The 144,179-nt window shown below is 36.6% G+C and overlaps 3 protein-coding genes across 3 annotated transcripts; 2 read left to right on the top strand and 1 right to left on the bottom strand.

Moving 5' to 3' along the window:
* The first annotated feature begins 451 nt into the window (after window positions 1–451).
* Window positions 452–1,791, top strand: LOC114285306 (DExH-box ATP-dependent RNA helicase DExH8-like). The gene is made up of 6 exons (XM_082919427.1): window positions 452–502; window positions 597–719; window positions 807–945; window positions 1,021–1,289; window positions 1,400–1,611; window positions 1,690–1,791. The coding sequence occupies exons 1-5, from the start codon at window positions 452–454 to the stop codon at window positions 1,535–1,537; spliced, it is 720 nt and encodes a 239-aa protein (XP_082775553.1). The 3' UTR covers window positions 1,538–1,611; window positions 1,690–1,791.
* Window positions 1,792–11,561: 9,770 nt separating this feature from the next.
* On the bottom strand, window positions 11,562–14,243 carry LOC145802181 (cyclin-D5-1-like). The gene is made up of 5 exons (XM_082894850.1): window positions 13,757–14,243; window positions 13,585–13,671; window positions 13,187–13,475; window positions 12,966–13,102; window positions 11,562–12,389 (listed from the first exon to the last, which is right to left on the bottom strand). Exons 1-5 carry the CDS (start codon window positions 14,015–14,017, stop codon window positions 12,180–12,182), a joined length of 984 nt encoding a protein of 327 aa, XP_082750976.1. The 5' UTR covers window positions 14,018–14,243; the 3' UTR covers window positions 11,562–12,179.
* Window positions 14,244–71,092: 56,849 nt separating this feature from the next.
* On the top strand, window positions 71,093–127,289 carry LOC145822428 (uncharacterized). The gene is made up of 3 exons (XM_082919414.1): window positions 71,093–71,796; window positions 71,888–72,178; window positions 126,762–127,289. Exons 1-3 carry the CDS (start codon window positions 71,359–71,361, stop codon window positions 127,287–127,289), a joined length of 1,257 nt encoding a protein of 418 aa, XP_082775540.1. The 5' UTR covers window positions 71,093–71,358.
* Window positions 127,290–144,179: the final 16,890 nt, after the last annotated feature.

The raw sequence follows: 144,179 nt of genomic DNA, 5'->3' as shown, positions 1-144,179 counted from the left end.
GTCTATTTAACCGTAGCAAAAAATATGATAACATTTTTCAAGGTTTTTATTTTCCCTATTTTCTTTTATTTATATTTGCCCTAGTCTGGCACTAGCTCGCTCAAACTCTTCTCTTGACATCGTTCTCTTTCTCTCGCTCGCCCATCGTCGTCTGAAGAACAACGGTATGAATCTCTCTCTCTCTCTCTCTCTCTCTCTCTCTCTCGATCTGTCAATATCTCTTGATCTCTCTCGCATACTTTCTGTATATACATTTGCTAGGGTTTGGATCGATGCATTCATCTGCCCTTCGCGATTTCTGTTCTTCAATTTCTGTTCTTTGCGATTTCTTCTTATGATCGACGCCTTCAATATTATTTGGAATTCTGTTCTTTGCAATTTCTGTTTTTCGCGATTTCATGTCATTTAGTTTCAATTTCTAGCATAGAATCGCATTCTACTTGGTGTGTTGATGGATACACAGCCTTTACCTATTCTACGTCCTTTTGCGCAGGAAATTTTGGTATATTTATTAAATTGTTAAGCTTCAGAATTTCATTATTTCATTTGATTACTCAAACAATTCCTCTTTCTGATCAATTGCATATATTCTTCAGTATGCAGAGTACACTGACTGCTATTATTCTGGAGATGATAAGAGTACTGCCCTAACTGGTAGAAAGGAAATGGTATTTATGGCAAACCTCTGTGCATTTCAGTTTTGGCAACGTGTTTACAAGGTAAAGTAGTTTGTTACACTTGAATTTCTGGAAGATTGTCTTTCTCAATGGAATTCGAAAATTTATTCGTTTGTCTACTTCTTAAAGGATAAGCTCCGTCTTGATCAGCTGAAACAACTTTTACACTTTGATGAGATGAAAGCTGCACTAGTGTTGGCCCCTGAAGAAGAATGGTGTTCTTTCCACAATCTCGTTCAGCCATCACTAAACCATGTCGCAGAAATATGTATGGGTTTAACAATCTCATGTATATGCAACCATGATTTGAGTTTTATCTCACGGTGAGTGTGTTTTTCTGCAGATGAAGATATACTAAATTCAGTTCACCGCTTTCGACCCAAATTTCTGGCTACAGCTGATGGTCTACCATTGTATTATGAGCCTTACGAGTTTCAACATACATGTCTTCTCACATGTCAGAAAAATGGAAATACGGACACTATGGCTGCAGATGATGAGCACTCTGAGCTTCCGAATGAAAAAAGGAAATGTAATTCTGTGCCATTCGTTCCTTCGAGTTACTTTCTGTCACATGAGGTGGCTGAAAATTTGGCAACTATAATCAAAGAGGTATTGCAATTTTTTTGCCATGTAAAAACCATTCTTGATATTGAATTGATATTATTCACCCAAAAAAAGATATGGTATTGATCTTTCTACTTGCTCATCATGTTCGATAGGTAAGAGTTCAATGTACAGAACACATATCTGGCAACGAATATGAATACGTTAATGGTGATGGTCCTCCTGCCCCTTGGGAACCTTCTCTATGTAAATTTTTTGTGGACGAACTGTTAAAAAACTTTGGACAAGTGTGAGGGTATGTGAGCACAGGGTGGGTGGTAGAACCTCTGAAATGTCTGCAGTTGGTCTGCTTCCTGCAGCGCTTCAGGTCAGTTATCTCTATTTTCAGAATTCAGTGTGTCATTTTTTCCATTATTCAGTAATTTATAACAAATGCTTATTTCAGGGAATTGACATTAAAGAAATGCTTGCTGGTGCATCATTGATGGATGAGGCAAATACGACCACTGTGGTAAAGATTTGTTATTCATTTTCTCCTCTTATACTACCATAAAACATTGTTGTCTTGTGATAGTATTTTTTTCATTTGAGTTACTGACTGAAGGCTTTTCTACAAATATGGGAAAGGCATTTTCATGTTCTTTGCTTTCTTCATCTTCTTATTCTTCTCCTCCATATTTCTTTTTCTGGCCTTGCAAAGGGTTGTCCATCTCTTTTTGGCTATACAAAGGTATTGTTATATGTTGAGGACCTGAGGCGTGTCTCCTACCAGTGTTGTGTACCTTTTGTGAGGTCTAATGAAATTGGAGATAAAAATTGGCTGGTTCTGTTCTTAATTATGAATGATTAATTAAGTCGGTTTGGAATTGCTCAAGAAAGCTGTTAAATTAGACCATTACATTACAAGAAAGCTGTTCAATCAAACCATTGCAAAAATTACACAACCCAACGAATCTTTCACTGCACTATAATTCTTGTTTTTCTAGTTTATCAATTTTCCTCCAGATGTTGTTCTGAATTCAGTTGTTTCCCAAGCAGTACTTGGCATTCTTTTTTGGCTTTGCTTTGTGCAATTCATCAATCGGAATGTTTGTTATGCTGCTTTAATGTCTAAGGAGTATCTCATCCACTTTTTGATAAACTGATAGAGCTGTAGCCACCGGAGAGCGATCAATCGATAGAACTGCATGTTTAATTTAGTTGGATTGCCAACTACTTCAGTACTTTTTTTTCGGGGAAATAAACACTATGTTTAGAGGACATATCTCTTGAATTGATTTTCTAATGCCTTCTAAGATAATTGAAACAATAATGTTAGGATAACCATCTTTTCTTACCATAATTTTTGAACCACCTTATGTGTCAACACTATATTGTTTTAATGAGTCTCGCCACTTGTGCTTGTTACCAATGTAGTTTTGGCACATGAGATGGTAACAAAACATGGTAAGAAAATGTGGTCATTATAGCATTATTGTAATTGAAATAGGATAATGGAATACATTTTTCATTTCTACTTTCCATGTGAACATGGTGTGAGATTGCATAATTGACTGAAAAGTAGGAATAAGGAATTATGAGAAAGAATATCAAAATCTCGTTTTTGGATTTTATTTAATTAATTTGTTTCTAATTTTTTTTTTTAAGGTGAGGAATAACCCTGCAGCATTGCTAGCTTTATGCTGGTATTGGGCTTCTGATGGAGTAGGATCCAAGGTATTGCTTCAATTTGTCTTTTTTTCTGCCTTCTGTCTCACTATGTTTTATTGCATTTTCGCTCCTAAGCTTGTTTGGTTTGGATTTTCAAGATTCACTTTTCAGAAAATTGAAATGTTTTTGTTTTACTTATTTATTTATTTATTTTACTAAACTTTTTTAATATTCTAAGTAATATTTTTAATTTTTAGATACTTCTAATATAAATACACTTAAAAAGTATAATATTTGTGAAAAAAATCTTTAGAAAATTCACTAAATACCAAAAAAAAAAAAAACAACGAGAATTCAGTATATTTTTTGTATTCTTGTGTATTTATTGATTTTTTAAAATATTTTTTTACAAATATTTTCCTTTTTGGATACATTTAAGTAAGGTACATCTAAAAAAGTAAAAAAATTTGCTTAAAATTTTAACGACATTCACTAAAAACAAAAAAAAACAAAAAACTCAATTTTCTGAAAATTGAATCCAGAAAATTGAAACCAAACACACTAATGTTTTGGTTTTTTTGAATTTGCACAGGATATGGTTGTTCTTCCTTACAAGGATAGCCTATTATTATTTAGTAGGTATTTACAGCAGCTGGTCATGGAATCAATTGGGAAGGAGTTTGATCTGGATGGTAATCGGGTATGTTCTACCATCTCATGTCAACCCTTTTTGTTTGTATGGCATGCTTGAAATATGGCATGCTTGAAATTTGAATGAGGATAAGATTTGATGACTCATATGTCATTATCTATTTAACTGGCGTTAGATTTGTTTACATTGAAGCATTGCCATGTATCTGGTGAGAACTAAAAAAGTGTGAATGTGGACTAAGGTTATTTAATGTAGAACGGCCATTTCCACCCTGGCATTATAGTTTCACTTGGCAGTGGTTCAAGAAACAGCCAAATGGAGTCATAACGTTGTTTGAGGAAATATTATTCCTTTGATCTATTCTTTGGAGGCATCTTAAATATATTTTGGTTTTTAGGGTGGACTTTCTAACTTTTTAGTATTGCTATTACCACATCTGGCTAACTAGGTGCCATGCATAAATTTTATTACAAGTCTTCTAGCTACTTTGGGCTTCATGTCATTTTCTTTGCTCTGACTATATCTTGATATCTCTTACTAAACCAAATTTGTCTAGTAATAGATTTTTTTCTCCAATTTTTTCCTTACTGGAAAGTAGAAGTTGATATTAGAAATCTGGTTTCTTACCCTCGTACCTTTTCTCATATTCATTCAATTAGAAATTTCTCATATTCATTCAATTAGAAATTGGACTGCTGGCTAAGTGACCACATTTATAATCTTTGATGATACATTATTTGAGAAGGGGAAAAGCTAAAGCCTGACTTTCTGACTAAAGGCTTCACGTTTCATTTGAGATTCTACTCTTATGTGCTAGTAAAATTCTATAGACAAATTTTAGATTAGCCAGATATTTATACATTCTAGCGAAGCTATATACATACCTTGACAGCTGCACATTAGCTTATGTAATTTTAGTTATAGTATGCATTTGAGATTCTACTCTTATGTGCTATATTGACAGGAAGTTCCTTAGCTTTCAGGTTGATAACTTGGAATTTCTGAGGGAAATGAGGATCAACCCAATAAAGGTTGGTTTTTTTAATTTGGCAATAGATTACACTAGTAGTTCTATTATACATATTATAGTTCCCGCAATCCCTCTTGTTTCACTTGTTTTTGTTCTGATAACCAGAATTTTGGTTATATTTTCTAGTCTTTCTTATGTTCATCTGACATAGAATAATTATGTGTGCACTTGCTTACACATGCACATGCGCTCCAAAAATTAACCCCATGAATCTGGAAGGACTTGTGCTCTCACTTTTATAGTGAAATAATTCATCTTTGTTGCTTGTGACATTTTGGTTGGCATCAATTATAGGTTGCCAAAGCATTAGTGGAAGTGTTTGCTGAAATGATTTTGATGAATATGGGTGCAAGGTGTTATGCCAGTTCATTGATAGAGTGAGAAACACCCGAGCAAGAAAATTGATGAGAAGATTGGCCAGTTCTAGATTGTATTTTTTTCATAACTTTTTTCAAGTTTTTAGTTGTAATAACTTTTACATGTAGCTCAAATTTTGAGACTCAAATAGAATGTTCAATAAAACTATAATGCTATACTGTCTGAATTCTTGTCATTGTTATTCCTAGAGTGCTTAACGCTACACTTTCATTTATTTATTTTTATTTTTATTTTTAATTTTTTGCGGCGGTAACAAGATGGTCGCCAAAGATCATGTTAGTGTTTTTCTTTGTTTTTTGCGACGGCAAAATAGCGGTCGCCATAAGTAGTTTAGGTGGTCGCAAATAATTTGCGACCGTTGTTTTGCCATCGCAAAAAGTATTTGCTACCCCCATATTCGCGACCCCCATTTGCCGTCGCATGGGCCGTCGCAAAAAGTCTTTTGCGACTGTTTTTTATTATTTGCGACAGTTTATAGCGGTCGCAAAAAGTGATTTTTTTAGTAGTGTTTTTTATTTAAAATTTGACTTTTCAGTCTTTTTTTATTTTCGTGTACATTTTTTTATTTCAAATGATGATTCTATACATGCATCCACTACAAGAAAATACACCTTTGGCGACTAAATTTTTAGTCGCCAAAAGTCCCTTTTTAGTCGCCAAATGTCAAATTTCCACTTTCCCCGACAAAATCTTTTAGTCGCCGGGTTTGTCGCAAATAGACGGTCGGCAATACCTTTGGCGACAAAAAAAACTTTTAGTCGGCAATACACAGGTTTTCAGCGACTAAGGTTTTAGTCGCCAATAGTCAATTCCATTTTTGGAAATTATACCTTTGGCGACTAAACTATTAGTCGCTAATAGTGAATTATTATTTTTATTATTTATACATTTGGCGACTATTTTTTTTTAGTCGCCAAAAACATTTTTGAAAAAAAAAAAAAAATTCCTTTGTGCCTCAGAAGCTCCCACGGTTCGAACCTAGGACCTCCAAGTTCCAAACCTTAACCATACACTCCACCCCACTATGCCACTGAGCCATCTCATGACTATAATTGCAACTTATATTATTTATATATTACTTTCATCAGTATTAATACACAACTATATATATAAATGTAATTATATATATTCAAAATATAATTTATGTAAAAAATAAATTATTTATTAAAAAAATTTTAGATCACTTTTGGCGACTAAAAAAATTATTTAGTCGCCAATTGTATTATTTTTGGGCTACTAATTAATTTTCCGTCGCTAAAGAAAACCATTCCGCCTAAAAATCTACCCTTTTGGCGACTAAACTTGTTTTTGGTCGCCAAAAACCTCCCCCTTTGGCTACTAAAGTGAATTTTAGTCGCCATAAACCTGTTTTTAGCTACTAATTTTTTTTTAGTAGCCAAAAAGCTTGACCTTCAGCGACCAAAGTGGTTTTTAGTCGCCAAAACCTTAACGTTTGGCTACCAAATGGTTTTAGTCGCCAAAAACCCTAACCTTTGGCTACTAAAAATATTTTTGTCGCTAAAACCCCTATATTTGGCGACTAAACTGCCTTTTAGTCGCTAAAACCATTACATTCGGCGACTAAAGTCTTTTAGTCGGCAAAAGTGACCAATTTTGGCGACTAATTCCATTTTAGTCGCCAATTCCATGACTTTCAGCGACGAAAATTCCCATTTTAGTCGCCAATAGTGTTTTTTGTTGTAGTGATCACTTGTTTGTAGCATTATAGTGTAATTTAATTTGTTGATAAAATTTTAGATGCAAGATGATCCACTAATCATGTGTTTCAATTTATGATGGGAAATGAAAAAATCAAATAAAAAAAATTATTATACTTTTACTTGATTAAGTTTAAAAAATGAAAAGAAAATAATAAAAACATAAAATGACCCATCCCTTTAATTTTGTTATTGAAGAAATCACTGATCTTTACTCAACTCATTATGACAAACAAATCTTTTATTCTCCAAATTTTTGTACTTTCACTTTCAATAATTTTTAATCATATAATTTGATGAAAATTAAGAGATTATTATATTATTAATAGGAAAAATTAGTGAAATATTTCTCTCAAACTTTGGGTAATAGGAGAAATCCAATATTTTTTTTATTAGTTAAGGTCATTTGATGAAATTTCTCTGTGATCATATCCGATAAATTTTTCTGTAAAAATTGAAATTTTTTTGTATCGAAACAAAATTTCTCTATGTTGAATTTTCTCTGTAAAAATATTGAGGGAACCCAACTATTATAAAATAATTGTTTGTCATTTCTTTTACAAATCAAAGACTTTAAAAGAAAAATTCACATAATAATATACTGAAATAGATATGCCTCTTTTTTTTTTTGAATCAGAAAAATGATGTTTTGAGGTGTCATCACGGCATCCGTGGTCCCAAGTCCCGGGGTAACCGATTGCCAGCTTGATTTGACTCAACCTATAGAAAAAGACCCACCACTGAGACACCAACAAAGCTCAACCATATGCCACAAACGAGCCTAGATTTTGATCGGAGTACAAGGCGAGGTCTCCAAAGAGAGCCGGCTATAAAACAACCATTTTTCGCTACCCCAAAATTCGAACCAAGATCATATCTGTAAAAAAGAATACCTTCTCTACTAGGTCACCACTCTCGTCGTTATCGAAATAGAAATGTTAAGGATAGAGAATTGCTTACAAATGATTAACCGGTTTTTGTCGGAAGTGATTGGATTTTACAGGCCATTGTGTAAGTTTAAAGTTTTGCAAAGGGGACCATGTAAGAGTACTAATTTGACCATATAACACTAGTGGCCCCTCGAGTCATAATGTAGCTTGGCTCCTATGCTTGTGGTTGTTTTCAAGAGGTTGGTTGTTGAAATGAAAATTGCTCAACCAATTAAGTTGTTCACTCTATGGAAATTCAGGTAATGTGAAAAATAGAGTGGGCTAGTCTAAACATTCATACTATGTAGTGTCCATGTGATTTTATTTTAGCAAGAGCAATATATATATATATGGGCAATTATTAAATATTTTGGGAGTACAATCATATGATACTTCATGATATTATAATTGGTGAAGAAAATGGAATGTTATGAATTTGTGTTAAGTGATTAAAGAATATGAGGAAACATGATAAGCAATAATTAGTGAAGGAGTATGAATGCGCAATAATTCAAAAATATTTAATAATTTTTCTATAGAAAAATAGAAACAAAATTAAATTCAATCACGCAAGAGTTTATCTAATAATAAGTGTGTATCAAGTTATCAACACAATATATATATATATATATAGACTCTTTTGCTTGACACATTCTCACTTGTTTCATTAATCTTAACTAATTTCACTAAATTAGTTCCTAAGAGGCTGACTAGTACTACACGGATGTCCAATCTCACCATTTGTCTTGATCATAAGAGAAAAGTGAGTGAGGTAGCTCAAGAGATAATGAACTTTCAAATCAATCAAGTATTCATGGTTATGGAACTCTACTAATCTTTTCCGGTGGAAGAGGCCAGGTCAGTTCCACAATAACTGCAATATTGTTATTAGAGCTAGATTGGATTTTAAATAGAGTGATACTAGAGGCTCTAAAAATTTTATCAAAATTTTTATTAAATATCTTATATAAATGTGGAACTCACATGATGTGAGTATCGCATTTATGTGAGATATTTAATAAAAATTTTAGAATTTCTAATATTTTTTTTTTAAATATCACTATTTGGGCACGAGCTTTTGATAGGGCCGCGTAGAGAAAAAGGATTTATGTAGCCGATCCTATTTGATGGGACTTAAGACTTAGTTTAGTTTGGTTTGATTAACACTATTTGGGCATGAATCTCAGTGTAGCAATAGCGGGAGTATTGAGCAAAACATGTATATATATAAAGCTTCATAGTAGCCTAATCGATTGTAAATTTGCTGAAGTATTGGCTATGAACTGATACATATCTAGAACCGACCAAGACAGTGACTTTTTTTCCTCCACTAGTATAACGAGATATATTAGTATCTGACAAACAAAATCTTAATAAATAACGGCCGATTTTTAAAATCATTTTCAGATTCTTACTCGATTCACACAATAAACGCGTGTAAGAGGTGAAAAAAATCAAAAAAATTCATCATACAACATATATATATATATATATATATATACATGTATATATATATATTGACGGAAAAATTGGCAAGCATTCTAAAAAAAAAAGAAAAAATCACAAGAATCAGGAAAAAACGATCGTAGCCATTACTTAATGTCATTATGTAACGGTTGTGTTGATTATCGTCACTTGTTACGGTTGCTATAGTGGTGTGATAGAAATTTATATGTGTAACGGCCGTAGCGGTACCGTAACAGTCGTAACGGTCTGTTACACAAAGTTACACCCTTTTATAATATTCTGAATAACTTTCTTTCTCAAAAAAAAAAAAAGCATACAAAAAAAGGAACAAATACTCAAGTAATCCAAGCCTAAAGAAAAAAAATTATATGAATTTATTTTCTTTATAATTTTTTTAAATTTTTATTTCATTACATTAGTATGGAAAATAAAAAAAAATATAAACAGTGGTTGTATTTATTTTTATAATCATTTTATTTAATATTTAATTATAAATATTTTTTATTTTGTTATTATAATGTGTTGTCTAAAAAATGTCTTTAAAAAATTCAAAAATATTTTTTGTTTATGACACAATTTTTATTTTTATAATCATTTCATTTAATACTTAATTGTAAATAATTTTATTTAGTTACTTGTAAAGTGCTGTCTACAAAAATGCCTCAATTTTTTTTTATTATTTATGGCACAATTTATATTTTTATAATCATTGCATTTAATAATTGTGAATATTTTTTATTCAATTAGTTCAGGTATTGGTCAAAAATAATTTGTAGACATTTAAAATCAATTATTCTTAAAGTTATTAACTATTGAAATTTAAAAAAGTTTCTTTTATAGTGATTTGAAATACGAAATATATTGGGCCATATTTAAAAATTAACAAAAATTGATCAAAATCTATTTTAAACCCTAATAAATGTGATTCTAAAAAAAAAAATTAAAAAAAAAAAATATATATATATATATATATGCGTATTGGTAAGTTTTCTTCAAAATGTGCGAAAAATTTTAAAAAAAAATTACGATTTCGGTTATTGCAACCATTACGCTACAACCTTTATATCCCGCAACTGCAACCGCGTCACTACGAACGTTACGACAACACAAGGGCTTTTCGAAATTTGGGCATAACTCTATTGCAGAAGAGTCATTTTGAAGTAAAGAAAACAATGGATTGTAGTTTTTTTATTTTAAATAATGTTTGAGAGTTCTAATGTAATTCTAATGATGTGGAGAGTGTCCATGTAAATGTAGGGCCTACACTCCTCTCTCTCTCTCTATCTCTCTCTTCCACCTTATTAAAACTCCATTTAAAGTTCTAATATTAGAATTATGTATCACTGTTTATTTTTTTGAACTGAATGGACTGTAGTTATTGTAAACTAAACAACAACAACATCGTACATTGCCAGACTGGAATTCGTGAACCCAGCCATAGAGCATGTGGGAGAAGTGGTGACGCCTCTGACACCCCAATTCTGCCATTGATAAACCAGCCAACCGCCTCTCCACAAAGAGGATGAAGGACTTTGGTCCTACACCATCAATGGCCATAACACCAATGATGCTTTTATCGCCTTATTTGAGATATTTCTCTCAAAGCCAGCCAAAGCAATTCTTCTCAACTAATCCCAGTCTTGTAGTTAACAATCGAATAAACCTTTAATAATCTCTTGGAGTTATTCAAACTCGAGATTTAGACCTTATCCTTAAATTTTTATCAAGGTATTAATAAAAATAAATGATATCTTGTCATATATTCAGTGATATAAAATGATAAAATAAACTAAAAAAGAACCCTGCTAATTAAAAGAGGTTACATGAATCATTTTTATTATTGTGTTTTATCAAAAATCATATGCTCAATAAAATAAAATTATAGGATCATTCTTTAGTATAGTACTACATATCAATCTAGGTTTTTTTTTTTTTTCCAAATATTTTTAACTGCGATCTTATTGCACTTATTCACAATTCTCTCTATCGATCTTTGTTATATATAATCCAACTATCTTAATATGTTCTCCTTCAACTCATTCTCAATTAGTGTTACTCTTGCCATTTCAAAAATCTATAATTTATTTTTCTTGATCTTATCATATATCTATCTTAACATTCTCACTTCAACTATATTAATTTTACTTGCATGTTGTATTTTAATTACCCAAGATTTTTTTTTCTTGATAAATAAAAAATTAAGTTCTATAATTTTAATTACCCAAGATTTTATGGCGTCAATCATTGCGATCAAACACAATTTTGTACTTTGATGGTCCTTTTTCTTCATAAAAAAAACTCTTTAATTAACTATCTAATCAAGCATTTTACTATCATTCAGATGCACTTAAGCAATAATCCCAAAAGGAACTCCTATTTGATTCCCAACATGATTTTTGGAGTTTTTCATGAACCCCAAACACAGTACAACCAAACAGCAAAAAGGCCAGTTGCCTACTCATCAGAAGGAAAAAAAAAAAATAACCACCAACATTCAAACAAATCCAATCACATTCACCTTTACATACTTTTTGATGGCCCAAGTGTTAAAATAATAGATGCATCAAATCAAACAAAAACAACTCTTCATTCCTCATTCCCCCCCCCAACCCCAATCCTAATACCTTTCGGCCTTTTGAAAGACATAGGAAGCATCCCAAGCTCCCTATCAAAGGTAGGCCTCCAAGTGATGTCTACATTACATATTCCCTATCAGCATAAGAGGGGGAAAAAAAAAATAAAAAGTGGGTAAGCATTAGTAGAGCATTCATGAAAGCAAACCCTACAAAGAATGACTATTAACAAACAGTCTTCAATGGCCTCACTCGCTTCCTCCTTCTTCAGTGGCTTTTGCACTTTAGTACCTCTTTACTTCTTAATGTTATACTTTATTCATTTACTTCTCCTTTCACTATTTGCTTGGTTGTCACTGAATGACAACTTTCTTGGGCATTGGAAAATGGAAACCCTCCCTTCAAATTCATACCATAAAAATTGGTAGATGACATTCACTCTCCAACCTACAATCCAACCTAACAACAAGAATGAATTTTTCTGTGAACATTATAACTATAATCCAATTGGGAAAACCCACCAATCAAAATCAAGTAACTATGGGCGTTGGATTTTCTGTAGAGGACATTTCTGATCACTTTCACTGTAAGTCAGTCTTCTCTTACTGCCAACAACAGCAGAGGTAATTGAAGATTTCTCAAGAGCATCAATGGAGCTCAATTTAGTTGCCAATACAATTGAATTGGGTGTTTTTGATTTTCCCATCTTTATTTCCTTCATTTGATTGTAACAGGAATACATATCTTCCTGCAAGTTGAATTAATCAAGAAAGAGTAAAACAACACATAATTTTTTTTTTGGAGAGATTTGATCAAAACCCTCCAAAATAAAACTGTAATACATTAAGAATGTACACAAAAAGTTTTTTAGAAAAGTCTAATATATATCATTATTATCAAAATATTAAATTTTAAAATAATATAACTTTTGATGTAGATGTCAATTTTTAATAAAATAAGTATTTTTTAAAATTCTCTTATTAAGATCTATCAAATAAGATTCATGTTGATTATGAAATTCTTTAAAAAAAAAATTATTATCGTCGTAATTGATGTAAACAGTAACAGTAACATATTACTCTGACAATATTATTCAAGAGAAAAATATATATATTTTATTTTGTCTTTACTCAATAATGTGTGTTTCTCCTTGGGGGTTTATAAAACAAAATAAATTAAAGTGTCCTTTTCACCGAATAAGGTTCTAATGGAGGGATTTTGGTTAAATTTTCCTTTTTTTTTTTTTTTTTTCCCCGATTAAATTTTGAAACTCATTAGATATTCAGTATAAGCAATCTAGAAATCTAAAGAAAGGAAAACTCACTTTTTCAAGAGACCCCCAAGATGGGATGACACCACTCATCTTAAACTCCATTGTTGTCCTTGTTAATTGATCATCAGAAGCTGCTAAGACTGCTGCTAGAGCAATAACCGATGGTCGAATTTCCATCAAATTAATCTCTGTGACAAGAATTTAAAATCAGTAAAGGTATAACCAATGCAAAACCCAAGATTATAAGTAGTTCTACCATATTGTGGATTTACCTTTTGATATAGCTAAAATGAGTTCAGTAACTCCAGAGACCAATTCCTTGGGCTTAGAATCACAGAACTTGGTGATGAAATAATGCAGATAAGCAAAAGGAGTGATTGAATCCAATTTCCATTCCAGGGTATTCAAGACTAGTAACTCCATTCTCAGAATCACATTACTTTCAAAACTGTAACTGTCTATGTCGTACTGTGACAATGATGGTACTTTAAGCTCCTCCATTTTCGCAGCCAATGATAAACACGCCACTGATAACAATCGAATAGCCCAATGTTTTCCAATCTATCAAAATCAATAACATTTCCAAAATTACATAAAACAGACATCTTCAAATCCCAAATAGTGTGTACGAGAGAGAGAGAGAGAGGGGGGGGGGGGGGGTGGCGCTTACATCAATGGATCGCCTTGAAAGGAACCGATCGAAGTATGTCAATGAGAGAATAGCTGTACTGAAGCGAAACCCAAATGACGCTCTTGTCTGAAACAGAACACAAATTTTCTCAAGAACCGAACAAAAATATAAAACAGAACATTATGAGAGAGAGAGAGATGAGAAAACAAACATTGAGAATCCATTTGATGGCAGACAAGCGGGCACATTTGAACCAGTTTTCATTGTGGGCTGAACATGCATTTGCAGATAAACAACGATTGGATTCAAAGGTGGTCTCTTTGTGGATTAATAGTAGTATGTACTCATCATCGGATTCAGAAACAGAACATGGGTTGGAGTTTAAATGCGATTCTTCTGATTCATTTAGGGAAGACTCGTTTTCTTGGCATAAGAGGCTAGAGAGAGAGAAGGAAGTGCCCAAGCTCTCCATATTGATTTTCACCTACCTCTACATCTACAAACCAAAATCTTAGACTCCCATTCCTGAAATGGGTTTTTCAAGATTTTAACTGCTCGATCTAAGGTGATTGGGATTGATTGAGGAAATCTAGAGAGAGAGAGAGAGAGAGAGAGAGAGAGATGGAGGTAAATGTGGAGGAGGAGGAGGTGATGTGTAGCGGTTTTGGTGCCACCAAATCTAGTGAATGCGATATAGCGGTTATACACACTACTACACTACACACTGTATGCATCCATCCACGCACGGACCATTCCTTAATTTCTCCAAATATTTTAGGCATTCACGTATTTTAGTAAAACTGAGTGGCTGTTTGAGAATTTCCAAATAAGCCACATTTTTTTTCCCTTTTTTTTTTTTTTGGTCTTTAATGATTGTTTTTTTATTATGTCAATTTTTTTTTTTAATTTTTGTGGTCCGTCTTGTGTAGACAAAATTAAAAGTAAATATTTTGTAAAAAAATTTACAAAAAAATAAATTAAGAACCAAAAAAAGTTCACCATTTTTACTTATTTTTTGTCTTTTATTTATTTATTTATTTATTTACTTATTTACTTTTTGGTTCATTTGGTCAAGTAGAATTTAAAAACTTGCCGGCCATGTTTGGTTTGCTTCTCTGAAAAAAAAATTCAGAATTAAAAAAAAATAGAAATAAATTTGATAAAAATAAATATAAAAAAAATTAATCTTCCAAAAAATAAAATTATATAAAAATGATAAGTGTTTATATTTTTTTTATATCTCTCACCAAATTAATTTAATTTTTTAGAAAAAGTTTCTAAAAATAAAACCAAACATAATTTTTGAAATTAAAAATAAATCACTAAAAGCAAAAATAAACCAATAAAAAAGTGAACTCCAAACACTAAAGGTAGCGTTTACATTTTTTGTTTATGTTTACAAAAATTTTATAAATTGGTTTTTATTTATTTTTAAATAAACATAAACTACAAATGCATTTAATTTAAACAAAATGTTTGAAAAGTTTTAAAAACATAAATTAAAAAATATGTTTGTTCAAACATAAAATATTTATATTTATTTTTTAGTATTTATGACAACGGGATCATACACATTATAATAAGAAAAAAAATTAATTAGAAAAAAATTAATTGAAAAAAATTTTGAAAAAAAAAATTATTTGGAAAAAAATAAATTGAAAAAAAAATTTAATTGAAAAAAAATTGTTAGTTTAAAAACCAACATAAACTCATTTTTTGAGTTTACGTTTTTTCCTTAAATTTATAAACTGAGACAACCATTATAAATAAAAAAAAAATTATCAAACAAATTTTTATGATAATTTTTAAAATTTTTGTAAATATAAACTGAAAATTAAAAACGAAATGACTACCAAAACTGCGCTTAATTTTTTAAGGGTGGGGCATACACTGGCCAAATCGGGTTCAAGCAGACCTAAAAACCTATTTGGTTTTAAATTTTTAAATTTTCAATTCGTATTTAAGTTTAGAAAAATAGTTGAGAACACTAAAAGTGGTGCTCTAATAGCACAACTAATGATGTGGCATTTTTTTTTTTTTTTGCATTCCTAACACATTAGTGTTATTAGTGGTCTTTTTTTAATTGTATAAACCATTGTTATTAAGTTTAATACTGAGATAAAACGATGTCGTTTTAAAATGTATAATTTATATTATTTTTAAAATTTTATTTTAATTTTAGACTTGCACCATTGAATTATTTTATTTGATGACGTTTGCTGTGGTAAAATATAGCAAAATTATTGTAGAGAAATGGTCGACAATTCAAATCCATTGGACTGATGTCGATCCCTAATTTTTGAGGTTTAGGCCTTAATTTCTCCAAATGTTGTGGAATTCTGGTATTTTAGGAAAATTTGTTAGGTACACTGCCCCTTGGTTTTTCTGGGTATTTCCCAACAAAGGCCCCCTAGGTTTTTCATATTTATACTATTTCTCTAATATGTGAAGTTTATATTTAATTTGTCCTTTATAAAATTATAACCTCTCCTTAAATCATGTTAAAAAAATTTGTATTTTAAAATTTTTAAAAATACTCTGTTATATTTTATTTTTATTTTCATTCTTTTATACTCTAAATTGGAAACTTAATGGTAAAAATTGAATTAATTAAACATTTCATTCTTATCATGGGATTTGTTTAGTTTATTATTTTTTTCTATTGTGGGATTTTTTGTTAAGTTGATAGTGTTGAATTTGTTAATCATAAATTCAATTAAGTTGTTGATGTTGGATTTCTAAACTATATTGATGTAATTCTCACGATAATTATAATATTGAATCTCAACAATGAATCCAATTTTTTTTTTTATAAATTTAATAATATCTCGGATTTATTTATTGTGAAATTTTTTCTTCTTCTTTTCAATTTGAGTAATATGTACGTATTTCTAACTCAGCCACTGTTCCCAACGTTGGGAAAGTGGAGTGGCTTATGATGGCAATTTTTGTCTATTTTGCCAGACTTGTTGGTGAATAGAAGTTTTGCATAATCAACCCAAAAACTAGATCTAGATTTATAAAATGGAGATGCCTCGAAATCTTGTCCATTCTCAATACATGTTTTTAAAGGTATTATTTTGTTCACTGCAATGAAATATAATAGAATAACTATTCTACTTAAATGTTAATTATTACATTTAAATTAATAAAAAAAATTAACAAATGTGTTGTAATTCAAATGGTCATTCTACTTCATTGTAATAAATCAAATATAGTATAAGGCTCTCAAAAGGCAAATAGCCTTGGATTAAGAGACGAGTTTCATGATAGTGTAACTTTTACCGTTGTTTTTGATTTGTTAGAATGAAATAATCATTTGATTAAAATATTTATTTTTATATTTAATTCATTTAAAAAGTTGAGAAAAATACATTAGAAAATAAAAATTATCATTAATCATTGTAGAAGTATAATTATTTCATAAGGAAGTTAAGGATTGACAGTTTATAATCCACATTTTTTTACGTAAACTAAACATTTCTTAAGAGTAACTTCAATGGAGTAGCTAACTGTTTCTTATTAGACATTTTAGCTAGGCCACACGCTTTTAAATTTTGAAGGAGCTAATTAAATAACTAGTTATTTGGCTCATCCCGCTTTTGTTGAATTTGAGTTGAGGTAAAATGTCTAACTATATGTCTAGTGGATTGATATTGAAAAATAGAAAAAAGATAGTTGTACTAAATGTGTGTTGGGGAACTTTCTAAAAAAAAATCAAAAAATCACTAAATTATTTGTCATTAATTTAAAAAGTTAAATATTATAGGGATATTAACATCCATCTCCAATTTTTAATAATGAAAGAGATTTACAAAAAAAAAAAAAAATTTATGGGTGAGGCACACATTGGCCAAACCGTGTTCAAGCGGACCTAAAAACCTATTTGATTTTAAATTTTTAAATTTTCAATTCGAATTTAAGTTTAATCTATACTATATATATAACCAAATGTAGTTATTTTGTTAAAAATCTCCAAATATTTATTCCTAAATTCTCATAATTTTGAAACTCTCTCTTTCCTACGTGGCAACCTATTTTGACTGCCTTTTATATTTTCTATTTTTCTTCATTTTCTATTTGTTTGATTAATTATAATTGAAATTAATTTCATTGCTTATGGATAAAGATTTGAATTTCAAAATTTCTCCATATAGATAAACATATAAAAATTAAAAATTAATTTTATAGTCTACAGATAAAGATAAAAATTAAACAATTAATTTAAAAAAATTAATTTCATAACTTATAGGTAATTTAAAATTTCTTCCTATAAATAAACAAATAAAAGTTGATAAATAACTTATAAAAATTAATTTCATGGCCTACAAATAAAGATAAAGATTAAATAATTATTTAAAAAAAAAATTACTCATTTTTTCTTCCCTTCATTTCGTACTTTAATTAATTTCATTAAAGATAAACATATAAAAATTCATAAATAATTTATGAAAATTTATTTCATGACCTATAGATAAAGATAAAAATTAAAAATTATTTAAAAAAATAATTTCATGACTTATAGATAAATAAACATATGAAAATTGATAAATAATTTATAAAAATTAATTTCGTGGCCGACAAATAAAGATAAAGATTAAATAATTGATTTACAAAAAAAGTAAAACAATAAAATTTAGATAAAGATATGATTTGTTAATCTATATATCTATCAAAAACATATATATCTAAATCTTTATTTTCGTTTTCTCATATATTTTTTTTCTCCTATCACATATTATCTTTTTTTTATTTTAAATTTTTTATCTTATGAAATGTCCTTATCTATAACTTCTTATCTCCTATTGAATTCTTAACATTCTTTTGATAATTTTTATTATTCGTTATTATCTACCAAGTGATAAAGACCAAATGTAGTTGTTTTGTTAAAAGCCTCCAAATATTTATTCCTAAATTTTCATAATTTTGAAACTCTCTCTTTCCTACGTGGCAACCTTCTTTGACTGCCTTTCATCTTTTCTATTTTTCTTCATTTTCTATTTGTTTGATTAATTATAATTGAAATTAATTTCATTGCTTATGGATAAAGATTTGAATTTCAAAATTTCTCCATATAGATAAACATATAAAAACTAAAAATTAATTTTATAGTCAACAGATAAAGATAAAAATTAAACAATTAATTTTTAAAAATTAATTTCATAACTTATAGATAATTTAAAATTTCTTCCTATACATAAACAAATAAAAGTTGATAAATAACTTATAAAAATTAATTTCATGGCCTACAAATAAAGATAAAGATTAAATAATTATTTTTTTTATTAAAAAAAAAACAAAATTACTCATTTTTTCTTCCCTTCATTTTGTACTTTAATTAATTTCATTATAGATAAACATATAAAAATTCATAAATAATTTATGAAAATTTATTTCATGACCTATAGATAAAGATAAAAATTAAAAATTATTTTAAAAAATAATTTCATGAATTATAGATAAATAAACATATGAAAATTGATAAATAATTTATAAAAATTAATTTCGTGGCCTACAAATAAAGATAAAGATTAAATAATTGATTTACAAAAAAAGTAAAATAATAAATTTAGATAAAGATATGATTTGTTAATCTATATATCTATCAAAAACATATATATCTATATCTTTATTTTCATTTGCTCATATTTTTTTTCTCCTATCACATATTATCTTTTTTTATTTTAAATTTTTTATCTTATGAAATGTCTTTATCTATAACTTCTTATCTCCTATTAAATTCTTAACCTTCTTTTGATAATTTTTATTATTCGTTATTATCTACCAAGTGATAAAGATTAAAAAAAAAAATTATTGACTCTGAATGAGAAAAGTATTAATAATCAAATTGGTTTGCTCTAAATGAGAAGAGTATTAATAATGAAATAATCACTACAACAAAAAGCACCAATGGCGACTAAAAAAATGAATTTCGTCGCTGAAAGTTGCACAAATGGCGACTAAATCCATTTTAGTCGCTGAAAATGAAGCCTTTTGGCGACTAAAACCATTTAGTAGCCAAATGTATATGTATTGGCGACTAAAAATCAGTTTGGTCGCCTATTATATGGGTTTCAGCGACTAACACAATTTTCATCGCCAAAAGTGATGGTTTTTGCCGACTAAAACAATTTAGTAGCCAAAGGTCCTAGTTTTGGCGACTAAAAAGCAGATTGGTCGCCGATGGTAGGTGTTTTGGCGACTAAAACGAGATTAGTCGCTGAAAGTCAAGTTTTTTGGCTACAAAAAAAAATTAGTAGCTAAAAACTGAGTATTGGCGACTAAAATTCAGTTTAGTAGCCAAAAGGGGTCGTTTTTGGCGACTAAAAACAGGTTTAGTCGCCAAAAGGTGTGTTTTTAGGCGCAACATTTTTTTTTAGCGACTGCAAAATTAATTAGTAGCCTAAAATTGTAGAATTGGCGACTAAATAATGGATTTAGTCGCCAAAAGTGAGATAAATTTTTTTTAATAAATAATTTATTTTTTACATAAATTATATTTGAATATATATAATTATATTTATATATATTTTGTTGTATTAATACTGATGAAAGTAATATATAAATAATATAAGTTGCAATTCAATTCATGTGATGGTTGAGTGGCATAGTGGGGTGGTGTGTGTTGTTAAGGTTTGGAGCTTGGAGGTTGCAGGTTCGAAGCTTGGGAGCTGCTAAGGCACAGTGGGTATTTTTTTTTTTTTTGAAAAATGCTTTTGGCGACAAAATACTATGGTCGCCAAAAAAGAGTGACAATTGCCGACGAAAACTTTAGTCGCCAATTGTATAAATAATAAAAAAAAAATGCTATTGGCGACTAAAACTTTAGTCGCTAAATGTCTAATTTCACAAATGGAATCGACTATTGGCGACAAAATACTATGGTCACCAAAAAAGAGTGACAATTGCCGACGAAAACTTTAGTCACCAATTGTATAAATAATAATAAAAAAATACTATTGGTGACTAAAACTTTAGTCGCTAAATGTCTAATTTCACAAATGGAATCGACTATTGGCGACTAAAACTTTAGTCGCTGAAGACCTGTATATTGCCGACTAACTAATCTTTAGTCGCCAAAGGTATTGCCGACCATGTATTGGCGACCACAAAGGCGACTAAAATATTTAGTTGGGAAAAGTGAAAATTCTACATTTGGCGACTAAAAGAAGACTTTTGGCGACTAAAAATTTAGTCGCCAAAAGTGTTTTTTCTTGTAGTGAATAAAGGTTACATGGGAAAAGGCAGCACAAAAATCTCACAAAATTAATTTTCTTCACTATATTTATAAAAGAAAATAATTTGATATTCTTTCTATTAGTTATTAAAAATAAATTGCAGTAGATCATTTTTTTTTTAAGGCTGTCATTCGTTATAGTATTTCTCCAATCCCATCTCTAAATTCTATCTTTGAAATTTTTGTTTTTTCAATAATTAAGTTTAGAATCAATTTCTTATCAAATTTGTTTTTTTGATCCTTATCGAGACGAATAAAACTTTCATTTAATATATGAAATTAATGAATATAATATAAAGATGATAAGGAAGTAGTACATGTTTGTTAATATCTCTATGTTATTTTAGTTGATTTGTTATATTATACTATCAATTTAGAGTCCATATGATTTAATTAAATGTCCATGACTTTATTTGTATTCGACCATTTTTTCCCACAGATATAATTTTTTTTTTTTGGCTATATAATGATTAAAGCTATCATTTGTTATATTTCTTCAAGTACAATTCAAATAATTTTTCATCATTTTTTTTTTATAAATAAAATAGATTAAAACTATTGTCTTATATAATTTTTATAATACTATTAAATTCTTATCTTGATTAATTTTTTTAAAATGACGTTGGATCTATGCAAGTATTCTTCAAACTATGGAGAATGATTTATACTTTGATATGATATTTGTGTGTCATTGATAGAGGAAATCAAAGATAGAGAGTTGCTAATATAATCAATTAATGATTTGTTTGAGAAGTTCTTTTTTATAAACAAGGCAACAAACTTAGATTAAAATTTTTAAAAAACTACTTATAAATTATAATTAAAATTTGATATTCATAATTTGATCCTACAATAATAATATACACCACTGATTTAAAAGTCCAAGTAAATTTATGATAACTTTTATAAGCTTATAGAATTTTTCTCTTTTAATGTTTTATTTAGTTTAATACAAGTTATTTATGTTATTAATTTGGTATTTACCACATCACAGCCAATGGAATCACCCTCCAGATCTTCCTTTCTTTCTTCTTTAACTTCTCTCCTGCCTACCACAACAGTAAACACTCCACAGATCCTAGAATAGCAGTTTGGATATCCCACCAACCCAACATTTCAGCCCAAACCCTCCACACAAAAGGACACCAAATTAAGACACGAGTCATTGATTCAGTATCACTGCCACAAAACACGCAAGCAATGGAAGCACTAGAGTTGATCACCCCCAGTTTTTGTGGAAGTGCAGGAATCAGTGTGTATTCAGAAAAAACTATTCCAAATGCGGAGGACCTTTGTGACTTAATTAAATATAGGATTGCCTTTTGGTTAAAGCCAGCTTTCAGTGAGTTTAATTTTTCAGTTCAGGATTTTGTGCTTAATCTGAGGCAAGTGAGGAAGTGCTTGAGAGGGTGTGTTGGTTTGGTGTACTGATCTGTGGTGTGCTGTTAGGCTTTGTTGTTGGGTGTATGCTGCACTACTGTTTTTTTGGTGGGACTTGAGAGGTTTGCTAGGCTGGTATGGTGTATTACCCAGATTGTATGCTGTTTATGCTTTGAGGATTGGTGCATGTTGTACTGGTGTTTTGCTATTTTGCTGCTTGGTATACTACTGTTTTGCTATTTTGCTGCTTGGGTGTATGCTGTATGCTGGGCTGGTATGGTGTATTGCTCAGATTGTGTGCTATTAAGCTATACTGTACTGGTGTTTTGCTATGCTGCGGTGGATTGGTGTATGTTGTTCTGCTTTATGCTGTTCTGCTGCTGTGTTGTAGGTTGCAGGTGTGTAGTGTTGGGATTTGATATGTGGGAGGTTTTTGGTCTGCTATGGCGAATTGTTTATTGTACAGATCAGGAGGTATTTAGGTGATTTTTGGACTGAACTGTTTGGGATTTGGCCTGCTGGTTGAATTCTGCTTCCTTGCTGGATAGTCATTTGTTTGGTCTCTTAGTTTGAAGACGTAGTCTAGCTCTCTATATGTTTGTCTTTTTTCTTGCTTTCTGTTGTTGATTCCTCGCCAACTGGCGCTGGGAGCTTCTGTTTAGCTCCAAGCTCCCCTTATTGATGTAATATTCCATATTGTGTTTGTTGCATCAATAAATATTTCTTTTTGCTAATAAAAAAAAAGGTTATTTATGTTATTAAGTGATTATGATACTATTATTCTCAATAGTTTTTATAATTAATAATTTCTTATGCATATCAAATTTTATTGTGAAATTTTGTGGATTAATTATTGTTAACATCTACCTAGATGGCTTAATATCATGGTTTGTCGCTATTAAGATATAATTTAAGATTAAGATGATTTATTTGTCACATAAAATATAAATAATTTATTTTTCCGTGCATCGCACGGGTTACCGCTAGTACTGAAATAAAATGATGTTGTTTTAAAATGTATAATTTATATTATTTTTAAATTTTCATTTTAATTTTAGACTTGCACCATTAAATTATATTATTAGATGACGTGCTTTGCTGTGGTAAAATGTAGCAAAATCGTTGTAAAGAAAGTATGGTCGACAAATCCATTGGATCAACGTCGATCCCTAATTTTTGGGGTTTAGGTCTTAATTTCTCCAAATGTTGTGGAGTTCTGGTATTTTAGGAAAATTTGTTAGGTACACTGCCCCTTGGTTTTCTGGGTATTCCCCAACAGAGGGCCCCCTAGGTTTTTTATATTTATACTATTTCTCTTATATATGAAGTTTATATTTTGTTTGTCCTTTATAAAATTATAATAGTGCCCTCTCCTTAAATCATGTAAAATTCTTTTGTATTTTAAAATTTTTAAAAATGCTCTATTAGATTTTTTTTGTTCATTCTTTTATGGAAACAGAAATAATAGAGACCCATTTTTTCTTTGACCCCCACAGACACATGTCAGTGAGTTATAGGAAGACAAAAAAAATAAAAAACAAAAAGTGAAAAGTTGGCCAATCCCAAAACTTTGAGGGTGGTGGGGGTTAAAGAAAAAGGGAGTCTCAATCACTTCTCTCACTTTCCAATTTAGAGTATAAAAGAAGGGAAGTGATTGAGACCCCCAGTGGGGGTCACCCCCACGACCCCCACTGGCTCCCTATTGGTAAGGTTTTATTTATTTATTTACTTTTATTCTCCTCCAATCCCCAATCCCCACGTGTGTATGAAGGGGGTGGGGGTGAGAGTAGGGGAGAGAGGGGGTCCAAGTCATTTTCCGGAAAGTTAATGGTAAAATTGAATTAATTGAATATTTCATTCATATCATGAGATTTGTTTAGTTTATTATTTTTCTCCATTGTAAAATTTTTTATTGAATTGATTGTGTTGAATTTATTAATCATAAATCTAGTAATGTTGTTGATTGTGAATTTCTAAATTATATTGATGTAATTCTCACGATAATTATAATATTGAATCTCAACAATAGATCTAAAAAAAATTATAAATTTAATAGCATCTCATTATTATTTATTATGAAACTTTTTTTTTCTTCTTTCTAATAATGTGAATAATATGTATTCTCTTTGTCTTGAATTTCTAATTCTGCCACTATTCCCCAACGTTGGGAAATTGAGTGGCTTACGGATGGCAATTTTTGTCCTATTTTGTCAGATTTTGTAGGTGAATAGAAGTTTTGCATAATCAACACAAAAACTAGATCTAGATTTATAAAATGGAGATGAAGAAATCTTGTCCATTCTCAATACATACTTCTAAAGGTACTATTTTATTCACTGGAATGAAATAAATTAGAATAATTATTTTACTTAACTATTAATTGTAACATTTAATATAATAAAAAAATTAACAAATGTATTGTAATTGAAATGATCATTCTATAAGAAGATTAAAAAATAACTATTACATTCCGTTGCACTTCATTGTAATAAATCAAATATAACATAAGGCTCTCAAAAAGCATATAGCCTCGGATCAAGAAACGAGTCTCATGATAGTGTTACTTTTAACATTATCTTTGAGGCATATAGCCTCGGATTAAGAAACGAGTTTCATGATAATGCTACTTTAAACATTATCTTTGATTTGTTGGAATGAAATGATCATTTGATTAAAATATTTATTCTCATTTTTAAGTCATTTAAAAAGTTGTGAAAAATATATTAGAAAATAAAATTATCACTAATCATTGTAAAAGTCTAATTATTTCACAAGTTAAAGATTGACCGTTTCTAATCCACAATTTTTTTAGTAAACTAAACTTTTCTTAAAGAATAACTTCAAAGGACTAATTGTTTCTTATTAGACATTCTATCTAGCCCGCACACTTTTTAAATTTTGAAGAAGCTAATTAAATAACTAGTTATTTGGCTCATTCCACTTTTCTTGAATATGAGTTGTGGTAAAATGTTTAATTATATATCTAGCGGATTGAAATTGGAAAAAAGCAAAAAGAGAGTTGTACTGTTTGGGAACTTTCTAAAAAAATAAAAAAAACACTAGTTTGGCCAAAAATATAGAGAAAATTGTGAACAAATTAGAAAAAAAAAATTGGTCAAAACATAGAGAAATTTGTGAACAAACCAGAGAAATTTCAAAATATATAGAAATTTGTCTGAATTTTCTTTGTATTTTGAAATTTCTATAAATCGAAATTTCTCTGAAAAAATGTTGAGTAATCCCAATTACTTTAATACTAGGGATCCCAACCACTCACAGAAAAATAACGTTTTTAGTAACTTTTTAAACATATTAATTTTTTTAACTTCTAAAAAAAGTCCAAAAAAAATATGTATATTACTAAAACAATCAACGCCAAACCCACCTTAAGTATTTAATTAACAAACATGCCTCGTGTGAGAAATGCACCAAAAACACACAATAACTTGTCCCTCGACTAGCTTTGGTGCTCTATGCCCTCATAGGGATCGTGTGGATTTATTAAACTTTGACCGAAGGATACAAACCTCTTCTTTTCCTTTTTTTTTTTAAAAAAAAAAATTACTAAAAAAAGATGACATTTTTTTCCAATAGTTCATTTTATAAAAAAAAAATAAATAAGGGCAAATTATAAATACACATCCTAATATTTATTTAAAATATAAATTATCTTTTAAAATTTTAAAAATTACATTCCGCTCCTTTATATTTTTAATCGCATAACCAATGATCTATTTCATTAATAAATCATCGATTCAATTAATAATTTTTAATAGTATCAAAAATATATTTCAATTAATAATTTTTAATGATATCAAAAATATATTTCAATTAATAATTCAAGTAATTTTATTGTTGTATAAGATAGTATTTAAATTTTTTTTTGTTAATTCTATTAAATAAATTTTTTTAATAAGGAGATATTTGTAATTTTCATAACTACATAGAACAATTCGTATTTTAATTAAATTTCAAGAGTATATTTATAATTTATCATTTTTTTTGTTCAGTACTATTAAATTTGAGTATAAAAAAACTATAAATATTATTTAATGAGTTACATTTATGAAATGCAAAATCTATCAAACCAATTATTAATACTTTGACAACAAATTTGAAAAATTTTAAAATCCCCGAAATATTGATTTGTGATTATGTATTAATTTTAAACAGTAAATAACAATCTCAATCAAACAATCAAAGACAAATCGACACAACGATTTAACATGAAAAAATCACAATTGGAATGTCTCCAATTGTGATAAAAAAATCACAGGCAAAAATCACAAAACAATCCACTAAGAAGATAAAAAGGAATTACACAAGTGTATCCTCAATTACCTAACAAATTCACGCTCGAATTGAACCGACTCCTATGTGCCTTTTCCACCATCGTTTTTATCTCGGAATTGACTTGCCCAACATTGAATTCACAACGCCGATGTCGAATCCACGACGATAAATCACTCCGAAATCTACCAAAACTTCAGGCTCAAATTCCACGAAATCCATCGAAGAACAATTTTCACTTTTGTGAATAAACGAAAACAAACAAACCCTTGACGATATTGATATGAAGTTCACGGATCCATTGATCACTCTTAAATTTTCAAGAAAACACTCAGAAGGCATCCTCCAACATAAAACACTTTGTATCTTGTTCCTCTCTGAAAATCTAGACGGCCTAAACAGAGAACAACGCACTTTATAGAAAACATGATCACGTAGACTACTCGAGCGCACATTTCACCGCTCAAGCGGTGTGACTAAATGTGGTGCGAAACATATAGGCTGACTGCTCGATCGCAACTTTCATCGCTCGAGCAGTAAAACTTTCTTTCTAAAAGTTCAGGCACTCTACAAAAATATTGAATGATCTGTTTCTTCGCTTGAGCGCGTAAATGACTGCTCGAGCGGTTAAATAACTTTGACTGTATTTTTGGCTTTTGCTTCAGGGGCGCTGCCTCTCAACCCTGCCGTGTCACTGCCTCAGACCAGCCATAAGGCGCTACCTCCTAAACCCCAGCGTGTTTACCAAGCAGCTCAATTCCCAACATAGTTAACGAAGTGGCAAACATGAAAGAATTAAGATCACAAACTTCTCTGCAAGACACAATTCAGATTGAATTCGCATCTAAATACTCATAGCCTCAATGAAATAAAAGATCGAATAAAATTATAACTGAAAAGAGTTTTGTCAAATGAGATTGCCAATAACAAAAATTTAACAAAATTTAACCACCATAACACCACAATCTCTTTTTATTTATTTCGAGACTGCAATAAATTAACTTAGGCCTCATTTGGGAACATGCTATTTTAGTAACTTTTTATTTTTTAGTTAAAATATGAGGTAAAAAAAATTATCATGTTTAGAATAACTTTTTAATTTTTTGCAAAAAGATATGCAAAAAATATAGAGAAAAAAGAATTTTTGACTTTTTTTGTATAAATTATTGACTTTTTAATTGTTTTAATAATTTTTTACTTTTAACCTAAAATATTAAGTTTGCAGTGCCATTTTAACCACAATATCAAGGGTTCAAAAATCTCATTGACTCTCCGTTTTGATGTTTCCAATTTGATGTGATTCTTCAATTTTTACTATCATTGATGACATTTGAATCTTGACGTCTTCAGTACAAATTGTGGTCCTGAGTCCCTTTTTTTTTTTTGTGAATTAAAGTTCAAATAAGCAATTATCAAGCAACCCTCAATTTTGATGTGTTGTCTTCCACAATGGAGATTTTTTTTTCCTCTTTGTAGGAGGCCAAATAACCAAACTTACAATCGAGTGTAGAGTTTTTTTTTTTTTTATTCTTGAAATTCTAGTCTTATTTTTCTTTGAACTTGGTGAAATCTTTTGGGTACAAATTATGTTTCTCACTTGTGATCCAAATTATCATACAAATCAATACTTAAAACTTTTTGTTTTGAAACAATAATATCACAAATTTTTTAAAAAATACATAAATATTCTATTTGTATAAAGTAATATATCTAGACTATTATATAAAGCACATAATTCAAAGATTTTAAATCTTTGTAATTCTTTTCATTTTTTTAAGGTTATTCATATTGAATCCTTGCAATGCAGCAGTAATTATCAAATTCAATCCAACTTTTCTCCATTCATCAAATAATTTTAAAAAATTTAAATATAAAATTATAAACCAATCACATTTGCACCCGCTGCAATACCCACAAAACGTGCAATTGCACTATGCCTCATCAAATAGAGAAGGTATATTTGGGCCACAAAGCTTATAAATATATTTTTTAGAGAAATGAATAATGGTATGTTAATGCACGTGAACATGATTGCAAGGGGAAGAGGGGGAGCGCACTCACGTGTGAAAGGTTGTTGGACCATGCCCAGCCTTTAGAGTCAAAAAAATAAAAATAAAAAATGATAGCACAGACGCTCCGTCTGGTCTAATCAAAGTTGCCAATCTGATCACCAAGCAACTCTTCACCCAGATGAATATAAAATAATTAGATAACACTGTTCTATAATATGCACATATAGTTGTACACCGAATAAACATACAAAGTTCTCTTATGCTGTGTTTGGTTGAGAGATTTAGAGATGGATTTGGAAAGGAAAATGGAAAAGGTAGGTGAAATGTGAATAAAACATGTTTATATTTCACCTAGTTTCACACACCTTTTCCCTTTCCCTTTCCAAATCTCTCCTCAAATCCCCCAACCAAACACAGCATTAAAGTATTTTTTTCAACGCTGCTAGGGATTTATATATGTAGTAAAAGTCAGCGATGCAACTTGGGCTGGCTCTACTCGTGTAATCTGGACCCAATTCGATTTTTTTAGAGTTTAGATAAGATATTTTTAAATTTAGTTCGGACTTAAGTAAAAATTTAAAATTTTGAATTAAATTTGAACGGACTTGAGCAAACACGTCAAACAACCTAAGTAATCCGAAACCCGAATTATACATATATATAGATATATAAAAATATTAAATACACATATAAATTATTAGTCATTATATGATATTAAAGTAATTTAAATTATTAAATCATAAATCATATTGAATATATATTATATATATAAATAACATAAAATCTTACTTTTTTTTTTATTTTCACTCTAAAATTATAAAGACTACTATAGCGGCATCTCTCTTACATTATATAAATTATTTATTTTGATGATATTAATGATTTTCTATAAAAAAAAATGTAAATAGAGTTAAATTTTAATAATTTAATAATGTAGCTGTAAAAAAAAAATAATAAAATAAAATTCATTTACAATTCGGGCAACTCGAGCAATTCAGGTTGGGCTTGAGCAAGTAATCTCGGACTACAATTCGGGTCACAGTAAGTCTCAGCACAACTTGAACTGAGTTTGGACAACTTCCTAACCCAACCGAATCCGCCAGTTGCACCTTAGTAAAAGTTAAAACTCAAGATGGTTAGACCACATATATGGTTTTGTTTGAAGTGGGATGATCCTTCGTACCTAATTCCCCGTTTCTCTCATTCCAAACTATTTTTTTACTACTCAATGTCACCAAAAAATAATAATAATAATAATAAATTTAGAATTGCATATTATGTGACAGACACTACTAAAAAAATCACTTTTTGCGACCGTTATAAACCGTCGCAAATAATAAAAAAACAGTCGCAAAAGACCTTTTGCGACGGCCCATGCGACGGCAAATGGGGGTCGCGAATGTGGGGGTGGCAAATACTTTTTACGACGGCAAAGCAACGGTCGCAAATTATTCGCGACCGCCTAAACTACTTATGGCGACCACTATTTTTCCGTCGCAAAAAACAAAGAAAAACACTAACATGATTTTTGGCGACCATCTTGTTACCGTCGCAAAAAAAAAAAAAAAAAAAAAAAAAAGTTAAGCAGTCTAAGAGTAGTAATGACAAGAATTTAGATGGTATAGCATTGTAGTTTAATCAAGCATTCCATTTGAATCTCAAAATTGGAGTCATATGTGAGTTATTACAACTAAAAACTTGGGAAAAGTTCTTTTATGAAAGAAATACAATCCATTGGAAAACAGCTCTTTGTTGATGTTAGGGTGCGTCTTGAAAAGGACACCTGGATTGCCTCCAGTCTCAACCTGAAAGTAAGGAAAGATGTTAAAGCATGCCATTAGATAAAGCATCAGAATTTAAATCTACAAACTCAACTCATGGAGAAAAAAGTATGCACTTCTAAAGATACCACAAAAATTAGCTTTAAAAGGTCATTAGTCTTTTAACAGCAGAAATAAACTTAAGGCAATATTATAGTCTCTAAATATGGTGAAGAACTAAGCTCCTGTTTGAATTTCCAACTGAAATTGAATGGGGCCATTCCTTTCTCACAAAAGAATTTAACTTAAAACTCATCAACCTTGAACTGTTATTTCCATAAAGCCTATAAATGACCATATATGAAAAAAATTATAAAATAGAACTCTACTTGAGATTACTCTGTAACACAGTTGACATATAAAAATACAGCAAGATTTAGATAAAATAGGCACGGAACAAGGTGGCGATGAAAGTGGAGAACCCCCATGCGAAAACCATCAGAAATTGCCATTATCTAAATCCTCATCAAGTGACCACATGTTGACAATTGCAGTTCCAAGTTCAAGCAAAGGGAACACAGTTCAGGAGGAAGAAGACATCACTACAAAAACTGAACAAGAAATGGCTGAAGAACAGTCCTCATTTTCCATTCCTGATGCTAAAGACGGGGGTCAAACAGAGGTAAATAATACAGGTAGTCCAAATGAAGTAGAGAAGCACACCAGGGAAGGCGATTTGATGGGAGGGTTTAAATCAGACCAGGCATTTAGACAGATACAAAAGATCTACATGTCTCACATCAACCAAATCAGCATAACTTTCACATATCAAGGCTACTCTTTAGACAGATACAAAAGGTGTTTGAATTTAACAAGACTGTTCACAATTTCATAACCATAACATCTAAGAGATCTCAATCCTAGAAAACTTCATGCAAGTCATTCAAAAATTTCCTCTAAGTGCACAGTATCATGTGAATAAAAGAAAATGACAGAAGAGAACCTGGCATGCCTCTGACAGAGTTGAGAATCCTTCTTCAAAACAAAGCTGAAAGTCAAAATTTTAACATAAAAGACATGTATTATAAGGTTCAGCTGAAAAGCATAGTAAAATGAATTTGGAACCTGTACTCGTCACTAACACCATATGAAAAGACTATATCCTGAAACTCTTCAAGCACTGCCACTGCACATGAATTCATAAGGTTTAAAGCTTGGCCATCGTTTGGTTTCTCAAATTCATGACCTTCAGAAAATCACTGACACACACTCATCTGCAACATTTTTCATTATGTAAGATGTTTCCAATGAAACTGAGGAAAGACAGATTTATAGATCCAGCATGCCTTCTTAGTTTTAGAATCAAACATCCTTTCCAACATCACCACATCATGTTAGGCCATGAAAATTAGATTGGGACTTTAAACAGTAATTCTATGGTCCCAGAACTTCTTTCCCAGAAATCTCCTAGAATCCAATTACCATGTGCAATATCAACTACAGCATAAAATTGGGTATGATCACTTGGTTGCAAGAAAAAGAAAACCAATAAATGAGCAGAATATATATATATATATATATATATGGGTAATACATGAGCAGAATTGTACAATCATGAACTAAAAATTATACATGCGAGGTCACATGTATCGGTAATAAGACTGGCCAATACTGACCATAGGGTAGGTATGATCTTTATCTTTAGGAAAAGTCATAAAACTGAACTGTTGAGTTCTAACATAAGGCATGGCTAGAATGAGGACAAAGGAGAATATATGGTATACACTCCCATATAAATACACTCAAAACATGATTACAGTACTTATGTTTCTGCGTGTGTGTGTGTGTGTGTGTGTGTGTGTGAGAGAGAGAGAGAGAGAGACTTATGCAGGTTAATTCACTGAGCCAATTGCTGTTTCTCTACGGATACTTGTGTGCAAGAAAAGAAATATATGGTCTTAGAAAGCAACATACCTAACTCATCCTACTTTACAGCATCAAGAGAGAACAACAGACAATTTCCACAATTTGCAGCAAAATGAGAAAAGACAACTTACTGTATGGTTCTACCATGATAATTGACATGTGCTCATCCAAGTATTCAATGACAGCAGCATGGCCACCCCCATGTACATCAAGCACACTAAACTTTCCGGCCTCTTCAGTGCACTTTCCATCATCATCTACAGGGGAATGTATGAGCAGACCATACTTCAAGCCAATCACATAATCTTTCTGAACGTGACCAGAAGCTGTATGGACAAGCCCAGTTGCTGACTCTGTTGTAACTAGTCTCCCCCAATGACAAATGGACAGTGTCTGCTATCTATTGGATGAATATACTTGAAGCCACATTTAAAATCCACATGTTAGATAGCATCATGCTGACAATTCACAACACTGGAACTCTAAAGACCTGTAGCTTCTGATGTAAATTTGGACATGAAAAATCACATAAACAAAGGACAATGATGGATTCATACTAGAATGGCATAACTCTTAGAGACATAAAACAGTTCGAAAGTTCTATTTCCAAACATAACCTGCAGTTTTCAAGATCTGAACCCATTAGTATTTTCTTCACAACAAGCTTTGTGCCCCATTTTGCTTCTGATGTTGACAAAAGGTCTAACGCTATGATAAGGAAGGGCTTGTTCTGCTCCTTCAGAACATTGCCAAGCCTCTTCCTTCCTTCTCCAGGAGATGTAGAAGCATTTCCCGAGAGTGCATGCACCTCAACAACGGCATATTGAAGTTTCGGATTCACCACAACAGCTGAGCATGAAAAAAGGAATATTTTATTACATATTATAATGTATACAAGGAAAAGAGTGTCATATAGTTGTGTATGCATGTCACATTGCAAGCAAAATGTGCAACATTACTGTATGAAGTAAATAGACACAGTTTAAAGGACTAACAGTCGATGTAGTTTCTGCTATAAGCAATATTTCTCCTACAGTAGTAGTGCATGCTATAAAGAAAGAGAACTGCAAGTGATCACAGAAGAGTCTACACTCTACTACACTCTAGACCATACCTTATATGACATCTTCATTTCCCACTAAGGCAGGACTCAATTTTCTCAAAACCATGGCTTAATGACAATAGTTATATGGATAAAATATACATATAAGAGGCCATGGAAATTTTGGTTAGTTTTCTTGAGTTTCAACAACATTGATGTGAATACATAGCCCTCATATACAGAATGCACACTAGTACAATTTACTTGTTTAATCAAAACTAGTTAGAGGAGCTCAACCACTTTTCCATCTCAAATACTCTTCAAATGGTAAATGCTACTACTAAAGTGGGTAGGTATAAAAGATAATATCAGCCGCTGCAATTCAACAAATTTTCAGGAAGATTGCATCAATGAGTAAATGAGCATTTTAAGACTGTTCCTAGCCCAAAAGAAGATGTAAATGCTCATGTTTTAAACAATGCCCATATACCATATACACAAGCGCTGAATATCAACAATATATAACCTCTTATCGTCATTGCATTACCTATTATCATTAACTAATAAAAAGTGAGGAATACCAACAGAGGATTTTCTAAGGTGGGGTAGGATTTAAAAAACAAGACAAAAACAAAAAAGGAAGAAAGAAAAAAGAGAAAATAAAAGCATGGGTAATCCTCAAAGTTCAAGAAGAATTATGGGACCCTACTCATCTATATTGAACATTTAATATCAATTGAAGCATACAAAAATTGGCAATAAAGGGAAATCACAAAGATATGATGAGCCATTTCAACAGTAAAAGAACAAGACCTTAAGTTACATATTTTTCTAGGCGTTCCATGGAAAAAATATTATAAGCTAAAACTATGAGACCCTCAGTAATATTGCGTAATCAGACATGTAGCACAGATGAGTACGCAGGAGTGTCGTAAAAAATAATAATATATATATAGGTACAGCCAATTAATGTTAAAGAGAAAAAAAAAAAAAACCACAAATTTTTAGTATTATAATATAATATTATATTGTACATTAGCTAAAAGAATAATGACAAACTATTATTTACAAATTACCGATAAAATTGGGAAACCAAATTACCCCTTTCAGTAGATCCTACAAAAATTTCATTTCAATATATAGTCTTAAACCATTTTCATATCCCATGTACTTTTCCATTATATGCAAAAGGGCTGTAAGAAAGTCTACTTGCTAGTTTTAACTGTTGAATCCAACTTTAGTAATTATCATATCTTTTAAAATTTTTCCACACATTCTAAACATGTTAGATAAGTTTAGAAGGTATCGGGGTAATTTGAGGAGTATTGATATCCGATACGGATGCAATGTGCTTTGTAGTTTTTTGTCATGAATAGAGGGATAAAGGTTTATCATGGTGAAAAATAAGGTTATTCTGAACTAAGCTTTTAACATTCTAAACATGTTAAATAACAATATCCTGAAAAGTAACCCACAGAACCATGACATGGAGAATATGTGAATGCTAGTATAATCAACCAATCTAAGTAACACTAGCAATCAATCCCTTGCTTGAATTCGGATGTTCCAACAAACATGCACATATTAACACAATAACATGTTCAAAGAGGTGGAAAAAAAAATTACTTCAAGTGAAATGAAAAAAAAATACTAGAATATGTTTCTTTTTTAGAAATGAAATATGTGGAAGTGCATATTATGTGGCACCAGAAGTCCTCCACAGATCTTATAGACTATAGGAGCATACTGTAAAATATATTAAGAACAGAGCATGTTATACAAGTGAGACAGATAGATATGTAAGGAGAAAAATGTTCAAACAAGGTTGCAACAATTTTACTTGGACTAACGAACTTTGCTTGAAAAATACTGTAAAATATAGTTGAGAAAAGCGAGATATTCTTTGATGCAAGTGCTACACGCTAACCTGTTGATGAATTCGCTTCTTCAGCTGAATAATTTCTGGATTAATAGCATCATCCTCTCTGAGATATAACAAACCAAAGATAATGTGAATGCTCTCTGATATTCATTTGTTGATTCATTTCTCTCAAATTAATAGCAGATGAGGAAGGATTTATTCAAACCAAAGCTTGTTTCCAGAATAAGCCTACCTGGTGAAAAAATCAATACGAATGAATGATTCGAATTACAGTGAGTTCAGATGAAGAAGTTGAATACGAATTACAGTGAGTTCATTGAGTTCAAGTGATCGAAGTAGAGAGATGAATAAGTTGAAATACGAATGAATGATTCGAAGAGACTTACTGAGACGAGAGAGAGAGAGAGAGAGATATCGTTGGAGATCTCTTCTTTAGACGACCATGGTGATCTACAGTGCGAAATCGAGAGAGGAATCTTGATCTAACAATGAACCTGGTTACTCAGACACGGTCGAGTGATTTGGGGAAAATGAGAGTCTAGGGCAGGATATAAATCAAAGATCGAGCGATTTGGGGAAAATGAGAGCCTAGGGCAACATAGAAATCAAAGATCGAGCAATTTGGAAAATATAAATTGGGCTGAGTCCCAATGGTGGGCTCGCAAGTTTTTGTTTGAAAATATAAGTCCCAATAGTTGCTTCGCCTGGTTTGCCGTTGTAAATAATATTTTTTGTGACGGTCAAATAATCAGTCGCAAAAAACAGACGCAAAAAGTTGTTTTTCTAGTAGTGAGGAAGAGTGAAGAGGGGCTGTGGTGGTTGAGATAGAAGAGAGAAGAGAGAAAAAGGAGAGGGAAGAAGGAAGGAGTCGTGCTTATCTGTGTGCATAAAAAATGTTCGGATGCTAAGATAAGACATTTTGGGTTGGAATTGATTGGCCACTAATAGGAAAGCAAGTATAATTTTAAAAACTTCAAAGGAGTAATCTGGATCCTATGTAGTGCATTGTTTGTAATACCCTCGGTGTCAGATACTTCATGAGAGGTCCTATGTATGCTTGTGTTACATGGTGAAACAAATAAGATTCACAGCCACAGAAATGTGTTAATCATCTAATCAACATTTTACGTCATTCTTTACAATCTTCTCACCTAAAAGACAATAAAATGCAGAAGTTAAATTAAGGCTACCGTACACAAGACAAAAAATTTTGCTACTTCCAAGGACTTGGGATCACACACAATATCACACAATATCACAAACTGTATTGATTTATGGAGTGAAATGCATAAAGATAAAAATAAAAAATAAAAAATAAAAAATAAAAAACGTTATAAGAAATAATAATATGGGAAGGAAGCTGTTATTTTATTTTTTATTTTTTCATTTTTTTTCCCTTGAGAAATCGAAGTTCTAAACACAGCAAAAGTGGGCAAGGGAGATTATTTTCTTCCCCTACTACTCGTCATTCATATGTGGAGATGAAATGAACACTGGAAATCCGCTGTTGTTATAATGTATTAATTCACTCTCTCCTTAAATTCAAATAGTTACATCACATTTTCTATGAGCATGCAAATGAAAATTTATTATCTAAAGTGAAACCCTTGAGCTAAACTGGAAACACCACCACCATATTTAATAGCATGAAGAGTACTTGTGAATTGTGACAGCTCAAAATGTTGGCATGTAAATAGAGTTTACCTTCCAAAATGACTACAATCCATGCAATGCAAGATGATAAATTTATTACATGCAAATATAATGCAAAATCTAAAATGACCATTCAAATTCAAGGCAATGTCCGTTAGGCCCATGAATATACAAAGGATGCTGTAATTTGAAAATGAAGATAAGTCAGTTTCATTTCAAAACAGAAACAGAGAACATGAAAGGCAAAACTGGCCATTTAAACTCAAGCGCACCACGTAATATTAAAGCACACACTTGTCCTTTAATATATATATATATATATTTTATGTATTGCACCTACACAAAAAGTATATAACTAAGGGCAATTAACCTAAATAATATCACTGGTTAGCCCTTTTAGGGATATTCACTATTGTTACTTGTGATATTAGAGCAAATCGGTGCACACCATCAGGTGAGATTGGGGAATTGCTGGGCAAGGTTAGTCTTTGTTGGGGCTGAGCATGGTAATTTTGATTCAGCCTGCTGTTTGCGAGCAGACAAACGGATAAAAAAAGAGAGATTGTAACAAACCTGAGCTGTGTTTGCATCTAGTCTAGGTCTCGAGTATATAATTGTAAGTAGAAGTAATTGAATGACATCTCTTGGTTAGTCATTTTAAGTGAGTTCAAGAGTTGTTACTTATAGTATTAATGTCAATCCACACAATTTTATGGACTTGGGGACACCGTAGGGCAAAGTCACTTTGTTATTTGGCTAACCATAATTCAATTGTAGTGTTTGACTTGATCGTAGTGGTTAATCAACGCATTTGGGCCTCTTGGCATGTGCTAAGTCATACAGTTGAAGTATGCATGGTTGTTTTGGGAATATAACCAGTAGCGACGAATTCAGACAACATCCCTTGACTGGCCAATAGGGTGAGTTTACATACTTGTCACTTACGGTATAAAAACTAATTCACGCACACGATCCAGTAAACTTGGGGCACTATAAAGGGCATATTGTAACAAACAACAACCCATGTTGACGTCTGCTAAGTCTCACATCGGAAGTATTAATGTTGTGTTTGGTTGGAGAATTTGGGGAGGGATTTGGAAAGGGAAAGAGAAAAGGTGTGTGAAACTATGTGAAATTTAGGCATATTTTATTCTCATTTCACCTACCTTTTCCATTTCCCTTTCCAAATCCCTTCTCAAATCCCCCAACCAAATACAGCATAAGTGTCTCAAGTATACAGGGAGGAGCAATGAACACAAATGAAATCTATTGACTAGTCTTTTGGGTGTTTCTCAAAGTCGTCTTTTGCACAGTAAATGGATAAATATCAAGGCGGTAAGCAACCGTGCTTCATCTTATGCATTGCATATTGCAAAACCTATATGGTGATTGCTCATTAAACAACACAAAGGAGCAAAAAAAGAGTAACAAGAAACAAATCATCCTGTAAAAAAAAATATTATAAACAACAAATTTACGGTACTTGTTTACATGCTTAGACTATATATATAGGATCAAAATGACAACTGAATCCAACACAGGGAAACAGAGTTGAAAATGTGTTAGCTTATAATATATCTCCAGTGAATAAAACTTAATAGTAGTGGTGGCATAGAAACAATACCATGTGTGATAGTAAACTGCAAAACTGATACCACAGAGTCTTCATTCATCTCATATAAATTTTTTTTTTGTTGATAAATTCGTCTCATACAATTTTTAACCTGTATAGTAAGGATTTAATGTAGAATTGAGAACCACTATTGCAAGGTGTTCCGTTTGCCCACAATAAATTTACATTAATGAAAGTAGACAATAGGATTGAAGGTAAAGAGGTTTTGCAATATGTTAGATTAAGTGTGACCACACCATGATGTGGTGTGCCTCTCCGTACTGAATCAAATCTTCATATAGGTGATCAGTGAACCTTCCCGCAAGAAACAGAATAATCTGGAAGTGGTTTTTTAGCATTGTGTCTATTTCCAAAAGATGATGACTCTTGACAAAGGGTGTCAAAATGCTTATAAATAGTTGGAACAATGGGTCTCATTTGATTCACACACAAAACCAGCAACCAACGTATATAAACATCAGTTTGCTTCCGGATTATCGATTCAATCTTGCGTGATGAACACCCTCACGGGCTTCTCGATCATCACCATTGTTAAGACAATCTTACAGTGGTATCAGAGCAGTGTTAAACTGAGTACTCAAGTATTGAATTATAATCCATAAAAAAATATATCAGAATTTATTTTTTCCAAGATTTAGAGAACAAATTGAAAAACAGTGTTTCGCTTTGGTGACTTCCATTTGGTTATTCGATCACTATCAGTACATAATCAACCCAACAGTGCGCCTACAGGAAGTTGTTGTGTGTGAAAACAACGGAAGAACAGTTGCCGAAAGTGAATCCGAATACCGTCGGTAGAAGAAGATTTACAATTTTTTTTTTCGTGTGCCGAAGTGAGTCACCAATTCCTCCATCTTGTTCATCGCAGAATTTTGAGCCAGGTGGCAAATTTTTCAGTGAAAAACGTTTGAAAATTAGTCCTCAGGATTTCGACTTTCAAACTTTGGTCTCCAACCTCTCGTCGCCGGAGAAGAAGAAGAGGACACTGATTGTACCGTTGATGTGCTGCTCTTGACAATTTGAAAAATTAGGAGGTTGGGCCCACTTAGAATTTAAGGCTTGTTCTGTGTCAAAAACATAGCTTTAGCCCACTTGATAAATCAGGGCCCACTTAGAATTTTAGGCTTGTTTTGTCTCTAAACATAGCCTTAGCCCACTTGATCAATCAGCCGTCAGTTCATTCATACGAGTGGGACTACCTTATTCACCCAAAAAAAAAAAAAAAAAAAAAAAAAAAAAAAAAAAAAATAAAATAAAATAATAATTGGGACTGCATCGTTTTTTTTTTTTATATTTTATTTTAATAGAAAACACACACACATATATATATGTATATATATTTATTTTATTATAGTATAACACACACACATATATATATATATATATTTAAATGGCAATTAAAAATGCTATTAATGCTTCAAAAATGGAGATACTTAATGGAAATAATTTTCGAGTATGGAAACACCACATTTCTTATCTTCTTACACATAAGAAGACTTTGTACATTTTATCCACTTACAAACCAAATGATGATTCTAATTGGCTTCAAAACAAGTGGTTAGAGGATGATGCAATGGCAAAGGCAACCATGTTACATAATATGAAAGAAAATATTATTCCGCTATTTGAAGAACATCAAACTGTAAAACAATTGATGAAAGCACTAGAAAGTAAGTATGAGTTCGATCAGACACTCAAATACAATTGTTCTTAGATAAATATAATAACACTCGTATGAGTAATAATGATAGTGTTGGTGATCATGTTAATCAAATGGAATTAATTGCCTTTGTCGGACAAAATGCAAGTAACTACCATACTTAATAGCCTTCCATTGTCTTGGGATCATGTTGTCACATCTTTAACTCATAACGGACGAGTGATTTTAATAGTAACATTACTTGTACTTTTGGTTTTAGAAAAAGAAAAAATGAAGCGAAGGCGTAAAGAAGTTTTGCCTTTTAACTTGTTGATGGACAATCTTCGTCACAACCACAGAATAATTCTCACACACCATTCAACAAGAAAAAGACTACTTCTTTCAAGAAAAAATGGAAAAAGGGGTTCCATAAAGGATGGAAAAAGCAGCAAGGATGGCAAAAACAACATTACAAGAATCAGGCTGGCCCATGTTACAATTGCAGTAAAAAAGGTCATATCAAAGCCATTTGTCCTCAGAGCAATCAAAAAAATGATCATAATCCCATTGCCATGACCGTTTCTGAAGCAATGGTGCTTAAACCTTCATCAAATTCATGGTGGATTGATTTTGCTGCAACTTGGCATATCGTGCAAAATATGTTCGTAGAGTTTACTGAAAAGAAAATTGGTGAACACGGAGTCTATATGGGTAACAACTCTTACAGTGATGTTTTGGGCATCGACAATTGTCAATTCTTTATTAATGGATCTTCCATCGTACTTCATGATGTGCTTTATGTACCCAATATTCAACGAAATTTAATTTCAGTTCCAGTGTTAACCTAAAAGGGTTTTGAGATTAATTTTAGGCTTGACACAGTGTTGATCAAGAAAGGAAGTGTATTAGTGAAAGGTGTAAGAGTGAATGACATGTACTTTCTTCTTATTGATAATAATAAAGTATGTATTTCTTATTATTTGCATGTTTCTACTAGTAATAGTTCTTATTTATGGCATTTAAGATTAGGTCACATTAATAAAAATAAAATGTCTAGAATGTTTAAAAGTGACCTATTGCCTAAAGTGTGTTTCGATGATTTTGATACATCTGAACCATGTATCCAAGGAAAAATGACTAGCAAGCCATTTTCAAAACATTGGAAATTATCGGAATTACTTGAAATAATTCATTCTAACATTTGTGGCCTTTTAAGAACTAAGATTCATCGAGGCATGGAATACTTTATTACTTTCACTGATGATTATTCAAGATATGGACACATCTACCTTCTTAAAAACAAATAAGAGGCAATTGAAAATTTTAAAGAATATAAATTAGAGTTAGAAAAACAACTTGGTCGGGTCCATTAAGAACCTGAATAATGCTAGAGGTGGCAAATATGAAATTATGGATTCATCCTGCAAGGACAATGGCATAAAACATTTGTTTACAATGCCATACACACCACAACAAAATGGGATTGCAGAAAAACGAAATCATACTCTAATGAAAATGACAAGGTCTATGATGGCTCATACTGATCTACCTATTCATTTTTTGGGGGAAGCCTTGTCCATCACTGCGTACATATTAAATAGAGTCGAAACAAAAGCCAAACCTCTAACTCCTTATGAATACTGGAATGGTACTAAACCTAATGTTCAAAATCTCAAAGTTTTGGGATGTAAAGCACATGTACTTATTCCTAAATCTTTAAGGGATAAATTGGGAAGTAAAAATTGGGAATGCAAGTTTATTGGCTATGTTGAAAATGGAAGTGGTTATCATTTTTACCATTCCAAACGTGGATTAATAGAAAGTGGAGATACAATTTTTCTTGAATCCACTGATCATGTTACTCTTATTGAACAAATTGAATTGCTCTCTGAATTATCTTCGGATTCTTCTCTTCCTTCTTTGTCACACGACCCACGAATTCTCCTAGAACCTCCTAATAGTGGTAAGAAACGAAAACTACATGACATTGTTTTACCTGCTTCGAATCTTGAGATAAGTGGGAGTAAGAAAGCAAGGCGTCCATCTACGTTTTTGAAAGATCATTATGTTTTTCAAGTTGAAGAACTTAATAACTTAGTGGATGATCTTACTAGTTATAATGAAGCAATGAGTAGTAGTGATGGTACACAATGGCTTGAGGCAATGAATGAAAAACTTGACTCAATAAAAAAAAATGATGTTTGAGAATTAACCGATCTCCCAAATGGAAGAAAAGCCATTGGTTGCAAATGGATTCTTAGAAAGAAATTCAAAGTAGATGGAAATTTGGAGAAATACAAGGCAAGACTAGCCAAGGGATTCAAACAATAGCTTGGAGTAGACTTCGTAGATACATATTCTCCTGTTGTAAAATTTGTCTCAATAAGGATTCTAATGGCAGTCGTAGCCAGGATGGATCTAGAATTGCATCAATTAGATGTTAAAACAACTTTTCTCAATGGAGAATTAAAAGAGGAAATTTATATGATGCAACCTGATGGTTTCCAAATCCAAGGCAGCGAGGATAAAGTCTACAAGTTGAAGAAATCCCTGTATGGACTCAAACAGTCTTCAAGACAATGGTACTTGAAATTCTACCAAGCCATTTTAGAAATGGGCTATATTGTGAGTCCCTTAGATCACTGTGTTTATATTTGGAAAAATGATGACAAGTTAGCAATATTGTCTTTATACGTGGATGACATATTGTTGGTAGGAAATTGTCTAGATATGATTATAAAAACCAAAACTTTCTTGGCATCTAGATTTGAAATGAAAGACATGGGTCTTGTAACCTATGTTATAGGAATTAGAATTTCAAAAGATAGAAATTCAAAATTATTATATCTAGATCAAGAAAAATATCTAGACAAGGTGCTTAAAAGATTTAATATGGATAATTGTAATTCTTCAAGCACACCTGTTTGCAAGAGACAAAGTCTTAGTAAAAGTATGAGTCCTCAAACTAAGTCTGAAATTGAGAAAATGAGAGAAGTCCCTATGCTCAGGCAGTAAGCAACCTAATGTATGCTATAACAAGCACAAGACTTGACATTTGTCATGCAGTCGGATTGATAAGTAGGTTTCAATCCAATCTAGGTAAGGAACAAAAGCAGTCAAAAGAATATTCAGATATTTAAAAGGCACTAAGAATTTGAAATTATGTTTTGGTTTGTGTGATCTAGACATTCAAGGATACACTGAAGCGGATTTTGCAGGAGATATAAATGATAGAAAATCTACTAGTGGTCATGTATTCTTATTTGGTGGAACAATAGTTTCTTGGTTAAGTAAGAAACCGAGTTGTGTTGCAAAGTACACTATGGAAGCTGAATACATAGCTTGCAACACAGTCGTGAGTAATGCGGTCTGGATAAAAAGATTTGTTGATAGTTTACAATTAGGTATACCGGCCAAATCGGTCATGTCACGACCCGCTTCCTATACCTAAGGGTTAAGCATCGTGATGGCCAGTAACTGAAGTTACCTCCGGCCAATTCTTAAACAAATCACTAAACGCAAGCATAAATTTTTTTTTTAAGTGAGGGTATCACAATAGCCATTGGAGCTTCTATTTTTATAACAAAATTTATAGACCAAAAAGGCCGATATTTACATATAAAGAATAGAATTATAAATATTATAAAAGTATTGTGTGTGTCTATTCTGCAGCCCCGCGTTTAAGACTCTCCAAAAGCTATTTCTGAATTGAATTGTTTCCTGAAAATTGGTAAATATCTATAAGCACATGGCAGACTAAAGAATATTATACTAAGAGCATAAGGGTATAAAATCCACCATGAGTAATTATTGGCTAAACAAAACTTGATATTAAAATACAGAGTATATAATACAGAGATCATTTGACATATAATACAAAAATCATATAAACAAAATAATCATAACCGCGGTACAGAACGAAACAGAACAAATGTATGGACTCAAGAGGTGGTTTGTACGAACTTTAGAAGTGGCTTCCACAATAGTGTAGCACTTAGCTCCATATAGTACTTTGCTCCACACTAGAAATCACAGGGTCAGTGGATCCATGACAGACAGAGGGTCACAAAGTGACTAATCAGATGGCCCATAGTTATTTAAGTCCCCCAAGGCGTGGGACCTCCGTGGTGATATTTATAAAATAATTACTCAAAACACATTTCAATAAACAGTTATATCCATGGGTTTTCCTTGATATATAAAATAAGGTTCATAAAATAAATAATATAATTAAAAATGCTAATATAATTTATAAAACATAATTTACGTAAAATAACTTATGGTAACTCAAAACATACGTAAGATATATTATGATGAGTCAAGGTATAATACAACTCACCTTAATATTAATCCCTCACTATTACTTCTTCGTTCACTGAAATTTTTCCTTTTTACGGACAGACTACACCTCCTTTTGCTCTATATGTTTACCCAAAACACATTTTTATAGGTGCTTTCCAGGCATCATTTCCTTTCCTCCCAAAGAAATACGTGATATCACCACGTGGCCCCCCTTGCTTGAATGCCATGCTTATCCGTAAGGACAAGCATTTGATTTGTTTTTGTTCTTTTTTCTTTTACTTATCTACAACAATTAGATTAACTCTAATTAATAAAATAATAACTCCTAATCATAAAATCAATTATTTAATTTTATTATTACTACCACTATTATTATTGTTGTTATTATTATCATAATTGATTATGGTATTAATTAAATATTTAGAGTATCACATTTTATTTTAATCTTACGGAATATTTAATTAAACATTTAGGATTTTTCTCATTTATACTTAAATAATACTATTATAAAATTTAACGGATAACTTAAATTTTCGGGTTGTTACAATCTTCCCTCTTTTTAAAAAATTTTGTCCTCAAAATTTATCATATTCGTTGCACACTCTGATAAATATATATATCGAGAATAAATTTTATAATTAATCTGATTTAAAATATTGCTAAATCATTACCTCAAAAAAATGACCAAAAATAACTCACTGTTTATTTGTCAAAAACTGTGTTGGGTCAAAATGAGAAACAATGGGTGATTTTAAAAACTTTTCATTGGTTTTGTTTTTGTTTTTGAAAAAAAACAAAAAAAAAAACAACATAATTAAACAAGCGACTGGAAATGAAATGACAGAATCATAGGCAAGAGTTGACGGAATTTGAGATAAGCTTCCATTTCTTTTATCCGTGAACTTTCCATTGATGAAGAATAGTTTCAAAATTAGTATCTTTTAATTATTATTATTATTTTTATAACTTTTGTAAGATTATAGATTTGAACCCATTTCTAAAAAGTCAAAATGAATTTTTTTTTTTTTTTTAAGATTTAGTATACCTGTTTGAATTTTTTTTTCTTCAAATTATTTAGCATATACATGAAAGATATACACAATTATATATCGAGTAACAAATAACTCATCTTAGCTACACAAATATTTAATTTAAATACAACCTCTAATCCAGCTCAACGTTTCTCCCATCCTATATGTGTATGTGTCTTATGCTCCAATGCTTTTACAAAAATAATTTTAAAAACATAGGCTCTGATATCACTTGTCACGACTCGTTCCCCGTACCCAAAGGTTAAGTATCGTGATGGCTAGTAACTAAAGTTACCTCCGGCCAATTCTTAAGCAAATTACTAAAGGCGAGCGGAAAAAAATATTTAAGTGAGGGTATCAAAATAATCATTGGAGCTTCTATTTTTATAACAAAATTTATTGACCAAAAATGTTGATATTTACATATGAAGAATAAAATTATAAATATTATAAAAGTGTTGTGTGTGTCTATTTCGCAGCCCCGCATCTAAGACTCCCAAAAGCTATTTCTGAATTGAATTGTTTCCTGAAAATTGGTAAACAACTATAAGCACATGGCAGAGTGAGTAATATTATACTAAGAGCATAAGGGCATAAAATTCACCATGGATAATTATTGGCTAAACAAAGCTTGATATTAAAATACAGAGTATATAATACAAAGATCATTTGACATATAATATAGAAATCATAACCATGGTACAGAATGGAACAGAACAGATGTATGAACTCAAGAGATGGCTCGTACAAACTTTAGAGGTGGCTCGTACGAACCCTAGAGGTGGCTCTCACAATAGTGTAGCACTTAGCTCCATACAACACTTTGCTCCATACTAGAAATCACAGGGTCAGTAGATCTATGACAAACAGAAGGTCACAAAGTGACTAATCAGAGGACCCATGGCTTTTTAAGTCTCCCAAGGCATGGAACCTCCACGGTGATACTTATAAAATAATTACTCAAAACACATTTTAATAAACAGTTATATCCATGGGTTTTCCTTAATATATAAAATAAGATTCATTAAATAAATAACATAATTAAAAATGCTAATATAATTTATAAAACATAATTTACGTAAAATAACTTATGGTAACTCAAAAACATACGTAAAATATATTATGATAACTCAAGGTACAATACAACTCACCTTAATATTAATCCTTCACTATTACTTCTTCATTCACCAAAATTTTCCCTTTTTACGGACAAACTACACCTCATTTTGCGCCATACGTTTACCTAAAGCACATTTTTATAGTTGCTTTCCAGGCACCATTTCCTTTTCCCCCAAGGAACCACATGGTATCACCACGTGGCCCCCCCTTTCTTGCATGCCATGCTTATCCATAAGATAAGCATTTGATTTGTTTTTGTTCTTATTTCTTTTACTTATTTACAACAATTAGATTAACTTTAATTAATAAAATAATAACTCCTAATCTTAAAATTAATTATTTAATTTTATTATTACTACCACTATTATTATTAATGTTATTATTATCATAATTGATTATGGTATTAATTAAACATTTAGAGTGTCACATTTTATTTTACTCTTACGGAATATTTAATTAAACATTTAGGATTTTTCTCATTTATACTTAAATAATACTATTATAAAATTTAAAGGACAACTTAAATTTTCGGGTTATTACAGGTTAATATGTTTTGTGACAATCAGTCTGTCATTTCGTTAATCAAAAGTGGAGCGAATAACTCTAAGGGAAAACATATTGATGTAAGTTATCACTATATTCAAGATATAGTGGAGATGGGAGAAATTAAAATCCACTATATATCCTCAGAAGAAACGGTGGCTGACCCTATGACCAAAAGATTGTCTATGGAAAAATTCAGAGAACATGTAGCTAATATGGGATTGAAAAATGCCTAGCTAAGTGGTTTAGCTACTTATATAAGAGCATAATCAGATGACTCTGGGGACACCTAGATAACTGATATTTTGTGACTCTATCTTGCATGGAAACATGTGTTTAGTCAGGTAATAAGGTAAAGGAACTGACAAGGTATGAACATCATAGTTAATATGAAATGTAAAGTCCATAATATGTAACATGCTGACTAGATGATGTTCGCTGTTTGATCAGCAAAAAGTCGTTGATAAGGTATGCTAAGGAAAACCTTCAGGAATGGGCCTTAAAGGAAGTATTTAACAATAATTTTAGCGCAGGTCGACACATGAGGAATGTGTGCGGTTGAAGTCGTCAATGGTGATTGGGTATGGACTATGAACCCAACACTGAAAATGGATGCCATTCATTTGACAAATAGTGAATTGAAGTCATTTGGAGTGTGTTGTCAGTGGGATAACACATTCGTACGGCTGCAGTCAGATTGGTGGCAAAAACGTATGCACGTATGGCCAAGTCACAATCAGACATCAATCTATGAGGTAATTTCATAGATGAAAGTTTGCATGAGACAAAATTTTGGTACCAAAGTAAACATGCTAAACTCAGGTTTGTCACCTCATTATGATGTGATCAAGCGGGAGATGTTAGATTAAGTGTGACCACACCATATTGTGGTGTGTCTCTCCATACTGAATCAAATCTTGATATAGGTGATTAGTGAACCTTCCCGCAAGAAATAGAATAATCTAGAAGTGGTTTTTTGGTGTTTGAATTTAAACACAAAGAGACGCAATGCTTCATAGCATTGTGTCTATTTCCAAAAGATGATGACTCTTGGCAAAGATCTTAAAATGCTTATAAATAGTTTGAACAATGGGTCTCATTTGATTCACACACAAAACCAGCAACCAACATATATAAACATCATTTTGCTTCCAAATTATCAATTCAACCTTGCGTGATAAACACCCTCACGGGCTTATCGATCATCACCATTGTTAAGACAATCTTATACAATATACCTTCCTTTGTTTTTTAGAAAAAAAAAGAAAAAGAGGGATTTTGTACACATTTGACAAGTATTAGGTCAAATTAATGGCACCCCTATAAAAAATAAAAATAAAAATAAAAACCCCATCAGAACCCTCATGAACATGTTTATCTTTTTTCCATTTTGTCCATTACCTCTTCTTTTCTTTTCTTTTATATTTATATTTTCTGAGGGGAAATGCAGAATCTATCAATTATTTATTCGTTACAGTAAAAACTTGCAGAAAATTGCTCTAGAAAACAGAGCATGAAATAAAATTTATGTCAAAGGCAATCACTTGTGTTATTTTCTTTTTTTCTCCATGAGCATGTCAAAAGCAAATATGAACAGTATAGGCAACAAAATTATTTAAAAGACTTTAAGTCAATTTAAGCAATCATGAACCCACGATAATAACCAGGCAACTGATTCAGATTTACACAACACCATAAAGAAATGATACAAAAAATAACATAAGATGGTGACACTGATATTTGTCGATTTCAGCCAACTCCAGTTCTCTCTCTGTTGGAACAATCTTCTGTGTAAAATAAATAACTTAAAACAAATCAAACAAAAAATAATAAATTACTTGCAGACTTTATTACCGATACACTTTTAGATCAAGTCTAGTGTGTGACATTCTATCCTTAAGATAGATTCGCTTCACTCAGGTGCTTACGGATAAATGATGTATATCTTCCAAGATACAATGATCTTTACACTGACTGTAGTAGCACTCCAAACAATCTGTACGGCGAACTAGAACCTGTGTTCTATACTCTTTAAATTTTTTCTAAAAAAACTAGTACGTAAAACAATGCAAAAAGAGCACAAAGGAAAGCAATAAAATGTCTTTTTGAATGAGAAAACTACTGGAAAAGTCCTCTATTTATAGGCAAAATGGTGACCAATAGATCTATCCAAACAGATGCAGTTTTGAACCGAACATGTATGACATTTGAATGAACAAATACAGTTCAAATTTGAACAAATCTGTAACAGTTTGAATCTGCATAACTGCTGGTAGTTTTTGGCAATTTTAAACTTGTTAAAAGACAATTTATCTGCTAGAAATTTCAGACTGGAAGAGGCACAATTATGTACAAAAAATTTGAATTCAAATTTGGTGCAAATTTTGAATTAATTTCTCGCAAGAATTTTTGACAAAATTCAAATAAATTTTGTCCAAAAAAAATTAATATTAGAATCGACCTGACGCACAACCCACACCTGCGCCTGGCACGACTCAGCTCGGCCAGACGAACGAACGACGGCGACGCGCGCACGTGTGGTGGTTTGAGCCAATGTTCAATTTGTCCATAACTCTTCCCTTCTACAAACTTGGGGTGTCCCTTGGGGCCTAATCCAAGTGTTACTACCTAGAACTTATATACACACATAAGTTCTCTTAAGTTTCCAATGTGGGATAATCATTTCAAGGAAACCCACATTTTACTTCTTTAATAGTCCATTCTACGAACTCGATATAGCTCGACTTTTACGCTCCCTCTTTCGAAAACTCAAAAATAAGCCCTACAATTCGGACTCCCGCGGTTTGAATCTAATCTCACAAGTGCAATGTGAAATTGATAAACACCAAAGAGTCCAAATCTGGCAAATCGTTTGGGACATTGATTTTGAATAAAAAAATGCCAAAATTGGACTGCCTTACTAGATACAGAGTCGCCACCTAAATATTTATTTTAGAGAAATTTAGGAAACCCATGACTCATGCCAAAGGCCACATGTCCGTCATCACCAAAGTTACCTCAGCTTGGGAACTTAGGTACGAGAGGGGAAGGTCATGAATTAAGCACTCCCGCTCGCTCGATCAAATATCGGCCTCTACTAATCATGATATGATTTTTATCAATATTATATGCTCTTGTTCTGGTTTATTAGGCTAGCATTACTATGTGATGCGCACATACAAGTATAGACTAGTTTGCTCAAATTGGAACAATTCAATTTCATGTTTGTTTTTCAAAAAGGGTTTGAATTTGCCACTCAACAAAGTGGGCTTAAAGTTTACGAATTTGCCACTAGACATAGTGGGCTTAAACGTATATTTATTGAATCATTCCAATTCAAACAACAAGCCTTCATCCATAGACATTCAAGCAGTTTAACTCGTAAGCATTTAGCCTCATGGCAAGCATGCTATTCATGGCAATCACTCACACTTATGCAAGTATGCTAAAGTATTAAAACTCACCTAGTACTCCAAGCTAAGATAAAATAAAGGAGCCATGATTCCTAGCTATTGCAATGTGGCTAATGCAGCACATTTAATAATGCAACTAAGATAGGCTCGGCTACTTAACATGTTATTTGTAACAATTTGATAGCATGCATTTTAAACATGTATTCATCGAAGTATTAAAATGACAATGCAGTTTGAATGATGTGTCGAGCCTCGGTGCATGCAATACAAAATGAATAGATGCAAGCATAAGGTATGCTAATTGAAACGTGATGCTCCTAAACTAACCATCGAAAGCGGTTAAGTAAAAGGGAGAAAGACCTGGGGTTGGAAGATATACACATTATTACACCACGCTCTCACGAAGGAGGGTCCAAATGAATAAACTAGCTAAGCTTAACTACTTAAGTAATTATTACAAAACTTGAATAAATAATTAACAATATTCTACGCTAATTAACTAAGAATGTAACTAGATTAAGCTAATTAAGTATTACAACACAAACTAATTAGCTACAACTAATTAAGTTAATTAAATATTACAACACAAACTAATTAACTACAACTAATTAATTTACAACAAATAAATAATTAATTGCTAATTAAACTAATTAACTAGCTAAGTAGTCCCAGGAAGCGATGGAGGCCCATGCATGCTCGGTTTTCACTAGAAGAACATCCGATGTCTACCCTCGAAAGCCTCTGTTGCACCACTCTTACACTTTTTCCCTTTTTCAAATCAACTCTGCCATTCTTCACAAGCAAACTACTCAAAATTCATTGGTGGCCGGCCGGCCACTGATGACACACTCTTTTTTTTTTTGCTGCAACAGAGAGTAAACAGGGCAAAGAGAGGGTGTTTTCACAAGTTATTTGTACTGTGTATCCTTCCTTATTATCAAAACATCTCAAATAAGTGATATACTTGGTCCTCAAACCATCAATCAAGCAATTTCATTGCATGATGGCTAAGGAACCAAGATGTACAAGTTAATAAATACACAAACAAGACCAAAAAGACCATCACCCTATCATGCATGATCAATGAAGACCTTGGAAACTTGGCACATTTCATCACTTTGAGTATGAAATGCCCCAATTTTTCTTGTGTTCAATTAACGTCCGATTGAACACATCAAAACACAACCAATTTCTTATCTTGCACACTTTTAGTTGCCATTTTTGTTTACTCATTTTAATTACCTTTCCATCCTTTAACCAATGAAGTCCATTGGTGAGTAAGTCCTCTAAAGGGAAGGAAGTGTCAAACAAGAGGTAGTTTAAGGCAAGAGAGAGGTGTCATGCCGTTGGTAATAAACCCCCCAAAAGCGGATTAAACCATTAAACAATGAATCTCAATCTCAAGCTTAAACTATCCTAAGGTTGAAACAACCCCTAAAACAAATAAAAAGTGAAGAAATTAGGGAGATTGCAGAAATTATAAGTGCTGAAATGAAGTGAGAAAAGCACTAAATTATGGCAATCAATTCAAACAAGGGGTGTCTAATGGCCTAAAACACCAAGCTTGTGAGGATTATTACACTAAGGGCATGCAAAACAAGACTCAAATGCAATAAATAGCCAAAAATAGAGTTAAAAAAGTCTAAAATAAAGCCTAAAACATGCTGGAATTAAGCTACAAAAGGCTAAAAAATTAATCTAACACATAGAGCTAACTAGGCTAGCAAACTAGACACAAGGAGGGGAAGCTAACCCCTCCAATTTTGGACTTCAAAACATGATTTTTATCACTGAAAATACTCTAAAATTTAGTGTTCAAAAGCCCAAAAAAAGATAGTTTGAAGGTGGGAAACAAAGGTTGAAAAGCCTTACAAGCAAGGAATAAAGAAAGGTGAGATACCCCCCTAACCTTAGATGGCCTAAAACACCAATTTCAACCCACAAAAACAGAGTTTTTTATAGCCCAAAAACAGTGGGTAGAGATAGAAAGACAAGTATACAAAGCAAGCTTAAAAGAGAAGTATTATACCTCTTGAAGCAAAGATCAACTTTAGGCACTAATTCAAACCAAAACCATCTTCAAGAGCTCCAAGAAGGCTTCAAGGAACCTCAGCTCAAAGATGATCAACTTTGGTTAAGGAAATATAGGCAAAAGTGTAGCATAACTAGGCTAATGTGCATAAATTTACAAGAGAGAGAGATAAATTTTTGTTCCAAAATTTCTAACCCTCATCAAAAATGGGGGAGGAGACACTATATATATAAAAAAGCATGCATTTGGCTGAGAGAAATCCCTCTCTACACGTGTTGGGAGATGAAGCTAATTGTGGTAACAGCTGGAACAACTATCACCAAAATATTTACAAAAAGATTACTGGTGGCCGGCAGGCCACCAATGATGACCGGTAGGCCACTTAGATGGCATGCAACCTCAATTGGTGGCCGGAAGCCACCAGGGGTTGCAGGCTTGAAAGTTTTGGTCCAAAATAGGGCATAGAATGGATAGGGTTTAAAGGCTCAAAGACAGGGCATTCTGCCAAGGACTTCGAGCACCAAAATGAGCATATACAATCATAATCATCAAGTGCACAAGAGATGACGTCCAAGTCTTGAGAACAGTCAAAAATAGGGTGTCTACATCCGAAAACAATGTCAACTTCCCATTCACTCATAAATGATTTTGACGAACTGTTTTCACCAGGTGACTTGCCATGCGGCAAGGAACACGTCACATCCCAAAAGACGTGTGGGCCCCATCCAAATTTGGGCTCAAAGTTAGCCCAAAATAAGCCTATAAAATCATATTTATCCAATAATCCCCCACATGAATGGAATTTGACGGAGAGAAAATGCAACAACATGATCTAATTATAGAGAGTACAGAAATTGGGAATATTCTGCAAAGGATAGGTAGCTTTTGGCTTTGAACCTTTCCTTGTGAGACACTATCGGATTTATTAGCTAATCAGTGAACATGATATCTTGAACTGTTCAACCATTTGTGTAAACTAAGACAATAGAACTCACACAGCATATCACGAGACATAGTTTAGTTCTCACTATTGTGTTCATTTTGGCCCTAAACAATCCGGTCTTTCATGAATGCTTTAGACAATTGTAGCCTTTCACAAATCTCATAAACCGGCCCAATTCACACTCATATAGATGATTCTTATGAAGAGCATTCTGCTATACTCCACTCGGTATACCTAGATATAAGAATCATTAAAAATATTACTTAACCTAAAACGCTACAGATATCACTATTTCATCATAGAAATGGGTAGGAGTTTAACTCCTCAGTAATCCTTATGAGTCATACATAACTTGGTTGTCCCTTTGAACCTAGATCTTGGGATCTCCAGTCAACTAGGTTGAGTTGCCATTCTAGTAACTCTTATTTAATAGGTTTAAATCTCATTCCCCACGATGAATTCTCAACGAGCTTAACTTAAAACGCTACAGATATCACTATTTCATCATAGAAATGGGTAGGAGTTTAACTCCCTAGTGATCCTTATGAGTCATACACAACTTGGTTATCCTTTTGAACCTAGATCTTGGGATCTCCAGTCAATTAGGTTGAGTTGCCATTCTGGTAACTCTTATTTAATAGGTTTAAATCTCATTCCCCTCGATGAATTCTTAAGTAGCTCTCTTGCTAACCCTTTGGTTAGTAGATCTGCTATGTTGTCTTTAGGCTTCACATATTCAATGAAAATAATTTCATTAGAGAGTAGTTGTCTTACGATGTTATGTAGGCGACGAATGTGTCGCGACTTACCGTTATACATATGACTCTGTTCTCTAACTATTGCTGATTAACTATCACAATGTATGCATATAACAGGTACCGATTTTGGCCACATTGGAATATCTTCAAGGAAGTGGCGAAGCCATTCTGCTTCTTCCCCAGCTTTGTCTAAAGCTATGAATTCTGGTTCTATAGTAGACCTAGCTATGCTTGTCTGTTTGGGAGATTTCCAAGATACAACCGCCCCACCAAGAGTAAAGACATATCCACTAGTGGATTTTGAGTCTTTAGTATCCGATATCCAGTTTACATCATAGTATCCTTCAAATACTACTGGATATCTAATATAATTAAGCACAATGTTACGAGTAAATCAGAGATATCTTAGAACCCTTATAATTGCTTTCCAATGTTCTACTCCTAGATTACTCTTATATCTTGCATAAGCTATATCTGGGCGAGTGCAGTTCATTAAGTACATTAAGATTTCAATAATTTGGGCATACTCTAATCGAACAATACTTTTCTATACATTCTTAGAAATAAACAAATTAACATCCACATGTGTTCTACTAAGATGGTCATCATCTTTGCTAAATTTGTCAAATATTTTCTCAATGTAATGTGATTGTGACAAAACATAACTTTATGATGTTTTGGTAATTTTTATAACAAGTATTACATCAGCAATCCCCATGTCTTTCATGTCAAAATGTTTATTCAACATTTTCTTGTTAGTTTTAATCAAATCATTATTATTACCTATGATGAGCATATCATCTACATAAAGACATACTATAACGTAACCCTTGCTTGTGTTTTTAATATAAACACATTTGTTATATTAATTAATTTGAATCTATTTGACATCATTGCTTTGTCAAATTTTTTAGGCCATTGCTTTGGCGCTTGTTTTAAACCATACAATGATTTAACCAATTTCCACACTTTCTTTTCTTTTCCTGGAACAAAAAATCCTTCTAATTGTTTCATGTAAATTTCTTCATCTAACTCACCATTTAAGAAAGCGGTTTTCACATCCATTTGATGAATTTCTAGATTGTACAACGATGCAATAGATCAAGACCTTCTTTTTGTCTAAAACTTTTGACCACAAGTCTTGCCTTGTATTTGTCAATTGATCCATCCGCTTTCATTTTTTTTCTTCTTGAAAATCAACTTGTACCTAAGAGGTTTATAACTTGGTGGCAAATCCACAAATTCCCAAGTGTGATTTTGCAGGATGGATTCAAATTTACTATTTACAGCTTCTTTCCATAAATGAGCCTCAAGACTAGACATAACTTCTTTAAAAGTTAAGGCTCATTTTCTAACAAAAATGTTAGAAAATCTGAACCAAAAGATTTTGAAATTCTAGCACGTTTACTATGCTTAGGTTCCTCTTCCTTATTTTGATCTATCTCTTGTTCTTGATCTTATTCTTGATCATGACTAGTAATAACATCATAAGATCTTTTATTAGTACTACTCTCTTGTCCAGTCTTGTTTGGAAATATATATTCAAAGAACAATGCATTTTGAGATTCAATAATAGTATTTATATGCATTTCGGAATGTTCTGAATTATGAATCAAAAACCAATATGCACTACTACTCTTGGCATAACCAATGAAAAAGCAATCAATAATTTTAGGACCTAACTTAGTCTTTTTAGGACTAGGAATAGTACAGCGATTCCGGTATTCCCTTTTACTATTCAGTTGTATTCCGGACTCGGTTCCGTGGAGTTGGTAGTTGTGTCTACCTTGTTGTCGTCCTTTAATTCCATTTGATTGAGTTTTAGGATGTGTTGGGCATGTTTCGAGCAGGTGGGTTGAGCCTTGGTCTAATTTCCTATTGTTAGGTTTTTGGTCGTTCCGCTCAAGCGGGTCGTATAACGCTCGAGCGGAGATTGCACACTCCCAGTATTTTTGTGCTCTGCAAAACTTCTGCAGGTGTGATTTCTACGCTCGAGCGGATTTCCTGCGCTCGAGCGGGTCACGCTCGAGCGGGCTTGTTGGAGCTCGAGCGGGTAGTACTTTTTGGTGTAAGTTCTGGGAGGGAAAAATCTACGCTCGAGCAGATGTACTTTATTCTTGTGGCTTGGAGCTCGAGCGGGCCTTCTTACGCTCGAGCGAACTCAGTATTTTGTTCTTGGCGCTCAAGCGTTGTGTTTTCCCCGCTCAAGCGGACCTGTCGTATATCAGAAGGCAGTTGGGCATTTTTAAGTCACTTTTTACATCCTCACTCTCTCTCTTACTTTTCAAAAACGCCATTTGAGAGCTTCTCTCTCTAAAACCTCTACTTCTCTCTAAGTATTGATCTAGTCGGAGTTGTTTCCTCACCTTTGGCCTTTACAAAAAGATTGTTGATCATCGAGGGCTATCTTTTGATCTGAGAAATTTATGATTTGGAGCATCTTCATTTCGTCATCTCCTTCGTTGGGTTTCATCTTTTGAGGTAGGGATTCCTACTCATTCTTATGGGTTTTGACCTAGATTTTTGAACACTTTGTTAAATGGTTTGATTTTGAGATCTAAGGTTTCAAAATGTATAAAAGGGGTTTGTTATTTTGATTCTAAAATGTGTATTTTGGGTTTCAAACTAAGGATATTGATGTTGGTTGTTGATATATGGACCATTGGGTCATTATTGGAAAGAGGGGTAGAAAACCCTAATTTGTTTTATAAATTAATTGGTATAACTAATTTGGGAAAAGTGTGGTTATTTGGAATTGAGTTGGAAATAATGAAATTGACTCATTATATAGTAAAATTGTGGAGTTGGATTTGTTAATAGCTCACTTTTGAAAACATTGATATTTTATCTGTTGGAGCTTTTATTATCTGTTTAGAAATAATTGCTTGGGCTACCGGTGGAGGGTAGTTTTGATTGTTGTAGACAATACATGATGATTAGGCAAACTTAAACTAATCAATTGGATGTGTCATAGAGTATGACGGTTGTGAGAATACATCAGCGTTATGTATTGATTGATTGTGTATATGACCTTTGTGTATATACGTTGTGTGTGAGAGAGAAGATAGAGGATGTACTCCACGGTTTAGGGGAAGATAGGGGTTGGACCTCTAAACCGAATGTTGTTTGGGAGGAGATAGGGGATAGACTCCACTGATACAGCTCATATGCTTGTCAGTTAATGTGTTGATATAGCTCATATACTTGTCAGTTAATGTGTTGATATAGCTCATATGCTTATCTATGGAAGTGTTGATATAACTCATATGCTTATCTGTTGAAATGATGATGTAGCTTATATGCTTATCTATTGTGAAATGGGAAAACGTTTAATATGAATTATTATTTCGTTTAGAGTATATGGCCAGGTTCTGAGCCACGGTTTTGAATTGGAAATTGGACAAGAAATGGAAAATGAACTGAAACATGGATATAGTGGTCATGTAATGGAAATGGATTATGAAATGATTTATGGGAATTGAACATTTATCTATTGCTAATGTCTTAGTTATTGCTCATACTGTGTTTAGCATATCTCTACTGGGCGTTGGCTCACCCTATATGGGACATTATTTTCAGATACAGGTAGCATGCCACCTCCAAGGACATAGCTTGGATGATGATGAGAGTTAAAGATTCTTTTTGTTTACTTTGTTTATATTACATGTATATCAAGCCGAGGGCTTATTTTGTATAGAGTTAGCACTCTTCTTTTGTATAACCAAGTGTTGACTTGGAAAGCTGTAAGCTCATAGGGCATTTGCTTTTGTTGTTAACATGTAATACTGTTGTAAGAACTACTCTGATGAATAGAAATGGTTGGTTTCTTTTATATCAATGCATGCCTAAAGCGATGGGTTTTATGTATTATTTAGAGGGCGTGACAAATAGCCACTTTAGCCAAATACCCCCACACTTTTAAGTATTTGTAGGATGGTACTCTCTCATGCCACATTTCATAAATTGTTTGATTCACTTTCTTTCGGGATACTTTATTAAGTATATAATTAGCAGAAAGTATTATTTTCCCCCCACAAGTTTTGAGGTAAACTAGAACTTAATAATATGACATTCATCATTTCTTTTAAAGTCCTATTTTTCCTTTCAGTAATTTCATTTTGCTGAGGTAAGTAAGGAGCAGTGGTTTGATAAACTATTCCATGTTCTTTACAAATCTCACCAAAAGGTGATTCATATTCACCTCCTCTATCATTTCTAAGTTTTTTAATTTTCTTACCAAGTTGATTTTCAACTTCATTCTTAAATTGAATGAAAGTTTTCAAAGGTTCATCCTTGATTCGAATTAAGTAAACATAACTATATCTAGTATAATTATCTATGAAAGTGATAAAATATTTTTTCCCATCTCTAGTTTGAATTGATTTAAAATCAGAAATGTCACTATGAATTAATTCAAGTGGCTCCGTACTTCGTTCAATTGAATGAAAATAAGTTTTAGTTAATTTTGCCTCAACGCAAATTTCACATTTATGATTCAAATCAATATCAAATTTAGGTAAACATTTCATATTAATTAATCTACGCAAAGATCTATAATTAACATGTTCAAGTCTACCATGCCATAAATTTGAAGACTCAAGCAAGTAAGAAGAATATGTATTTTTATTAATAACAGAGGGTATAATTGTCATTACATTCATTTTGAAAAAACCATCAGATATGTAACCTTTCCCAACATACATTTCGTTTTTGGTAAGCACAAATTTGTCACTTTCAAAAATTAGCCTAAACCCATTTTTACTCAACAGAGATCCGGAGACTAGATTCTTGCGAATGTCCAGTACATGCATCATATTGTTGAGAGTGAGTTCCTTTCCAAATGTCATCTTCATAATAATCTTTCCTTGTCCTTCAACTTTAGAAGTTGAGGAGTTGCCCATAAAAAGTTGTTCACCGTTGTCCACTATAGAATACGATGTGAACATCTTTTTGTCAGCACAAATACGGCGAGTGGCACCTGTGTCCACCCACTATTCTTTAGGGTTTCCGACAAAGTTTGTCTCGGAAACAACTGCAGAAAGATTTCTGTCATCAATACCATTGAAAATTTTATCCACTTTGGTCATATTCGCTTGAACAGGCTTCTTACTTGATTTTCCTTTTCCTTTGTGTTTGCTACGGCAATCTTTGGCCCGATATCCCTCTTTGTCACAGGTGTAACACTTGCTATTGAACTTGTTTTTTTTAGTTTTCCCTCATTTAGAGCCTTATGCGGAACTTTCTCCAGAATATTTCTGTTTCTTTGCTTTTGGAGCATGTTTCACCACATTTGTCTTAGACTCCATTGGATGCTTACCAGTCCGCTTTTCAGAATTGCGGTTGTCCTTATCAATCCTCAAATGCACAATCAATTCTTCTAAAAATATTTCTTTGCGCTTGTGTTTGAGGTAGTTCTTGAATTCCTTTCAGCCTAGTGGTAATTTTTCAATTGAGGCAGCAACATGGAAGGATTCACTGAGAGACATACCTTATGCATAAATGTCATACCGAATGAGTTGGAGATCTTGAACTTGGCTGATCACAGTCTTAAAATCAACCATCACAAAATTCAAGAATTTTCCAACCACAAATTTCTTTGAACTAACATCTTCTGTTTTGTTCTTTTTCTCCACAAACTCCCAAAGTTCCTTTGCCAGTGTGGTAGGACTGTAGACGTTGTATAATATATTGTCAAGTTCGTTCAAGATGTAGTTCCGGCAAAGGAAATCAGCATATTTCCAAGCATTGACCGCAACAACCACTTGCCGGGCGGTTTCATCATCTTTTAGAGTAGGAGCATTCTTACAGAGAAAACGTGCCAAGTTGAAAGTAGTAAGATAGAATAGCATTTTCTGCTGCCATCTTTCAAAATCAGTTCCTAAGAACTTCTCTGGCTTTTTACCGTGATTAACTGGTACAGTCATAATAAGAGAAGGAGTTTGAGCATTGGCAGTCACCATACCAGTACTGGTTTGAGCATTAGTATGACTAGTTTCAATAGCCATTAATTCTAAATTATAAAATAAAATTATAATTAGAATTTTGTACTACACAGAAAATTTAAACTAAAACCACATAATTAAATTCTGTAAAAATAAAAGAAATAACAATTGTAACTTTTATTTATAATTAATTTGAAAATAAAATAAAATTTTATTTAAACTAATTAATTCCACACAGAAAAATATTTCTGTAACACTTCAAAAATTAAAATACTGAAAACAGAATTTTAGTTAATGAACACTCAGAAATTATTTCTGAAAAACAAAATTAATTTCTGACCAACTTTACATATAAATATTCTAAGTTGTTAATGACTACTAGTATATTACTACTAGTTGTCAAAAAAATAAACCGTATATTACTACTATTTATTTTTCCAATCAAAATATTATTTTGTAAAACCACATAAAATAATTTCTATAAGAAGAAGAAAAGAACAAAGGAAACAAACGATAAATTCTGTATAAACAGAATAATTCAAATCTGTCTTAAGATTGTTGGAACAATCTTCTATGTAAAATAAATAACTTGAAACAAATCAAACAAAAAATGATAAATTACTTACATAATTTATTACTGATACAACTTTTAGATCAAGTCGAGTGTGTGACACTCTGTCCTTAAGACAGATGCGACCCACTCTGGTGCTTACGGATAAATGGCGTCTATCCCCAGGATACAATGATCTTTACACAGACTGTAGTAGCACTCCAAACAATCTGTACGGCGAACTAGAACCTGTGTTCTATACTTTCTGAATTTTTTCTAAAAAAACTAGTATGCAGAACAATGCAAAGAAAGCACAAAGTAAAGCAAGAAAAGGATTTTTCCGAATGAGAAAACTGTTGGAAAAGTTCTTTATTTATAGGCAAAATGGTGACCAACAGATCTGTCTGAACAGATGCAGTTTTGAACCGAACAGGTATGACATTTGAATGAACAGATACAGTTCAAATTTGAACAGATCTGTAGCAGTTTGAATCTGTATAGCTGTTGGCAGTTTTAAACCTGTTAAAGATAGTTTATTTGTTGGGAATTTCGGCATGGAAGAGGCATAATTATGCACAGAAAATTTGAAAAAATTCAAATAAATTAATGTTAGAACTGACCCGACCCACAATCCACACTCGTGCCAGGCACGACTCGGCTCGGTCGGACGGCGACGGGGTGCGTGTGGTGTTTTGAGCCAAGGTTTAATTTGTCCATAACTTCTCCCTTCTACAAACTTGGGGTGCCCCTTGGAGCCTAACTCAAGTGTTGCCACCTAAAACTTATATACAAACATAAGTTATCTTAAGTTTCTAATGTGGGATAATCATTTCAAGGAAACCCACATTTTACTTCTTTAATAGTTCATTCTACGAAACTGAACACGACGTCAACTTCCCATTCACTCATAAATGGTTTTGACAAACTGTCTTCACCGGGTGACTTGTCATGCAGTAAGGAACACGTCACCTCTTTGGACTCACCCCAAAAGACGTGTGGGTCCTATCCAAATTTGGGTTCAAAGTTAGCCCAAAATAAGCCTATAAAATCATATTTTTCCAACACTCTCAAATTGAATACTCACTAGCTGCAATAGCTGGACACCCAATTATCAAAAAAAAAAAAAAAAAGAAGTTTAGTGTGGGTGTAATCTATACTATTGTATATGTCAAGGCGAGTCCAGATCCTCTCCTGCCCCCCACCGGGCAACCGTCAAGATTGGGCCACAACACCTCATTCAGAATGTGCAGCCGAGATTAGTTTAAAAAACAAAAAAGAACTCACTAACAACACGTTCCACTATTCACTTCCACTCACTCACTCTCTCTCTCTCTCTCTCTCTCTCTCTCTTATTTCTAATAAAAAAAAAACTATTTTAATGTTTTTCATTTTATTTTCATAAGATATACTTCCTTCGTCTCAAAATTTAGTCTCTTATTCTATTTTTTATTATTTCAAAATATTAGTCCATTTTCAAAAATTAAGGACAAAATAACATAAATTTTTTATTTTGCCATTCTTTTAAATTCATTAATAATATAAAAAGTACAATTATGACAATTGATATTCTCTAAAAAAATATACTATCAAAGGGTAATTTTTAAAATTCTCAAAAACAATCTTCATTCTAAAAAAAATCATATAAAAATAATGACTTTTAATTTAATTTTACTAACCAAACGAGTCTATAATTTTTTTAAAGGAAATAAAAAAAAACACAGATTCAATCTGTGCATAGGTGCAAATCAAATATATTTTTATTTTCTTTAAAACACAAATTTAATCTATGTACAGATGCAAACCAAATACACTTTTTGTTTATTTTAAATTTTTATTAAATATATTTAATATTAGTCTTATTTCAATGATACTAATTTTATAAAATTAAAATTTTATATTAAAAATTATATATATACTCTCTTCGTCCCAAAGTAATAGTTCTTTTTGAAGAATTTAACTTTTTTTGATAGTATAATTATTGCACTTTAAAAAAATTAATTTTTTGAAATTATCCTTTAATAGTATATTTTTTTAGAAAATATTAATTGTCATAATTGTATTTTTTATATTATTAATGAATTTAAAACAAAGGTAAAATAGAAAATTTATATTATTTTTGTCCTTAATTTTTGAAAATAAACTAATATTTTGAGATAATAAAAAATAGAATAAGGAACAAAAATTTGGGACAAAAGAAGTATATCTTATGAAAATAAAATAAAAAAACTAAAATAATTTTTAAAAATTTTATTATTAAAAAAAAAAAAAGAAAAGAAAAAGGGGGAGGGTGTGAGTGAGTGTGAGTGAATGGTTAGACGTGTTGTCAGTAAGTTGATTTGTCTTTTTTTTTTTTTTTTTTTTTTAAACTAATTTCAGCCGCACATTTTGAACGAAATGTTGTGGTTCAATCTAGACTGTTGCCCAATGGGAAGGCAGAAGAGGATCCCGGACTCCTATATATATGTCAAGGCTACGGTGGTTCTCAGGTCTCATATTTTGGAGTTTTCTCAAAATACTCCATGGCAAATGCTTATTAAAAAAAATTAAATGAGTATATTAAAGGGTTGTTTGGTATATTTTAAATAAGTGTATTTTTTAATTTTTTATGAAATATGTAATATGATAGAGAGGTAATATGACTTAAATAAGATAATATGACTTAAATAGAATAGTGACTTTTTAACTTTTTAAAAAAAATATCAAACCTAACCTATTATCTTTTTTAAAAATTTTACATATATATATCTATTCTATTATTAAAAGCAAACACCAATTTTGGTGTCATGAAGCCTCAACAATGTCCACGTGTAAATTAGATGATTTGACCAAAAAAAAAAAAAAAACTACATCCCATGTTTTCCACTTTCTCTATCAGTAACTTCTTTCAACTACTCAAAAAAAAAAAAAAAAAACCACATCCCATGTTTTCCACTTTCTCCATCAGTAACTTCTTTCAACTACTCCATCCCATACTCTTCATTACCCACTATTCTCTTCCCCAACCCCTCACAACAACAAGAACCCATCTCCCTTCTCTTCATTCCACGCCCTCTCCCTCCTCAAATTTACCCCCAATCCATTTCCTTCTCTCGCCGCCGCAAAGAAAACCGTAGCCGTCCTCAAGGGCAACTCCAAAGTCGAAGGCGTTGTTACCCTCTCCAAGACGACGGTAGTCATTTATTTTTTTAGCCCCTTCACATCTCTAAATTGAAAATTCACAATTTTGTTTATTTTGGATTCAAGTTAATGTATACAACAATTTTATATATATAATGTTATGTACATCATTTCTGTTTTGATGCAATTGTTTGGGTTTGATTTATTTGTTTGTTGTTTTAATAGTGTTCAACTTTTTTGTTTTAATTTTTTTAAACTGTCAAGTGTATATTAATCTCTTTATCTGTAAGTGTTTTAAGATCATTGGTGTCATTTGTTTGTTAAAAAAAATAAAAATTAAGCATTTTAAAATTTTCTAGATGTGTTTAAAAAATTTAGTGTTTTTCAGTGTTCTTAAATTCTACATAACTATGTCTTTTGAGAGTTTTCAATTTGTATTTTTGTATTTTTTTGTGTATTACTGTTAATTATACTTTTCATAGAAAATAAAAAAGATTCATTATGTTACCAGGTTTCTTTGGAGAAAAAAAACATATAGTACAAGTTTATATTCAAATTTTTTTATATATATAAAAAATTGCGAAGTATAAAATGTGTGCAATTATTTAGACGTAGATTACACTTAAAAAGTTTGGAGTTTTTTTTTTTCACGGTTATCTTTTTAAAGCTTTTGTTTTTGTTTTTTTGTTTTGTTTTTTGGGTCTTTTTTTTTTTTGTGTGTATAAATTCAATTTTTAAAATTTGATTTGTTTGTTCACTTAATTCTGTGTGTATGTTATTTAAAATAAAATCCAGTGCTCTTAAAAAAAATCATATAAAATGAGTGTCTTTAGTTTTTTTTTTTTTTTGGGTGTAATACTGTTAGTTATACTTTCTATAAAAAAAAAAAGTAACAAAATAAAATGTTTCATTGAGTTATTAGGTTAAAAAAAATCAATTTTTATTTTTCTTGGTTTACATCAACATTTGTGTTTGCGTTTATAATTTATGCTTTCAAAAAATTGGTTTGTTTATTTGTGTAATTTTGTGTGTGTTTTTTAAAAACAATTCAATATTCATAAATTTTGTTATATTTAAAAAAGTAATAGTCTTAATTTTTTTTTTAAAGTTTTGGGGTTTTTTATTATTTATATTAATAGTTAATTATTTTTTTTGTATATATCAAATCTTTGTGAGTGTTCCAAGAGTATGGGTTTGTGTTTTGGTATTTTGTGTGTACTGATTAATTACATTTTTTATTTTCTTCATTAAAAAGTAAAAGAAAAAAAAACTATGTTATTAGATTTCTTGGAGAAAAAATTGACTTTCCTTCGTTTGTATTTTTTGCAGGTTACTTTTTGACTTCGTGTTGTTCAGAATAAACAATTTCTCGATTGATTTTCTATCGACACCTATTTACTTTGATTGTAAACATTCTATATGAGCGTTGGGTTTGTAATGCTTGAAACTTGAATAATTTAAATTAATTCTATTTGGGCTTAAACAAATGTGTAATTTCTTTTTCTAAGCTTAAAAAAATCAAATTTATAATTTCTTTTTTTTTTTTTTATGTTTACTTAAAGAGTTTGTGATGGTCAGAACAAATAACTTCTATAGTTGTGTTTTAAATTTTGTGGGCGTGTTTAAAAAATTTAGTGTTCTTCAGTATTCTTAAATTTTACATTTGTAAGTGTTTTGAGAGTCTTGAATTTGTATTTTTGTATTTTTTGGTGTATTACTGTTAATTATACTTTTCATAGAAAATAAAAAGATCCATTATGTTATATCAAGTTCCTTTTGAAAAAAAAAAAAAACACTTATATTGTAAGTTTATATTCATTTATATATATATATATATTTAAAAAACTATGAAGCATAAAATGTGTGTAATTGTTTAGACTTAGACTTAAAAAGTTTTGGATTTCTTTTCCATTTGATTTGGACTATGTTAATCTATATCAAAATGTAATTTTTAAATTTTTTAGTTTCATTTATAAAAAACTTTAATAATATTTACATTTTGTGCCTTTATATATAATAAGCCAATTAAAAAACCAAAATTATTATTGTACTTTATTAGTCAAAGTACGCATGTGTACTATTGTGGCTCATTTTAACAACGTAAAATTCTAATTTGATCAATGTACATTGTTTGTAAATTAATTTTTACATGTATCTTATATATTTTTTGCAAGATTTGTAAGATCTTTAGTCTTATCTTACCAAATTGAGATTTTATATGAATTTTTGTTGTAAGGTTTCTTTAGTTAAGATTAGTAAATATTATATATTTTTTTTTAAATAAATCGAACAAATTTTAACATATATATTTTATTTATCAATATCTTAATATCAAATGTTACATTACACATAATTATACATGTGATTTATATGTGTATTATTAGAAAATTTAATGTGAATTTCACATTATAATTCCAAACGAGTTTGCACACGTATCGCGCGTGTGCCCAACCGCTAGTATATATATATATATATATATATGCGCACGCTAGTCACAATCGCAAACAAACAACAGTGCAATGATTTAAACACGAAAGAAGACAAGGGAGGTGAGACCCAGAGACGAGCTAACTGGAAGACAATATGAACATCAAGCATCTAATTAACAATTTCGCTACATCTGTCGCAGATTCAAATCGTGCATAGTTTCAAAGCACCAAATTAAAATACAAATCAATGTAATCAACGATCATGAATTTTGACGGTGCAATGTACGTGATTGAAACGAAAGAAGGGAAAGATGGTGATGATGATGATGCCGATGTCTTACCTGTCAACAACTGGTTCGAACGGTGATTTTTTTGGCTTTTTCTGCATTGGAGCCATCGGCAGAGCTAGGGTTTCGCAGTATCCTATTTCGGAAAAAAAAATAAAAATTTAAAAAGAAAGCCTTTTTTTTTTAAAATGTGTAAAAAAAATAAAAAATAATATGATCTAAATAAATTAATAAACTAATAAATTGATTTTTTTTTATTTGTCAAAATAGGTTATGTCTTAGTTGAGATTGAGGCTGCGTGTGGTTTATTTTTAGAATTGTGATTTTAATAAAAAAAAAATTAAATTTTTTTTTAAATTTATAACTAAACACACAACTCAAAACTTAATTCAAAACTTTTTTTCAAAACTTATAACCAAACCTTTTTTAAAACTCTACTTTTAAAAATATAAAAAAAATCAAGAAAATATTTTTTATTTTGTTTTTTAAAATTATTTTTAGGATAATGATTTGAATGTGGAATTGTGTTTTGAGTTATGAGTTTTGAGTTAAGTTTTAAAAAGAAAAAAAAAATTGTTTGGTTATGAATTTTAACAAAAGTTTTGGGTTGTATTTTTTTAATATACACTGTATTTCATAGAATTGTGCGCTATATTTTTTCAAATATTTGAGTTGTATTTTTTTAAAATATTTAAAAATTAAAAAAAATATTTTTTATTTTAAATATATAATTTTCATTTTAAATATTTTTCATTTTTTATTTTTAAAATATTTTAACTTTTTTTTAAATAGTTAATTTTTTTAAAAAAAAATTAAAAAATTGGATCACCATAAATTCAAAAAATTCAAAAATTCAAAAATTGTCTGGCTAACTAAACATGTTTTCAAAATGTATTTTGAAATTAATTTGAAATCATAATTTGAAAACTCAAACCAAACATAACATTCAAAAATCTTATCTGAGTTAGATTTTTTAGATTTTTTATTTTTTTATGATTATAGATTGTATATAACATTTTATCTAATTGATTTTTAATTTATTTTACCTTTTTTAATTATTTTAGTCTGATAGCTCCATGTGACTATATTTGTAAAAATAAATTTACAAATCAATGATAAAATTCATAAATTTTAATAACTAAAATGTTATATTTTATTTATGATTCTATATTTTTTTTTTCTTATCACTGTCTTGTCATTTCCACAATAATTATTGTTATCAATAATTAGTTTTGCAACCTGTTAGACTTGGGATTGTTTTGGAAAGTAAATTAAAAATTAATTTTTTAATCTTTTTAAAAAAATATATATATATAAAAATTGGTGAAGTGATACGACTCAGAATAAGTTAAAAATTAAAAAATGACTTTTTATCCACATGCCAAAAACAAATCTTAGTGATAAAGGCTTTGCGTATGAAGGTGTGCTCTCTCTAATCTTTCAGCCTTTTAAGTACAAATAATTTATAGGGACTTCGTCCGATTTTAAATGGATCTCAGGACCCTTCATTTATAAACGGTTGGATTGAAAGTCTCCCGAGTCTCTTATTAGTGGACGGTGGGATTGGCTAGTCCATACTGGAGCTTATCCCAACTTTAAATGACCTCCCGAGTTCCTTATTAGTAAACGGTGGAATTGATCTCCTAAATTTTTAGTCCTCAAGATTAGTCGGTCCATTAGGGCAGATATCAAATTATAAAAAATAAAAAATAATAATAATAATTTTGAATGTGTTTTGAAATTACATGTTACTACAGATTTGGGATTTAAATAATAATAATAATATATCTAATTTTGTTGCCTTTAGTTTTTTTTTTTTAAAAAAAATTTGTCAAAACTTTTAAATTTTTAGGTCCACTAGGATCTAAAAATTAAAAAGAAAATTAAAATCTAAGATATTTATCATTAAAGAAAAAAAACGTCTTTAGTGAGTTTTTTCTTTTTTAACTTTTCGTCAAGTAGAGCTTAAAATTATAAATAAAAAATTTGTTTTTTTTTAATTTATTAAAGACAGAAAACTTGAAAAAAATAAAAATAAAAATAAAAAAGGCAATCGAAATAGTCAGTTTCATTTTGCCTCATCTAAATAAATAAGATAAATTATAAATACATCTTTTGAGATTTTCTTAAAATACATATTGCTCATATGGTTTGAAAAACTATAAACATCTCACTGTCAAAAAAAATTATTTAAGAAAATTAACAAAAAAATAAATAAAATTTCTAACTGCTCTTCTATTCGATAATAAAATTACTTAAATTATTAATTGAAATAAATTTATAACATTATTAAAAACTGTTAACTGACTTGATGATTTATTAATAAAAAATGTTATTTATTATGAAAATTGTACGGGGAGCAAATATTCCGGCGTGCCCGTATTCCTTTCTTCCGAGCTCCGTCGATGTCCGATCACCTGTGAACAAATAATGGTGAGCTACCCGGCGGTGTGTGGCCGGAAAAACCCTCCGACGGTCAAGTTAGCACACACCTTAGGACGGATAGAGAGAAGGGAGAGAGTGTTTTAGTGTAAGAAATCCTTACAGATGTGTTCGTATGGGGGGCGCAGACATGCTTATATACCTTCTGTGCCCCATATCCACTCCCTGTCATCTCCTGACACGTGGCTCTGCTATCCCATCTGTCAGCATAAACCATGCCGTTCATCACCTGCTCTCAACTGCCTGCCAGCATAGCTGGAGCTCGGCAGCCGAGCTGCCCTACCTCGATCATACCATGCTTCATACCTTAAGCGCCTGACCGGATAACAGAATGAAGGACCGGGCTAGGCGGCATCTCGGCAAAGCTTAGCCCGGGCTCCTCCTTTGGTCGGTCTTCTCGCCGGTCAGTCAACTACCTCGGCTGACCGTGCCTTTCCGAGCGCCTGCCTCTCGGTCTGTCTGGTCTCGACAATCCTCGGACCGAGCATCCCGGTCTGACCGGTCACTTCCTGGCCGAGCATCTTCTGCACGGTTCGGGGCAGCACACAGTCCAAACTCTGCCCGGCCCAAGTTCTGGTAGCCCATCTCCGGGTGAACAGTCGATCATCTCGGCCCAATGCTCTGCTGGGCCCTCAACCTGTTCGGTTTATACCTCGGCCCAACGCCGGAGCATAAATCACCCTCTCAATTGCCCCTTAATTCCGTCCGCGGAAGCGTGACTGGGATTATTCACCTCGTCCGAGATAACGTTTCCCCGGTCGTCAAGATGCCAAGACTCGACCGAGCTAGTTGACGTAATCGTCCGCAGATTTGACCGGTTATATTCCTCGGCTGACCTATTCTTATTGAAAGTAGCTCGGTTGGCTCTTCGTCTTTTCAACCCGTCGCTTCAGTCCTGCCAAAGCCATAAATGGGGACACGTGGCGTGCTCCCATTGGTTATCGAGAAGCAACCCGCCGTTCTTGTCAGATTTTAAATTTGGGCGGTCTCTTTCGCCTGTACAAACTCGCCCTCCATCGTTCCATTTTTTCCCTACTGCTGCCTCCATCTCTGTCGACTCTCAAGCCCAAGCTCGACTGCCATCCTCCCATTTTTCGTGTTTGGGAAGAACACCTTCAGCCCTTCACAGGTAAGATACCTAATCTCTCCTATGTTGCTATTTGCTCTTATTTTGCACACATTAGGACCCAAAAACGTAGCTTTAGGGCTTAGACCATAGAAAACGTCCTAAACCTCCCACTGTTCTTGGTGTTCTTCGTCTTCCTGAAGAACATCGACGAACTGGGGTGAACCGGGCTCTGGGCCTTCTTTTGATCCGAAAAGTTAGCCAAACCGGGCAAACAACGTGTTTGTTCCAATCATGGCAAAAACCGAGATAACCAAAGGACTTGGTCGCTTAACCGGGCTAACATCAGGTCTGCTTGGGCGACCGAGCTCCTTAATCAGACAACCGAGGTCGTTTGGCCCCCTTACCGACCGAGCTGAAGTCTAGCTCTCTTAGCGAAACCCCACACTTACACTTACCATCCTTTTCCTGCAGAGTCCAATGGGACCCCTGTCATTCCTGAACCTCTCAGGACCGAGCTGCAACAATTTATCACCGTGCCCAACCCATCAACCGGGCTATAGTAAGTCGGCCACAAATGGGGAAGTTCCGCTTCCTTGTGGATACTCCGGCCGCGCTAGCCACTTTCAGAGAGGACTACGGCGTCCCGGCCGACGTCCATCTCGAGCTGGCCGAAGAAGAGACCACGCCTTGGGGTAGGGAGGAATGCCCCTTCACCGTGCTATCCATCGTTGAAGGGGGTCTTCGTTTCCCACTCAACCCTCTCATAACCGAGTTCCTCCGACTAACCGGGCTGGCACCCACACAGGTGTCCACCAACACATATAGAATAATCAACGGCGTACACGAATTGAACCAACGGCTAGGCACCAACTTAGGCCTAGCCGAGATATTAAGGCAGTACACAATGGGCCACACCGGTGACGGCCTGGCTTACTACTTGAAAATAAGACCGGGCAAGGAAAAAATCGTAACCGGCACCCCGGACAAAGATATGCACGATGATGATTTCTTCTGGGTGTCCGGCAACTACGAAACAGCCGAGGTGCCGGGCTGGTTCATAAGCAAGGACTTCGGTTCTTCATGTAAGCCACTCAAACTTGCTCGGTTAACTTTATTCTTTAGTTTTACTAATCGGTTTCCCTGTTTCTTTTGCAGCTATCCAAGCCTTGCAAGCCAACTACCAATTCCCCAACGTCGAGGCAATTCGGGCCGTGCTTAGGTACCGTCACCGAGACTGCAACGACTTGCTCGGCTACACACCGACTTACAGATATTCTGCTCTGCGCCGGAGTAGAGTAACTGACTTCCTCAGAGCTCCTTCGCCACCTCCAGATCCAACCCTACCAGACGTCCCATTAATCCGGTTAACCGACGAGCAAGAAATGGCCAAAAGATCTCGGATCAAAAACCTTCTAACCGCGACCTCAGCCGAGATACCGAGCGTCACCACCCGTTCCCCGGCTGCCGGTCAATCGAGTGCAGCCGTCGTAGCCCTTGCTTCTCCAGCTCCAGCTGCCGTGCAATCCGCCAGAGAAGCGCGCCGGGCTGGAAAAAGACCAAGGGCAGATCCCTCCGCCGAGCTTGTCACCGAGCTGACAACCGAACATCCTGCTGAAACTCCGGCTCCCGTGCCCGCTTGGCGTCCTCAGCTGAAGCACCGGGGGCAGGACATCCCGGCGACTGCATCGATCAAGGCAGACAAAGAACATTTGCTTGCCTTCGATCTCTCCAAAGCGTTTCTCCTACCGGGCGACGTGGTTGGCAGTGACCACGTCCCTGACACCCGGCTGGTAAAATCTTCCGTGAAGTCGATGGCCAGGGTAAGTCGGCGTTCTTTCTAACATTTAACAAGTGTTTGCTCGGTCCTTCTTGCTCGGTCCCCTTTCTGATGTACTTTGCTTCTTTGTGCAGGCCATTCAAAAACAACATTTGGTCTTGGAGCGCATCCACCGGCTTAGGCAGAAAGCCAACGACACTGCCAGCCATGTTGAAAGCCTTCAAGCCGAGCTCGGCCGGGCTAAAGCTTCTCTCGAGATGGCCAACCATGACAATAATAGGCTGCTCGGTCAACTGAATGCAGCCGAGAAAAAACAAACCGAGCTCCAGGCCGAGGTTGACACTTTGAAGAAGGCGAAGAAGAAGGCTTGCCGGGCTGCCAACAATGCGGGTTTCAACGAGGCCGAGATGAATTACAAGAAGCAAGTCTTTGCAACACAAGACATATACTTCAAGGCTGGCTGGAAATCCGCTTGCGAACAGCTCGGCCAGGGCTCTGACACCGACGTTTTTGCCAATCCTCCCAAAGCTTCACTACCGGTCTACCTCGTGCCATATGCAAATGATGTATTCAGTGCGCTTCAAGCGGAGGCCGAGGAGGGGCTTGAAGAAGGGAGTGACGAGACAGATTCGGAGGCTGAAGACGCCGTAGTGGAAGTGCAGCCCGGTCAAGTTGAGCCCGGTGCCCAAGAAGCGAGCCCAACCACCAACCTTGAGACTGCCGAGGATGAATTCACCAATCTATCCCCCCTGATTTAGTTTTCTTTTCTTTGCATTTTTGCTTTCAATACTTTAGATGTAACCGGGCTCTGTCCCCACCTCTTGTAATGAATTTCTTTATCAATGAAAAATTTTGAATTTTCGCCAAGTGTTTGCCCGGTAGTAATTAATTCCGTCTTCAGAAAACTATCTCGGTATGACTTATCATTTGAACACTTGGTCGACCGGAGTCCATAACATGGTCGAAGCACTTGAGCATAACAAAACAAATTCATGCACCGAAATACCCATCTCGGTTGTTGCTAAGTTTGGACAAGATACCATGTTGGACAAGACGCCAACTCTTCCAACCGGAGTACTTCATCACGGTTGGGAATCCCAAGTTGGACAGAACAACTACTCTTCCAACCGGAATACACCATCTCGGTTGGGAATTTTAAGTTGGACAAATCACCAACTCTTCCAACCGGAGTACATCATCTCGGTTGGGGATCCTAAGTTGGGCAAAACACCAACTCTTCCAACCGGAATACACCATCTCGGTTGGGAATTTTAAGTTGGACACATCACCAACTCTTCCAACCGGAGTACATCATCTCGGTTGGGGATCCTAAGTTGGACAAAACACCAACTCTTCCAGCCGGAGTACACCATCTCGGTTGGGAATCCTAAGTTGGACAAAACACCAACTCTTCCAACCGGAGTACACCATCTCGGTTGGGAATCCTAAGTTGGACAAAACACCAACTCTTCCAACCGGAGTACACCATCTCGGTTCTAAACATTAAGACAAGAATCCATGTGCTAAAGCAAAATTACTTCTATAATTTTGACAAAAAGAATTACATTCTGCTTTGCAAGCCAAAAAATTTCCTTATAAAAAGAGGAAAGTAAAGCTTAAAAATAATACAATTTCAAGTTGGCTGCATTCCATGGCCGGGGTATAGCTCTTCCCTCTAGATCCTCCAAATGGTAAGCCCCCTTGCCGGCCAGACCAGTGATCTTGTAGGGTCCTTCCCAATTTGCCCCTAGTTTGCCTTCTCCTGGCACCAGGGTGTTGCCCATAATCTTCCTCAAAACCCAATCCCCAACTTTGAACGGTCTGGGGTGCACTGTCTTGTTATACTTCTTGGAGAGCTCTTGTTGGTAGGCGGCCACATGGATGAGGGCTTTCTCCCGGCGTTCTTCCGCTAAGTCCAGTTCCAAGGCAATAGCCTCGGCATTTAGCACGGGCTCAAAACTCTCGGTTCTGAGGGTGGGCATTTCAACTTCCAAGGGTATGACCGCCTCCATGCCGTAAGCCAAAGCAAATGGAGTTTCCCCGGTTGAACGTCGCGGGGTTGTTCGGTATGCCCAAAGTACACTGGGCAATTCTTCAGCCCACTTTCCCTTGGCCTTTTCCAGCCGTTTCTTCAACCCATCCAGTATAGTCTTGTTTGATGCTTCGGCTTGACCATTGGACTGCGGGTAGGCCGGGGTGGAGTTGTAGAATTCTATCTTCAGATCTTCACAAAATCCTCTGAATAGGCGACCGTCAAACTGGGTGCCGTTGTCAGAGATCAAAATCTTGGGGACACCAAATCGTGTGACAACGTTCTGCCAGACAAATCGCTTCACGTCTTTCTCTTTGATGGTTGCCAAGGGCTCAGCTTCAACCCACTTTGTGAAGTAATCTGTGGCCGCGATGAAGAATTTCCGGTTGCCCGGTGCTGTTGGCAATGGTCCCACTATATCTAGCCCCCACATGGCGAAAGGCCAAGGACTGGTGAGGGGAAGAAGTTCCCTGGCAGGCTGATGGATCTGATGGGCGAATTTCTGGCATTTCTCGCACCTGCGGACATATTTTTGTGCGTCGGCCTGCATGCACGGCCACCAGTACCCCTGCGAAATAGCTCGATAGGCCAAGGACCTGCCCCCGACGTGGCTGCCACAAATGCCTTCATGAATTTCGGACAAGAAGGCCTCCACACTGTTCGGGTGCACGCACTTGAGATACGGACCGGTGAAGGACTTCTTATACAACGCGCCTGATGGAGAGAGCCAAAACCGCTCTGACTTCACCCGTATTTTGTGTGCTTCTTTCTTGTCCGCTGGAAGAGTCCGGTCTTGGAGGAACGAGATCAAGGGGTCCATCCAAGAAGGACCTAGCTCGGCGCAGAGTACATCCGTCTGCCCGGCGTTTTCAATGCTTGGCCGCGGAAGAAAGTCAATCAACAGGGGGTTTGGAGATGTGCTATCTATCATGGAAGCGAGGCCGGCGAGTTCATCAGCCCGGCTGTTTTCTTCCCGACCAATCTGCTGGGCTCTGATTGCCTCAAACTGCTTGATATGGTCCCTGACCAGAGCTTGGTACTTCGCCATTCTGTCGTCCTTTGCTTCATAAATCCCTGAAACTTGGTTAACCACAAGCTGGGAATCACTATATACCAGAAGCTCGGCAGCCTTCATTTGGATTGCGCTCTTGAGCCCAGCAAGAAGCGCCTCGTACTCAGCCTCGTTGTTAGACGCCGGGAAGCCGAGTGTGATAGAATGCTCAATGGTTAGGCCGTCCGGGGATATAAGAACGATACCAAGGCCGGCACCATGACGGTTGGACGCTCCATCAACAAAAAGCTTCCACATGTCCCCTACGAAAAGCTTCCAGCAGTCAGATGGGTCCTGAGAGTTGCGAAGGGCAATGGGATCACAACTGCTCGGCTGTGCGGTGTCAAGTTTGGTGTTGACCGGTTCAAAGTCAGTGCCCCCTGGTGATTCGACACCGGACTCAGCAAGTTGGTCCGTAATGCCCAAGTCCGTAGGCGAAACACCAGGTTGCGGTGTGAAGCCGGCCGCAGGTTCTGAGCTGCCTGGAACCATTCCTTCCCCCCTTGAGGATTCGGCACCGGACTCAGCAAGTTGGTTCAGAGTGCCCAAGTCCGTAGGCGAATCATCAAGTTCTGAACTGTGTGGAACCATTCCTTCCCCCCTTGAGGATTCGGCACCGGACTCAGCAAGTTGGTTCAGAATGCCCAAGTCCGTAGGCGAATCATCAAGTTCTGAACTGTGTGGAACCATTCCTTCCCCCCGTGACGATGCGGTACCGGACAGAGTGGATGGGTTGGTGATACACAACTCTGTCATCGCAGCACCGGGAGGTATTACCGCGCAAACTGAGGGAACGGCGATGGTGCGCGCTATCTCCGCGGCGCGACCTTCGGCAGCTGGTTGTGCCTCGGTTGGCATTGTCTGCGTCTCATCATCTGCCTCGGCAATGTCGACCGGGCATACCGGATGAGTGCCAGGTGAGAACTCGGCAACAAAATCGGCCAAGGTTTGGGCTTTGATCGCGGTGCGTGGCTGGAACTTCACATCGAACTGTCCCAACTCGACCGCCCATTTTAAAATTCGGCCTGAAAAGTCTGCGCGCTCAAACAAGGCCTTGAGGGGGAACTCGGTCAGTACGACGATGGTATGGGCGTGAAAATAATGTGCCAATTTCCTCGAAGCCATCATCAGTGCCAACGCAAGCTTTTCCAGCGGCAAGTACCTCGTCTCAGCCGGCAGCAAGGTCTTACTTACGTAAAAAATTGGGAGGTGCTTGATTCCTTCAGCCCGGACTAACACCGCACTTACTGCGTGCTGGGAGACGGCAAGGTAAAGGTAGAGGTCCTCACCGGGCTCTGGTGTAACCAACAGCGGCGGAGAAGACAAATAAACTTTGAGCTCGGCCAGAGCTCGGTCACACTCGTCATCCCATGAGAACTTTGACTTCAATGCTTGAAAGAAAGGGCGGCAGCGATCTGATGACCGGCTTATAAATCGATTAAGCGCGGCGGCCATCCCGGCCAGATGCTGCACGTCCTTAGCCGAGCTAGGCTGCTTCAACTCTTGCACGGCTCTAATCTGAGTAGGGTCTGCTTCGATGCCTCGGTTCGTGACTAAGAAACCTAAAAATTTCCCGGATCCCACACCAAAGGCACACTTCGAGGCGTTCAAGCGCAGCTTGTATTTCTTCAGAATGGTGAACATCTCAGTTAAGTCGGACAAATGGCTTGCCTCATGTCGGCTTTTTACCACCATATCGTCGATGTAAGCCTCCATTGTCCGACCGAACAAAGGAGCAAACATTTTGGTCACCATCCTCTGAAAAGTTGCCCCGGCGTTTTTCAAACCAAAGGGCATAACTCGATAGCAGAAGAGTCCCCTTGGAGTCGTGAAAGAGGTGATCTCTTGGTCAGGCCCATGCATGGTAATCTGGTGGTAGCCGCGGTACGCATCCAAGAAACTGAGCCGACTGTGTCCAGCCGTCAAATCCACTAGCTGGTCAATGCGCGGCAAAGGGAAGCTGTCTTTTGGACAAGCTCGGTTGACTGTCTTATAGTCGACACAAACTCGCCACTTTCCATTCTTCTTAGGCACCACAACCGTGTTGGAAATCCACCGAGGGTAGTGCATTTCCTGTATTGCTCGTGCTTCAAGCAAGTTTTTTACCTCCTCTGCCACTACCTCGGCGTGATGCAGCGCCGACCTCCTTGCTCGCTGGATGACTGGCTTTGCGCCAGGGAAGACATTGAGGTGATGGCAGATAAAACTTGGGTCAAGGCCGGGCATGTCGTAGGGCGACCATGCAAAGACTTCGATATTTGCCATCAAAAACTCAATCATCTCGGTTCTCTCCATGGCCGAGAGACTTGAACCGAGCAAGAAGAATCTGTCCGGCTGCTCGGCATCAATCCGCACCTCAACCAATTCTTCAACTGCCTTGTCTTCTGCTTTGGTGCCAACATCATCCAAGACACTCTGGTCCTCCGGTCCCTCGATCATTTGAACGAATCCTTTGGTAGCCCGGCTCCCGTTGACCGCCACGAAGCACTGCTTGGACATGACCTGATCACTCCAAATCTCCTCGATTGCCCCCATAGCCGAGGGGAATCTCATCACCTGGTGGTAGGTCGATGCTACGGCTTGCATGGCGTGAAGCCATCCTCTTCCAAGGATAAGGTTGTATGTTGAAGGCACTTGTAGCACCCAAAACTCCACTTGCTTGACCACGGATCCCGCTTTGACCGGCAGGATAATCTTTCCCAATGGCCACTCCGGCTGCGAGTTAAATCCAACCAGTGGCGAAGTGGCCGGTGCCAAGTCTGTCTCACGAAGTTTGAGCTGTTTGAACGCATCATAATACATGATCTCGACCGAGCTTCCCTGATCGATCAAGATTCGTCTAACATCAAATTCTTTGACGCGTAGTGTTACGACAAGAGCATCGTTGTGCGGCGTCTAGATACGCTCTAAATCCCTTGAGGTGAAACTGATCACGTCTTTCTCCTCTGTCTTCCCCCTCTTGATGGCAGGTTGCACTGACAAAACTTCCCTCATATGCTCTGCCTTCTTGATCATGCCCCGGAGTTCACAAACGCGCTCCGGTTCAACGATACCGTGGATGACATTAATAACTCCTTGTGGTGGCGCATCTCAGTCATCCTGTCCCCTGGGATCGGCTGGAGCCTGATTTGGTTTCACGCCGCCATCAATGTAAAGGTCCAGATGCCCGGCCGCGACCAATTCCTCCAAATGTTGTCGCAAAGGCAAACAATCCTCAGTCCGGTGGCCCCTCTCCCGGTGAAACGTACAACGATACCGCGGATTGTACCCCTTTTGTCCATCGCCCAACTTAGCAGGAAACCGGACATACTCCTCGTCTCGGATTTCGCTAAGTATGCGATAGATTGGAATCTTGAAGACCGTGGTTATGCCAGTCCTTGCCTTCATTCTCCTGTTTGCGTCCTCAACGTCATCACGGGGGTAGTCATCCCGGTCATTCCGACGTCCTCTACCCCGGTTTTTACGATTTGAACCTCGGTCTGATTCCTCTGCTCGGTCATTTGAGCGGCCGGACTCTTGCCCAACTGCGTGCACTTTGCCTGCTGTCTTCTTGTCTGTTCCGACCGGAGTGGCCTTCACGGTGGAAGCCGCCGCATCATCCTCTACTCGGATGTGATCATTGATGCGCTGCATGAGCTGGCCCATGGAGGTCGGTTGGTGCATGGTAAGCGAGTCCCGCAGTCTATGTCCGACCGGGAGACCGCGCTTATATTGCGTGATAGCAAGGTTGACCGGGCAGTCTAAGATCTCGTTGAAGGTTTCCCAGTACCTTGAATTGTACGCCTTCAGTGTGTCGCACGGTTCCATCTTGACACTTAACAAGTGATCGACTTCCTTTGGTGTTTTTGTGTTGGTTTTGAAGCGCGTAACAAACGCTTCGGCCAACTGATGCCACCGTTGTATGCTTCCTTCCGGCAACCTCTCAAACCACTTTAAGCCCAGCTCACCTAAACTGGACGGGAAGATTAGGCACATAAGTCCGTCATTCCGCCTATGTCCGGCCATGACCTGACGGAAGTGGCTCACATGCATGTAAGGATCGGTTTTGCCGTCGTAGAGCGTGAACTTAGGCTGGTGGAAGCCTGCCGGAAGCGGCGTTGTTTCTATTTCCAGGGAAAAAGGGGTGGCACTCAGCCTGGCCAGGTCTGTATCTTCAAATGCTGTCACTGTTTGGCGGGGTGGAGGCATTCCGACCTCCTCGCTGGCATGAACCCCATAGGAGAGCCGCTGGAAAGCTGGTATTCTCTGAGCTTCGCGCCGGCGAGCCCGCTCCCTTAATACTGCCCGTAAGTCCTCTGACTGAGCTGAATAAGAATACCTCGACGTCGTCGCCGGACGTGAGGGTTTGTAGGTGCTGTCTTGCGCGCTGGACTTTTCTGCACGCACGTCGGAATCACCAACCTGGTAACTTCTGGTGATAGATATGGACTGAGTATGTCGTTGGCTCTGTCCGCCTGAACGGCGGGATAGGGTGCGCTCACTGTGGTCACCCACTCCAGCTACACCTTTCCCTTTGACATGCCGTTTAAGATCCTCCATCTCCGCCGCCATCCGCCTGATGACAGCGTCTTGGTCCCTTAACTTGCTTTCCAATCGCCTGGCGTGTGAATCTCTCCGCCGGTGACCGTCTGGACTCCGTGAATGCCCATGACTCCTTCCGCGCTTATCCCGCGCGTCACCTGACTGTCCTCCAGTGGGCGTCCCCAAGTCAGCCATTGGATGGACGGCAGGTGGTCCCTCTCTCCTTCGGGTATACTCCGGGGTGGCTCCATCGATGGCGGACAACGGGAACTCGTCGTTGTTCGCCATGGAAGGCGATCAGATGAACCTGGAAGACAAGGTTTTGTCTGTCTAGATTCCCACAGACGGCGCCAATTGTACGGGGAGCAAATATTCCGGCGTGCCCGTATTCCTTTCTTCCGAGCTCCGTCGATGTCCGATCACCTGTGAACAAATAATGGTGAGCTACCCGGCGGTGTGTGGCCGGAAAAACCCTCCGACGGTCAAGTTAGCACACACCTTAGGACGGATAGAGAGAAGGGAGAGAGTGTTTTAGTGTAAGAAATCCTTACAGATGTGTTCGTATGGGGGGCGCAGACATGCTTATATACCTTCTGTGCCCCATATCCACTCCCTGTCATCTCCTGACACGTGGCTCTGCTATCCCATCTGTCAGCATAAACCATGCCGTTCATCACCTGCTCTCAACTGCCTGCCAGCTGTAACAGGCCCGCGGGGGACCTCGCTACAGCTCGGACTCGATTTTTCGTAGTCACGGTTCTAAGTCTGAACCAAAGAGTCCAAATCCGGCAAATCGTTTTAGGAAAACAGATTTTTGAAAGAAGTGCCAAACATGGACTGCTTTGCCAGATACAGAGTCGCCACCTAAATATTTTATTTTGGGAAATTTAGGAAACCCTGACTCGGTGCCAAAAGGCCACGTGTCCGTCATCACCAAAGTTGCCTCGGCTCGGGAACTTGGGTACGATTGGGGAAGGTCACTTCGTGAGCACCCCCGCTCGCCCGGTCATAGACCGGCCTCTACTAACCATGATATCAATTTTTGAAAACATTGCGAGTTCTTATTCCGGTTTATTGGCCTAGGTTACTATGTGATGCGCACAGCATATAAGTATAGACCGGGTCGCCCGAATTGGAACAAAATATTTCATGTTTGTTTATTTGAAAGTGGTTTGATGGTGCTACCCGCAAGTAGGCTAAGACGTGGATTTGCCACCCTCAGGTGGGCTTAGAAAAATATGATTTTGCCACTATCTAGTGGGCTTAAAACTCACAGTCAATGATTTGTTCCAATTTAAACAACTCGACCTTCACCCACAGGCATTCAGGCAGTTATATCATATAAGCACATAGCCTCATGGTAAGCATGCTATCATGGCATTCACTCACACGCATGCAAGGATGCTAAAGCATAAAACTCACCGAGTACTCCAAGCCAAAATAGAAACTTCATTAGAAATCATGCATGATCCTAATTATACAGAAATGCCTAATGCAACACATGCAAAGATGCAACTATAGCAGGCTCGGCTATTCTAAGATGGTATATGAAGTGCTACAATTATCATGTATTCAATTTAGAATTGAGAGTACAATGCAGTTAGTATGATGCGCCGAGCCCGGTGCATGCAAAACTGATGAATGAATGCAAACATGCTGTCATACTGTATGCTAATTGAAATATGCCCTAATCTAACCATCATAAGCGGATAAATAAAAGGGAGAAAGACGTGGGGTTGGAAGACATACATCACACTCACCCACACTTATTACAGTTGTGCCCTCGCTCGGAGGGTCCAAATAAATAATACAGTCCAAATATTACAGTCCCGAATAAAAGAATATTATAGTCCGAAATATTACAAAATTCTAATTAATTAATGAATTAACTAGAAAACAAGTAAAGCTGGCGTGCAAGCCAGGGACTGTCTTGCTCCTGATGGATGATGCATGTCCGGATTGTCTTGCGCGGAAATCCACCGGAATGCCCCAATTAGCCTCTGTTTACACCTGTTCTTGAAATGCGTGCCAAGTCCCAAAAGGTTGTTGATTCTTTGTTTTGCTGCAACAGAGAGCAGAAAAGGGGCATAGCAATGTATTTGCACAGATATATGCATGTCTCGATCCTCGTGCCACCAATCACGCATACCGAGGCATGATGGCCGAGGAGTCGAAATGCACAACTCAATATAGGATGAATGCACATGAAACTACAGCTAAAACCTAACTCCATCATGGATAATCCGGAGTGTCGGTGACTGGGGGAATTGAGACACATTCCGTCACTCGGAGTACGAAATGTACCTCGTTTCCCGTGCCCGGGCTAACTCCTATTCCGGACACGATGCAATATGCATGATATGCATGAAATGCAACTAAGATATAACCCTAACATACACAATGCTATGGAATGACATGCCTCGAAATGCGTGTACACGGGCACGCGAATCGAGAAAATGACGGAATGCTGAAAATGAGATGCCTCGAAGTGCGTGCACACGGGCACGCAAACCGAGGCGATGACAGATACAATGAAAATGAGATGCCTCGAAGTACGTGCACACGGGCACGCAAACCGAGGTGATGATATGTGTCTCGAAGTACGTGCACGCGGGCACGCAAACCGAGGCAATGATATGTTTCTCGAAGTACGTGCACGCGGGCACGCAAATCGAGGCAATGATATGTGTCTCGAAGTACGTGCACGCGGGCACGCAAACCGAGGCAATGATATGATATGATGAAATGATATGGGAATGACAAATGGGCTTATACCAACATGAGTGAGCCTCAGCCACACTCACATGGGATGCCGTTGGATAAAAATGAAGTGCCTCGAAATGCGTGCACACTGGCACGCAAACCGAGGCGATGCGAAAGCGATGCGAATGACATGAAAACATGATATGGGCTTATACCAACATGAGTGAGCCTCAGCCACACTCACATAGGATGCCGGTTGATGAAAATGAAGTGCCTCGAAATGCGTGCACACGGGCACGCAAACCGAGGCAATGGCATACGCAATGCAAATGACATGGAAATGACAAATGGGCTTATACCAACATGAGTGAGCCTTAGCCACACTCACATAGGATGCCGGTTGATGAAAATGAAGTGCCTCGAAATGCGTGCACACGGGCACGCAAACCGAGGCAATGGCATACGCAATGCAAATGACATGGAAACATGATATGGGCTTATACCAACATGAGTGAGCCTCAGCCACACTCACATAGGATGCCGGTTGATGAAAATGAAGTGCCTCGAAATGCGTGCACACGGGCACGCAAACCGAGGCAATGGCATACGCAATGCAAATGACATGGAAACATGATATGGGCTTATACCAACATGAGTGAGCCTCAGCCACACTCACATAGGATGCCGATGGCAGAAAATGAAGTGCCTCGAAATGCGTGCACACAGGCACGCAAACCGAGACGATGCTAAAACGATGCGAACGACATGGAAAATGATAAATGGACTTATGCTAACATGAGTGAGCCTCAGCCACACTCACATAAGATGCCGATGGCAGAAAATGAAGTGCCTCGAAATGCGTGCACACGGGCACGCAAACCGAGGCAGTGATAAAATGCAATGAAATGGCATGGAAATGACAAGTGGGCTTATACCAACATGAGTGAGCCTCAGCCACACTCACATAGGATGCCAGCGGATAAAAATGAAGTGCCTCGAAATGCGTGCACACTGGCACGCAAACCGAGGCAGTGATAAAATGCAATGAAACATGGCAAAAATGATATGCAAGCATGCCAATGGAATTTCAGCAACAAAATATGGGGGAAAACAGTCCCGAAATGAAGCGAAATGACATGAAATACAAGGAAATGTCCCGAAATGCAACATTAGGCACCCGAAATGGCCTATAGCTATGCTAAACATGCACAATATGGACATGCAATGCAAAGACAGAAGCTAGACAGTCCCAAAAGATGCACTTTCACAGTTATAAACATGGTCAAACTGCAAGTATAGGTAGGGGAAAAATAGCATGCAAGAATAGGGGCCAAAAGAGGGGTAATGAAGCAAGTGGTATAAGAAAAACCCAAACTGAAAAATTTCCTTCTACAACACTGAAGATGGACCAAAAATATGAACATTTACAGTATATGGCAGCCTCAAAATCAGTATAAAAACATGCTAAAAATATGATGCAAAATGAGGCTCAAAAGGTGCTAAAACATGAAGTATACAAAATAATCACCAAACAGAAAAAAAGTGTGAATGAAACATGAAGTATAGGCCAAAATAAGGCCACTTTAAGTTCGGACCAAGGTCCAAAAACAGAAGCAAAGAGGGCTACCAATTTATGCAAAAATGGAGCCAAACAAGGGATATAACTACAAGTGATACATGGAGACACCAAACAATGTTGAGCCCTTCTCCAATGTTGAAGAGGGGCTCAAAATAAGCCTTATATCAGTTTATAACATGCTCAAAAACAGATTGCTCATGGGCCAAAAATAGCATGCAAAATCATGACATACAAGATGATCAATGAAGCAAGTATATTATGGAGGGCTCAAACAGGGTTGAGCCCTTAATGAGAAGTGAAGATGAGCTCAAAATATGGCCCTTTTCAGTTAGGGTCGGAGCTTGAAACCAAAAAGAAGTGGGGCTTAGAAATAGATCAAGGAAAAGGGTCAAAAGGGTCAAAGTGTAACTTACCCTTGAAGATCCAAGCTTTTGTTGCTTCTTGGGTTGATTTGCAGCTTCTTTAGCCTTCAAGAATCTTTCCTTGTTGCTGGAAATGAGATGGTGGTGGTAGAGCTTGGTGGTGTAGAAGGAATGATGGTTAGTGACTTAGGGTTTTTTGAGGAATTGAGGAGGAAGAAGATGGAGTTGGCTATGGAAGCTTGAAGAGCAATTTTTCTAACCCTTACAAAGGAGGCCACCAGCTGGTTATATGGACAAAAAGAGGGTGTAAAGGTGGGGCAAAAAGGAGGGTAAAACTGCCCCACAAAATATCCCCCGGACACAGAAAATATCTGGGGGATATTGCCCCACAGCTGTAAAGTGCACAGTGTAAGGAACACGGCCGGCCTGTCACTTTTTCTGCAGGTGGCCGGCCAGCCACCCCTACTAGCCGGCCAGCCACCCCTACTAGCCGGCCAGCCACCCCCCCTAGCCGGCCAGCTAGGGGTCAAAAGGGTCAAGTTGAATTAATGGCCGGCCACCACTTTTTAGTGGCCTCCCATGTGTGTACATCACAAATATGTGGTTCAAAGTTTAAGAAAAAAGGTCCAAGGGGTTCAACATTAGCCCGGAAGGAGGGGTTCAAAAGGGTCAAAAGGAATTAATGGCCGGCCACCACTTTTTAGTGGCCTCCCATGTGTGTACATCACAAATATGTGGTTGAAAGTTGGCAACACTAAGCCTAGGGTGTTCAACATTAGCCCGGAAGTGCGAAAAACGGGCGCCGGGAGGCTCCAGAGGAGAGATAACTGGTTGCTGCAACAATTACTAGCCTCCCACCCTTCAGTGACCTTCCTGGTGATAAAACAGAGGTACCTGCCAAAAATGAACGAAAACCGATGCAAAACGAATGTTCGGGGGCCAAAACACGCAGTTCGGGGCCCCGGAAACTGCCCGTTAAACACCGAAAGTGGCGTTCGACCTCGAAGTGGGTTTCTCAGACCCCAGTGTCCCTCAAAAGGGAGAAAATAAGAAGTATGCCAAAAACCGGGGCAAACGGAGATGGTTAGGCGGTCCCGAACCGAGGCACACGGCCTGACGGCTCTGAAAACCGGAAACCGGACTCCGAAATGGGAAAAATGGCCTACGGCCACCAAATGTAGCCTATGGACATTGAGAGATGGTCTGCTGGACCTCTCCCTCCCCTCAGGAAAAGAAGCAGAGAAAACCGAGTCTGGTTCGCAAATCGAGACAGGGCACAGAAGAGGGTTCGGAAGTCCGGAGGCAGGGCTCACGGCCGCGACTCCGAGACTTCTGAACGAGCACATTATGCAATATCACCAAGTGCTCAACTGGTGATGTCTGAGTCTCAAGGTCGGTCAAAAATGGGGTGTCTACAGTTGCCCCTCTTTGACAGAACTCGGAAGTCACGAGTGACGGGAGTGAATGTCAAAGCCCAGAGACGACCCATTTTTGACAAGGCCGAAGACTTAGACAAACATACAAAATAAAAAGGTGTGCCCGCAGGCATGCCCGCAGGCATGGGCAAAATGCAAAATGATATGCGAGAAGATTTTGAAGATTGGACTTATACGCTACGCGAAGCCGGTTTTTGAAAGTTGGACTTATACGCTACGCGAAGCCGATTTGAAAGTTGGAGATTCATGCAATGCACTGTAACGTAGTGGCCAAAATGCAATGTAATAGCTAAGAGGTAAAGGTACCTTACAGGGGCAATTGGCAATGACTTACCTCATGCTGCTGGGGATCTTTCGCTTCTTCTTGGTTGAACTGCAGGTATTACTTTTCTCCCTGACTATGGTCGCAGCTTTCCCTATTCTCCAACAGGGTGACAGACTAGGTTGGATCAGTATCCAGAATTGAGGTGCATACAGATGCTATCTCAATCTATGGGGCTGCCATACAGATTTCAAGCCGAGGATATACCCCTGGGTATTTAAACCAGACTTTAGTCTCGGAAATCCCGAACCTTTGCGTTCTAGGCATAAGCCATTCAAACTCTAGTTTCCACCGTCGCAGTTGGTCTCCTAGGAACTCACTGCAAACACAGGCAGGTGGCTATACCGGACCACCGGAAGTCGTTTGGGCACGACAAACACCAAAGGAATTACACCTTTAGAGGATTTAAGGTCTCCTAGACCGGGGAGTGCTCAAGATAGTGCGAATAAAGATGCAGGATTTAAGGTCTCCGCAGACCGGAGGATTTAAGGTCTCCTAGACCGGGGAGTGCACAAGACAGTGCGATGCAGAAGAATGCACAAAACAGTGCTAAACAGATGCACAAAATAGTGCGATGCTAAAGGTGTACAAAACAGTACGAGCAAGGTGAATACACAAAACAGTGCGATACCAATAAGGTGCGCAAGATAGCGCGATACAATGCACTAACAAGTACAGGTGAGATGCGCAAGATAGCGCGATGGAATGCATGCAAAATGCAAGTAAAGTGCACAAAACAGTGCAATGCGCAAGAAAGCGCGAGTGATTTGAAATACACAGGACAGTGCGATACGCTAAACAGCGCGATTGAAATACACTAAACAGTGCGATTGATTCGAAATGCACTAGACAGTGCGATGCGCTAAACAGCGCGATTGAAAATGCACTAGACAGTGCGATGCGCTAAACAGCGCGATTGAAATGCACTAGACAGTGCGATGCGCTAAACAGCGCGATTGATTTGAAATGCACTAAACAGTGCGATACGCTAAACAGCGCGATTGATTTGAAATGCATATTCTATGCAATATTGAAAGCAAATTCTATGCAGAATCGAGAGCAAGCATATTCTATGCATGAATCATAACGATGCGCGGCACGCATGTCACAGAAGTGTATATGAAAGTGCACATTCTATGCAGTAGAGGAGCATCAAATATGTACTCTGGTGCCTCTGATTTACCTCTTAGAGGACTTTGCAACACACTCAGCTCAAAAGGGGCACACCCTGTTCATATTGGCGGGAGATAACATTTGCTGCTGCTGCTTTAATTACCGTTCTGGATTGAAGCATGCTTAAACTTGGAGTAGAGGCACACTCATTTTTCAGGGCACTGGCAAGGCCTGAAGAGGTACATATGGAATGTAATCGCAGAATTTTCTGAAGGTGAAACACACTCAGATGCTCAAAATTTTCCCTATTTTCTTTTGCTTCGTAGTCCGGAACTTATAGCTTCAAATAGGTCCTGGTTTTGCTGTTCTGACATAACCTGGGCTGAACCCTGCGGTTTTATGAAAGAACAAATCTTGTTTTGCACAGATGTGGAGAACGGCACGGCACTCGGAGCGCAAAACGATTTTATTTTGAAATTGATAAATGAGCTCTTGACCGGGTATCGAGCCTACGACTGAACACAGCAAGACAACTCAACACGGAAATAAAAGGCACACAACCTAGACACATCGGGTAACACTCGAAACGACTCAAAACGAGAATCGAAATAAAACAAAAAGACACGACACTCAAATGTGCACAGGGAGCCTGTTTCACTGGGTAGTGTTTCCCACCCTTTCTTATTTGTGGTTCTCACATCACTCGGCCCTCAAGCTCCGTTTTTTTTTTTTTCTGAAAAAGCCCCTTTCTCACTTTTTCTCTCATCGTACATCTCTCTATTCTTCAATCTCTCGTTTTTCATCTCTCCCCTGGGTGGTTGATGGATGAACAGGAAGTTGCGGGCTCACGCCCAACATAATCAGCTCGCGGCTTTTTCCTTCGGTAACATCTGTCGATGCGCCGGATGAGGGAATGGAGCATCTTGATCCATTCCGAATTGTGCTTCGCACTCGGCTTGATACCTCGTTGCTTGGAGGATGAGAGAGCTTTCAGCCCTTTGTTGTTAACTTCAGTTGTGCCCTATTCTGGCAGGTAGAATGCCCTTCTTGGCAAGAATGCTGACAATGGGAAAGACAGGAAGCCTGACTCAACTGAGCCCCTAGTTCATCATTTTGACCATTTTTTGTTTTAGTTTTCTCCTAAAAAAATTTGACCAAAATGAGAGTTAGATTAATCATGCTTGTTCAATTTTCTGATTTAAAATCATGCAAGTCAGGCTATGAGCACTGAAAATTTTCCTCTTTTGGGTCCAAGAAATGGTCCAGTTTTGAAAATGGAATACTTTTCGAGAAGATTAGTCAACCTTAGTAAAAATTCTCAAAAACTATTTTCGTAAACGACCACTGCTCAACGAGCATGGGACCTACTCTTGAGATGCGCAACCTCGGATCCATGGCAATGGAAAATTGCCCCTTGTCTGAAGGACACTGCATGGCAACGGAATGTTGCCCCTTGCTTGAAATGGCACCGCGGCGTTCTGAATGGCAACGGAAAGTTGCCCATTGTTTGGATAGCACCGCAGCGCATTGAATAGCAACGGGAAGTTGCCCCTTGTTTGAATGACACCGCGGTGCATTGAATGGCAACGGAAAGTTGCCCCTTGTTTGGATAGCACCGCAGCGCATTGAATGGCAACGGGAAGTTGCCCCTTGTTTGAATGACACCGCGGTGCATTGAATGGCAACGGAAAGTTGCCCCTTGTCTGAATGGCACCGTAGTGTATTGTAATCAGTCCTCAGAGCGATGATTGCAACCAGACTCTCAGATATAGGGAAGGCAAAGATTATCAGAACCATTACATGGACATGATTGAGTTTGAAGTGTTTTACGGTTGGACTTCAGAATGAAGTTGCCTACGTATCCCAAAGATGGGAATCAAGCCTCACGTAGTTCGGGGTTAAGGTACACTCGGGTATTAACCTCTCCTTTTTAGGCTCTAACTTTTGCCAAGGCGCCCGTTGCGGGTTTTCGACCTTGCGAGCTTTGTTCTTCTTTTCTTTTCAATTCTTTTCATTTCTTTTTCCTTTTTTGATTTTTTCGTTCTTTTCTTTGCATCTTTCTTTTTTGTTCTCTTTTTTTTCTTTTTGCATTTTTTTGCTTCTTCTTTTTTTGTATTTTTCTTTTGCTCTAACTTTTGCCTGGGTCGCCCTTTTGGGTTTTCGGCCCAGCAAGCCTCTCAAGGGTAAAAGTATAACAAGTCCATGCCAAATGGTTTTGAGATCCTGGAGTCATCTGAATCCAGGAGAATGGCTGCTGCTTTGCTTTGTAAGCTTCTTCTGATGAGATCTGATCTTCTTGACCTGACTTCGGTGCCTCTTGTTCGAGGGCTGCTTCAAATCTAGCCACACAGGCCTCACATCGTAGTTGACCGTCGAACCTTCTGATTTCAAGTTCAAGGTTTGGAAGCGAAGGGGTTGAGTCTCGAGGCTGAGAGCGATCCTAGGCTGCACAATCTCAAGAGCGATTCCACACAGGTCTTCTCAAGACCACGCAAAACATTTTGTTTTTGAAAGTTTTTAAGAAAGCGACAAATCGCTCGTGTTGAAGGTAGTGTGAAACCAGTCTGGATCAAGCCAGGGTCCTTCTCAGTACTCACGTTGACAAGCATGATTTCATTCATTAAGGGCTTAGCATGCCTCTCTTTCTCTCAAATGATCAAAGTTTTGCGAATCCCGAGGAATTCCTTCCTCTTCGTTTTCACCGCAGTGTTCAAAAAGTTTTGAAAAACTTAGGTCAATGCAATGATTTTGGGGTGCAGAAAAGTAAGCGAAAAAAGTACTGTCGTTTCATTCAAACTTTCTGGCACAATTGGCACATGGCAGAAGTGAACACAAAGCATGAAAAAACCACTGCTGTTTCATTCAATATCTGTTGGTACAACTGGCTCCCTGGCAGAAACAGACTCAAAACAAAACGAAAAGACAAACACAAAACAAAATGGTGACGCTCGAGGTAACACCCCCCGGAATCACCCGATTCCTGTACAACAGGACTGACTCGATACAACAAGACAGACCCAAAAAAAAAAAAAAAAAAAAAAAAAAAAAAAAAGACTGACTCAAAACCAAAGACAGACTCAAAAACAAAACAACAAGACTGACCCAATACCCGAGTCGGAAACCGGCATTCGCAAATGCTCAAAACAGTGCATGCCATCCACCATGTCTGGAGTAAATTGAGCGCCACCCGCAGCTGGTTCAACCTCTGATCAGATCACATTATCCCCCAAGTTCACTGATCAAGTGCCGATAGACTTTGCAGGACCTGGTGCGGGGATGACGCCATTGTCAAATAGATCCTGTACTTCATGGCGAAGACGGAAGCAGGCATTGGTAGTATGGCCAGTTTGTTGATGGTATACGCAGTACTGGGTAGTATCATGTGTAGCCGGAAGAGGATTCGGGAGAGGCCGAGGCTCAAGGGGTTTGAGATGGCCTTGTCCAACAAGGATTTGGAGAGCTTTGGACAAAGGCATATAGAGGGCATGGAAGACCCTCCGACCTCGGGGTTGGTATTTCAAGGTTTGTGGATTTTTGCTGGACGCACCAGCAGGGGGATTAGCAGATGCTGGCCTAGTTTGCTGATCTCTTCCGAGTGGAGGATTAGAGATAGCAGGATCGTCTCTGGTATGATGACCTTTCTCCCGGCTTGCCCCTTGATTCAGACTGCCCTCATTCTGAGTGGCGAAAGTGTTATCCACAGTTTTTGCAACAACTGCGAGGACTTGCTCTTTGTTCAGTCCCTCAGCTTTCAAAGCCTCAATAGCCAACAGAAGATGTTCATTGGGATCCATGTCCGCCCCTATCTTGTTCCTCCCACTCACCTTCACTTTGCCAAGGGATTGGCCTTCCTCAAATGCAGCCCGTCCCAACATCGGGGAGCCTTTTGACATGAAGTTCCCGGTATGTGGTGTGGTCGATGATGGAGCCAATGTCCCGGAGGTCAGATCCGTCACGGTTCTTTGAAGATCTTTAATCATTCCCATCAACTCAGAAGTAGTGGGTTCACGGGTTTGAGATGGTTGAGGTTCAGGTGCACCCATCATGCATAAGTCCATGCTTTCTGGGATAAACACCTCAGGCTTGGGTAGATGGGCCGGGGTGATGTATATGCTGGGGTCAAAGGTGGATGGCAGTATGTGGATGTGATTGAGGTAGGCAGGAGATGTTTGGTCATTAGGGTCTGAAGGTGGAGCTATCGTCCGGTTGTCGATGAGATTTTGGATCTCATGACGAAGGCGGTAGCAACGGTCGGTGCCATGACCGCGCTGCTGATGGTACATACAATACTTGGCGGGGTTATGTCTGGCTGGGAGTGGGTTGGGAAGAGGTTGAGGATCGAGGGGTTTGAGATGCCCTTTTTCCATCAAGGCTTTCAGTGTGCTAGTCAGGCTCATATAGAGGGGGGTGAAAGTTCTACCCTGAGCTCGGATTGGGCCAGCTGTTTGTAGGCTTGGTTTGGCAAAAGGGTCGGCTGTGGTGACCGTATTGATTTCGGTGGGTTTGGGAATGCTACTACCAGCGTTGGTACTCCTTGAAATTACCTTCCTTGTCAGTTCCCTTGTCCTGGGAATGATCCCGCTGTTGAACGCATTCTCGACTTGAACCCCCAGTTCATGCAAATTTTTGAAAGTGAATAGTGGAACGACTATCAACTTTTGCAACATATCATGCTCGAGGTTTCGGATCATCATCTGCACTTGATCCTTCTCAGAAGGGCGACGATCTATCATTTGTGCTGCCTTTGCTCTCCACCTTACAACGAATTCCACAAAAGGCTCTGTTGGGTTTTGGCGGGTTGCTTCAAGCTCCTGGATGGTCGTTTCAACTTGGGTATTGTAAGAATACTGATCGACAAAGGCCTCAGCCAGTTCTTCCCAGTTTTGCTTCACTGTATCCTCCAGTTTGGTATACCAAGTAGCCGCTACACCCGACAGGGTTCTTCCATACAGAGAGAGTTTCTGTGGCTTAGTCAGACCCATCGGCTTCAGGACATCCAAAAAAAGTCGGATATGTACCATTGGATCTCCAGACCCGTCGAAACGGTCGATATATGGCATTTTGAATCTGTCTGGGAGCCGGATGGAAGCCTCGGTGTGCCCATCCTCAATGCCAGGAATGGAGTTAAGGCCCTGTGCCTTTTTGAATTGCTTCTCAAGGTTTGCAATTTTCACTGCAGTCGGATTGAACTCATCAACATGAAAGGGTTGAGTTTTCTCATTAGGCTGCACCAGGGGTCTGAGCACCTGAGCTTGAACCAAGCCTTCTCGAGGATTCAGACACTGCAAGTCTTCAACTGGCAGAATTGGATCAAAGTTCGGCTGGGGTCCCAAAGCTGGATGTGAGGTAGATGCCCCAGATGGGCGCTGCGTTTCAATACTGGTCTCAGCCTGCATGGTAGTTCCCTGATTTAGCGCTGCTGTCACGGCCGCAAATTCTTCCGAACCTTGTGCCATCACGGCCTGCTGGGTCTGAACAAAGGTGATGTGACTGGTGACTGACGGATTAGATGAACAAATGAGCCCTGACCGGCTTTTCTTTACCTTGCCTCAGCGGAAGAACACTGATTACCCTTGAACTGAATCTCTGACCTGACAAAGTCTATCAGCACAAGTTCGATGAACCTCGGGGGATATCGGAGCCTTCTGAAGCGACAGTTCCAAGACTACCTTGCAAAAGAGAAAACAGACAGCACCTCAGCCTGATTTCACCTGAACAGATACGAGCATAGTTGAATGAGTGTGCCCTCTACTGAATTCTGCCCAAAATTCGGCCTCAAAATCTGAGTCTGAAACCCACGGGTAAAGCTGACTCCCAAACACTGATAGTAATGCCCGCAGGCCTGATGCCAAAATTCGCAAACTGGTGCCCGCAGGCCTGATGCCCAAACTCATATACTGATACATGCATTCCTGTAGAGACGCACTCTAAAGCACATAACAGATAAGTGAGAGCCAAAACACCCCTATGTTGGGGTAGGGTTTCCCTGTCCTATTTTGTCAGGAGCTAGGGTTTCATTACGCACACAGCGGCTTCAAACAACCTATAAACGGGTAAGCAACCTGTCCTAATTTGGAATGGTCACTATGGATCCGAATATGCACTAGGTCGAATGGTCAAAGAGGGTGCCCCGGTAAAACCGGGGTTTGTGTTCCCATACTGGCAGAGCCCACAACCGGTCAGCCTTATGGTCATGCCTTGACAAGACAAGCCTCCGGCAAACCGTTCAGGAATAGCAGATGGCAAACACGGTGTCCTAGGCGCACCAATGCAAATGCAATGCAAAGAAACACACAAGTGTAGTCAAAAACAGATATCAAGAGTTCGAGTCAAGTTCTCTAAATCCCCAGCGGAGTCGCCAGAAACTGTAACAGGCCCGCGGGGGACCTCGCTACAGCTCGGACTCGATTTTTCGTAGTCACGGTTCTAAGTCTGAACCAAAGAGTCCAAATCCGGCAAATCGTTTTAGGAAAACAGATTTTTGAAAGAAGTGCCAAACATGGACTGCTTTGCCAGATACAGAGTCGCCACCTAAATATTTTATTTTGGGAAATTTAGGAAACCCTGACTCGGTGCCAAAAGGCCACGTGTCCGTCATCACCAAAGTTGCCTCGGCTCGGGAACTTGGGTACGATTGGGGAAGGTCACTTCGTGAGCACCCCCGCTCGCCCGGTCATAGACCGGCCTCTACTAACCATGATATCAATTTTTGAAAACATTGCGAGTTCTTATTCCGGTTTATTGGCCTAGGTTACTATGTGATGCGCACAGCATATAAGTATAGACCGGGTCGCCCGAATTGGAACAAAATATTTCATGTTTGTTTATTTGAAAGTGGTTTGATGGTGCTACCCGCAAGTAGGCTAAGACGTGGATTTGCCACCCTCAGGTGGGCTTAGAAAAATATGATTTTGCCACTATCTAGTGGGCTTAAAACTCACAGTCAATGATTTGTTCCAATTTAAACAACTCGACCTTCACCCACAGGCATTCAGGCAGTTATATCATATAAGCACATAGCCTCATGGTAAGCATGCTATCATGGCATTCACTCACACGCATGCAAGGATGCTAAAGCATAAAACTCACCGAGTACTCCAAGCCAAAATAGAAACTTCATTAGAAATCATGCATGATCCTAATTATACAGAAATGCCTAATGCAACACATGCAAAGATGCAACTATAGCAGGCTCGGCTATTCTAAGATGGTATATGAAGTGCTACAATTATCATGTATTCAATTTAGAATTGAGAGTACAATGCAGTTAGTATGATGCGCCGAGCCCGGTGCATGCAAAACTGATGAATGAATGCAAACATGCTGTCATACTGTATGCTAATTGAAATATGCCCTAATCTAACCATCATAAGCGGATAAATAAAAGGGAGAAAGATGTGGGGTTGGAAGACATACATCACACTCACCCACACTTATTACAGTTGTGCCCTCGCTCGGAGGGTCCAAATAAATAATACAGTCCAAATATTACAGTCCCGAATAAAAGAATATTATAGTCCGAAATATTACAAAATTCTAATTAATTAATGAATTAACTAGAAAACAAGTAAAGCTGGCGTGCAAGCCAGGGACTGTCTTGCTCCTGATGGATGATGCATGTCCGGATTGTCTTGCGCGGAAATCCACCGGAATGCCCCAATTAGCCTCTGTTTACACCTGTTCTTGAAATGCGTGCCAAGTCCCAAAAGGTTGTTGATTCTTTGTTTTGCTGCAACAGAGAGCAGAAAAGGGGCATAGCAATGTATTTGCACAGATATATGCATGTCTCGATCCTCGTGCCACCAATCACGCATACCGAGGCATGATGGCCGAGGAGTCGAAATGCACAACTCAATATAGGATGAATGCACATGAAACTACAGCTAAAACCTAACTCCATCATGGATAATCCGGAGTGTCGGTGACTGGGGGAATTGAGACACATTCCGTCACTCGGAGTACGAAATGTACCTCGTTTCCCGTGCCCGGGCTAACTCCTATTCCGGACACGATGCAATATGCATGATATGCATGAAATGCAACTAAGATATAACCCTAACATACACAATGCTATGGAATGACATGCCTCGAAATGCGTGTACACGGGCACGCGAATCGAGAAAATGACGGAATGCTGAAAATGAGATGCCTCGAAGTGCGTGCACACGGGCACGCAAACCGAGGCGATGACAGATACAATGAAAATGAGATGCCTCGAAGTACGTGCACACGGGCACGCAAACCGAGGTGATGATATGTGTCTCGAAGTACGTGCACGCGGGCACGCAAACCGAGGCAATGATATGTTTCTCGAAGTACGTGCACGCGGGCACGCAAATCGAGGCAATGATATGTGTCTCGAAGTACGTGCACGCGGGCACGCAAACCGAGGCAATGATATGATATGATGAAATGATATGGGAATGACAAATGGGCTTATACCAACATGAGTGAGCCTCAGCCACACTCACATGGGATGCCGTTGGATAAAAATGAAGTGCCTCGAAATGCGTGCACACTGGCACGCAAACCGAGGCGATGCGAAAGCGATGCGAATGACATGAAAACATGATATGGGCTTATACCAACATGAGTGAGCCTCAGCCACACTCACATAGGATGCCGGTTGATGAAAATGAAGTGCCTCGAAATGCGTGCACACGGGCACGCAAACCGAGGCAATGGCATACGCAATGCAAATGACATGGAAATGACAAATGGGCTTATACCAACATGAGTGAGCCTTAGCCACACTCACATAGGATGCCGGTTGATGAAAATGAAGTGCCTCGAAATGCGTGCACACGGGCACGCAAACCGAGGCAATGGCATACGCAATGCAAATGACATGGAAACATGATATGGGCTTATACCAACATGAGTGAGCCTCAGCCACACTCACATAGGATGCCGGTTGATGAAAATGAAGTGCCTCGAAATGCGTGCACACGGGCACGCAAACCGAGGCAATGGCATACGCAATGCAAATGACATGGAAACATGATATGGGCTTATACCAACATGAGTGAGCCTCAGCCACACTCACATAGGATGCCGATGGCAGAAAATGAAGTGCCTCGAAATGCGTGCACACAGGCACGCAAACCGAGACGATGCTAAAACGATGCGAACGACATGGAAAATGATAAATGGACTTATGCTAACATGAGTGAGCCTCAGCCACACTCACATAAGATGCCGATGGCAGAAAATGAAGTGCCTCGAAATGCGTGCACACGGGCACGCAAACCGAGGCAGTGATAAAATGTAATGAAATGGCATGGAAATGACAAGTGGGCTTATACCAACATGAGTGAGCCTCAGCCACACTCACATAGGATGCCAGCGGATAAAAATGAAGTGCCTCGAAATGCGTGCACACTGGCACGCAAACCGAGGCAGTGATAAAATGCAATGAAACATGGCAAAAATGATATGCAAGCATGCCAATGGAATTTCAGCAACAAAATATGGGGGAAAACAGTCCCGAAATGAAGCGAAATGACATGAAATACAAGGAAATGTCCCGAAATGCAACATTAGGCACCCGAAATGGCCTATAGCTATGCTAAACATGCACAATATGGACATGCAATGCAAAGACAGAAGCTAGACAGTCCCAAAAGATGCACTTTCACAGTTATAAACATGGTCAAACTGCAAGTATAGGTAGGGGAAAAATAGCATGCAAGAATAGGGGCCAAAAGAGGGGTAATGAAGCAAGTGGTATAAGAAAAACCCAAACTGAAAAATTTCCTTCTACAACACTGAAGATGGACCAAAAATATGAACATTTACAGTATATGGCAGCCTCAAAATCAGTATAAAAACATGCTAAAAATATGATGCAAAATGAGGCTCAAAAGGTGCTAAAACATGAAGTATACAAAATAATCACCAAACAGAAAAAAAGTGTGAATGAAACATGAAGTATAGGCCAAAATAAGGCCACTTTAAGTTCGGACCAAGGTCCAAAAACAGAAGCAAAGAGGGCTACCAATTTATGCAAAAATGGAGCCAAACAAGGGATATAACTACAAGTGATACATGGAGACACCAAACAATGTTGAGCCCTTCTCCAATGTTGAAGAGGGGCTCAAAATAAGCCTTATATCAGTTTATAACATGCTCAAAAACAGATTGCTCATGGGCCAAAAATAGCATGCAAAATCATGACATACAAGATGATCAATGAAGCAAGTATATTATGGAGGGCTCAAACAGGGTTGAGCCCTTAATGAGAAGTGAAGATGAGCTCAAAATATGGCCCTTTTCAGTTAGGGTCGGAGCTTGAAACCAAAAAGAAGTGGGGCTTAGAAATAGATCAAGGAAAAGGGTCAAAAGGGTCAAAGTGTAACTTACCCTTGAAGATCCAAGCTTTTGTTGCTTCTTGGGTTGATTTGCAGCTTCTTTAGCCTTCAAGAATCTTTCCTTGTTGCTGGAAATGAGATGGTGGTGGTAGAGCTTGGTGGTGTAGAAGGAATGATGGTTAGTGACTTAGGGTTTTTTGAGGAATTGAGGAGGAAGAAGATGGAGTTGGCTATGGAAGCTTGAAGAGCAATTTTTCTAACCCTTACAAAGGAGGCCACCAGCTGGTTATATGGACAAAAAGAGGGTGTAAAGGTGGGGCAAAAAGGAGGGTAAAACTGCCCCACAAAATATCCCCCGGACACAGAAAATATCTGGGGGATATTGCCCCACAGCTGTAAAGTGCACAGTGTAAGGAACACGGCCGGCCTGTCACTTTTTCTGCAGGTGGCCGGCCAGCCACCCCTACTAGCCGGCCAGCCACCCCTACTAGCCGGCCAGCCACCCCCCCTAGCCGGCCAGCTAGGGGTCAAAAGGGTCAAGTTGAATTAATGGCCGGCCACCACTTTTTAGTGGCCTCCCATGTGTGTACATCACAAATATGTGGTTCAAAGTTTAAGAAAAAAGGTCCAAGGGGTTCAACATTAGCCCGGAAGGAGGGGTTCAAAAGGGTCAAAAGGAATTAATGGCCGGCCACCACTTTTTAGTGGCCTCCCATGTGTGTACATCACAAATATGTGGTTGAAAGTTGGCAACACTAAGCCTAGGGTGTTCAACATTAGCCCGGAAGTGCGAAAAACGGGCGCCGGGAGGCTCCAGAGGAGAGATAACTGGTTGCTGCAACAATTACTAGCCTCCCACCCTTCAGTGACCTTCCTGGTGATAAAACAGAGGTACCTGCCAAAAATGAACGAAAACCGATGCAAAACGAATGTTCGGGGGCCAAAACACGCAGTTCGGGGCCCCGGAAACTGCCCGTTAAACACCGAAAGTGGCGTTCGACCTCGAAGTGGGTTTCTCAGACCCCAGTGTCCCTCAAAAGGGAGAAAATAAGAAGTATGCCAAAAACCGGGGCAAACGGAGATGGTTAGGCGGTCCCGAACCGAGGCACACGGCCTGACGGCTCTGAAAACCGGAAACCGGACTCCGAAATGGGAAAAATGGCCTACGGCCACCAAATGTAGCCTATGGACATTGAGAGATGGTCTGCTGGACCTCTCCCTCCCCTCAGGAAAAGAAGCAGAGAAAACCGAGTCTGGTTCGCAAATCGAGACAGGGCACAGAAGAGGGTTCGGAAGTCCGGAGGCAGGGCTCACGGCCGCGACTCCGAGACTTCTGAACGAGCACATTATGCAATATCACCAAGTGCTCAACTGGTGACGTCTGAGTCTCAAGGTCGGTCAAAAATGGGGTGTCTACACCAGCATAGCTGGAGCTCGGCAGCCAAGCTGCCCTACCTCGGTCATACCATGCTTCATACCTTAAGCGCCTGACCGGATAACAGAATGAAGGACCGGGCTAGGCGGCATCTCGGCAAAGCTTAGCCCGGGCTCCTCCTTTGGTCGGTCTTCTCGCCGGTCAGTCAACTACCTCGGCTGACCGTGCCTTTCCGAGCGCCTGCCTCTCGGTCTGTCTGGTCTCGACAATCCTCGGACCGAGCATCCCGGTCTGACCGGTCACTTCCTGGTCGAGCATCTTCTGCACGGTTCGGGGCAGCACACAGTCCAAACTCTGCCCGACCCAAGTTCTGGTAGCCCATCTCCGGGTGAACAGTCGATCATCTCGGCCCAATGCTCTGCTGGGCCCTCAACCTGTTCGGTTTATACCTCGGCCCAACGCCGGAGCATAAATCACCCTCTCAAAAATAAAAAACTTCGAGGGTCTGAATGTAATTTTCAAATTCACATGAGGCAAATCATATTTCAAACAAATCTCGGGAGGTATAATTGTAATTTACCTAAAAAAATATTATACCATGCCTTTTACAAAAATAAATAAGTTTAAAATGTAGTTTATATCTAGCCTATACTCAAAACTATTGAAAAAAATAATCGTTCTCATGAAGCTCTTCCACTTAACCTTACCTTTTGACAAGGTTTGAAATCTCAACTTCTCAAACATAAACGTAAAGTTAAACCCTTACCAAATAGCAAAATATTGTTTGTTTAGATTTTTGGCTATGTGATTTTTTTATTTAAAATATTAAAGTGAAATACATTTTACACTTTAAATATTTATCACAATTTTACTTTAATCTCTCATCTTTTAGTTCAAATTTTAAGCAATAAGTGAGAGAGAATTATATTGAAACACAAGTTGAATTTTAAAATTTTAGTTGTAACAATTAAAAAGTATGGGATTAAATTAAATATGGGATGAAAATTAAAGATGAAAAGTGTAATTTGTCCAAAATGTTATTTTATTCATATACCTAATAAGATAGGTACAAAACATTTATAATGAAAAATGATATACAAATCTACTTTTTAAATTTATTTGCTGATGTATAAGTGATATGATTAGTTGATGATTGAGAAATTATGAGAAAGAGTGTTACTTTAGATATCCTAATTGATTGTTACATTATTAAACTTGAAAATTTATTCTAATTTTTAGACTTGTATAACAATTCCCTTTTCTAATTAATCAAAACAATGTGATAAATCTCATTTAAAATGTGACCAATGCTATGTAACATATTGTTTTAATAAATCGAAATAGGGTAAATTATAAATACATCCTCTAAGGTTGATTAAAATATGAATTGTCCCATATGGTTTGAAAATTACATTTCACCTCCTGATGTTTATAATTTCATAACAAATTGATCATTTTATTAATAAATTATCAAGTCAATTAACAGTTTTTAATGATATTAGAAATATGTTTTAATTAATAATTTAAGTAATTTTATTATTGTATAGGAAAACAATTATGAATTTTATTTTTTTAGTTAATTTTGTTAAATAAAAAAATTTGACAAGGAATATTTATAATTTTGAGCGAATTACACTAACAGTCCTAATAATTTAGTGCTCGTATCACTTTGATCTTTGACTTTTCAATTGTGACACATTTGTCCCTAAATTTTGAATCTTGTTCCAAATAAAAATAATTAAAGATACCATTCCTCAATTTCAAGGGCAAAATCGTCAATTTAATAAAATATAAACTGTCAAAAAAAATATTTTTAATTTTTTAAAATTATTTATACTCACCAAAGATAACATTATGTAAAATCCATAAGTCTTTTACACATTTATTGAATTATTTATTTTACCAAATAAATTTTTATTACGTGTTTAAATGATGATCATGTAATGGGTGGTTGTTTTTATTTTCATTAATTAGTTTCTACTTTTTCAAAAGTCGAATATGGTGACAACTTTGATATTATTATTAAATCAATCCATTAAATCAAAAAAACTAAAACTAAAAACATTTCATATATTAAATATATCGATTACACATTAAAAGCTTAATAACCACCCATTACATGATCATTATCAAAACACGTTACAAAATTTTATTTGGTAAAATAAATAAATAAATAAATATGTAAAAAATTTATCAATTTTACATAATTTTATCTTTGGTGGGTAAAAATAATTTTTAAAAATTTAAAAATAATTTTTAAAAATTTAAAAATATTTTTTTGACATTTATTTTTGTCAAATTAATTTAAATTTTATTAAATTGACGACTTTGTCATTGAAATTGAGCAATGATATCTGAATTTGTTTTCATTTGGAATAAGATTCAAAATTAAGAGTCAAATGTGTCACAATTGAAAAGTTAATGACCAAAGTGATACGAACCCTAAACTATAGGGACTGTTAGTGTTATTTGCTCTGTAATTTTTCAAATCACAAAAAATAATCTATACTTTTAACAAATCTCAATGGTGTATTTGGAGCTCGTTTGGCATAAAAAAGCCAAAGGCTTTTTGGCTAAAATAGCCACAATAAAATGAAGGCGTCGTTTATTTTTATAACTTTTTAGTTTTTTGGCTAAAATATGAGATAAAAAATTAATATTTTTGAATGACTTTTCAGTTTTTAAAGAAAAGATAGGCAAAAAGTAAAGAGAATATAATCTTTGACTTTTGATATAAGTTATAGAAAATTTTATTTTCTTAAGCTACATTTGGCAAGAGCTAAACGGGGCTTTTTTGGCTATTTTAGCCACAAAAGGCAAAATAGGCTATTTTAGCCACAAAAAACAAAATATCACATCCAACCCATAATCATTACATTCTTCTCTCACAAAAAAAGTCAAAAAAGTCAAAAAGCCAAAAAGCCCTTCCCAAACCAAACTTTTTAGCCCAGGCTAAAATAGTCAAAAAAGCCAAAAAGCTAAAAAGCCAACCCACTTCCCAAACGGAGGCTTAGTAACTTTTTGATTTTTAGGCTAAAACACACTCATGCCAAATGAGGCTAAAATACGCTTTTTTAGCCCAATAAGATAAAACATCACATCCAACTCATAATCATTCTATTTTTTCTCTCACAAAAATCAAAAAAACTAAAAAATTTATCCCAAAAAAAACTTTTTAACTCCAAATAAAAATAGTTAAAAAACCAAAAAATTAAAAAACCAACCAACATCCCAAGCCAACCCTTACAAAGGTTTTAACACAAATTTAAAATTCAATATGTTACTTGTGAGCCGTCAATTTTTCAAACCTCATACCAGCATATAATTAAAATTAAAAAAGGGAGCTTTTTTGATAAATCCATTTTCTAAGAGTTTTATTCCATCCAACCCATATTCTTTTTGACTATTCCATTAGGTCCAATTTGAGATAAGAAGACCAAAATACCCTTTTCATCTACTTATGTTCCATTTAGTTCACATTATTTTCTTATATTTTAATAAGTCCTATGGGTGACATAATTACCAAAACACCCTTAATGTGAATGTTCACACCGTCAACGTAAATGTTCATATCGTCAATGTGTAGGAGCCCGGCCCATGTTGATCCTCGTGGGTGCCGGGAAAAATTCGAGTCGGGCCGGGCCGGCCCACAGGCCAAAAAAATAGGCCCGGCTCGGCCTGTTGATAATATGAATATTCACATTGACAAGTTAAAATTCACATTGATAGGAGCGTAAAATTGGCCTGCGGCCCGTGGGCGGCCCGAAACCAGCCTGCCGCCCAAGGTGGGCCCGGACCGGCCCGTTCACAATGTGAATATTCACATTGACATATTAACATTAACAATAACATTGACAAGAGTGTAAAATTGGCCAATGACCCGTAAGCAGCCCGAAGCCCGGGCCGGCCCGGGTCGGGTCAGGCCCGGGCCCGCCCGGCCCGTTGACAATGTGAATATTCATATTGATATGTTAACATTCACATTGATAGGAGCATAAAATTAGCCCGCGGCCTATGGCCGGCCCGAATCCCGCCCGCGACTCGTGGGCTGCCCTGGGCGGGCCCGGCCCGACCCGTTGATAATGTGAATATTCACATTGACATGTTAACATTCACATTGATAAGAGTATAAAATTAGCCCGCGCCCCGTGGCTGCTCGAAACTAGCCCATGGCCCGTGGGCGGCCCGGGGTGGGCCCGGCCCGGCCTGTTGACACTGTGAATATTCACATTGACATGTTAACATTCACATTAATAAGAGTGTAAAATTGACTCGCGTCCCATGGGCGGCACGAAGCTCGTAGGCGGCGTGGGGCGAGCCCGGTCCGGCCCATTGACAATGTGAATATTCACATTGACATATTAACATTCACATTGATAGGAGTGTAAAATTGGCCCGTGGCCCGTGGACTGCCTAAAACCCGTCCGCTGCCCAGGGCGAGCCCGGCCCGGCTCCTTGACAATGCGAATATTCACATTGACATATTAACATTAACATTGATAAGAGTGTAAAATTGGCCTGTGACTCGTGAGCAGCCCGAAACCCGGCCCTGGGCCGGGGCGGGCCCAGCCCGTTGACAACGTGAATATTCACATTGATATGTTAACATTCACATTGATAGGAGCATAAAATTAGCCCGCGGCCTGTGGCCGGCCCGAAACCCGCCCGTGACTCGTATGCTGCCCTGGGCGGGCCCGGCCCGACCCGTTGATCATGTGAATATTCACATTGACATGTTAACATTCACATTGATAAGAGTATAAAATTAGCCCGCGTCCCGTGGCTGCTCGAAACTAGCCCACGGCCCGTGGGCGGCCCGGGGTGGGCCTAGCCTGGCCTATTGACAATGTGAATATTCACATTGACATGTTAACATTCACATTGATAAGAGTGTAAAATTGACTCGCGTTCCATGGGCGGCGCGGGGCGAGCCCGGTTCGGCCCGTTGACAATGTGAATATTCACATTGACATATTAACATTCACATTGATAGGAGTGTAAAATTGGCCCGTGGGCGGCCTGAAACCCGCCAGCTGCCTAGGGCGGGCCCGGCCCGGCTCGTTGACAATGTGAATATTCACATAGACATATTAACATTAACATTGATAAGAGTGTAAAATTGGCCCGTGACCCGTGAGCAGCCCGAAGCCCGGCTCCGAGTCGGGGCGGGCCCACCCCGTTGACAACGTGAATATTCACATTGACATATTAACATTCACATTGATAAGAGTGTAACATTAGCCCGTGCCCCGTGGCTGCCCGAAATACGCCCATGGCCCGTGGGCGGCCCGAGGCAGGCCCGGCCCGGCCCGGCCTGTTGACAATGTGAATATTCACATTCACATTGATAAGAGTGTAAAATTGACTCGCGTTCCACGGGCGGCTTGAAGCCCGTGGGCGGCCCGGGTTTGGGTCCGGGCCTACCCTGGGCCGCGGGCGAGCTTCGGGTAGCGGACAAATTTTACACTCCTATCAATGTTAATGTTAACATGTCAATGTGAATATTCACATTGTCACGGGTCGGGCCAAGCCCGCCTCGGGCTGCGATCAGGCTTCGAGCCGCCCACGGGCTGCGGGCCAATTTTACACTCCTATTAATGTGAATGTTAACATGTCAATGTGAATATTCACATTGCCAACAAGCCGGGCCCGCCCCGGCCTGAGGTCAGGCTTCGGGCTGCACACGGGTCACGGGCCAATTGTACACACTTATCAATGTGAATGTTAACATGTCAATGTGAATATTCACATTGTCAACAGGCCGGGCCGGGCCCGCCCCGGGCCACCCACGGGCCGTGAGCGGGTTTCGGGCAGCCACGGGGCGCGGGCTAATTTTACACTCCTATCAATGTGCATGTTAACATGTCAATATGAATATTCACATTGTCACGAGTCGGGCCAAGCCCGCCTCGGGCTGCGGTCGGGCTTCGGGCTGTCCACGGGCTGCGGGCCAATTTTACACTCTTATCAATGTGAATGTTAACATGTCAATGTGAATATTCACATTGTTAACAGGCCGGGCCGGGCCCGCTCCGGGCAGTGGACGGGCTTTTGGCCGTCCATGGGCCACTGGCCAATTTTATACTCTTATCAATGTGAATATTAACATGTCAATGTGAATATTCACATTGTCAACGGGCCGGACCGGGCCCGCCCCAGGCCGTCCATGGGCCGCGGGCGGGTTTCGCGCCACCACGGGACGGGGGCCAATTTTACACTCCTATTAATGTGAATGTTAACATGTCAATGTGAATGTTAACATGTCAATGTGAATATTCACATTGTCAACGGGCCGACCCGGGCCCGCCCACGGCCCGTGGGCGGGTTTCGGGCAGCCATGAGGTGCGGGCTAATTTTACACTCCTATCAATGTGAATGTTAACATGTCAATGTGAATATTCACATTGTCAACGGGCCGGGCCGGGCCCGCCCCGGGCCGCGGGCGAGCTTTTGGCCGCCCATGGGCCGCGGCCCAATTTTATACTCTTATCAATGTGAATGTTAACATGTCAATGTGAATATTCACATTGTCAATGGGCCTGTAACAACCCTCATACTGTTTACTGATTAGGGACTGATTGATTACCGATAATCACCGATTACTGCTAAACGGAACTGATAATGACTGATAACTGACTGATGATAACTGACTGATGATAACTGACTGATAATTGAAACTGAATTGACTGAGTATATGGTAGTTAAATGCATTCTATCTGTTTGATTGTCTGATTATCTGTTCATGTTTATATGTTTAAACTGCTAATTGAAGGCCTTATCGGCGGCCGAACTAGAAACCGATTGATGTTCCGTGACCCTCATATTTAATGTGATTTTATGATATAATTATCTGAAAATTGATTAGGTATGATTAAATTAGATTAAATAAGCTAATTAAAGAGTTAAGCTTAATTACCATTTTGCCACCCTTAGTGGCCCACTCAATACACACACTTGAGCCTTATGTACACACTTGAAGAACATTTTGCTCAGCCATTTTGAGCACATCACCGACCTTGAGGGAGAGAGGGAGAGAATAGAATTGTTCTTGGGGGTTTGGCTTAGTCAACTTGAAGAATTGAAGGTTGATTACTAATTTGAGCTCCCTCACCTCTAATTCTACACCCAAGGTAGATCATTCATCATCTTAATGGTGTTCTTGAGTTCATTCTTGCACAATTCATGCCTCATTTGTAGAGCTAAGCCATGATTTGGTTCATTAATGGTGGATTGAAGCTCATCTCTTGCATGCATGTTAGTATTATTGCATTTTGAGGTTAATTACATGGACATTAGTACATGCATGCTCATATTGTTGTTATAGACCATGTTTTCATCTGGTTTTGAAAAGAAATGAGCTCATTTGAGCAAGCTTTGGAGCTTCAATTTGGTTTAAAACTCATGCATGACATGTTTGAATGTTGTTCTTGAAAATGGGTTTGAATGTGGTTTTAATTGACTCACCTTTGGGGCTTGAATTCATAAATTGAGCTTTGAAACTTGTTATACATTGAATTTAATGATGTTTTCCAGAATTTGGGCCCAAGAGGTCGAGTTTGGAGTGGTAGAATGCTTGGTTTGAGCTTGGGAGGCAGATCTGGAAATTCCAGATTTGGCTTCCTCGCTCGAGCGAAGGATTCCCCGCTCGAGCGAGCACCTTTGTCCAGGGCTCCGCTCGAGCGACCATCGAGCGATGATCGCGCGTAAAATTTCAACATCCAGTACTTTTACTGTTTTGCAGACCGCTTGAGCGAAGGATTACTCGCTCGAGCGAAGCCTTTGATTTTGGACTTACGCTCGAGCGTAGAAAGTCTCGCTCGAGCGAGGCTCCTATTTTCAGCAAAGTTTGCAAAATGTTTTCTAAGTGTATTTTTGCATCCTCATCCCATCCCAGGCATTCTTAGGCCTAGTTTAAGGCATCTTGATGAGGATATCATTGTAGAACACACCAAGGCAAATTAGGGATTAAGTTATGAGATTTCCCAACTGTGTAGCTTAGTGTGTTCAATCTGTGAACTGTGTAGGGTTGGCAACTGGGGAGACACGCTCTAGCATACTGTAGCCCAGAACTCTGTGAGTAACAATTGTGTAAAGATATGTTCAACTGATATCTTTTGAATACTGAACTGAACTGTTTACTGAACTGGTATTATTTACTGAATGAATGTATGTCCTTTATTTCTGAACTGTACTGTGGCATCCTTCGTACTTACTGTTTACTGTTACTGTTACTGCGACAGAATTCTCTGTCGGTTCCCTCGTGGAACCACTACTGTTTACTGACTGATGGCCATCATTACTGTTCGGTCTTTCAAGACCTACTGTTACTGTTATGCTAATGGATGTACCACATATGACTGTTTACTGTACTGAACAACTGAAATACTGATTGAATTGAACTGTTTTCCTTACTGTAAGGACATTCATTCTAAACCTCTTTACGCTTTATGTTATTCACTGGGCTTTAGCTCACTGCTCATATATATATGTAGGTGTACAGGCACCAGATCGGAGCTAGGAGCGTCGGGGTAACTCCAGTTTTGTCAAGCCAGCCTTTGTGCCTCACTGCGAGGTTCCGAGTTGCCATGCTATGGCTTGGGGGTGTTTTGTTTGTTTTCCCCCGCCTGTCTTCATACTGTCTAACTGTTCTGTATAGACTGAGTGTTACTGTACTGTTATATAGGGTCGAGTCCCTAGTCTGAATGATTGTAAACATTGTACATACGGTTCTGTACTGTTTATGTATGAATGCATAAAAAAGCCTTTTTGCATACAGACTGTCACAGCTCAATGGACACTATTTATTTACTGTATTGGCTTCCGCCAGGCCCTGTACTCTGTTTTACTGTATTACTGTTAAGCAGGCCTTCGGTAATCTCAGATTACTGGCCGGTTACGGTGCTAAACCCATAGGGTCGGGTTTGGGTCGTGACAGGGCCGGACCGGGCCCGCCTCGGGTCGCCCATGGGCCGTGGGCGAGTTTCGTGCCGTCACGAGACGGGGGCCAATTTTACACTCCTATTAATGTGAATGTTAACATGTCAATGTGAATATTCACATTGTCAACGGGTCGGACCGGGTCGGGCCTGCCCTGTGCTGCTGTCCAGTTTTATACTCTTATCAATGTGAATGTTAACATATCAATGTGAACATTCATATTGTCAACAGGCCGGGCCGGGCCCGCCCACGAGCCGTGGGCGGGTTTTGGGCAGCCACGAGGTGCGGGCTAATTTTATATTCCTATCAATGTGAATGTTAACATGCCAATGTGAATATTCACATTGTCAACGGGGCGGGCCGGGCCCGCCCTGGGCCGCGGGCGGGCTTTTGGCCGCCCATGGGCCGTGGCCCAATTTTATGCTCTTATCAATGTGAATGTTAACATGTCAATGTGAATATTCACATTGTCGACGAGCCGGATCGGGACCGCCCCGGGCCGGCTATGGGTCGCGGGCGGGTTTCGCGCCGCCACGGGACGGGGGTCAATTTTACACTTCTATTAATATGAATGTTAATATGTCAATGTGAATATTCACATTGTCAATGGGCCGGGCCCGCCCTAGCTCGCGGCCGGGTTTCGGGCCGCCCACGAGCCAATTTTACATTCCTACCATTGTGAATTTTAAAATATGAATGTTCACATCATTAAATTGCTAATCGTTCAAAAAATATTTATAAGGGTATCAAAATTAAATATAAGGGCATAAGTGTCCAAGAAAATAGTGAAAATCAAGAAAATGGACTTTATGGAATAAAACTATACATACATGGGACTGAATGGGTTAAAAAATTCCTTCATGGACTTCTTGGGTTAAAACACTTCTAAATTGGACTTATCAATAAAAATCCCATTAAAAAAACTCAACTTACAATCTATATATTATATAAGTAATAGAGGTTTCTAACCCACAAGTTTTGCAAGAATTTTAATATTTTAAGAGTTTTTAACCCACATGTTTTGTGAGAGTTTTAATATTTCAATCTTAATTTTTTAATTTTTAGATTTTCTTTTTTTAAAAAACTTTAGGCCAAGTTTGACATGTTACAAAAAAGACAAAAAGTCAAAAAGTTACTTAAAAAGTTAAAAAATTATCACTATTCACTAAAAAAATATTAAAAAATTAATTTTATATACAAAATTACAACACATCAATTTGACAGCCTCAGATCTGTGTTGTGTTGTGTAACAAAAATTGCACAGTTGTGGTGCAATTTTAACACACTGTTGTTCGGCCCGTAGGGGCCTATCACGGGTCCCGTTTTGATAATCTAAACCGTTCAATGTATAGAACTCGTCGAGTACTATATATTTGTAAAAAATCACATTGATCGGATATCAATAACTATATGATCAAATCAGTTTTGTATAAAAAATAAAGAGATTTATAATTAACGGTTAGGAAAAAACAAATCTGATCAGATAGCTATCAATATCCGATCAACGTAATTTTTTACAAGCATATAGTACTCGACGAGTTCTACACATTGACGGTTCAAATTATCAAAACGGGACCTGTAATGGCCCCTACGAGCCAAACAACACCGTCTAGTGTAATGCCCAAAAAGTAGACAATTACTTCTTATCATTTATTCCACCTTTGCAGACATGACAGTCGTACAACTCACATTCTAATCTTCTTATACACACTAATTTATACAATTTTTTAATACACATTTTTCCATAAAAAGTCAAAAAGTTAACCCAAACAACCATATTTTTTTTTCTTAACTTTTTAGTCTAAAAAGTCAAAAAATGCACTTATTTAGTATACTCGAAACAACCCCTATTTATTGATTTATCATAACTCACAAGTTTTTTTTGACTTCTTTCATACCTACTGTTATATCCTTTTCAACTTCTCTTATATACTATGATTAGTATGAGATCGTTAAATTATTTTTATAAAAAATCTAAAAAAAATAATTTATATATTAAAAATATCTAAAATAAATATAAATTCTTATTAAATCTATATATCTATCTATCTATCTATTATATAAATAAAAAGGGCTTTCTAACCACAAGTTTTGTGGGAGTTCCAATATCTCAAACTAAAATTTTTAATTTTTTGATTTTAAATAATTAAAAAAATTCTCTATAACTCTCATTCAAGCAAAAAATAAAAAATAATATTTCTCAAATGGAAAGTATGTCAAATATATAAAATAAAAAATAGAAAGTATACCAATCCATTTCAAAATTCAAATTTGAAGGGTACTAAAAATGGAAAGAATTTCATTAATTCAAATTTAAAATTATAATGATTTATCCCATAATATATAAGTTTTAAATAATGATTTATTCCATAATTTATCTATATAACTATATACTATTATAATTATAAAATATTGTCATTTCATTAAGATTGAAAGTTGTAAATCTTTTTTTCTCATTTTTTTTTTTATTTTGTTTAATTTTTTGTTAATATGTGTTACAATATGAATGGTCTATAAATTAATTTTATATTCTGAAAATAAAATTTTAAATTTGGATTCTTACTTAAATTATGTTACTATAATTGGATGAAATCAATATTCATTCCTTAAATTTTGCATCCTTTATTAAATTATAAAATAAAATTTTAAATTTAAATTCTTCTTCAAATTATATTACTATAATTAGAATGAGATTAATATTCATATGTGTCGTAATGATGTGTCATAATATTATTGGTCTAAATATAATTTGTTTTAAATACATATATTCAAATTATTAATCACTATTATTTTTTTTCTTTTACATTTTATAAAAAAAAAATTATATCCTTCTTAACTATAAGGATTTGAATAATAATATTTTTTAATATAATTTTTTTTAACAAAAGAACAAAATATAACTTTTTTAGTACTTATCAAACATGGTGGATTTTTTTTAGATTTTTTTTTATCGCAATTGTCAATTAAAAAATTAAAATAAAGAATGAAGATATCTTTGGCTCAAATTATTAAAAAGTTACTTTTGCTAAAATAAATTAGAAAGAAACGTTGATTTTTTTTTTTTTTAATTTTAAAAGTGATAGCTCGTGAAGCTTTCTTTGTTTTAAAAAAAGAGAGACTTATAGGTGATAATTTATTTTTCATCCAAAATTATTTTCAGATTAAATGAAAATACCATATTAAAATTTCTTCTCACATTTTTTTTATTCAAATACTTTTATTTTGTAAGAAATTTGTTTTTATTCTATTTAATATTTTAATGTAATTTTTATATTAAAAATAATTTCTAAAAATAATATTTAAATTATTTATGCCATTATAAAAAGTAAATTTTTTTAATATCAACTTAGTGGTAGTTTGGGAAGTGCCATATAAGTATACTTTTTTATTTTTTACAAAAATATGTATAGAAAAGTAGAGATATGATGTGACCAATAAAAGATAATTAAGTATATTTTTTTTACTTTTTATGGAAAGATGTGTAGAAAAGTATAGATGTAATGTGACTCAAAAGAGATAAAAAGATTAAAAAAAAAAAAAAAAAAGTTAATATGGCACTTCTCAAACAATCCTTAAAAATTCGATGATCCCTTTCTAAAAAGTATATTTTTTAAATATTTTCAAGAAAATTTTTATTAGAAATCTTAAGTATATATATTTTTTCTTTTGTTCATTAATATTAAATTTTATTTATTATTTAAAAAATAAATTAGCAAATAATTTATATGTTTATATATATAATTTTGTTTTGGATGGTCAGGTTATTTAGTGTTTTTACCAAAGTCTACTCAAATTTAATTTGAATTTTTGAATTTTTGTATAGGTCCTCATTTAATTAAAAACTATGTTATTCAATCTTTAAAAAATTTTAAGCTCGACTCAAGTTGTTTGGATTGAGCTCACCTAAGTTTGCAATTCTAATAAGAAGGTTGAAAGTTATATAATTAAATTTGTGACAAATTAAAAAACAACAAATAAATTGTGACAAAATTGTGGGACTTAAAATGTAAATTTCAATCTTCTTTGTTTTCATAATTTATATTAAAAATTTTAATTATTTATATTATTTTATATAAAAATATATTATTAAATTTTTTACATGTCGTGCATAGCACATGTTACCACTAATAATAATAATGAATAAGTCATGAAGCTACATAAAAATAAAAATAAAAAACAAGCTTATGACTGATGAACAAAAAGTCTTAAGCTTCCTTTGGAAAAAAGGGTTGGGTTTGGGTTGGATTTGGGACCATTTTAGACCTAAAAAAATAAAATAAATTTTTTAGTTTAATAAGACAATATATCATATACAATTTATAATCATTACATTATTTCTCTCATAAAAATTTAAAAAAGTCAAAAAATCATTCCCAAACGAAACTTTTTGACTCCAGGTTAAAATAGCCAAAAAATTAAAAAAAACTAACTAACTTTTCAAACGAACCCTATACTAGTATGGTTTTTATTAGATTAGAAATCACAAAAGCCATGAAGGTAGAAAACAGTGAAAGAGTTATTCAGTGTGTTTAGTTTCACTTTTCTGAATTTAATTTTTTAAAAACTGAGTTTTTTATTTTTCAAATTTTTTTAAGTAAATATTTTTAAAATTTTAAGTAATTTTTTAGTTTTTTAGATGTACATTACTTAGATGTATTTAAAAAGTAAAATATTTTAAAAAATTAATAAATAAGCAAGAATACAAAAAATGTACTGAATTCTTGTATTTTTTTATATTTTTGATATTTAATGAATTTTCTTAATTTTTTTCACAAATATTATATTTTTTAGGTGTATTTATATTAAGTATATCAAAAAATTAAAAAAATTACTTAGAATATTAAAAAAGTACAATAAAAATAAAAACATACAAGAAATAAAAAAATTTAATTTTTTAAAATGTAAATTCTGAAAATATAAACCAAACAAGTTGATATCCGACAACTTGCGTCTGTCTCCACCGTCCAATTTATAAATAATATGGCCACTTGCATTTACAAATTGGGTTATATCCTTTTCAAAAACAAGGATGGAACAGGAAATGTTGTAATGGTTTTGATTAGACTGAAAATCACTTAAGCCATGATATGAAGTTAGAAAATAATTAGAAAATTATTTAAGAACTCCAAAATAATGAGCTCTAATAGCTCTAAATATACTATAACTTTAATTGATTTAATGTTTTGTTCTTTATTTTTATTTTTTATTTTTATTTCCTGCACTGCAAGCTTATTAGAAATGATTTAGTGCTTTCTTTTTAGTAGTACATATCACCACTGAAACAATTAAAGAGTTGTCAATTTATAAATTTTATGGCCACTTGCATTTACAAAATGGGTTTATATCCTTTTCAAAAACAAGGGTGGAACAAGAAATCTTATAATGGTTTTGATTAGACTGAAAATCACTTAAGCCATGATAGTTAGAAAACAATTAAAGAGTTATCAAGTCTATTTACGTGCAATCTCTACCGTCCAATTTATAAATAAATTTCTAATAAAAAGTGCCACTTACATCTTTTAAGTGGGTTATGTCCTTTTCACAAAGGGAACTACCTTATCGTTTGAGGGAAGACATATACCCACTCCTTTTCAAGAGAATAAAATACATAAATAAGGGTGTTTGGAGTTTGCTTGTTTGATAATTTTTTTATTTGTTTATTTTTATTTTTAGTATATTGAAAAAATTCAAATTTTAGATTTTATTTAACGAAATGAATCACAAAATTCTAAAAAAACTCCAGAATAGACAAAAAATATGCCAAAAATAACGATTTTGTGTGTGTGCTTATATGAAAAATAACTTTCAATAAATAATTTTGATAATTTATTATTATATATGAGAATTTTATTTTTTTTTCTTCCGTGAGTATTGTGTTAAAATAAAATTTATAACAAACAGTAGTTGTAATTTCTAGTATTATAAGATTAATTTTTATTTTAAACAAATCATATGGGTGTATTTGTAATTTATTAAAAAATAAAAGATTTATATTTCAGATTTACTAAGAATGTTTGCATAATTATGAAAAAACCTATTTCATGATTGACAAAGAATGTTCACGTAATTGCGAAAAAAAACATGTTGCATAATTGATCAACAATATTTGCGTAATTCCAAAAAAAACCTTTACTCAATATATAGATCACCATTAATAAATTATTCAAAACAATTTAAAAAATGACAAATCTCAAATAATTAAGCAGACGTTATCTATCTATACTATCATTAAATGAGCCTCTGTTTTGGTTTCTTGAAGCCTTTGTCATGTGGCATTTACATAACTACAAAAAAAAAAAAAAAAAAAAACTACTCTACAATATAACTTCCCACTAAATCACATTATTCAAATAACTATTCTATAATAACTTCTTTGCTTCTCTAATAACTTACTTTTATTATTTATTTATTTTTTACTTTTTTGCTTTTTTCCTCTCTTTTTTACAATGGTTTTTTCTTTTAAAGAAAATACAAAAGTGTTTCATTCAATTATGGCAAACGAAGTACAAACCAATAGATGACTATATTTTATTTCTCTTTAATGGTAAGTGATCTAAGAGTTTTCAATTTTTATATTCTTAATAACTAAAATTTTGTTTATTTGTTTTTTGTTTTGGGGTATAAATTTTGTTTATTTTTATTCATTGTGTTTTCAATTTTTTTCTTTCTTTCTTTAAAACGTAGGCAAACTAATTTTCAATTTTCAAATTGTTTCCAAAAAACTAGTATTTAAACTTTTCACCAAAAAAAAATTGCACACACAAAAAAACAATGAGGATGCATAAAATAATAATAATAATAAATGAATATATAAATTTAAAAAAACAAATTGAATATAAAAATAATTTTGGCCAAACTCAATAATCTTAATACATCCTCATTCTTAACTCAAAGAGATTTGATGAACATAAAAAATAAATAAATAAATAAAATTAAAAACTCAAAAAAAAAAAAAAAAAACTCAAAGATAATGCAAAAATATATGAGAGTGTGTGTATGTATATATCATATAAAATTCAGAAGAAAAAAAAATTATGCGATTGAAATATAAGTTTAAAAAACAAATTAAATGAAAATTTATTAAAATTTTTATCAATTGAAAAGCAATTTTCCTTAGTTCAATTTTCATCAATCCAATTACATAATTTTTTTCTATTATCAACTCTATTACATATTTTTTTTTTCTAAATTTACACATGTGTTGCATGTTCCTCGGCTGCTAATATATATATATAGATATCAGATCAATACTAAATAATATATATATATAGATATCAGATCAATACTGTACGAGTACGAAATAATCTTCTCGTATAATCATGTTGATCAAGTTTGCGCTTCTCCAAACGTCGTCACTTTACTCCCTGAAAACACAAACGTGAGCTAGCCGGCGGATATGTGCCAGATACCTCTCCGACGCCTGAGTCAGTAAAATAGACAAATAGACAAAAGCTCTGTGTATTCGAGAATCCAAGTTGTGATATCTGTACATAAGTCCTGTTACGAGCTTTTATAGATTCGGCGTGATACAATCCTAGTAGGACTCTTACTCCTCCATGTAGAGTATTTCTAGGAATCACATCTCTAAAAGATAATGTCTATCCCTTAACACCTTTCTCACTGCTTTAACCAAGTGAAATGGTTTTATCTCGGTAGTACGACAAAACGACCGAGCTACCACTAGTATGCTTAAGCGACAGACTTAACTGAGCTTTACATAGCTCGATTCCACCTTGCTTTTACAATTTGGCTTCCTGTACCTCGGTTCAGCTTACTCCAACCGGGCTATCTCAGTCATTTATGACCGAGCCAACTAGGCCTAATGGCGAAGCCCATCCTACTCAACCCACAGCTCAGCTTACTTCAATGCAGTCTTAGCTCGGCCCAGAGTTACACATTTTACCCTCTCAATTGCCCCTTAATGCCATCTGCAACGCATGATTTGGGATTATTCTTCTCCAGCCAAGCTAGAAACATTCAAGCTAACCGTGCTTATATTCCACCGAGCTAACGATGAGTCCGGTCCATAAACGTCTTTTCAATTGCTCTGTATGTTTGAATCGTTTTCTATTCTCTTGGACACGTGGCAAGCTCCCACTAGTCTAATACAACTGTCACAGCCGTCTTCGTACTTTGCGTTTTTTGAGCAGTCCCGCCCATTTTTTATGTGTCTTATACAAAAGACTCCATATTTTAAAAAAACACTCCACTGTTCATCTCCTTTTCATTGCTTCTTGAGTCTTCACAACATCTATAACGCTCACGCTCTAGCCTACATTCTCATCGTTTCGATCTTCGTCCCTTCATTGCGAAGTGGTAAGTGGCTCAACCTTTTCCTTTTTCTGTTCATTTCGTGAGCATGTATAGTATAGTTATATATACACATGTTTTCCAAAACACACTTTTGTAGTTTTAACATGAATCTCCAAAATCCAGATACCCAGACTTTCTACTCACACTTTAGCTAGATATCCCAATCAATCTGTTATGAAATCCATTTGGTCCAAAATAACACCACGACCGAACTAGGAGCCTGTTTGTATTGGGTGTGCACACAATCGAACTAGGAACTTGTTCGTATTGGGGGTGCACATAACCGAACTAGGAACCTTCACCCAATAGCCGAACTAAAACTTCGTGCCATACCTTATGCTACAACCGGTCTAAGAGCCTTCCTTCACATAAGCCGAGCTAAAGACTTTTGCTCCAACCGAACTAAGAACGGACTGCATCCCACGTAGCCAAACTAGTGTTATATTTATTTTGCCTTTTTACTGAGCCCAATCCAGTGATCTGGGCTTAACACTTTTTATTCTCCACTTTGCAGACTCTGACTAGGTTGGTGTCACAACCCAAACCCGCCCCTATGGGTTTAGCACCGTAACCGGCCAGTAATCCAAGATTACCGAAGGCCTGCTTAACAGTAATACAGTAAAACAAAGTATAGGGGCATGACGGAAGCCAAAACAGTAAATAAACAATGTCCAATGAGCTGTGACAGTCTATATGCCAAAAAGACTTTTCATACACATATACATGAACAGTACAGAACAGTAGGTACATATATACAATCATTCAATTCAGGGACCTAATCCCTATTAAACAGTACGGTAACAGTCTATACAGTTATACAAGCAGATACAGAGACAGACGAGGAAATTAAAACACCCCTAAGCCATAACTAAACGGGCTTGGAACCTCGCAGTGAGGCACAGTGGTTGGCTTGACAAACTGGAGCTTACCCCGACGCTTCTAACCACGGTCTGGTGCCTGTACACCTACATATATATATATATATATATGTAAGCAGTGAGCTAAAGCCCAGTGAATAACGTAATGCATAAAGAGGTTAAGAATGAATGTCCTTACCGTAATGAAAACAGTTCGTTAATTCAGTATATCAGTCATTCAGTCATATGTGGTACATCCATTAGCATAACAGTACAGTAAATAGTAGGTCTTAAAAGACCGAATAGTAAATGATGGCCATCAATCAGTAACAGTAGTGGTTCCAACAAGGGAACCGACAGAGATCTCTGTAACAGTAACAGTAAACAGCAGTTGTTAAGGATGTCACAATACAGTTCAGAATATAGGACATACATTCATTCAATTAACAGTATCAGTTCAGAAAGCAGTACAGCTCAATTGTTCAGAAGATAGTCATTTTGAACATATCTTTACACAGTTATTACTCACAGAGTTCTGGGCTACAGTAAAGCTAGAGCGCGTCCCCAGTCGCCAACCCTACACAGTTACAGATTGAATACACACTAAGCTACACAGTTGGGAAAGATAATAACTTAATTCCTATCTTGACTCGGTGTGGTTCTACATCTATATCCTCATTAAGATACCTTAAACTAGGCCTAAGAATGTCTAGGATGAAATGAGGATGCAAAGATGCACTTTAAAGGCATTTTTAGAATTTTCAGAAAACAGGGTTCCAGCTCGAGCGTCGATTACTCCGCTCGAGCGGAAATGCAGACAAAGGTTTCCGCTCGAGCGCAGACTTAGACTCTCGAGCGTACTGCAAAACAGTTAAAAGTGCTGGATAGGTGAAAATTACGCTCGATTGGGCGCTCGACACCCGCTCGAGCGTGAGACACAATGTCCCGCTCGAGCGTCAATTATTTCGCTCGAGCGGACTTCAAAACAGTGCAACTGAGCGGACTTCAAAACAGTGCAAAGTACTGGGAGCACGAATTTCACGCTCGAGCGCCAGTCACCCCGCTCGAGCGTGAGTTCAAAATCTGGAATTCCCAGATTTGAACCTCAAGCTCAACTCCAAGTTTTAAAACATAAATCTCGATCCTCTTGAGCCAATTTTCCAGAAAACATCCCAAAACTCAGAGTTTAACATGATTCCAAAGCTCAATTGTAAAATCAAAGCCCAAGGGTGTTTCAAACAACTCAATTTCAAACCAATTTTCAAGAATATAATTCAAATATAACATGCATGAATTTAAACCATTTCAAAGCTTCAATTTCATGCTCTAATGAGCCAATTCTTCCAAGGACAAGATGAAATCATGGACTTAAACACAATATGAACATGCATATAACATTTCACCATGAAATCAACCCACCATGGTTTTGCCAATCAACTTTCACTAACGGAATCTCTTTGTTTCTCAACTTCTTGATCCGTCTGTTTACAATCTGAATAGGCCGTTCCTCGTATGTGTAGTTATCACTCAGCACTACACGAGTAGGCTCTATTACGTGGAAAGGATCCCGGAGGTAGTCCCTCAACATAGAAATGTGGAAGACATTGTGCATATGCTCCATTTCAGGAGGAAGCGCCACTTGATACGCCACCGGATTGATTTTCTCAATAATCTCATATGGTCCGACGTATCTTGGCGCTAACTTGCCTTTGACTCCAAAACGAGTCTGGCTTTTCATCGGTGTCACTTTAACAAACACATGATCACCCACTTCATATTCTCTATCCCGCCTTCTGACATCAGCATAACTTTTCTGTCTGCTCTGTGCGGTTTTCAGTCTCTGTTGTATCAGTTTCACTTTCTCTGTCGTTTCGTATACAATCTCGGGCCCAAGCAAAGGCCCATCTCCAACTTCTGCCCAGCAAATCGGAGATCTACATTTTCTGTCATACAATGCCTCGAAAGGCGCCATACCAATACTTGAATGATAGCTGTTGTTGTAGGCGAATTCAGCTAAGGGCAAATGACTTTCCCAGTTTCCTTGAAAATCAAGGACACACATTCTCAGTAAATCCTCCAGAGTCTGGATGGTCCTTTCTGACTGGCCATCGATCTGAGGATGATAAGCACTACTTAGTCTCAATTCAGTACCCAATGCAGTCTGTAAGCTTTGCCAAAATCTCGATGTAAACTTCGAATCCCTGTCAGAAACAATGGACACAGGCACTCCATGCAGTCTAACAGTTTCATCAATATAGAGTATAGCCAATTTGTCCGCATTATAAATTGTCTTAACAGGTAAGAAGTGAGCAGATTTAGTCAGTCTATCAACAATAACCCAAATTGAGTCCATACCTTTACTGGAGCGAGGCAATCCCACGATAAAATCCATGGTGATATGCTCCCATTTTCACTTCGGTATCGGTAAGGGCTGCAATAAGCCTGCGGGTCGTTGATTTTCGGCTTTGACTTGTTGGCAATGAAGACATTTCGATACAAAATCAGTAATTTCTTTCTTCATTCCCGGCCACCAGAAATTCAGTTTCAGATCTTGATACATTTTCATATTCCCTGGATGGATAGAAAATTTTGAATTGTGGCCTTCTTGCAGAACTCTTCTTTTCAATTCAAAATCATTTGGTACACACAGTCTATCTTGAAATTTCAGCACATTACTTTCAAATTTGAAACCCGGCCTTGGTTTAGTTTTTCTTTCTTCGACGATCTTCTTCAAGAAGTCATCCAGTTGTTGTTTCTCTTTAATCTCTTCAATCAGTGCTGGTTGGGCAGAAATAGCAGCAATTGTTCCACCTTGTTCTCGTAAAACAATTTCAATTTTAGATTTTTCAAGGTCACAAAGTAATTCTTTCTGCCTGGTAAGCAAACAGGCTAAATTTCCAATCGATTTCCGGCTCAATGCATCGGCAACGGTGTTGGCTTTTCTCGGTTGGTACAAAATCTGTAGGTCATAGTCTTTAATCAGCTCTAGCCATCTCCGCTGTCTCATGTTTAGTTCTTTCTGTGTGGAGAAATATTTCAGACTCTTGTGGTCGGTATATACCTCACATGTCGCTCCATACAGATAGTGACGCCAGATTTTCAGTGCAAATACTACTGCAACAAGTTCCAAATCATGGGTCGGGTAGTTCTTTTCATGCGGTCTCAGTTGTCGGGAAGCATAAGTAATAACTCTCCCATTCTGCATTAAAACACACCTCAAACCCTTATGAGAAGCATCACTAAATACAATAAAACCATCCGTACCTGAAGGTAGGGTAAGAATCGGTGCAGTTACAAGTCGAGTTTTCAACTCCTGGAATGCTGATTCCCTTTGGTCAGTCCAGTCAAATGATATCCCCTTCTGAGTTAACTGAGTCAACGGTAAGGCAATTTTGGAGAAATCTTTGACAAATCTTCTGTAATATCCAGCCAAATCCAAAAAGCTTCGAACTTCTGTCACATTTGTTGGTCTAGGCCAGTTTACTACAGCTTCAATTTTCTGCGGATCAACAGAAATTCTATCTTTGCTAACAACATGCCCCAAAAACATAACATGATCGAGCCAAAATTCGCATTTAGACAGTTTAGCATAAAGTTTCTGTTCTCTTAGGGTCTGTAGGGCAAGTCTCAGATGATGTTCATGTTCTTCTATACTTTTGGAGTAAATCAGTATGTCATCAATGAATACTACAATAAAGTCATCAAGGTATGGTTTAAAGATTCTGTTCGTGAGGTCCATAAATGCAGCAGGTGCATTGGTAACTTCGAAAGGCATAACTAAAAATTCTTAATGTCCATACCTCGTTCGAAAAGCAGTTTTGTCAATGTCTTCTGGTTTAACTTTCAACTGATGGTATCCTGATCTGAGGTCGATCTTAGAGAACACTTGAACACCCTGTAACTGATCAAATCAGTCATCAATACGTGGCAATGGGTATTTAATTTTCACAGTTACCTTATTCAGTTCACGGTAGTCAATACATAGTCTCAGTGAGCCGTCTTTCTTCTTCACAAATAAAACAGGAGTGCCCCATGGCGAAGTGCTAGGCCTGATGAACTTCTTGTTTATCAGTTCTTGCAGTTGCACTTTCAATTTCTTTAGTTTAGTTGGGGCCATTCGGTAAGGAGCTTTAGATACTGGCCGCGTTCCCGGAATCACATCAACGGTAAATTCAATCTCCCTGTCAGTCAAATCCCCTGGCAGATTATCTGGAAAAACATCTGGGAATTCTCTGACTATAGGAATACTGTTCACGTTAGCATTATCATCAGTAGATACGGTCAATACAGAACACAGATATCCCTTACACCCCTTTCTAATCAATTTAACAGCTTTCACAGATGAAATCAAATACGGAGGAGGTACTACCTCAACCCCATTAAACACAAATTCGGGTAAACCCGGTGGACGGAAAACTACTTGTTTCGCTACACAGTCTATGGTGGCATGGTATTTCATTAACCAGTCCATTCCCAATATTACATCAAAATGATCAATGTTCAGGGGCAGTAAGTCAATAAACAAATGTGCATCTCCAACAATAATTTCACAAGCAGGGTACATATATGCACAGGTCATAGATCCCCCAATGGGTGATGATATAGCTAACAGATAATTCATGGGTTCTAATGGTCTATTCAGTTTTTGCGAAAAAACATGCGACACATATGAATGCGTAGACCCCGAATCAATCAGTACATAAGCATTTTGAGTACAAATAGAGAGAATACCTGACACAACGGTCTCGGTATTCTGCACGTCTCCCGGTACTGGGGCGAACACTCGGCCCTGCCTCATGGGCTCTTTCCCGGTAGCTTTGGGGTTCGGTTTTGGTGCAACAGTTGATGCTGCCACGCTTGGTGCAGCTTTACTACTGGCTTGTGGAGCAGAAGGGCAGTCTTTAACCATGTGGCCCACCTTGCCACACCTGTAACAGGCTCCAGATATTTTGTAACAGACCCCTTTGTGCTTCTTGCCACACTCAGAACAGGGTGGTATGAAACCACTCCCTTGGTTGGGGCTAGTTGTTGACCCCGTATTCTGTTTCTTGTTTAAGGGGTTATGCTTGCCTTTCTTGAATTTAAGATCCTGCCTTTTACCACGCTATTCAGACGCTGGTGTTTCAGTTTTCAGTGCTTCGATGTTCGATTCAGCCATCAAGGCTCGGTCAAGGACATTTACATAATTCGGTAATTTCAGAACATTTATTCTTTCGAGTATTGTAACATTAAGGCCGCCTTCAAACTTTATGGCCTTCTTGTAGTCAGTGTCAACCATATGTGGTGCATATCTAGCAAGCTCGGTGAACTTCGTTTCATATTCAGCAACGGATATTGTGCCTTGTCTCAGCTGTTCAAATTCAGTTACTTTTCTGTCCCTAACACACTGAGGGAAGTACTTTTCAAAGAAGGCTCCTTTGAATTGAGCCCAAGTCATTACAGTGTTGTCATCACGGATAAGCATCCACCACCTTCTAGCTTCTTCTTGCAGAGTAAAGGTGGCCAATAGCACTTTATGTGCTTCGGAGCACGGAAAGACCTCAAACAATTTTTCTGTCTCGAGAACCTATGCTTTAGCTTTTAACGGTTCGAGGCCTCCCTGGAAGGATGGCGGTTTCATTTTGCTGAACTTATGGGTGAGAGCAATTATGTCCCTATCATTAACATTCACATTCTGCTCCGGCTGTACCGGAGGAGGAGGTGGGGGCTGTTGATTCTGTTGTTGATCTAGTCTCTGAGTTATTAGTTCCATCATTCTTTCCAGCCTTGCCATTCTTGTCTCAGAGGATGAGGATGAGGATTCATTTGCAGTTCTCGCATTATCCATTTCACTATAGGCAGTTATAGCAGTTATCAACATAGGCAGTCATTTGTTTAAACAAATTAACACATTAGCATACATTCAGTCATGTCATAGCCACACACTTATCATGCTCATGCAATGCCCTAATCGCTTTTCTAGGACATCCTATAGCTCATTGGGACACGTGTGTGCGGTATAACTCGTGGTAAGTATCGCTCTGATACCACTCTGTCATGACCCAAACCCGTCCCTATGGGTTTAGCACCGTAACTAGCCAGTAATCCAAGATTACCGAAAGCCTGCTTAACAGTAATACAGTAAAACAGAGTATATGGGCATGGCGGAAGCCAAAACAGTAAATAAACAATGTCCAATGAGCTGTGACCGTCTGTATACTAAAAAGACTTTTCATACACATATACATGAACAGTACAGAACAGTAGGTACATATATACAATCATTCAGTTCAGGGACCTAATCCCTATTAAACAGTACAGTAACAGTCTATACAGTTATACAAGCAGATACAGAGACAGACGAGGAAATTAAAACACCCCTAAGCCATAACTAAACGGGCTCGGAACCTCGCAGTGAGGCACAGTGGTTGGCTTGACAAAATTGGAACTTACCCCGACGCTTCTAACCACGGTCTGGTGCCTGTGCACCTACATATATATATATATATATATAAGCAGTGAGCTAAAGCCCAGTGAATAACGTAATGCGTAAAGAGGTTAAGAATGAATGTCCTTACCGTAATGAAAACAGTTTGTTAATTCAGTATATCAGTCATTCAGTCATATGTGGTACATCCATTAGCATAACAGTACAGTAAATAGTAGGTCTTAAAAGACCGAACAGTAAATGATTGCCATTAATCAGTAATAGTAGTGGTTCCAACAAGGGAACCGACAAAGATCTCTGTAACAGTAACAGTAAACAGTAGTTGCTAAGGATGCCACAATACAGTTTAGAATATGGAACATACATTCATTCAATTAACAGTATCAGTTCAGAAAGCAGTACAGTTCAATTGTTCAGAAGATAGTCATTTTGAACATATCTTTACACAGTTGTTACTCACAGAGTTCTGGGCTACAGTAAAGCTAAAGCGCGTTCCCAGTCGCCAACCCTACACAGTTACAGATTGAACACACACTAAGCTACACAGTTGGGAAAGATAATAACTTAATCCCTATCTTGACTCGGTGTGGTTCTACATCTATATCCTCATTAAGATGCCTTAAACTAGGCCTAAGAATGCCTAGAATGAAATGAGGATGCAAAGATGCACTTTAAAGGTATTTTCAGAATTTTCAGAAAATAGGGTTCCAGCTTGAGCGTCGATGACTCTGCTCAATCAGAAATGCAGACAAAGGTTTCCGCTCGAGCGCAGACTTAGATGCTCGAGCGTACTGCAAAACAGTCAAAAGTGCTGGATAGGTGAAAATCACGCTCGATTGGGCGCTCGATACCCACTCGAGCATGAGACACAATGTCCCGCTCGAGCGTCAATTATTTCGCTCGAGCGGACTTCAAAACAGTGCAACTGAGCGGACTTCAAAACAGTGCAAAGTACTGGGAGCACGAATTTCATGCTCGAGCGCCAGTCACCCCGCTCGAGCGTGAGTTCAAAATCTGGAATTCCCATATTTGAACCTCAAGCTCAACTCCAAGTTTTAAAACATAAATTTCGATCCTCTTGGGCCAATTTTCCAGAAAACATCCCAAAACTCATAGTTTAACATGATTCCAAAGCTCAATTATAAAAGCAAAGCCCAAGGGTGTTTCAAACAACTCAATTTCAAACCAATTTTCAAGAATATAATTCAAACATAACATGCATGAATTTAAACCATTTCAAAGCTTCAATTTCATGCTCTAATGAGCCAATTCTTCCAAGGACAAGATGAAATCATGGACTTAAACACAACATGAACATGCATATAACATTTTACCATGAAATCAACTCACAACTCAACAATTCATACATGTGAAGTTATTTCATGACTTAATCCACTAAATTTGTCATGAATCATGTAAGAACAAGTTCAATTCACAAACAAGAGGGTAATTACACTACCTTAGGTCTTGTACTCAAGGTCTAGGAGCTCAATTTGATAATTCTCTAACAATTCCTTCAAGTTTTCTAGCCAAACCCTCAAGATCAAGTCAATTCTCTCGCTCTCTCTCTATAAAGTCGGTTGTAGACAACAAATGGCTGATGAAGTGTGTTTGTGTCAAAAGTATGCAAGCCTCTAAATGTGTGAGATAGTGGCCACTAAGTGGCATTTTGGCAATTAAGTCCACCTAATGCAATTTAGCTTAATTTAATATAGTTTAATCATGCCTAATCAATTTTAGATAATTACACCATTAAATCACATAAATACTACTGATCATGGAACACCAATCAATTTCCGGTTCGGCCGCCGATAAGGCCTTCAATTCGCAATTTAAACACAAAAATATGAACAGATAATTGAACGACAAACAAATAGACATACAATTAAACAGATATACTTAATTAATTCAGTTCCAGATTTCAGTCAATCAGTTCAGTACTTCAATCAATTCAGTTACCAATCATGATCAGTCTCAGTTTAGCAGTAATCAGTGGTTAATCGGTAAACAGTGACGAGGGTTGTTACAGTTGGCCAGGCACACCTTTGCACGCTCAACCGAGTTACTCAACATCACCTCATCACCGAGCTAGGATTTCGAGCTAATTTATACATATTTAAGTTTAGATGGCTAAATATCAGTTCTTAGTAAACTCACCTGGGGCCATAGCCGAGTTCCGTAAGGACTACAATATCCATGACGACGTCCATCTCTCATTAGCCGAACTGGATACCACACCCTAGGGCAAACCGGGCTTCGTTTCCTTCATCGTAATATCCATCGTTGGGGCCGATCTTCGATTCCCAGTTCAGCCACAGATCTGCGAATTCCTTAGGCAGACTAGACTTTGCCCGACCCAACTAAGCACCAATTCTTACAGAATAATAAATGGCATCACCGAGCAAAACCGCCGGCTTGGCCTCAACCTCGGATTGGCTGAGCTATTCCATCAATACTCGCTCGGTCAAAATGACGACGGTTGGGTGTATTATTTAAGAATAAGAAGAGGCCAAGAGAAAATAATTAAAAACATACCAGACAAAGACTTGAATGATGACGACTTCTTCTGGGTTTCTGGAAATTTCGAAGACCAGGAAGCCCAGATACCAAGCTACAATATTAATTGGAATAAGGGGACTGCTGGTAAGGTTACCTCGATTCTCTTTTTGCTCTACTATTCCTGGCTATAATTTTACACCGTGCTAACTGTTGTCTTTGTCCTTATGCAGACTTAAACCAGCTAAAGTCACAATAACAATACCCCAATTTAGACGCTCTCCGCGTCACGTTTCGATACTGTGATTGAGGTTGGGTCGAGCTACTGAACTTCGAACCGACGTATACATACAGCGGGAGGAGGAAGACCAGGGTAACTGACTTTCTTCTCGAACCATCACCAGAACCGAACCTCAACTTGCCATAGATCAACCTTATTCCTTTAACAAAAGAACAAGAAATGACCAAGCGCCGAGTTGTGCGAGCACTAATCATTGAAACAACTCCCGCCAGCGAGGTTCAAACTGGGACATCTCAAGCCGATCAGGCACACAAAGCTGTGGTAGCCCTCCCAACAGTTAGGGCCTCCTCATCTCGGTCGAGAAAATGTGCACGAACTGCTTCAACCGAACCGCAACGCCTGGTTGACGAGGATGACATCGTGCCCCCCGAAACCACGATGCCAAGCCCTGAACCCGTGCTCTCTAACCAAGCTCGCCCTTCTGAGTAGGCACCAAAGATGACCTACAAAAACTGGGCTATTTCGAACACATACTCAGTGGTCGTAGACAGGGACCACACGTTGGCCTTTAACCTTGCCAAGAGCGTGTGTCTGCCAGCCGACATGGAGCATCATGACCATCTGACTGAGCTCAAGGCCATCCGCTCGGTAACTAAGTCAATAGTACTGGTAAGTGCTTTTTTGCTTTCCAATTTTGTGCATCTGTTTGCTCGGTTTTACTCAAAATTTCTATCCACTTTTTTGCAGGCCATGTAGAAGAACCACGTTGCACATAAGCGTGTGTTGGAACTGCGTAAGACAACGTGGCTTGCCGTGACAAACGCCAATGCAAAGACGACCAAGCTCAATGAAGCCAGACAAAAAACAACCGAGCTTGAGTCTGAAATCGCCCGACTTACCGAGCTGGTCAACTTAACAGAGGCGGATAAATAGAAGGCTTTAGCCGAAAAGAAAGAACGCTATCTGCGCGAGCTAGTCAAGCTCGAGAAGAAAAAAAACGCCGAAATAGTCGAGCTGAGGAAGAGCGCGGCAGACGCTGAGGACCGCGGTTACAAGAAAGGCGAGGTCACCTATATCCTGCAATGTGAAGCTGCAAAGGATATATTTTTCAAATACGGATGGAAGGCGGCTGCCACAAAGCTCGGTTTTGGCCAAGAAACCAAGGTCTTCCAGAACCCTCCTCCCCACTTCATTCTGAGTTTCATAGCGGACTATGCCAATGCTATCCAAGAAAAATTGCTTCAAGTGGGGGAGGAGGGAGAGGCATCCCCAGAGCTAAACAACCCTCTATCTGCTATAAATAATCACGGTCTCCTAACTGCTCAGTCAACTCGGGTGGATTCACCGGTGCCCATTACGGTTGAAGATGTGGCTGTGACCGACCTTCCTGCTGGAACCGAGCTACCGAGTGGTGAAGCTCGGGTTGACCTGGATGCCGATCTAGAAGATCTATTTGCCTGATCTTGTATGCTAACTTTTTGAAAGAATTTGTAACCGGGCTCACGCCCCTCCTTGTAATGGATACTCTGAAATACAATGAAATCTGCTCTTTTTTCTTTTTGTTCGGTTACTCCTACTTGTAATTGTCTTAACATTTCATTGCTGAGATAGGTATTTCGGTTCAAAAGATTTGTAATCTGTTTACTGTTGGTCATTTCGGCCAACTTTCTTCAGCCTAAATGTTGGTTATTCCTACCAACCTCTTCAGCCTAGATCCTTATCTCGGCTAAAGAGAAATAAGTGTTGGTTATTCCTGCCAACCTCTTCAGCCTAGATCCTTATATCGGCTAAAGAGAACTAAGTGTTGGTTATTCTTGCCAACCTCTTCAGCCTAGATCCTTATCTCGGCTGAAGAGAGCTCAATGTTGGTTATTCCGGCCAACATTCTTCAACCTAGATTCTTATATTGGCTGAAGAGAGCTAACTTGTTTGGTTATTCCTACCAAACTTTCTGACTGTCCCTTGCTGAACAATTTTTACAATAAAAAGGCTTTATGCCAAAAAAATAAACTACTTGTTTTATTTAAAAAAGGGAAAAATTACAAATATTCTAAGAGAAAGCTAAAAATAAAATAACTTGAGATTGGCAGTGTTCCATGGTCCTTCTCAGTTAGGTCTCAACTTGCCATCTCTAGGTACCAAAGTGTTACCCATTACTTTGCGCAGTACCCAATCCCCAATCTTAAATTGCCTCGGATACACCGTTTTGTTATATTTTCTGGATAGGTCCTGCTGGTATGAAACAATGTGAACTAGAGCTCTTTCTCTTCTCTCTTCTGCAAGGTCGAGTTCCAAGGCTATGGCTTCTCCATTCAAGTCTGGGTCAAAATTTTTACTTCTAATAATAGGGAGGCCTACTTCCAGTGGGATTACTGCCTCCATGCCATAAGCCAAGGAAAAAGGCGTTTCTCTAGTTAATCGCCAAGGTGTGGTACGATAGGCCTATAAAACATGAGAAACCTCTTCAGCCCACTTCCCTTTTCTCGCTCCAACCTTTTTTTAAACCATCTAAGACGATTTTGTTTGAAGCTTCTGCTTGGCCATTTGCTTGAAGGTATGCTGGTGTAGAGTTATAGAATTCTATCTTGTATTCCTTACAAAAGCCCCTAAAGATTTTGCCATCAAACTGAGTGTCATTGTCAGATATTAAAGCCTTGGGTATGCCGAATTGGGTTATGATATTCTGCCAGACAAACTTCTTAACATCTTTTTCCTTTATTGATGCGAGTGCTTCTGCCTCCACCCATTTTGTGAAGTATCTGTTGCTGCGAGAAAGAACTTTCTGTTGCTGGGTGCTGTTGGAAGTGGTCTTACTATGTCTAGGCCCCACATTGCGAAAAGCCATGGGCTAGTTAATGGTAGAAGCTCTCTGGCTGGTTGGTGTATCTAGTGTGCAAACTTCTGACATTTCTCGCACCTTTTGACATACTTCTCAAAATCTACCTACATGTATAGCCACCAATATCCTTGTGAGATTGCTCTGTAAGCCAATGATCTTCCCCCTTGGTGGCTTCCGCATACGCCTTCATGTATCTCAAACAAAAATGCCTCGACCTTGCTAGGATGGACATATTTCAAGTAAGGTCTTGTGAAAGATTTTTTTTATAATGCCAATGATGGAGAGAGCCAAAATCGTTGTGACTTTGTTCTTATTTTGTTAGCCTCTTTCTTCTCTTCAGGTAAGATGCCATCTTTTAAGAATACTATAATGGGATTCATCCAGGAATGGCCTAGTTCGGCACAACATACCTCAACTACTTCGGGTTCTTCAATACTTGGTCTGGGTAAAAAGTCGATCTGTAATGGATATGGAATAGATGTATCTACCATTGAAGCAAAAGCTGCCAGTTCGTTTGCTCTACTATTTTCTTCTCGGCCAATCTGCTCTATTCGTACTACTTCGAACTTCATGATCTCTTTCCTGACCAACTCTTGGTACTTGGCCATCATCTTATCTTTTGCATCGTAGTCACCTGAAATCTGGTTTACTACCAGCTGGGAGTCGCTGTAAACCATTAGTTCGGTGGCCTTTATGAAAAGCGCTGATTTGAGGCCTGCTAAAAGTGCTTCATACTCTGCTTCATTGTTTGATACTGGGAAGCCAAGGTTGACTACTTGTTCCACTATTAGGCCATCTGGTGAGATGAGGACTATGCCAAGTCCTGCACCGTGCTTATTGGATGCTCTATCCACGAAGAGCTTCCACATCTCTCCGACGAATAGTTTCCAGCAAGTAGAGGGGTCGGATGATGTCTTGGGGTCAAGTGTGTTGCTGATGTTTTCTTCCAAGTCCATGCCTACTGTTGTGATTTGATCTTCATTATTTGACTGCCCCAAGTCTTTACTTTTTGATGAGTCTTCACTGGGAACAGCGTGGTTTACCCCCTCATTCTTTTCCTCATGCCTGCCTGGCTTGCCATGTAGTTGGGCCTCATGTATTAGGGGCTGCGTAGTTCCAGCGGCGCTATCCCCCCTTACTTCAGTTGCATCAGTCAAGTCAACTGGGCTGATGTGATGGCTTCCTGGTGTGAACTTGGCCACAAAGTCTGCCAAAGCTTGGGCTTTTATTGCGATTCTAGGTTGAAACTTGATATCGAACTATCCCAATTCCACCACCCACTTCAAGATTCGTCTCGAAAAGTCTGTCTTCTCAAACAAAGCTTTTAAGGGAAAGGCTATTAGGACGATTATTGTGTGAGCATAGAAATAGTGCGACAGCTTTCTTGAGGCCATCATCAAAGCTAATGCTAGCTTTTCTAATGGCAGGTACCTTGTTTCAGCGGCTAGCAAGGTTTTGCTAACATAAAAGATAGGCAGATGTTGGATTCCTTCCGCTCTGACCAATACTGCGCTGACTGTATGCTGTGAAATCGCTAAGTACATAAAGAGCTCTTCTCCAGGTACTGGGGTTACTAGCAACGGAGGAGAGGTTATGTAGTCTTTCAAGCTCTCTAGAGCGCGGTCGTATTCTTCATCCCACTCAAACTTGGCCTTTAATGCTTGGAAGAATGGTCGACATCTGTCTGACGACCGACTTATGAACCGGTTAAGTGCGGTTGCTAGGCTAGTGAGATACTGCACCTCTTTAATTGTGTTGGGCCTCTCAAGATCCTGGATTACTTTGATCTGAGAGGGGTCTGTTTCTATACCTCAGTTGGTCACCAGAAAGCTTAGGAATTTGCCTGACCCAACGCCGAATACACACTTGGATGCATTTAGATGCAACTTGTTCTTCTTTAGAATTTAGAACATTTTATCTAGATCCCTGAGATGGTCCTTCTCATTCTTGATTTTGACCACCATGTCATCTATGTAAGCCTCCATTGTTCTACCCAACAATGGTTCAAACATTTTGGTGACCATCCGTTGGAATGTGGCCCCTGCGTTCTTTAGGCCAAAAGGCATGACCTTGTAACAATATAATCCTCTAGGTGTTGTAAATGATGTGACCTCCTGGTCTGGTTCGTACATAGCGATCTGATGGTAACCTCTATACGGATCAAGGAAGCTAAGTCGATTGTGTCCTATCGTCAGGTCTACCAGTTGGTCTATCCGTGGTAGGGGAAAACTGTCCTTTGGGCATGCCTTGTTGACTGTTTTGTAATCCACACAGACACGCCATTTTCCATTCTTCTTAGGTACTACTACGGTATTGGAGATCCACCTGGGATAGTGCACTTCTCTGATGGCTCCTGCCTCCAGCAAGTTTCCTACTTCTTCTGCTACTATCTCCGCGTGGTGGAGAGCCGATCTGCGAGCTCGCTGTATAATTGGTTTGGCAGTTGGATGGACATTGAGTTGGTGATAGATGAAGTTTGGGTCAATGCCAGGCATGTCGTATGGTGTCCAGGCAAACACTTCTATGTTAGAGGTTAAGAATTCCATGACCTCTATTCTTTCAGTGCTGGACAAGGACGAGCCGAGCAAAAAAAACTTTTCTAGGTTTTTTTCATCTATTCTTACCTCTACCAAGTTTTCCACTGCATTCTGTTCGGCTGCCTTGCCAACATCCGCAAACAGCTCATTGCTCTCTGGCTCTTCCACCATTTGTACATACCCTCTTGCAGCTGTCACGACCCAAACCCGCCCCTATAGGTTTCGTATCGTAACCGGCCAGTAATCCTAAGATTACCGAAGGCCTCTGAGACAGATTAACATAATATTAGGGGCTAACGGAAGCAAATAACAATATACAACGTCCGTTGAGCTGTGCAGACTTATATGAGACAGAAAAATTTTAAACTATTTATATACATATATACACATCATCTTTAAGTCATTATATATATATACAAATTAGACAAAAAGGGACTTAGCCCTATTTACAAAATACGCAAGACTTGTTCAACCAAACACGAAAACAAAACTTAAACTTTAAATCATATGGCCATAATCACTTGACATATTCGGAACCTCCACGGGAGGCACATAGGCTGGCTGACAAAAACAGATTCTAGGCAGATGCCTCTAAGCCTGGTCACGCGCCTGATCACCTACATACATAAATAATACAGTGAGCTAGAGCACGGTGAATAATAACAGTGTAAATGGTTTTAATGAATAACGTCCATCACAGAGTCAGAAATCAGATTCTTATGCATATTCAGATTCCAAATCAGAAACAGATTCATATACATATTCATAATCATTTCATATTCAGATTTTGCTTATAATCATACGTGGTACATCCATTAGCGTTAACAAATCCGATGACCCATGAAGGAACGGCCTTGAAGGCATTCCGATGACTCATGTGCACAGAGACGTTTCCGATGACCCATAAAGGGACCTAATGACCCAAAAAGGGACCTAATGACCTATAAAGGGACGCATATCATATGATGCTAAGGATGCCACAAATGCATTTTAGAATCTTGGACAATCATTCATTCATTTCAAACATGGTGTAGCATTTCAAAAACTAATCATTTCATATCATAATGTTCAGAAAATATTTAACATTGAACATAATTTTACAAAGTTATTAATCACAGATAGCGGCAGAAGCAAATCAGACGGACTGGACATATCAGATAAATCAGGCAGACAATGGCGCGTGAGCTACACAAGTACATAACATATACACATTGAAATACAATATTACTCCTTTGATCAAACTTGACTTTTCTAGTCTTTTTCCGTCTAAATAGTCTGAAGTTCTACTACGCTTATTCTTTCTGATTCAAATAAACCGGGTTCTTATTTCACATATTCTTTCATTACTAAGCCCCTTTCTTTTCCAAATAGACTGATCTTTTACTTGGCTTCTTAAATAATTATCACTAGATCATTGAATCATTCTTTAACTAACTAATTTATGTTGATTAGTAGCTTATTAATCTTTATTGAGTCATAAATCATGTCTAGAATGCTTTGGAAAGAGATGAGAATAAAAATGTGAACTAAATGCAACTTTTCAAAATATGCTGAAAAGGCGATCTCTGCTCAAGCACCACTTTGGTTGCTCAAGCGGACTGTAAAATTTGAAAAACTGCTGGGAGCTCGATTTTCACGCTCGAGCAAGACTTTCCTCGCTCGAGCGGACAATGTAAATTCTGAAATTCCAAAATTGCAATTAAAGTTCAAACTTGGTATTCAAAGCCTCTAAACATGTACTTTTGGTACACAAAAATTGAGAACCATTATATGATTTAGTAAACACTTTCAATTAGAAAACATTCATTCAAGATCATGCGCCAATTGCCCAAATTTAGTTTTAATTCATCTTCTTTATATCAACTCACAATTCTAAAATATAAATTAGACTTCCCAACCTCTTGAAATTCCATGATGTATGTAGTACAACTAGATCCAATTTTACTATTAATAACAAAATCAACTTAACTCAATTTTTAACCAAATACTTAATTTATAATAATGGGTGTTCTAAAATATATCTAAATTGAATAAAATTCTTAAATTACATCACATGCATGGATTAAATAAAAATCTAATTATAAGATCAAAACTTTAGGATTAATTCTAAATTTCCATAAACTTGATTTTCCTAAAACATTTCCTTTGTCTCTTCAAAATATGAATTTGAATGGCTCAATTCCCTTAAAACTCATGTATTACAAGAAAATACTACAAAATCAAATCAAAACAATTAATTTTCCAAAACTTGCTCTACTTGTGCCCAAACATGAAATTAATTCTCCAACTTTTTCAAAGATTCATTGCATGTAAAGATGAAGTCCAAATTCATGAGCAATAACACAAATTAAACTTACTTGATAAATTTTACTAAACTCATTTCCTTAATCTCAAGCTTAACTCAATTTATTTTAACCTCAATTTAATTCATAGTCATGGATGTTCCAAAATATGTTTAATTTGAGTCAAACTCTTATATTACCTTACATGCATGGGTTAATAATTATGATCAAAATCCATCTTTATTCTTTAATTCTTCCAAATTACATGCATGTAGAAATAAGGCCCAATTCATACAAGATTACAAAAATTAAATGCAAAATAATTAATTTCTAAATTGATTTCCATAAATTGAACATAACTACATGAATTCATTATATTGCTAACTTCTTCTATTTATATGAAATTGAACCCAAGTTTAACAAATTTAAGAAATCATAGTTTATATTCTTGGTCCTAACTTGATTTTACATGCAAACCCAAATCTTAACAATTTATAATTGATCTACAAAATTTTATTTTTAATCTTCTTAGAATACACCTTGAATAAATTTTTATCTAGATTTAGTAAACAACACTAGAAAAAGGATATAATTTCTTATCTTAGGATGAATTTTTCATAATTTTTAACTCAAGTCTTGATAACCCACAAGGCTTTCTTCTTCCGTCTTGGTCTCTCACTCTCTCTGCCGTGCTCTCCCTCTCTCTCAGCCGTTCATGCTCCAGCCAAAACAGATGGTGAATAGCTTCAATGCATTACACTCATTTCTTTATTTCCCCTTTCCTTCCTCCTCCTTCCGTACGGTTCTCTCTCCCTCTCTTTAACTCTATGTTTTGAATTCCTTGAGCCCAGATGAACATTACATTCTTTTCCTTTGTTTCATATACACGTGCACATAATTAGAAGGCTCTAGAATTAGCTTTTCTCATACTAATTTATGTGTTAACTTAATTAACTTCACTTAGCCTTAACTAATTATAATTAATACATAATCTTAATAATTTCAATTAGCACATAATTTAATCAATTGTAACTAATTACAAATCTCACATAGTTTAATCAGTTTGACTTCCATTAAGACCCAATTAATTATATCTAAATTTATCAATCTGAATTAGATTTTTAATTAATATCCCAAAAGGCTCCAATTATTAAATTAAACTCATTTTCATCCTCAATTTTGGTTTCTTAGATCATTTAATCCTTCAATTTCTGATCGGACTCAAAATTTCCGTCAATTAAATTACATATTCAAATTAGACACCCCATAAATAAATTTAATTCGTAATAATTACAATTCTCAATCTTCATAATTTAATTAACTTGATTAACTCCAATTAGGATCTAATTAATCGAATCTCAATTTTACTAAACTGAAACGAATATTTAATTAAACTCTCAAATGGGTCCATAATTAAGATTAAATTGATTCAACTTCTTAACTTTACTTCCTTAAGCCATTTGGCCCTTAATTTTTAATTCCAAATAAATCTTTAATAGAATCATATACGAGTCAGATTCCACAATTTTCACAAATCCCAAATTAAATTATAATACTTGGCAATTAAATTTCAAATCCTCTTAATTAATCAAGTACTCATCATTATACATGATGGGGTCATTACAGCAGCCCTGTTGCCATTTACCATGACGAAACACTGTTTTAACATAATTTGGTCTCCCAAGACCTCTTCAATTACTCCGACTTCGTTAGGGAACCGCAATGCTTGATGGTAGGTTGACACTACCGATCGCATAACGTGCAACCATGTTCTCCCTAAGATTATGTTGTAAGTGGAAGGGACTTTCAACACCCAGAATTCCACCTGTTTTGTCATGGTTCCTGCCTTGACTGGGAAGATTATCTTACCGACTGGCCACTCTGGAATCGAGTTGAATCCGACAAGGGAGATGTCACAGGTGCCAAGTCTTTGTCCTCCAATTTCAACTGTTTGAAGGTCTCGTAGTACATTATCTCACATGAGTTTCCTTGGTCAATCAGAATCCGCTTGATGTCGAAATTTTTGACGCGTAAAGTCACCACCTGCGCGTCATTGTGAGGGCAATATAGCCTTGCTAGATCCTTGTCTGAGAAGGATATGATGTTTGTCACCTCTGTTCTGCCCTTTTTTTATGGTAGGCTGTGCACTTAATACCTCTCTAAAGTGTTCAGCCTTTTTGATCATCCCCCTGAGTTCACATACCCGCTTAGGTTCGATGATCCCATGTATGATGTTGGTTACGCCTTGGGGTGGACCGTCAACTGGCATCTCGTTCGGTTTGTTGAGGTTCTGGGGGTTGGCTGTGTTCCTCCTTCTATATACTGGTCCAGGTGCCCAGCTGCCACTAACTCCTCTAGATGTTGCCTCAAGGGCATGCAATTTTCAGTGCGGTGCCCATTTTCATCATGGAAGGTGCATTGGGACCTCTCGTCATAGACTTTTTGTACTTCTTCCAACTTAGTTGGCTACCGGACAAAAGGGTCATTGCGTATCTCACTGAGAATCTGGTAGATAGGCTTATTGAATATTGTAGTAATGGCAGTGCGGACTCTATGGTTCCTTTTTTCTGGGTCCTCTCTGTTGGCTCACCTGCCGCGCCCATTCCTGCTTGGTTGTTCCACTGTGTTGACTTTTGCTGTAGTCTTTTTATCTGGCATTGCTGCTGCGCCAGATTTTGCTTTAGCACGGGCGCTATCCTCCTCTACTCAAATATGTTAATGTACTCTCTCCATTAGGGCCTCCATCGTAAGGGGTGGTATCATAGTAATTAAGTCCCTCAATTTGTTTCCGACTGGTAGACCCTTTTTGTATTGTGCGATGGCGAGATTTGTAGGGCAATCTCCAATCTGGTTGAAGGTCTCCCAATATCGACTGTTTTAAGACCTTAATGTCTCATTTTCGCCCATGTCAATGGAGAGTAACTGATCAATCTTTACTGGTGTCTTGGTATTCGTTCTGAATCTAGTCACGAACACCTCTGCCAATTGTGCCCATGAGGCGATGCTGCCTTCTGGTAGCCTTTCGAACCAGGTTAGACCTAGGTTGCCCAGGCTGGATGGAAACAGGATACACATTAGAGCCTCGTTTCACCGATATACTGCCATAACCTAGCGAAAGTGGCTTAAGTGCATATAGGGGTCTGTCTTCCCCTCATAAGTAGTAAATTTGGGCTAGTGGAAGCCTGAAGGTAGTGGTGCGTTCTCAATCGTTGAAACGAACGGCGAGCTCTGCAACCTGGCTAATACTTTGTTTGCTGGTTCGTAAACAAGGCGTGGCATTGGTATCCCTACCTCAACACTTCCATGCGTCCTAGAGGCCAACCGTTGTAGGGCTAAAACTCTGCGTGGGTCGTGAGCCCTGGTGTCCTCCTTCCATCGGGCCCTTTCCTCGAGCACTGTTCGCAGGTCGGATGATCTAGGCAACTTCAAGTGCCTAGATGTCGTTTGGTGCGTGTGCGAGGGGCGATAGTTGCTTCCCTTTGTATATGACCTTTCAGTCCTCATTCTCTCAGACTTAGAGTGACAAGTCCTGGAAGTCCTTGACTGAGTATCGCCTGTTTTGAGGCTCTTACTTCCTGCTGGTGAGGGTGTGATATGTCTGTCACGGTCTTTTGAGTGGCGAGGGGGTGTGCTGCCTTTGCGTCCCTCTCCTGTCGCTACCCCTTTCCCTTTTATCTGGCGCTTCATTGTCTCCATGTCTGCCGCCATCCTCCTTATTAACTCGTCTTGCTCCCTTACACGATCCTCTAGAACTTGAGGATCCAGCCTCCGCCTCTATTTATCAGGACTTTGAGAGCAACGAAGACTAGCGCCCCGTCTCTCCCTTGTGTCCCTCCGGGAATTCCGCCGCTGAGGTTCTAATTCTGCCATGGGTGGGACAAAGGGTAGACCTTCGCGCCTCCCACCCCCCTCCGGGGTTTGTCCATCAATAGCAGATTGCGACAAATCTTGGTTGTGCGCCATTGATTTTAATTAAAGGAGAAAAACTCGATCAAAAGGTTTTGTTCTTTGCGGCTTTCCCACAGACGGCGCCAATTGTACGAGTACGAAATAATTTTCTCGTATAATCCTGTTGATCAAGTTTGCGCTCCTCCAAACGTCGTCGCTTTACTCCCTGAAAACACAAACGTGAGCTAGCTGACGGGTGTGTGCCGGATACCTCTCCGATGCCTAAGTCAACAATATAGACAAATAAATAAAAACTCCATGTATTCGAGAATCAAAGTTGTGATACCTGTACATAGGTCCTGTTACGAGCTTTTATAGATTCGGCGTGACACAATCCTAGTAGGACTCTTACTCCTCCATATAGAGTTCTCCTAAGAACCGCATCTCTAAAAGATAATGCTTATCCCTTAACACCCTTCTCATTGCTTTAACCAAGTGAAATGGTTTTATCTCGGTAGTACGACAAAACGACCGAGCTACCACTAGCATGCTTAAGCGGCAGACTTAATCGAGCTTTACATAGCTCGGTTCCACCTTGCTCTTACAATTCGACTTCCTGTACCTCAATTCAACTTACTCCAACCGGGCTATCTCAGTCATTTATGATCGAGCTAACTAGGCCCAATGGCTTAGCCCATCATGCTCAGCCCACAGCTCGGCTTACTTCGATGCAGTCTTAGCTCAGCCCACAGTTACACATTTTACCCCCATCAAATACTAAATTTTATTGATCAAGAAAATGCAAACAAATCATGTTTTTAATTAATGTTTGAGCGTTTAGCTTCACAGCAGCATGAATAAAGCTGCAAGGTTTTATTGTCACGTTTTAATTATGGGAGAGGCTTCTTTCAAGTTTATGGCGGAGTAAAGAGAGTTGTTGGCCCTTAGCAGGCTCATAGATATTTTATTTTGATGATTCAAATTGTTCAATGTATAAAATTTGTTAAATATTTTATCTTTATAAAATATTGTATTGATCACATATCTATTGTCACTTAATTATATTATATTTGTGTTAATAGTAAATATAATTTTAAAAATAAATTATTAACATAAATATGATCTAATAAAATATCTATCGATATTTGATTAACGTATGTATAAAATTAAAATACTCGACGAATTCTATATATTAAATGATTTAGATTATCAATAATGGGTCCACAAAGGTCTCATTTAGTATAGCTATTAAAACAGATTATAGAATATAACTTAACAGATTATAGATTATGACTTTAATCAGAAGCTGTTAATCTGTTTGGTATAACTGTTGAATTATAGATTTAAGTTGCGGAGCAGTGTTTGTTAAATAAGTTGTGAAGTAACTTTTTCAATTAATTTTTATTTTTTGTTATTCACTACTTCTTTACATTTTTCATAAAAATAAAAATAATAATCTGTAATCCATTTGGATCTTTTTTTATTTAAAAAAAATAAAAAATAAAAAAATCTAAGATTATAACCGTAAATTAACATATCCATAGCAACAGCTGATAATCAGAAGTAAGGGGTGAACAGTTTCTCCGAATTAATTTTTTTGAGTTAAAATTAATTGTTATAATCAAAAATTATTTGAAAGAAATTTAACCAAACAATTCAAAATAACTTTTCTAAAATTAAAAAGTATAAATTAACTCAAAAAATTCCAAACAAACACATCCAAAGATCCGACAATACCTGCCAATTGAAATACTCAACTAAAAAACCCAAGTCCTTTAATTATTTAGTTCTTGCACCGGTACAGGCTATAATGGGTTGTCGGATGACCCCATCAAGCAAATCGAAGAAAATGATAGTAATTTTATTATTAGGCATATTGTTATTTGTAATAAAAATTCACTATCAATACTATTAAGGCCTCGTTTGGTAAGTGATTATTTTAATCAAAAAATTATTAAAAAAATTAAGAAATCAAAAATTCATACTAAAAAGTCAAAAATTTCATTTTCTCTCTACTTTTTGCACATCTTTTCGTAAAAAGTCAAAAATTCATCACAAACATACTAATTTTTTTACATTACATTTTAGCTAAAAAGCCAAAAAGTTACTAAAAAATCATGTTCCCAAACGAGGCCTAAAACGTTTGATTTTAATAGGCATTATTTATGTTTAAAAAAAAATTAAAAAAATAATTATTTCAAAATTTTATTTATAAATATTATGGTAGTTCAGGTCATATTTAAGATTTTTTTAAACCAACAAATCCTATTTAATAAAAATAAAAATATTATCAACTTTTTTCAATTTTTAAAATTAAGAATATTATTAATTTCGCATAGTAATGTTGCAGATAATTGTTTACTAATTGATAATAAAAAAAAAACAGAGCATGAAATTAAATATTTTTTGCCCATCTATTTACTTGTTTGATTCAACTATCTAATAAAATCAAGAATATTAACAAATTTTTTTCTAGTTTCAAAATTGATAACATTTCAGTTTTAATTTTTAATTTTTTTTTTCAGTTTTGCACAAAAAAATAATCCAATTTTTTCAAAAAAAAAAATTATTATTATCTTTTTTTTTTGCACATAATTTTTTTTTTAGTTTTTTAAATTTGAAAGTTGATTTTTAAAATTTTGAAAATCAGAATAAATGTCAAGTTATCATGTTCTTTTATAAATAATCATAAATTATATATAATCATTATTTGAATTGCAATTCTGACTATCAAAAATTTAATGAGACTTGAAAATTTTAAAAATCTTAGTTATGACTTAATGGAGTATAAGTTTATAAATTAGAACTTGTGTTTAAGTATTCCAAAAATAAATAAATATTGTGGGGCTATCTATCTTTCTAACACTTCATCCTTCGTTTGGTATGTCAAAAAGTCTGACTTTTTGGCTATTTTAGGCACAACAAAATAAAATAAGTTAAAAAGTCAATAAGACAAAATATCGTATCCAAGTCATAATCATTTCATTTTGGGTTTTTTACCAGCCAGTCCTAATAAAATTGAATCTATTACCTATTAGATCATCAGTTTCTATCTCGTGCACCAGGAAGTCCTGTTATATTTTTTTGTCTCGATTTTTGCCCCGATTGTTATACTACTAGAGCCATTGATGAATTAGTGATGTTGGTGAACATGAGAACTGCTAGAGCCATTGATGAATTCGTTGGTGTTGGTGAACATGAGAACTGCCTCTGCGGCCCTTAGATTTTAGAGAGATGGCATTAGATCTAAGAGAGATCAAGAAAATCAACATGAATGGAGATAGGGTGTGTCGACATTGACAAGTTCCAGAGCCATTGATGAATTCATTGGTGTTGGTGAACATGAGAACTGTCTCTGTGGCCCTTGGATTTGGAAGAGATGATGTTAGATATAAGAGATATCAAGAAAATCGACATGAATGGAGATAGGTGTGTCGACATTAAAGAGTTCGGAGCTCTGTATTGTTTAAATCAGTGATAAACAAGTGATAAATTTGTTTAAACCAATAATAAATTTATCACTGATGAATTTGCTAAAAAATTTACAAGTAGCAGAATTGATTTAACAGAGAGAGAGGGGGCATCACAACAAATTTATCATTGAATTAAATAACAAATTAAGCAACAAATTTATCATTCATAAATTAAGTAACAAATTTATCACTGAATTAAGTAACAAATTTATCAGATTAGTTACACGTCTGTAGAAGATCAACAATACCTTTCAATGCACTAATTTGACACTTTGCATCCCAAACCAGTGATAGAGGAGGATGGTGACAACGACGATGTCGAAGATGGAAGATCGATGATAGAGAATTACGGTATGGAAGCTAGCAGATAAATGATGGAGGAAGAGCAACGATGATGGTAAGGAAGGAGAAAGAGATGATGGTTGGTGACGGAGGAGAAGGAGCCAGTGACAGAAATAGGAGGGGGAGAAAGAGAGAGAGAGATATAGGGATGTGTTTGGGTTTAGGGTAAAATCACTCAACTGAATGTAAGGGGTAAAAATATAAAATGAACTAAATTATTTTGGGTCAGGACTTCCTAAGAATTAAGTTCGGTCCAAAGGACTGGCCCGTAACTCTCCCTTTTCATTTTTTTTCTCACAAAAGTCAAAAAATTCAAAAAGCCTATGTCAAACGAGGCTTTTTAGCCCCAAGCTAAAATAACCAAAAAACCAACCCACGTCTCAAACGAACCCTTAATATCTTACATTTTAGTGGAAGCATGTGAATTTTCATAGTAGGTGTGCATAGGGTTCGTTTGGGATGTGGGTTGGTTTTTTGACTTTTTGACTATTTTAGCTTGGAACTAAAAAGTCTCGTTTGGGATAGTTTTTTTAGTTTTTTTTATTCTTGTGAGAGAAAAAATGAAATGATTATAGATTTGGTGTGATATTTTATCTTATTAGGTTAAAAAAATTATTTTATCTTTTTGTGACTATTTTTTTAATGCCAAACGGGCTCATAGAGATCATATACGTGCTTACAAGTTAAACATAAAATCATAAATAACTGTACGGGAAAGAAATAATCCTCCTCGTATAATCCTGTTGACTAAGTCCACGCTCCTCCGTACGACGTCGCTTTGTTACCTGAAAACACAAACGTGAGCTAGCCGGCAGGTGTGTGCCGGAAACCTCTCTGATGCCTAAGTCAGCAAACTTGACAAATAGACAAAGCTCAATGTATTCAGGAAGCAAAATTGTATGTTGTGTTACCTCCTCCAAGGTGATGTTTGTGAGCTTTTATAGGTTTCGAGTGGCATAATCCTAGTAGGACTTTTACTCCTCTATGCAGTGTCCTCCTAGGATTCATACTCCTAAAGGATAATACTTATCCTTTTACACCCCCCACTGCTTAAACCAAGTGGGATGGTTTTTACCATGGCCGAACCACCATTTGACCGAAGTACCCACGGCTATGCTGAGCCACAGAATAAACCGTACTATCATTGGTTCGGTTCTGCCTCTCGTTACACCTTATCTCGGTTCTCCTTTGTATGAACCATGGTGTGTTTGGGGCCGAACTGCCGAGTAGCAAGGTCCTGACCGATCTATCCAGAATACGTCATGACCGGACTAACTCTGAGACCGGACTAACTCCAAGTTGTCCAAACCGAAGTAACATAACATTTTCTGCGCCGGAGTAACTTTATCTCTCTTGGGCCGGAGTAACCTTTCGGCCTTTTTTATCCAGTCTTTCGTATTTTGGGCCATATAGTAGGCCATATAATCCATCTCATAGCTCGGCCCAATTTTCTCAAAAATTACCCTCTCAATAACATATTTATATTCTATCTGTAACAACGGTGAAATTATGAAGACTTTTAAAATCACATTTTCACTGCTCTGAAACTTTTTTCATTCAAATTTATCCACCTTCTTCCCCTCCAAGCAATGCAAATGCCAAGGTTTCAACATCTTAAAAAAAGAAAAAATGGTAAAGTGATTAATTTAATTAAAAAACCACTTAAAAAGTTTAAAATGTCAATAAAATTTTAATTTATAAAAAAACTTAAAAATTTCTTTTTATGGGCAAATTACATATACACCCCTCGAGGTTTGGCTAAATTACAGATACCCCCCTGAGGTTTCGGAAATTACATCCCGCCCCCTGAGGTTTGTATTTTCATAACAATTTGCCCCCTGAGGTTTATATTTCATAACAAATTATCCCCTAATTTCTTATGCAAATATAGCATTCAGGGGGGAATTCGTAATTTCTCAAACCTCAGGGGGGCATCTGTAATTTAGCCAAACCTCGAGGGGTGTATATGTAATTTGCCCAATAATATTAATTTTTTCATCTCTTATTTTAGTTTAAAAAACCTATAAAATATAATAAAAAACTACTTTTCACACGGGGCATAAGTGGCCACATGATTATTTTGAATTTCTATGATGAGTTGTAGTTTCTTGCTCTGTTTTCCGCCACAAAATGAGTAAAAACAACAAAGTACCTCCTCCGTGCCAAGTGAAATTAATAGCAATGGTTGGATTAACTTTTTGAATAATAAAAGAAAATTGTATGGAACACACACGTCCCCTATTTATGAGCTTTGATGTCTGTAGTTATAATTTAGGATGATATTACAAATATCAAATTTTTTATTAAATAAATAATTAAACGTCTCATATGAATTTGGGGTCCGCAATTTTGTAGATCCTATATTCATGTGAGATATTTAATTATTTATTTGGTAAAAAATTTAAGACTTATAATATTTTTCTATAATTTATTGAGGTATTAGTTGTAATTTAATTATATAACTTGATTATATATATTGTATTATTAATTATGATTCATTATATTTTGATTATGATTAAAAAATTAATTATAAGGGATCTTTACCAATAAACCCATCTCACAAACAAGTAATTTAATTAGTCTCAATTTTTTTCTATTGATCTGTTAAGTTCTATTAGTGGAAACTTTTTTTTCGTGTGCTCCTTTTTTTTTTTTTTTGGTAGTATTTTTGTGGATAATTATATCATTTTATTAATGTAACAGGTATGATGTGATATTATAATATGACAAGTATTAATGTGACACTCTAACAATGTGACACTAAAAAAAAAATAAAAAACTCTTTAGTGTACTTTTCATAAATGTGACAATGTGACGGGTATGATGTGACACTTCAAAACTTTTACTTAAAAAAAAAAAACTTTTTAATGCACTTTTCCCTAATGTGACAATGTGGAGGGAATAACGTGACACTTCAAAAAAAAAAAAAAAATTTTAATGTACTTTCCCCTAATGTGACAATGTGATGGGTATGATGTGACACTTAAAAA

This window comes from Camellia sinensis, chromosome 1 (assembly GCF_055761805.1).
Source record: "Camellia sinensis isolate YWXY chromosome 1, ASM5576180v1, whole genome shotgun sequence".
NCBI classification, from domain to species: Eukaryota; Viridiplantae; Streptophyta; class Magnoliopsida; order Ericales; family Theaceae; genus Camellia; species Camellia sinensis.
This window is presented reverse-complemented; position numbering and strand designations above follow the sequence as displayed.

What these genes read in the sequence shown, in the direction of transcription:
- LOC145802181 (XM_082894850.1), bottom strand. Translation starts at nt 14,017, where the DNA reads ATGGAGAGCTTGGGCACTTCCTTCTCTCTCTCTAGCCTCTTATGCCAA. An exon ending in TTTCAAGGCGATCCATTGAT is followed by an intron (nt 13,476 to 13,584) that starts GTAAGCGCCACC and finishes TGATTTTGATAG; the next exon opens with ATTGGAAAACATTGGGCTAT. An exon ending in CATTTTAGCTATATCAAAAG is followed by an intron (nt 13,103 to 13,186) that starts GTAAATCCACAA and finishes TTCTTGTCACAG; the next exon opens with AGATTAATTTGATGGAAATT.
- LOC145822428 (XM_082919414.1), top strand. Translation starts at nt 71,359, where the DNA reads ATGGCCAAAAGATCTCGGATCAAAAACCTTCTAACCGCGACCTCAGCC. An exon ending in CCGTGAAGTCGATGGCCAGG is followed by an intron (nt 71,797 to 71,887) that starts GTAAGTCGGCGT and finishes TTCTTTGTGCAG; the next exon opens with GCCATTCAAAAACAACATTT. An exon ending in AGATGAATTACAAGAAGCAA is followed by an intron (nt 72,179 to 126,761) that starts GTCTTTGCAACA and finishes GCGGATAAATAG; the next exon opens with AAGGCTTTAGCCGAAAAGAA.
- LOC114285306 (XM_082919427.1), top strand. Translation starts at nt 452, where the DNA reads ATGGATACACAGCCTTTACCTATTCTACGTCCTTTTGCGCAGGAAATT. An exon ending in TTTGGCAACGTGTTTACAAG is followed by an intron (nt 720 to 806) that starts GTAAAGTAGTTT and finishes TACTTCTTAAAG; the next exon opens with GATAAGCTCCGTCTTGATCA. An exon ending in TGGCAACTATAATCAAAGAG is followed by an intron (nt 1,290 to 1,399) that starts GTATTGCAATTT and finishes CATGTTCGATAG; the next exon opens with GTAAGAGTTCAATGTACAGA.